The sequence below is a fragment of the Gallinula chloropus genome (genome assembly GCF_964237585.1).
Source record: "Gallinula chloropus genome assembly, chromosome: 2".
Lineage (NCBI taxonomy): Eukaryota > Metazoa > Chordata > Aves > Gruiformes > Rallidae > Gallinula > Gallinula chloropus.
Genome location: NC_140086.1, coordinates 93,737,735 through 93,881,913, shown reverse-complemented (window position 1 = coordinate 93,881,913; position 144,179 = coordinate 93,737,735). Strand labels below are relative to the sequence as shown.

Here is a 144,179-nt window from a genome sequence, read left to right as displayed (position 1 = left end):
TGTCTAGTGAGTCAGAGCCAACATGCTCTATCTCAAAACTTTAGAGAGCCTCTCCTATACCCTGATGCTCCCAGTCATTTTTAGCAACGGCTTCCAGTTGTGCATTCCCCAGGACCTTATGGCACAACAAAGGAGCCTATCCCCTTCTCAGGAGCCATGATTACACGTGGACACAGATCTTTACAGCTCTCAGACAGGGCTGAACTCTCAGTAGGCGAGGAGTTAAATCCCTGTGTCAGCCCTTATGACTCAAGCCCTCATCAGGCGTCAGAAGCAAACACTATGACTCAATTGGGAAGTGAGGGAAAAGGCAGACAGAGAACCTACGTGTTGAAGGACAGGCCAGCAAACAGTTACGTGCAGCCTTCCTTTCACATGACCCCAGGATTGGTGCTCCTATCAGCTGGGCAACTCTAAGTGTCCAGACTGAAGCAGGCAGAGTATCTGCGGTGGATACTCGTGAGAGCCGAGCTATCCGCAAGCACAGCACAGACAGTCTGCTGCGAGGAGCCAGCTAAGTGAAAGCCAAGGCTCGGGATGCTACACGGCATGGGCCAAATCCTGCTCCCAGTGAAGTCGAGGGAAGCTTTGCCAACGGGAACATGCTCTGTCCTTTTCACCCTGTCTTTGGCTACCCTGTTGCTAGAAGCATTCAGAGCTTGCAAAGGATCGCAGTAGAAAAGAGAGGGAACAGATTTCCCACGTTCCTTCTCTTCTAGTATTGTTTCCTGAGAGTCCTGCAAGACACAGAAATGCAACGATCTCCTCTTTAAATGACATCCGTCTGAATTGCTTGTTAAAAATAACACAAGAGGAGGAGGGGTTTGGAAATCAGTCCTTTTCCTTTAAAGAATGATTTTGGGAGAGGAGACCATAAACAGATTTAGATGGCAGCAAAGATAACCATTTTTGGCAGTTTTGTGGAGATGCAAATTTGCACTGACTATGAGATGAGAGCTCAAACACCAACACCCAAAGAGGAGAAAAATAAGCCAGACAGTGTGAGACATTTCACATGCTGGTCTCTGTTGTTATGGATAATCGACTGACCTCCACAGATCTGGCTGAGGCAAAGGAGATAAAAGATGATCACTTTCTGATTGGGCATCCTCCCTCCAAATTTTTCAGGCAAATTTACCTTTTTGCCTGAAATTCCTCAAGCCTCAAAACACCCCTGGGCTGAGACTTCATGGGAAGTGGTGTAGGCAAAACAGAAGCTTCCCCTTTGGGTTTTTTATAAAAAATCCCTAATTTGTATTTTATTACACTTTCATTTTTTCTTCCCATTTTCTTCCCCATTGGAAAGAACTGGCTGCTAGCTAGTGGACAACGACTGAGCTGCTGGCCCTAGCAGGGAGGAATGCTTTAGGTGCCATGAAAGAGTTGCTGGTGAGAGAGGGAAAGAGTGGAAACATGAGGATATAAAATAAAACAGCAGATTACCTTTGTTAAAAGGAGCGTGGGAGATATGCAACAAAAGGTTACTAAAACCAGAGAGAACAAAAATAATGGGTTTTGCAAGCAAAATGGACAGAGTTGGCCAGTCCAGTCACAGGATGATTCCTTGGATGATGTGTAAAACTGAGGGACAGTCAGGAGAGATAGTATTTCAGGGTCAGTTTTGAGTTTTTGCCGAGTTAAAATAACATGTGTTTGGCAAATCAGGGTGGGGGAGAGTATTTAGATGAGGGTTTCTTTGATCCTGACTCTCTCAGATGGGGCTAAAAGGCAGAAACGCTCTGTGCAGAGCACTAGCAGGATTTCAAGGATTCTGACGGGGTATTTCAGACCTATCTAATAGATGTGTAAGGACTTCAACACACACCCCTCTTTATACGCAATTCTGTAGCTTCATGTTTCTCTACAACATTCTTCCACACAAATTCAGAGGAAGATGCTGACACATGTGTTTGGAAGTGGGGCTCTCCACCCTGTCGACTGTAGGTCCAGGAAGGCGGGTGGTGGGAAAGGAGAGGCAGGAGTGGTGCACCAAGGACTGTAAAGAGTGGAGCCATATGCTACCCCGCTCCAGACAAAGCTTCCAGGGATGGGAATTGCTGCACATTGCTCTCTCTTCCTGTGTGCCTGTGGAGGCGAAAGGGGTGGCACCTGCTGAGGAAACAACCTACTGATGATGCTACATGACAAAACCCCATCTTCCAGATATCAAACAGGATATCACAGGAAAGTGAGGGGCTTGACTCCAGACCGGTGTTTCCTACTTGACTGTCCACACTAACACTCCTGCTTTCATGAAGGGCCCCTTTGTGGGTGGGTTGTGTGCTATTTGAGTCAGGACTTCGTTCCCACAAACCTGGTGTGCCTGGTGCATGTACTTAAAAGAAAGAGCCTGGGGTCTTTCCAAAGTGGGATCATAGTGCTGTGGTGGGCTGGTTGGTCTCCACCAAAGAAAAACTCCACCCTAACCCGAAAACAAAAGAAAAGAAAGCCTTACTCAATTCACTCCTATTTTAACGGTTTTAATACCTGGTGGAATAATGTAACATGATCCACATGGATAAAATCCCAGCTCCAGAGTTTTGTCCAAACTGGGAAAAGTTCAAGTACAAAGTTCAGGTAAAATCTGAGCTGGTGGATGCCAGCGCTATGACTTCTTAGGGCTGCATGAAAAGCTTAAGATGCCTAAGCCTTGTGCCTAAGTTTCTTGTTCCGGTTCCAATTCTGGAATCCTTTCATCTTAAACGAGCTGTGATGTCTAAACGTACGTTTCCTCTTGAGCAGCCTCCCTGTGTTATATTCATCGTATTTCATCCTCACAGTCCCAAACCAGAGGGAGGACAGAAGCCTTCTGCAGCCTCCATAGTTGTGCCACTTCTCAGCTTTTCTTAAGAAAAACAAAATCAAAAAAAACCCAACAAAACCCCACCTCTTTTGGCATCAGCACGCCGAATGGCATGCACGCCACACGTCTGGAAGCAAGCCTGTGTTTTTTAACCCCTGTATTAAACATATTCAGTGCCAGAGGGGAAAATAAAGCAGCGTATTCTGTGAGCACGGCTGTTAGACTGGTTTGTTTGTTTGGGAAATGAATAAGCCTTTGACATATCTCTGGAAGGAATAGGCCAGTGCGTGCTCCATCCTGACATTCTCTTCCCTCTCCAGTCTTCCCTGCATACCTTACATTCTTCTTGCCCTCCCAACACCACCGGTTCGTGGGCAGGCAAGCACTGGGGACCCAGACTGCCCCAGCCCTGCACCCTTCATGAAGCCACCGGCTTCTGCCATCTCTCCTACCGGTGTTACCCACGCCAGTGCAGACACCAGGGTTCACAGAGCCCTTACTTTGCAAAGTGCAGTGGGTGAGGAGCTGCTGCGCTGTGCGGGACCGGAAAAGCGATTCTTTTCCATCTGTATCCACAGTTAGCACTCCGCATCAGACCGGAGATAAATTTGCTTTGCATTGATTTTACTTCTCTCCTTTCCTTTCTCCAGGGTGAGATGAGGCCCTCCTGCTGTTTTTAACAGCGATTCCACTGTTTCCCTTTCCCATGTTCCTTCCCCCATGAGAAAGTGACTGCCTGCTTCCCATAGCAAGTGAAAATTGTAGTGGTATTGTTCACGGGTCCAGGCTGGTGGCTTAGAGACAGCCAGTGCCAGAGTATCTAAACTCCAACTGCCTTCCAGCTAACAAAGGCTGGATTCACTTCCAAAACCTTTTGGGTGGGAGGACACCAGTATGTTTCATTCTGGCTGGCATCTGAAGCAAAACAGAGAGGACAGAGGGAGCTGCATTTATTCCCTTTATCTGAAGGAAGGTCACCAAAGAGGGCCTCGATGGTTGACTTACAAAGTTAAATGAGCGATTCCTGAAGAAACACTGCATTAAGTGCCCTTCTTGAGAACGTGAACAGCTTTTGTGCTTTATTGTGAAAGGAGGTGGAATGCCTGTAAGATTAGTTCATCTGTATTAAAGGAAACGTAGAATTCTAGGGCCAGGCAAGTGAATGAGCTCTGTGGTTAAAAGGCATCTCAGGTCGAATGGCAAAGGGCAGTCAGATTTAAAAGTAAACTTCTATTACCAATTTTCCATTCTCACAATTTGACCCTTGCATTTAAACCTGGCCACTGCAGCGATCGCTACCTGCCCCTCTGTCTGCCCGGGTAGGCTTCTGTTACCGCTAAGTGGAAGAGACTTACTTGCTTGAAAAGATTTCCATCACCGGTCAAAGAGAAACAGAGCAGACTTTGTTTTGGTTTGCTGAAATGCAAAATATTCCCTTCTTCGGGTGAGAATGAAATCTTTTTCTCATTATCTCCTAGTGAGGTGGGAGAGGGGGCCTTTCTGTGCAGACAGACACAGAAAGAAGCCTGCCCACATCAGTGGTGAATTTCTGTTAACATCCTTTTCAGGAAACAGCAGCGTTTCATCTTTTTCAACAGATTTGTCCAAGCAAGCAAATTCCACCACTCAGAGAGGGCATAAAACCACTCTATACTGAAGGAATTCCATCCCCTGCACACCCGCTGTAGAGGCAGCAGGACCAAGGCTAATTGCCATGACTCCTTTGCTCGTAAAGTGCAGTGGCACTATAACTACATCACTTTTAATCACAATCCCCTGGCCGAGCATCACAGCAAGAAGCGATGCAGATGCCACACAACATGATCCAAAGGATAGTTAGGGCTTTGTGCAGGGCGGGAGAAGAAAAAAAAAGACAATAAAGACAGCTCAGTGTTTCTCAAACACAGAGCTCCCAGACCCTGCCTGAAAAGACTCTCTCAACTGTGAGGGAGACACTCTGCTGCGTCTCTCTTTGCTCAGGTTGTGCCGTAGGGAAACAGGAACAAGGGATTTTTGTTCGAGTAACCTTTCAGAGCGGGTGTCTGTCTCGTGTTCCTCTCCTGTCAGTGGTCCAAGGGCAGTAGCTGGCTGATTGGCTTCAATGGGTATCCCCTTCCCAGCCCGGCTGACAGCTCCATTCCACGGTGTGTGCCGAGGGCAGTGGTGGGAGAGCCGCAGAGCCCGGCTGACAACCAGTCCTTTTGGCCACCCTGCCTTTTCACCTGCTGCCATCCCCCAAATAGCCCAGAACCCCGAATGGCAATCAGGAGGGCACCGGGAAGACACAGGCCAGTGGTGGCGATGAGAAATAAAGCAAGCTGTAAGCTCACTGGGATGGCGTAGGAGAGCAGGGAGCAAGGAATCGGTTGCCCAGATGAGCAGAGAAGTATTAATTGCCCTCAGCAAAAGCAAGAAACAAACAAAAGCCATTGATGCAGGCACAAGACGAAGTCACAGAGCCCATTTGCTGCTCCGCCAGAATTGCAGCAGCATAAAATATGAGGCGATGAATCAAGCCATTGCTGTGCTGTGAAGCAAAAAGGCACTTTACATGAATTACCCTCCTGAGAACTTCAATAGCACCCTGTAGTTATAAATCCTGGCAATGTAGCTCACGTTGCCTCTACAACACAGACCTCGCTAATGCCAGGTCTCGGCTTCCTCATCAGCACGTTCCATTATATAATTGAGCCGATTATCCGAGGCAACCAACTCAAAACTTTCCTAGGCTATGCCTGAAACATAATACTATGTAGTAAAGGCATGGCAGGTGATAAGGTCATCAAGAAAAGCAGAGTGCTTGCACCAATCACCAACGTGCACTTGCCATGATCCCGACCGCCTATAGTAACGTGTCAAGGTTAGAGGATCAGATTTACAAATCTCTCTTTCGAGGTGTATCGAATTCCTGATACGCATGATGGATCAGGAGCTGCGCCACGCTGCTAGCCCTGCTAGAAGTGCTGCACTAGGCAGGAGAGTCTCACCCTTGGGGAAATTAAAAACCCCCTCAAAGCGTGAGAAAACCTAAGACAGTAAACGGAGTAGGTGAGAGAGGAGGAGGAGGGAGGGTGGATGAATAAATGAGCGACGGGACTTCACTGAGGAGGTGGAGCGTGATGGCAATCTCTTTTTCAGCCTGTAAAATACCAGTTCTTGTACCTGCTCCTACAGAATTGTAAAGTACAGCTATCAGCACTGGTAGGCTTTGTGTTTTCCTGCCCTAAGTGTCATTCCCGTGGCACGTAATTAAAAGGTTTTAATGAGTTACAGAAAGCTATAAAGGCAAAACAATATATACAAGGGAACAACCCAACTAGAATTTGACATTAACACATCCATTACCTCACATTAAGATCAGTCAGGGACGTTTTCCATCCATTAAAAAGCAATATAAGCTAAAACAAAAGCTGAAGGCACAAATTTTCAAATCCGCTTAGGTTTCATCATGCGATTATAAAGTGCTCTGAAACAGAAGAAAACCCACTGATTGCATGAAAAGTGTCACTTTTGGTGGGGTGGCTGGAAACCAGATGCATTCTGTGTTTAAATATAGGAAATATAATCAGAAATATGATTCTACTTTTCTTATTTTGGCCTCTGATACTTATTCAGTTCCTATTAATGTGGCTTTACAATCTTTAATGCATTCATCTTCACGACAATGGTGCCAAATAAAGACATTGTAACGAATGTATTGAGGAATCGGGATTTGGGTGCTAGTCCAATACCATGCTAACACCATGGCCATTGCACCCTCTGTACTTGGGAGAAATTTTTATCCTTGGAGAGTGAAGAACAAAAACATACAAAAGAAAATCTAAAGTCAAACTCCTCAGTTAAGAAAGACTCCAAGGAGATTTGCGCTCTCCTGGTAGTAAGCTGGTTATGCATAATCACTGGGAGAATTCTTTTCTTAAATAAAGCATCTAAGTTACACAACATATACACGAGCTTTAGTGTCTTCAAACTACCTGAATTTGTTTTGATGCTGTACTTAAAACGCTGTCCCAAACTCAGCACATATAAATATTATCAAGTACCTTCTCAGGAAAATCACAAAGACCAACAGCAAGAACAAAAAGATAAAGACAAAAAACACGGAGAAAAACCCCTACGAGGGGTTACAGCCAGCAAAGCTACAGCAGCACATGCACTGTGGAAAGCAGAAGCTCCCTCGTCTCACTCATAGCCAAGACATCTTTCCTACTGACAGGGACTCGTTAGGGCATGTGCAATCAAGAGGATGGTCAAGAAGAACAATGTTTTTTTGCATTAATTTAGTTAATTTTTGTAGTACAACCATGTTATTTTGTTCTGGAAGTAGGGAACGGAGGAGATTGCAGACAAAAGTGTGACATTCCTTAGAAGTCATGAAGCCATTTTAGCAATAGGATCCCTCTCTAGAGGATTAGGCACATGAGAATTTAAGGATATCACTGTACTATGGAATGAAGTTATGTTTGTAATCTGGTAGTACAAGATTATTCTTTACTGTTTTTCCTTAGCCCACTAGAAATAGTCTTGGGGCCATCTGTGACCTAGAAATGCTGGGTAAGATCCAACTGGGGCAAAAAGGAGAACATTTATTTCCTGTTCATCCAAACAAGCTGGACTATGTCCCATACACAAAGATTCCTATTATGTGCATCGTATTAATCAAGCCTGATTAAGGGGGCAAACTTAAAAAGCATGGAGGATCACCACACGTTTATTTCCCCCGCTCTTTCCTGCCCCCAAGATACCAGAGTTAATTATTACTCTCTTCCAAATAATCCTTATTTACCACGGTCACTCTTTTATAATGGGCATCTCTTGATCATTCAAGCCATATAGGCCTCTGGTGTCTAATCAGTGTCCAAACAGCAGGCTTTTCCCAGGCAAAGCGAATGCTTGGCATTTCCATGTGAAAGGTTAAAAGATCATCTTTTGCGGATAAAAAAAGAACAAAAATTGATTGCAGAGACAGGGACAGGGCAGCACAAAGGATCCGACCCCTCCAAGAGCTGCACAAGACAATGGCGGTTACAAAGGGAGGGCTGGAAGGGAGAGCTGAAAAGGGAGGGCTGGGATGGAAAGGAGGGCTGAAGGGAAGGGAAGGGAAGAGAAGAAAAGGGAAGGATGGATGGATGGATGGATGGATGGATGGATGGATGGATGGATGGATGGATGGACAGGGTTTTGCAGCACCAGGCAGGTTTGGAAGCACGCAGGTGGCTCCGGGCCGGCTGACTGGCTGGGCAGGCCTCGGCCTTGCATTCCCCAGCACAGGCCGAGCTGCGATGGGCATTTTTGGTGCCTCATCACTTTGTGACTGGAAAGCCGCCCTGCCCACGGCTTCACCGACAGCCTGGCGCGCTCTGAACCCTGACAGACCCCAACTCCCCCCCACCCCCAGCGCAGGGGGCGGCAGACTTTGGTTCCCAGCCTCCGCTCTGCGAGCAGGACTCGAGGCGGAACGGGCGGGCGGCCTCCCCGGGCACACGGCGGGGGAGGAGCCGCCCGCCCGCCCGCCCGCCCGCACCACTCCCCTCAGCCTCGCCGCCACACCGGCCCCGCACCCGCCGCCACCGGCGCCCGCGTAGGGACAGGGGCGAGGAGGGGCTGGCCTCGCCCCGCCCTCGACTCTGACCAATGGGGAGGCCCCTATGCAAATATCCGGGCAGCCTGGCAGTGGGGCGCTCGGCGGGCCGCGGAGAGGCGGCGGGGATGCGGTGGCGGGCGGAGTAGCTGCTCAGCGGCTCCCACGGCGTTCCGCAGCCATGAAGTACAAGGTGAGGCGGCGGCCGGGGTGGGCGTTCGGAGGTTTGCGGGCTTGTCAGCAGCTTCCCTGGCGGCCTTGGCTGAGGGGCCCGCAGACCTGTCAGGAGGCGTGCGGCGACCGGTTCGGGGCTCCTCCCGGCATCCCCAAAACGCAAGCGGGTGCGGCTGCTGGCCCGAGGGGGCGGCCGAGCCTCCCCTCGCCTGCTGCTCAGCGCTGTCGCCGGGCGCAGAGCCCCGGGGGAGGCGCACGGGGGAAGATGGGGTACCGAAGGGCGGGGGGGCAAGCCGGAGGAGACCCCAGGGGCTCTGGCCCGGGGGCTTTCCTCCCCGCTCCCCTCCGAGCGGCGCGGGGGGCTCGGCCGGGGGCTCGGCGCCTCTCCTGCCTACAGCGGCGGCGCGGGCTAACGGTGCGAATCTGGCCTCTCGGGAGAGGCGGGGCTCTGCCGCTGTCGGGACAGGTATCGGGGATTCTCCCCCACCGTGCGACGCATCCCTCCTCCAGCCCTCGGCGAGGGGCTCGCTAGCACCGGGCGGGCTTTCAGGGTGGTCTCTCCGGTAGGTCACAAACAAGGAAAAACCCAACAACCACCGCGCATATTATATATATATCCTATTCCCCCTTCCCCACGTAAGATCAACTAGCTGGTTTAGCTTCATCTCCTACCGGAGGCTTGCTTCTTTCGTGTGGGTGGGTTTTTCCCTCCCCCAGAAGCCAGAAACGCGGAGGGTTTCTTTCATTGTAAAGCTACTTGACTTAAAAGCAGCTGGGCAAGGTACGGAATTGCCCACGGGGCATTATATTTCGGTACAGACATACAGTAATCTTACGTGATTGGAAAAAAAAAAGGGGGGGAGAGTAGGGAGGGGGAGGGAAAGGAAAAACTTTCCTTCCTCTGCCAAAAATAACTTCAACATCAAGGAAAAAAAAAAGGTGATTTGGAAATGTCACACGCTGGTCTCCCAAGTTACGTGTGTAGCTTGGTTGGGAAGAGACAGCCGTCGTCATACTGAATTTAGGCAGCACAGCCTAAGCGAGCCCCGGTGCTGTAACATCGTGTGAGGCTCAGGAACATGAGCAGAATGAGGTGTGGGAGTGAAACCTAGGTAAATATACACACGTTTTCCATGCTTTTCCATATAGCTCTGAGCTCAGCCCAGGCTTCGAGGATCAATGATAACAAAACTTTGGGAAAGATCAGAGTTAGGTTTTCAAAGCTGCTGCCAGTTTCTCCATCTTATGGTGATTAACAAGGAAAAAGAAAGTCTGCAAGCTGTAGATAGAAAAAGATACCCTGTGACCTTTAAAATTTTGATGTCGCTATTTTCTTTTTTAATCTTGGCGTAAGCAACTGACTGATCTGAAGTCTAAGATCAGACTTGTCTCCTGTCTCTTTCTACTCCTGCTCAAATCAGTTCAGGTAGACTTTGTACCTGCTTAGAAGAGCAGTGACTCTTATCACAAAGCATCCAGTATTTGGGGGTAGAGGAACAGTGTCACTCCGTTAGTCCAGAGCTCATGAACTGCCTGTTAAGTAAAACTTGCATCCTGGTGGCAAAATAATGGTCCTGCATAATCTTACAGCTTCCCGACTTCTCATCTTTCTCTGCTGCAAGGAGGTCACGCTTCATGTGTAGCCCAGTGGCACCATAAGAACAGAGACCTATAAGGTGGTTCAAAAGGTCGAAGGCATCCCTGCTCTGTAGTGTTTCCTTTGCCCTGCCTGGATGGAATCAGCATTTTGGTTTGGGTTTGCAATTACAGAATTCTAGACAGAGAAAGAACAAGCTATTTATTAAAAAAAAAAACCCCTACCCCTCCTCCCCCCCCCAAAAAAAAAAATCCAACTGAGTGTTTTGGCCTCAAAAACCTTCTTGTCAGACTTTCCCTGGGAAATCTGAAGTAGTTACACTGTTTAACTTGGACAAACATCCTTAGATCTCTTTCTTATCCCTGGATAAGAAAATACACAAAGAAAATACCTGGTCATTCAGTCTCTGGTATTTTCTTTATGTATTTTCTTTCTACCTTTTATTTTTCTATAGGGAAAGTACTGTAGTTTTTATTATATATAGAAAATAAGGGAATGGAGCATGCTTATAGCCTGTGTGGGGCCACACCATCACTTCAGAGGTGGCTTAGCTTCCAGGCAAAGTGTTGGGTCTGTGTAACTGTTCCTGGTATTATATTTGGGCCTGTTATTTATTTTCATTCTGGTAGTCTGTAAAATAAGGCCTCATTTAATGAGATGATTGAGATGCTTATCATACTTTAATTAGGCTATTAACAGTTGGACAGAACAGGAACTGACTCGTGTGTGAGACCCTATGTCTCGCCATCACTCATGGCTTCACTTTCAGTGTGACTAAACGCGAGGTCATTTCTAGGAATCCTTTCTGCTACTCTGCCTGCCCTTTTTTCACCCATAAATATTTTCAAAACTTGTTCCCTCTCTTCTTTCACCTAAGCTTCTTTGATTGTCCATCTCACTCTTTAAACATTCTTCCAAACATAACACTCAAGTCTGAATCCTCTGAAAGCCCCTGGGAAAATCCCTGTGGATTTTCAGCTGGTTCAGGATTTTACCTTCTATACCTCTCTGCACTTCTGCTCTCTTTCGCACGCCATGTGCAGTTCGGTGAAGGTGTGATTGTTTAAAGCAAAGGCAAACTTATTCCCAAGCTTGGTCCTAGTGCTAGTTTAATACTGGGAGAACACAGAAGTTATTCTAACTGAGCCATGGGAAGATAAATGTTAAGCACAACAAATACGTACATGTAGCTTGTGAGCATTTCTTAGTCCTACTTGTCTAGAAGCTGCTTTCAGAAACAAATTCCTGTAGGGTGCTGTTGCCTTGTGGCAACACCCCGGTTCTTCATTTGATGATGACAGCATCCTTTTGCATCCCATCAAGTTCCCACTGAATGCTATTCCAGTACTCTGTAATCCAGGAGGTAGGATCAACCCTTTCCGAAACCAAACCCAGACTGTCATACCGAGGATGAAGCCCTTGCACTAACATGTACTACTGTATGGGAGCAGAAATAGCAGTGGGTTACCATGATCAGGGAAGAACATGGGTGGGAAAGGCTATATCTGGCCAGCAATTCCAGTTCCCCTATCTCAAGCAATAAAGGTGTGACAGAAGCAAAAGGGGCAAGACATGGTTTTAACAAGGCTTTTGTAGCTTGTTGGCTGTTCACAGGCAGGACAAAAAAGAAGGTCAAGGAGACAGAGTAGCTTGTCTGTTTACTAAAACATCCAAACAGTGACAGAGGAGAGGAAAAGAACAACTACATTCCTTACCTCATTTAAGCCAAAAGGAATGACGTAGATGTAAAATATGAGGTCTCGATAATCTATTTTTAGATAATTTATTGGGCAAGGAAGAAACTTAAGTAAATAGGGTTTGAAATGCCTGCCATTTGTGCTACGGCACTGTCCTGTAATATATAGACTTGATTACAATGCCTGCATGCCAAGACAAACAAAATAGTGTCACTGGGAAGAAATCCTATATTCCCAACCAGAAATGCTTGTGAAAAGCTGCTTGTAACCCTGGCAATGAAAGACTTTGGGTGCTGGGCCATGTAAAGGGAAAAGAACTGCCTGTACTTTTACTAACCAAATCCTCTCCGTTTTGTTTACTCCTCACAGACCTCTTTGTTTTCCTTTTTTTGGTATCTGAGCAATCACAGGGTGACAATCCAACTTCGAAGTAAAGGGGAACTGTGAAACCTTGTAAGAGGTAACACTAGAGGAACAAACCAACAAAGGGGAAAATTGTCCACATTTGCACCCTCTTTGTTACCATCTTGAATTTGCCATGGAATTTTCATGGGTTTTCTCTCTTCTGTGCATGTATGGAGGGAAGCAGTAGAAGGGTCAGGTCCCGTCCCCCTACCCCCTGCCCCCCCCCCCCCCCCCCCCCCCCCAGACATGCATTGCTTATAAGCTTCCAATATTGGGCCAAGTAGCTATGTGTATACTTAACAGAGGTAACTCCCCCAGGGGATTTGAGAAACTCTCACAATAGAACTTTTTGCCCTCCCGAAGACTTGGTCAGATAGCAAAGTGCTGTTAATTCTGTTTTACAGAAGGAGGTGCTGAGGCTTAGGGGTGTTACAGGGCTTACTCGAAGAACCATCGCATTGCATTACAGCTAACAGCATGCAGGTTTTCTGCATAACCATAGAATTCTATGGTTTTATGCTAACAACTGCACGAGTAATGTAGCTCTAAGTCTGTTCTGTCAGGAAAATCTAATCTGCCCAGTTGTTCCTATGATCCATATGATGGGGAAGCAGAACAGCCACATGAACGCTGTTCCTTATATTTTTAATAGTTGCAATTCAGTTTGACCCTAGATAGCACAAGAGGCTTTGGATACTAATCTAATCTGGGGGTTTCACTTGTACTTTTAAGATCCTACTAGAGACTGCAGTCTTATTCAACTATTACTTTACCTTGACCCAACATTAGTCAATCCAAAGTGTGCCACACTATCAAAAGATCCCATCAGAGAGGATCCTCCCAGATCAGAGAGCAGGGTAAGTCATAAAGTAGGAGTCATGAAGTAAGACTTTATGGAAACATCTTCTGCAGAGGAAAAATTTGAATACATTTCAGGGGAGTTCTGTGCCCCTCTAAGCTGATAACCACCATTTTGCAGAGTTCAGGCCAGGCTTTGGGGAAGTCTCATGAAGTGTTATTATGAACTTAAGTGTTGGACCACAATTTATAAGACCATGTACAAACTCACCTTTGGAATCTTAACAATCACAAGCAGGGTTAGAAAAAGATAATCTTATCAACGAACATTGGACTCCTACATGTGGCAGCTCAGAGGTTTATATTCTTGAGCTGCCTGTGCCAATACCAATACCAGAGTTGTTCCAGCAAGGCCAGGTGCACCTAGTGACCTGAATACAAGCATGAAGGAGGCAATTCTGCTGAGTCTCACACACCTCCACGCATCACTATGGGAATGGGTAGGGTGTACCTACTGGATACTTTGCCCAGCTTTAGAAACAGTAGGAGACAGGAAGCTTGCACTCATTAGTCCTCAGCTAAGCATCAACCTCTTGCACAGAAGTGCAGGAGAAGGGGATGTTCCCTCAGTACCTGGAAATCGCAAACAACCTTGTGTCTGTGCATACAAAGAGCAGAGAGCCATGGCTGGAGCACAGGGCTTCCTCCTTGCCATACTGCTGTTACCAAAGATGTTAGGGACATGGGAATGACTTCTGCATACGGCAGATGTAGATGGACTTAGGGCACTTAGAAGCCTAGCTAAAGTCACTTTTGTTCTGCTTATTTTCTTTGGACCAGTTTATCACAGACACTTAAGTACTTAAATCCCATTCATACCAACAGGAGTTAGCAACCTGCCTGCCTCCAAGATCTAGAGTTTAACTTCATTTTTAAAGCTATGTAAGCACTTTGGAGGAGCATGCACTGGCGTGTGCCTTAGCTGCAGCAACTGTGGAGAACCCTTATCGTCTACTGTTCCCATTTTCTGGCTGCCCTTGATGGAGACAAGTAGCTGAACTTCTTGAGACACTAAAGTCCACAGAGCCCACATTCAGTGACATCTGGAATTGTAAACATGCTAGTCTCTTCTGAATATGCTTTTTTATGTAATAGGTGCTCTCTGAGCATCCGTGGAAGCAGTGGACGTTTACCTGTTAACAACTGTACTCTGACCCCCCTGAATGATGCATTATGCAAGGTCTTCAGTAGGATTGCTCAGACAGTCCTCTGGCACTGTATTACCAAAAGTACTTATGGCACATATGCAGCAATATTTGTTAAGTTGGGCTACAGCTGGGTAAAGCTGCATTTAGAGGTACTTCTCACTGCCTGTAAATGGCTGCAGCTCTTGGTTATCATTGAAGCTGGGTCACTTTACAGCAGCTAAAGACTCCAGCCCTTGACTATAGCTGCCTGTCTATCACAGACTGCTCTTGGCAAGTGACCTTTTTCTTTTTGCCTCTTGGTCTAGACATTACAGTAGTGGAAACTGTCTTAATTTCAAGGAGTTCATTTTTCCACAGCAGATTTGGACGTAGCACGGGTTTGACAAGAAGCAGGACTGCTAAAGCTATAATTTGCAGTCCCAGAAACACCAGCGCATAGCATGACAAAAGCTGTGTGTTTTTTTTTTCTCTATAGGGATGAGGCCCATTCTCGCCTTTCTATTTTTATGTTTGTTTTAAAAACACTTCATTCACAGTCAGAGTAGATTAGCCCTCCCGGAAAAGGAAGGGTAATAAGAATGGATTTGCTCCATGGGAATGTGGCCAGTGCATCAGAAGGCCCTTTCTTAAGCAGGCCTCGTTCAGAGCAAGGCTGAAATTTGTAGGAGCGATACCACAGATCATTTGGTGACAAGAAGTCTTAGAAAATACTGAAGGATCCTAGGAGTGAGTCTCAGTTCCTCCAGTGAATTTCCTGCTTATCTGAGGGCAGGGGAAAGAAAATAGCGTGAAAATTCCATTACCGTCTTTCAAAGGAATTTTTTTGATCCAGAGGGTGAAGCACAAAACAACTGGAAGTGTGTGCTCTCTGTTGAGTACACAGCCTGCCATGGGTAGGGTCTTGAACACCCTTGTCCTATGGGCTTTACCTCCAGTTAAAATGCTAAGGGTAATAAACTGATTTTTACTGTTACAGAAAGCCTAGTTTACAAGGAAATATCGTCTTTCCTTTTTTCCTTCTTCCTTTTTTCTTCGTTCTCTTCCTCTCTCTGCTTCCATGGTTTTATGTGGTTTGCAGCCCAGAAACAGCACAAACCAATCTTTTATATGATCAGGAGCACAGATAAAGCCAGATTTCAATCTAAGAATAAGCATAGTAACTATAAAAAGTTAAAAGTCACCCAACACACTCCCCTTCTCCAGGGGAAGGATTCCTTAGAAAAAGAGCAGTTTGGTGAAATCAGCCTGTTCTGGGAGGCTTGTTGACTTTTGCACAGTGCCCTGTGTTATGGAGAAGGCCCTGACCAGACCTGGCAAGCCTCTTCTGCCAGCCAAAGCCCTTCCTCAAGTTTTCAGGCAGCTTGCTCCTGCCCCCCCACCAGCCTCCTGAGGACTGGCAGAAACATGGAAACACAAGTTCCTCTACTCCTTTTCCCTCAGAAAGCTGGATTCTCAGGACATCCCACGTTGAGTGTGCTGTGTAGTGTCTCATATGGGTTACAATCTAAATCCAAGTTCTAGATTTAGAAAAAATAATTTAAAAAGTCATACTTTCCAAAGCTGAAAACGTCAGACAGTAGTTAGTGACAATACTGAGGTCCAGTGTCTACACAGCAGTGGCTTCTTGACAGTTGAGTTATGAATGTTTCCCCAGAGCTGTACAGAGAAGGGTTATGTTTGGGAGGAGGGAGTTCTAAGGAAACTTTTGTCTGGGAGAAGACTGCTCACAAATGCCAGAAAATGGAAAACTGAGAACTCAACACACACGTTTTGGGATTCTTTCTTTAGTTCTTTTCATCCTTTTTTTTTTTTCTTTTCTTCTCTCCCATCTCCTCCTCCTGCTCTGCTCCTACAATTCTTAAGCATTCATCATCGGTTCTTCTTTCATTAAGTTTTTAATTGCTTGCCTGGGGGAAGGAGGTTAGGTTTTCCATCTGCTTTTTGATTTTGATGTACTGCGGTTTAATCACAGTGAGATCATATTTACTCTAAGGCTATTGTTTGCATGCTTTATTTTTTCTTTATTTTTTTTTTCTTTTCCCTCCCTGTTGATGTCACAGAAGGCAAACAGCCCTCAGACAGATTTGAAAAGACCTTTTAAAGTCATGGAACAAGATCACACCCTTCCTTGGGTGGGGGGGGGGACAGGAAACTGGATACAAGGGTAAAACATACAGAAACCTTTGTGAGATAGGTGCGGTGGAATTTCCCAAAATATTAATAGGTCTTGAAGGTAGGTCAGGGGATGTGGCTTGCATTCCCAGAAAGAGCAAAGAAACTGGTATTTCAACACTCTGTAAAACCCCAGGAACACAGAGGGCAGGGGTGTAAGATCAGAATATGTAATCAGTTGATCACTGCTCTGCTTCACTGTAAATGTTACAGTCACAAACCCTGTCAGTATTCTATGATGGCTCCAAAACAGGGTGGGTGGTCTGACAACACACAAGCAGTGTGCATTAATCTCAGGGGTGTTCCCCAGGCCTGAGCGAAAAAGCATTACCTCAGACACGGCCTTTTGTAGTATAGCGATGACCTATTGCGTGGCACTGCACAGACTCCAAACATAGGAGGTTGCTATGTAGGAAGAGGGAGTTGCCACCAACTCTCCCTACAAGCTCTCCAGGCACATCAAAGATTTTCTGCAGTTTGTTTTCTGTGACAGAATACATCCATCCTTCACTGCATCAGAAACCGAAAGGGTAAATCAACTTCGTTATTTAACATCTCACCTCAAATTATATTTCTGTGATTACCTCTGTAATGCCCAGGAAAGCAGGGCAGCACCCCCACACCTCATGTCCCCTCTAACTAAAGTAAAACCAGCCAAGCTAGAAGTCAAAACTCAAGTCAAGAGATAAAAGCTTATCATCCAAGCGAGCAAACAAAGCCTAGCTTATTTTCCTTCTAGCCAATGTAGACTTACCACTTCATTGCCCTTAACAGATACAGAGCCAGAAAACTTTCTTTTCAGTTTACTTGCTTGAAGTGTCAGGCACAGCGTTGCCCTCAGTGCAGAAAAATGAAGTATTTTGTTAGCACAGGCCAAAGCCACAGGTAGTGGCCCTTGCTCTAACCTTCATTTTCACATTTTTCCTTTTTTTGCTCCCCTCCCCCTGTTCTACCTTCCTAATTCCTCCTTCTGGTTTCATGCATTTAGATTCCTCCACCACTGTGCCTCAGTTTCCCAAAGTATTTTGCCTGCAGAAAAAAATGGATACACAAATATTTCCTTGTTTAAAATGGAACAGCTGTGCTGAAACAGCAAGTGTTCTCAGGCCAGAGAGACTTCAGTCTCACACGTGTTTATATCACATTTGAATCCCAGTCTTGGGTGGACCACGTCAGCATCTCAGGCAGGAGCGTGAAGTGCTCACTGCCTGCCTGCTGGACTTGCAGGGACTGGCAGTGAATATAGCCAGAGCATGAGTGTCATACTGCCTGCTCTGGCTTACCCAAGCACAAACCAGTAAGGAGGAGACGTTCCCATTTTTCATCCTCACTTTCCATGCAGCTGGTCACGGTACAAAAAACACCCCAAACCATCCAGAACAAACACTGAGGTTCAGGCCTGGCAGAGGGGCTGGGACAGCTTGGTGAAGCACTGAAATAAGACACTTTCTCCCCTGCAGACCCAAGGTTTTCCACATCCCAACCTCCAGGCAGCTTGGTGTACTTTAGCATGACTGACAGCCTCTGTTCCAGAGATGATGTATGGGACTAGGCTGTGAGGATACTTAGGGTGGGTGAACACCTGTCCTCCTCAGGCTATTAACTCCTGGCTTACTCTCTCCTTAGCTGTTAATCAACTTTCCAAATTCATCCAGGGAAAACAGCCTTGATTTCTATCCAGCAGCACTTGGAAAAGTACCTATGCTAAAAAAACCTTTGGGTTTTGGTGGAAGAAAGGGAGAGTGCCTAAAAAGTGGAATCGTGGACTTTGCCTGTGAGAGTCGACTGAAACATCACTGTGCTGAGAGCCAACAAGACTCTCAGTTCCCAGAGCCAATGGGGACCCACAGCCTGCACTAGATGTTGAGGGCCCTTCAGAGCCCTCCTTTGCTGAAGTTGTGTGGTAACTGCAACACCCGACCTAGCAGCACAGCAAGCTCTTTCAAACACGTTGTAGCACTTCCTGCCACCTCAGCGTAGCTGTCGACTTAAAAGCACCTGCACACAGCTTGCTGCAGGTGATGAGCTCTTACAGCTCTGTGCACACACACACACACGGGGGCTGTTAGGGCCAAGCAGCCACGGCACCACTTCACAGCCCGTTCCCCATGTCAGGGCCCACAGGGGTGTCTCTGAGCAGCAGCCAGTGCAGCTTTGTGTGCGCTGGATCCTGCCTTTGATGTTCACACTGTCACCTTGGAGGTTTGAGGAGATCTGCAACAAACGCTTTGCTCTGAGGCCAAATGTCTTACTGGGTGACCTCTGCTAACTCGTGTTAAACAGCCTTCCTGCAAAGTTGCCTATTACAGACAGACCTGCTACCTACTGTGCTTCAGTGGTTTACTGCCTTGCAAACACATGCATAATAAATTCATGTTATTTCAGCAGCAGTGACAGAAAAGGAGATGGGAGCTAGAAAGCACCACTGATGTTAAACTGTCCAATGGCTCTCACCCTTAAGCTTTCTATCAGAAGACACGACAGAGCCTGAACTTCCCCTTCTACCAGTACTGCCTGTAGTCAAAACTATTTCCCTCAGAATGAAAACTCAATTCTACTCAATTTTCAGATCAGTCCAGTGCCGCAGGCAAATCATTACTGTTATAACCGCAAGGGTATGTAGATGTGTAAGCTTACTTTGCAGTGGCAGTGATTCATTTTGAAGAAACTTGAAGCAGAAACACTAGGGGTAAGGAAAACCGAAAGGAGAGAAGGGAATGCCTGTTAAAAATATTACGTGGTGGATAATTAAATCCGGCCAAAAAAAGTTACCCATTTGTGCATAGATACTCCTTTGGGGTGTCTCCCATCACCTTTCCTTCCTTTGTTCCTTTCTTCCTTCCTTATCCTAAGCTAGCTAAACATAGAAGTGAAACCACCTTGCATTTTAGGAAGTAGTTTGTCCAACAATAGAAAAAAAAGTGGTCCCACCCTTTTCCAACTTAAGGACAGAGTTGATTTCCCAGGTTCTATTTTCACATAAACTCTACACATAGGAAGCAATACTTAAAACCAAGACAAAGCCGAGTAAAACAACGCGCCCCTCCAGCCAAGCACAGAGCTGGGATCAGTATCCACAGACCAGCGTGCTCTGGAACATCCTCGTATTGCACCTCTCAGGGAAGTGACTGATATTCTTCGAGCTAATGGTTGGTTGAACTTTTTCCTTGAGTGTTCATTCACTGCAGAGCTGGCTGAAGAGTCAAGTTGGCAGCCCTGCACTAGGAGCTTGGCACCGCCACACTCAGCCCTTAAAGAGTCCATTGTATATAATCTCATACCCTGTCATTTGTTATTCCTGTGTTTGTTTCCATGGCTGTGGGCACCTCACACACTCTTCTTAACCATGTCACTTAATATGTTTACTCTTAACAGAAAGACTAGAGGTTTCCACCACTCTTAAGTCCTGCCTCTTCCCTTCTTTGCTGCTCAGCCTCATCAGTAAGCAGCCTTTTTATCCTCCAAGCCACAAATCACAGTATACTACCAGTTCCCTCTGGGAACGCCAACCACAACTGGTCATATTTTTCAAAGTATTTCCATGCATCAAGGAGGATAGATTACAGACACTTTTTTTCTTCCTCTGCCCCCCAGCTTCAGGCTTTCCAGGTCCAACAGCTGAGAGCTTTCAGGGCAGCATCTTTTGCTCTTAGGACATGCATCCTCAATGCAGAGAGAGAAAAAGCTAAATTATGCAGAAAATAACAAATTACACCTTTCCACGCTTTATCTACTGGACTTGCAGCTGGCATTAAAGGAAAATTCAGATAGAAGTTTTAAATGCCAAGTTCACTTTACCTCGAGAGAGCTTGAAAGCTTTACTTTTGTCCCAACCGATACCAAAAGTTAGGGCTGCAGACACTGTAATCTGCATTTAATCTAGAGAGTATTTGTTCTAGTTTTAGACAGTTTCTGACACAACGACAAAGTCTGCTGAGCCTTTTCCTGCAGCAGGTTCCAGCTGAAATCCCCAGGCAGCAGTCATTAGGGTCAAGCACCCTCTCACTTTGACCTGCTGATGGCTGGGGTAGCACTTTATTTAACAGAAGACTGAAAGACATCCTTTCGTTCCCCCGCCTCCCCCCACTCCTGCCCAGTGGTTTTACAGAAGATGCTTTCTCCTGCACTCAGGAGCCCAAGGTTAAGGGGAATTTAAGCTTCTTGAGAACAACTGTTTTTTCTGTTTTGCCTGTACACAGTGGGGGCCTAACCTTGGCTTTGACTTCCAAGCATCCCAGTATGACTAGTAAGGCTTGAGGATACAAGAGCTGGATCTCTGTGGTCGATGATTAGTCAGTTGTAGAGAAGCACTCATGAAGTATGGCTGCTGTAACACAGAGGGCTTAGGACAGCGGAGCTGTGTATGAACTATAGGTACTTTCTGATTCTGAGGAGAGCACCACTGCACCTAACAGGTAGCTAATTTAATCGGACCAAAGGAGAGCAACAGAAACTTCTGACCTTAATCTTACTAAAAGAAGGTGGTAGCTGCCAGTATGCTCATTTTATGATGCACAGCTGATTTCTATGACAAACCGCTTGGGTTTTTTCCTCCTATCTAAGATCAGATGATTTCTCCCCTGCCATTAGAGAACTTCTGAAGTTGTAAATCTGTTGTCCTCCTTTTTTTCCTATTTGTATTAGAAATATAAAAGGATTTCTTTGCTTCTTGCCGGTTGCCAAAACAAGCTCCAGGATAAGTTTCTCATCAGCCCTTTCCCTAGTGCCAATTTGTTTAGGGTGTTTGTTTTCCTTTAGCACTTAGTGCCACAAAACAGGTCACTGCTGTGCCTTTGCCTTCGTGTATCAAATATCAGTGCTTCTTTGGTGCCTATATCACGAACAGATGAGGGACAGATCCATGCCTCTAAAAGTGCAATTAATTCCAGAAAACCCTCTGTAGTCTCTGAGCTCATGACACCAATGTCAGGGAGGTATGATGCCCACAGTATACAAAGCTTATTCCGGTTTGTCGTATCAACTGAGATAGAGTCCACAAGTGTTGATAGGTGTCTTTGATCTACAGAGAGATCTGGAAAGGCTCAATCAATATGCCAGGGTCAACTCTATGAGGTTCAACAAAGCTCAGTGCCAGGTCCTGCACCTGGATAACAACAACCCCATGCAGTGATACAGGCTTGGGGAAGAGCGGATGGAAAGCTGAAAGGAGATTGTAGCTAGATGGATGTTGGTCTCTTCTTCCAAGTGACAAGCAATAAGATAAAAGGGAGAACATTTCTTCACCAAAAGGGGGTAGTCAAGCATTGGACCAGGTTGCTCAGGGAAGTGGTTGAGTCACCAACCCTGGAGGTATTTAAAAGATGCATAGATGGGGTGCTTAGCAACATGGTTTAGTGGTGGACTTAGCAGTGTTACATTTATGGTTGGACGTGATGATCTTAAAGGTCTTTTCCAACCTAAAGGATTTATTTCTCTGTGTGTAAAACTAAAGACTACCATCTCGATCACCACAGCAGGTTAAAAGGTACCTCTGTGGTTTTCCGAAGCTTTCCTGCTGACAATCTCGGTTCTCAATGCTGATTCTGCTGACTAATGAAGGCAACAGCAATGCTCTTCCTGAGGCAGGTATTACAAAATCGCATGAAGAAGATTGTCAAAGACACATTTAGGTTTGCTTAACAGGAACAGTTTCTGCGATGATGGCAACAAGCAACAGGCTTAGTGTTTCTGGTCCTGGTGCTTATTTGGAGGAATATTTTGCTTGCTACACTACTCCATCAGCGACTGATGCTGGTAGCATAGCCCTGGGCTATTTACAAGGCCTTGGGGAAATGGCTGTGAGACAAGTGCCAGCCAATTAGTATAGTTCACATGCTGGTGCCTGAGTTAACACTGACAACAAGAATCCGAAGCTGTTTGCAGCAAAGTTCTTGAAGCACATCCAGAAAGTATTATCATGCTGCACGCCAGGTGGTGGGAAGGTCACTGGGACAGACATAATGAGCAGCTGGAGAAAAATTCACATGAGAACTTTTATCTGCTCTAATTCTGCCACCACCCCAGCTTTGTGCTGAGAATTGCTGTGCTGGAGGAACTAATCAGGCTTTTCAAAACCCTTTAATCACTGAAGTACAGGGGAATAAGCATTTATCATTGATTTAGCCTGCTTGTTTTTTGCTCCCTCCCTGTAATCATCTTCCTTCTTCCTTTAAGCTATGTCCTCTGCAGGTCTCCTTTAAACTGTCAGTTGCAGAGGCTGAGCTAGTCAAGTTAACAGATTTTGCCTGTGAAAGACACATTGAAAGAAATACATAGAGATTAACTTGAATATTCAGACTGGACAAGAGCTTTTTTTTTTTCCCATCCCCTCTGAGCTCCTTGGGCTCAGCTGAGCGGGCAGGTCAGAATGGCAGGAGCATAACTGTACTGTTCATGAAGCAACAACTGGTTTTGCCCATGCTGAAGAATAGTTTCGCAGTTCTGCCAAGGCATGGAGAAAATTGCTCCCCCTTTTATTCACATTTCTTAGTGTTACTGACTGATGAGCTGAGTAGACGAATGTCAGAGAGAATGGTGGGCCCCACTGCTGCTACTTACATGGGAGTTAAAATGGCAGTCCTGCTTTTCCAAGCCACGGGTTAATTTATACTGACCTCACTAATGATGCTGATGAAAGGCAAAGCCAGTGTTTCTCATACCTTTGAGAAGAGAAAACTGATCTGATACACTCTGTTTCAACACCATGTCTTGGGGAAAGCATATTCACCTTTTATGTGACATCTGAGCTTCCCTTTATCTCCACCCACCGGTCAGCCCTTCATACAACCTCCTGGCTGTATGCAACACTTACTGAGCAAGGTCAAATGGAAGCCTGCTGTCTTGGTGAAGCACAGAGATGATGGGAAAACATCAGAGTATATCAATGGGAAAAGATAAAACAAGTTGGAGATTTAAAAAACAGAAAGGTCTTACATGTCCAAGGAGGGGGCTAAATGACAGATAAAACTACTAAACCATACTTGATGCTGTCCCTTTAACAGAGGGAAGATAAATCTTCACAGCAGCTGCGTGTCCTATCTTACAGTGGCTTAGCACCATTTCAGTTTGTGTACTCCATCCAAATACTTCATCTTGGAACGCTCCAGATCCAGGGCTCCCTGTATTTTTTTCAAGTGCTTGCAATTAGCTTATACCCATCTCAGCTGCCTTCACCGAGAAGCAGGCCGGCATGGCGCAGTTGTTGCCAGCGCGTCTGGAAACCTAACCAGAGCCAAGAAATTAAACGTTCACGGCCTTTGTGAGGGGTCCAAGAATGTCAGTACAGCCACCCTGCCCACCTTCCGCTGAATACCTCAGCCTGGCCGGTTATTCACAGCTGGGTGCACCATACGGGCCTGCAAAGAAAGAGGGAAGGCGGCCGGTGCAGCCCGTGTGAGGAGACGGCACTTGCCACTCGCACATCTGTACCGCACAGGCCGCAATCTTACATCGAGTCAGGGTCGGCTGCTTCTCAGAGGTGCTGCTCACAGCGCAGCCACAACACAATGGAGGTCAGGGCAAGCCACCTGAAACGCTGCCTCAGTGCTTGCGGGTTCCCTGTGTGAAGTTCTCTGTGTGGCATTTTACTGCTGTCTTGTATATATTAACCACAGCGCATACAAGAATGCTGAAACGATGTAGGTGCAGCGTGAAGACACCCCTTGGCTGTCCTCAGACATACAGATGCGCTCTGCAGCAACGCTTGGTGCCTACATTCTTATGCTGTTTGACCCAAGGACACACAGGCTAGTACAGCTTTCCCAGTGGCAAAGGCATGGCTCCAGCTGGGGTTGTAAAAATATCATTATCTTCAAGATCTTTCTCCAGAGAGTGGGACTTAGAAGAATCTTGTCCCTTGCTTATTCATGGTTGCATGGGACTGTTGCTGTTATTGGTTGGGGTTTTTCTTGTGGTGGGTTTTTTGTGTGTGTGTTTTGTTGTTGTCGGGTCCAGCAGGGAGGGGGAAGAAGCTTTGTAGCTGTTAAGCTGCACATGAGGGCACAGCACTACCTACAAACACGAGCATCACTGATAAGAAACTCTGACATACTATCAATTTGTATTTGAGGCCAGGTTTTCCTCACCAAGTGGTCCGCAAATCCCTGAGTCTGCAGTTGGCAGCTCTAAAAAAGCCAGCCCCGTCTTCACACTAACAGGGCCACTGTTTGCAAGCCTGTTGAAACCAAGTCCCCAGCCCCTGGGACTAAGGTCCAGCCTTTTTGACCATTATATGCATAGATGTTTTGCAGACCAACTGTTTCCTTCAGCTGACCAGGATTTTCTTCAAGGACATTCAGCTTCTACCTGCATTTATTTTTATTCATTAGCATCTAAACATTTAGCAGCATTTCCTGCTCTGACAGAGGAGTTGGACTAGGTCTCCAAAGGTCCCTACAACCCCCCACCCTTCTGTGATTCTGTGTGAAACTGCACCTCTACTGGAAGGTCTTCTGAGACCCTGCTAATGCAGAAATGTTTGAAAACAACTGTTTTGGATTATTTCCCCAAGAGTCTAGTTCAGTTGGTTGTTGGGTTTATTTTAAATACCAACCAGGCAGCTGTAGTGGTATGCAGAACACATAAATAGGGAAATCAGTGTCAAGAGAGATGAAGGTACAAGCTCCCAGTCACAGGAGGAGCATCTCAATGCCAAGAGCAGAACCCTCCTGACTTCTGTCCAGGTGAACAGACCATATAAGGAGCTCCTATCTGACCTAGAGTTACTGGAAAAGCTCTCACTAGCAGTGTTGCTAATGCATAAACTTCTCATTTCTCCGAACTGGGACAGAGGAATCCTGTGCTGCAGTATTTTGTGTTGTTTTGATTTTCTGCACACTTTCCCAAATTCAGTTTTTATTTCCTTCCACCTAGATCACACCTGAAGCTTTAGAAAGATCCTGACTTCTTTCTTCATCTGTTTTTCTTACCTTTTTTCCCCTCTACAGAATCTTATGGCAAGAGCCCTGTACGATAACGTCCCCGAATGCGCCGAAGAGTTGGCCTTCCGCAAAGGAGACATTCTGACGGTGATAGAACAAAACACTAAAGGTCTTGAAGGATGGTGGCTCTGCTCCTTGCATGGCCGGCAAGGCATCGTTCCAGGCAACCGTGTGAAACTCCTGATAGGTCCGGTGGTACAGGACAGTCCCTCTGCCCAGGATATGCCCAATTCGGGATTGACGCATCAGTCCTTCAGCCAGCAAAAGATCTACCAAGTACCAAACTCACACGCCTCAGCACGGGACCCGGTCTACCAAGTGCCACCTTCCCACCTGAACCAGGGGATTTACCAAATACCCACTGGTCATGGTGTAGTGGGACAAGATATTTACCAGGTGCCACCCTCCGTGCAGAGATGTATTGACGGTCCAGCGTTGAGTAACAAGGTGCGTTGCATTTGCTTTCCTGCCTTAGCTCCAGAGCGGGTCACTTGTGCTGACCACCAGTGAAATGATTAATGTCTAGTGACAGCCTGTGGGCTTTTTAGATAGTTAAGATACAGGAAGGCTATAAAGTTACAGCAGTAACTTTGCTGCTGTGGGAGGAAAAGAAAGGCTTCTTAACAGCTTAATTTGCAACTGAGAACACAGCAGAGCACTTTGGAGCGGTGCTACCACAGCTGCTACAAGTGAGGGGAGGTATGTGATCTCCTGTCCTCACAGTCTCCCCAGGGAGGCTGAAGCACATCTGGCCTATGGCGCTCTGGCATTACATGCTCAGCAGAGAGCTGCTGCAGTAAGATTAGCTCACCCACAAGTTAATGAACAGTTACATCATCTGCCCAAGTAATTTCTGTTTAATTAAAAATTATGTACTGACTTGCTGCAGAAGTCTCAATGGGTCTAAACTACAAAGAGAAAGCAATGATTGATGAGACAAGGGCCATACTTGGAAGAGTGAGGGAGCAAGAGGATGATGATAACGAGGGATGTCTTAATGCCAAACCTAAAGTTTATAAGGGTGCACTTGATGTTCATTTACAGCCAGATTTCTTGACTGAAAATGGAAGCTGCAGCAGCTGCATGATGCAGCCATTACTGCAGCAGCAGAGAGCTCTCAAGGCTCCAGTGAGAGGTGTTGCATTATATGGGTCCCCATCTTAGTCCTGCTGTTGCTCTTGGGCTCCCCCGCCTGCTGACACCCCATATGTGGCTGAAGGGGTTAGGGAAGGTACCTGAGGGAAGAGAGAGATGCTCCTGGCCATCAAAGGCACCTTATTGTCAAGCTAAGAAGTTCCTACAGTCCCTCCATTCCAAGCTCAACAGTTGCAGCTATCAGCATCCTCCTTACCTTTAGAGCTTAAAGCATAGTATTTACATCCAAGTTATATGAGCAGATGACATCTGTCAGAAAGTTCCTGGCTGGCTTAAACTTTCATCTCCTAATTTAGATTGCACCATAGTGTGGTTTGGGTTCTCCCCACCCCCCACCCCATCACCCCCAACTCAGCCTTTTTCATATCATGCCTTTGGAAAGACATCTTCTAATGCTTTTATTTCCTTGTTATAATTTCATTTTTCTTGATAAGAAGAAATGTATTTTGTTTTCCTTCTGAGCAAGGGAAAGGTATCTGTGATATCATTCCAAGGCAAATTATAAAGAGGCTTGTCTGCTCAGCTTCTCCACCACTGTGCTTTGTAGGGTGTGCAGGAAGATAAAAATCAGAAAATTGCACTTGCTGTACAGATAGAGATAGGATCTTTGTTAGATCAGTTACGTGGGTTTTCTTGAGAAATCTCACATCTTTTCTCTCTATCTTTCCCTATAGACTAGAAACAGTGATATCTTTTTCAGGGCAGTATGCCTTACCTACGTACACAGTAGCATTTAGATACCTTCCAGGGTAGCTGCCTCAGCTAGTCAGCTTGGGCCACAGGAGATGCACCACACTGCAGAGCTGCACTATAGTCCCTTGGGAAGCCCAAGCTTGGAATTAGTGCTCTGTACTTTAATCTTAGGGCCCGTCCCATCTGAATGACTGTTGGCATCGTACGATGCGTGCACATGTATTCTGCATGAATGGTAGGAAATGCTCCAACTGCGTGTGGTCTCTTGTCCCTCCTCCCACCCTCTCCTGCTAGTAGGACATCCTGCATAAAACCTGCCTTAAACACACACATTTATACAGCGTTTTACCCTCAGCAAAGTAGCCACCAACCTGCTTAGCATTAACCATCTCTTCTTACTTAGACTGAAATCACTTTAATCCTCATTTTAAACGCATTTAGCGTAAGACCCCCAAGACTCACTGGCAGGCTTGCTGGGTTGCAAACCTCATGGCAATGTCCTGCTTTGAGCAGATACAGGCATCTCTCTGGCCCTTTGGAATTGCACGGTTCTACACTAAAATGAACCCACTGGGATTGAAACTATGGTATATAGGAGAAAACTCCAGGCTCCTAAGGAGGAGGACAAGGTAAAACTTAATCCAGTCTGTTCATCCTGACCTTGCAAAAGTGCTTTTTTTATTGCTTTTTAACTATTTCCTAATGCCTTTGCAAAAGAGGAGCCTGAAGGGAAGCACTTTCAGCACTAGTCTCCTTTGTCTGAAGAAATGGTCTGTCCTCCACATCCTCATCTAGGGATCAATTGAAAGGATCCTTAGTATTAAGGAAAGCTGGAAGTCTTAAGCATTCAATTTTGAAAAATCTTTGCTCTGACTTCCAAAGAAATGAGTCTCTTTTCTCCAACTTGTGACTCCTGCCCCAGTGACTTGTGAGCCACTCTGCCTTCTTTTCATCAGAAGAAACCACTGGGTAGCAAGAGGAAACCACGTCCTCTAGATGCCATTCAGAGCAGGACCATCAGTAGTTTTTATCCTATCCATTTCTGTGCATGTTTGCCCGTTTTCCTTGTGCAAACCTGTGGTTTGGCTGCCATACAAGTGTTACAGGCAAAGCTTAGGAACTGCTGTCAGGCAGGAATTGTCTAGCCTCAAGCAACAGTAAATCAACAGCAGGCACGTTATAAAGCTGCGCTGAGGTAACACGTCTCCTCAGCCAGAAAGGCAAAGCAAGTTAAAAAGGAGTCCTGAGGCAGGTAATTACAATGATGAATGGATTCTGGCCAAGGTAGTTGTTGACAAGAGAGCTGTGTTGGCTCCTTCTGTCAAATAAAAATACTACCTTCTAAAACTCACCCTAAAATGACAGAGATAACAAGGGATATTTTAAAATTAGCTTTGCTTAGCTGAAGCCTTCTGTACCTGTTAACACGCTTAAGTGTGAAGAGTATCTGAGAACCATAATGCAAAACCCTTATCTTTCAATTTATTCCTTATTTCTGTGGTCTGCCTTCAAACTTACTCTTTGCAACCAGCAGAGAGAAGGAACCTTCAGACAAATCTGACATTCAGGAAACCTGGGTTTTTATCATTGCCATGGAGTGGTGTATTTGCACCTTGGCAATCTCATCTGTAAAGTGTGTGGGAGTAGTTATGAGAGAAACTCATTCAGTACAGACTGCTTTGAGTCTATTTTGCCTCTGCAATTAATCATTAGTTCACACATGAACCTTAAAGCAGAGGCAGCTATGTGGAAAAAAATAAGTCACCACTGTAATTTAAATACTCTTTTTCTAGTTCAGTGTTTCCACTGACAGATCCATTGGGCCATCCCTGCCACCCTGAAAATAGCATTGGCAAAAAAAAAAAGTTTAAGGGAAATATTTCTTTGTTGGAAAACTGTTTTGACAAATTCTGAAAGCTTTCTCTAACAACTACTAGCTTTCAGGAGAAATTTTGATCAAGGGAAATGAGGACAAAGCAGAGTATGAGGCTGATAGGCCACAGGGAGAGGCTGTGTTGCGGGGGTTGCCAGGCCTGAAGCACAGCTCCCACAAGGCAGGGACTGACTCGGGCAAGTAGAGATTAATGCCAGCTGGGACACACCAGCTTTTTTGTTTGTTGGTCTGTTTGAACTGGAACTGTGCAGTTCAGAAAACACTCAGATTCGTCCACCTTTTAAAAAAGTGGGTAAGGCAGAACAGGGAGGGGACTCTATCACATGGGAACACCCAGGCCAGTTTCAGAGTATAAACATACCCTTGACAGATCAGGGTTTCACACCCCACCATCCTGTGATCTCCACCTTTATCCTGGTTTGGGTAAGCCACAGCTACCAGAAGGGACATTAATGTAAATAAAGACAAGGGAACAGAGTCATACTGGTTGAATCCATGAGAAAATGGAAACGCCCCCCCACAGGCAGCACCACCCCGACGGTTCTGGCACAGACTTCAGTAGCAGAAGCCGCTTAACCACATTACGATGTTTCTCCTTCCAATTAAACCAGCACTGTCTTAGCTGGGAAGAAACAAACTGCTGCACATAACACTGGTTTCATTGAGCAACCTGGTCTAGTGGAGGGCATCCCTGCCCAAGGCAGGGAGGTTGGAACTAAGTGATCTCTAAGGTCCCTTCTAATCCCAACCAGTGTGTGGTTCTATAAAATAAGAATGCCTTTACATTATTATTTTTCTTGCCTATTTCCACATTTATAAAATAGGAGACATAGGTTAAGCACAGTAAAGAGTTGTGGGACAGATAGATTTTGCCAACAAAATACTAGAGATGCTCCCATTCTTTTTGGCAAAATCTGTTTGCCTTCCAAGGTAGAATAACGTCCCCATTTACCCTCAAGTCTGAAATAACACAGCTTCTTGTGATAGGGTTTATTTAACTAGCCCAAACAGTCATCTTACAGTCCTGCTTTTCTTCTGCTTTCCCATTATATATTTATTCTACTCCAGGGATTTGTATCCCTCATAACAAAACACCACTTCAGTGTTAAAAGTGCTGAACACACAGCAAATACACCTAGTGCAGCAGGAATGCTCATGTACCTCAACACTCAGTGCCCTGTTTCATCAGGCACGCTTTCAAGGATTAAATTATCTCAAATTCAGTGAAAACTCACCAGGAAAAAACAGCACACAGCCTTTTCCTCAGACTCAGGAGTTTCACTTGTAACTTTCCATGCGATGTTAATGGGAGAAAAGCCATTTTACTGATAAAAAAACCTGTGCAGTTAATCTATCCTTAGTGGTCGCCATGAAAACCACCAAGTGAAGAAACCCTCATCCACAAGTCAGAGTAAGCAGTAGTTAGTCACCCATGTGATTTGTAGAGCAGTATTTTAAGAAAAAGACTGCATTTTATTAAGCTGAGCAAACATATGAGGTCAACATTACTCCCTACTTCTCCCTAAGTGCAGGGCTCTTTTTAATCAGTTCGATTTGTAGACCAGAGGCATGCATTTTTACCCTGTAGTATTAGAAGAAAGGCCAGTACTGCAGTCTCATCCAACAGCTGAGGTCCCCAGGGCCACAGACCTGCCTAGATAGGCACAAGGGCAGGATCAGACCTTAGGCTAAAAAAAAAAAAAAGAATAATCATAAAAAGAAAAGTGCAAGCTCCAGGCTCTTTGTGGTTAGAAACCTAACTGCACCTTTGATGACACCTGAACACGCACTAATCAAATACTAATTTGGGGTAATCTAAATTGCCCTGTAAGCACTAAAAGCCCAGGCACAGCATTTTACAAACTCATGAGTGGAAAACTGATTACTCAAAGAGCGGAGGAAGGAAGGAAGAAGCTTTGGCTTCCGGAGGTAGGAAACGGGTAGATGAAGACAGGTTACTGATGGTCATAAAACACAGTCCTATCGATGTCTAAAGGTTTGCAGCCATTTGATGATTCTGTAGATGTTTTGTTTTGGAGGAAAAGTGATTAGTGTCAGAACATCATTATTCCACAGGTCTGGCATGAAACGTTTCCGTTCTTTTTTAAATAGCAGTGATAGTACTGCTGCTCTAAGTATCTACCACGGGCGAGACACCAAACAGCCAAGATGCTGAGTTTCGCCACACACTACTCATTAATCAAAACTCCAGCTCAAATTTAATCACAGGTTTCCAGAGAGTGCTTTATCAGATAGACATATTTCTCCGCTGGAACAACTTATCACACAATAATTTGGGGATTTTGTTTCTCCGCAAGATCTATCCAACAGACATTTGTTTCAGAACACACGCCTGTCCTATCACCAGTACTGTCAGCCCTCTTGGCCAACACATGCAGAAATGGTGATGTCACTCTCTCTTGCTAAAAAGGAGTAATTGTCATGGGATGGCACTGGTAAAACTCTTAGCAAGAGCACTGGACAAATAATCCTCTTCCACATCTTAAAAATGCTGAGAGTTAAATAACAATGGGTATGTTTTGCTCGTCTGTCTCATTCTCTTCCTCTGAAAAACACAACATCCTTTGGTTGGTTTGACTCTTTTTAATCACATTTTGAAAGCACGAATGACTCCATGATGCCAGGAAATACCCCTTCCCAGTTAGCTTTGCAACTCAAGCCCAGACAGCACCAATCCTGGAAGCCAGCAGAAGTGTTGCTCATAACAACTGGCAGAAAGCCCTGGAGTTGCTGCAAGTGAGAGCAGGAGCTTTTTCTTTTTATGCCTTGTTCTGCTCCTTCAGTAAGGTCTGAAGAGAGTGAGACCTTTGTACCCACATTTGGTTTCTCATCACAAACACCAGCAGCAAGCAAGAATTCAACACCGTAATCCAAAGCCACCACTTGTGCAAGTCAGCATCATTCCCCCTCATCTGATACAGCCCTGGCACCATACACTACTCAGAGCTTAGGTCATTTGTGTAACTCCATCGTTGCTTGCAAAGACAATAAACCTTTAGATTTAGGAAAAGCACAAACCTGAAAAATAGAGTAATGAACCTGCTTGTGTATGCTGGTTAATGGAAAAGGTCACACCAGAAGTTAGAGTGTCAGTAGTTGAGGGTTTGAAACGAGGCCAGCTTGCAGTTGCACGTTTTTTATTTCAAGTTGGTTTCACAAGTTCTTCTCTACATTTTCAAGGCTCACAGCCCAAAACTTTAACAAGTTTGGTTGAAATAACATGACCTCTGAAGTAGAGGAGTGTAACGCTCATTTTCATTACTTCTCGTAACTTGCGTTACAGGACCACAGGGGCATTTTTTAAGACTGGGCATCTATTGGTGAGACACTTCATAGCCACACTTAAAAGCTTCTGCTTAAATGCCTCAGCTTGCAAACTTAAGCATTTTTAATTTAACACACCATGAATCAGTGGCATTTGGACACACTTCAGCCCTGACAGTGCCTACAGTTACAGCAGAAAAGCAGATCTTCATAGGTATTGTTCTTGGGCAGCAAACGGACATAAAGCATAGGAAAATTTTCAAGCTGGAAGCAACATCAAGAAATAAATCAGTTCTGTATTAGGATAGTATTTGTCATGTAACTTTATTGTGATACATCTGAATCTTCTCAGAAAATTCAATGGGGAAACACCAGTGTTCAAGAAAAGCAGCACTATTTGTGTTAATACCACACCTCCTTCCTACCACATGAAGGAGCTGATAGTTTGCTTGGCCCAAGAAAACAGAACATACAAATTTCTGTTAATTTCCTCTTGCCTTCGCAGAAGGTTTGGACTCATAGCACAACCAACCAACTCATAGTTGCAACTACAAGCCTGGTCTATTAGAAGGAATACCTCCATAGTCTTCCTCCTCTCTCTTTCAGCTTGTGAACTTTGATCAAAACCTCTCCAACAGTTCAGTCTCAGCAGAAAATACACTACTGGAAAATTTTGTAGTGAGCCTGTGTTCATACATTGTTTGTTTTAGAACAAAATGTTATGATGTTATAGTCCCAAGGCCTACAGCAACTTACAAAGCCAAACATTTAAAAGAGTAAGTACCCTTAGCACATTTGATGAAGCCCCAGCCTTTACTCACTGATGGCTAGGAAACACTTTGTACATCACCATATACAGCAAATAAGTGGGGGCTACTGCTTCATAAATATATCTTTGATCATTTTTACAGCAGACTGTACTGAGCAATACAATGGGTAATTGCTATCAGGAAATTCATTATCAGTCACTGGAAATCTTGATACAACTTGCATAAGATAGGAAACACCATGTACTTTCTATAAAGAGGACCGAGTTTCAGCCAGCTAACCAAGTTCTTTCAAATACACACATTGCCTTCCAGACTTAAACACAACCCTCTTGCAGTTCAACTCAACCACAGAGCCTTCCCCAAGGAAAAAAATAAGACCTTTAAGGAGAACACACCAGGCTTCTTAAGCACAAGCAGCAAAACAGAAAGTACGGCCAAGGGGGAGCTCACTGCCTGATGCAGCCTCATTTGACAGCTCCTGCCACTGCTTTATAAAGGACTAGGAGTTTGAGAGAGTAATTCTCTCTTACAACTTCCCCAAATCCCTTTCAGCTGTTTTATTCACCTTACAAGCCTGAGATGAGCCAGATAGCTCTTAGCTACCTAAGAGGAACTTCCACAACTAGAGCTTGTTTTACAGACATACTTTACACCAGAAAACAAGCACGCTCTTTTACTTACATTTTGCTTCCTTTTTCCAAAGTCCAAGCTTTACAACAGCCCCATTTTATACACTGCCACTTAGCCTCCTCCAAGGCAGCACTCTTCCCAGGGTGAGCTATAACTGATTTTAATAGATACAGGACTAACAGCTGAGATTAGCAGTTGACAGCAGTAGTTCATCACCTGCTGAGAGTTACCCATGGGTTGAAGAGGAGAGGAAACATACCTTAATACAATTCTTCATGCAGATTTAGAATAAATACATAAAAATGACCTTACGTGCCTCTTCTTTGGTATCCCTTAAAAAAACCCACTCATCTCTTAAAAGCAGTCAGCAGGGGTCAGTAGGTTCTTGGGGTTAAGAGGCCATACTGGGAAATAGAGTGGCCTTTTCAGTTCCCATTTGCCTGTGGTTTGGGGCAAGGTGTTGTGGAGGTGGAACGTGCCTCCACTTCAGTTCTCTCACCTGTAAAACTTGGTGAAGCTTATTTCCCATCATTCCCCATGTCGGGCATTACTGTTGATGGGAACAGGCTGAATTCTGCCCTCTGCAGTACTGCTATAAAGTTAAAGTAGTTCTGTTGGCTTTCACTACAGGTTGATTAACACTTTGTCCTTGTTACACGATGTGAACTAGAGTATTGCACGTCTGCTGCAAGCAGGGAAACTGTCTTGTTGCTGCCTTAGTTAGGAATGTGCTCTGTTGCGGTGTAACTTCCATTTTGATCCTAGAAGAAATAGAATGGATTTTTTTCCCCCTTTATATTTAAGGAAGGGAGATTTAATGAACCACAGGACTGGATATTTTGCAAAATACATGCACATTCAGCTGTTTTTCCTGGTTAGGAACATGCCATTGGAAAGACCAGAGTAATTGCTTTTGGAATGGCATGGTCTTCAGCAAGAACAGAACAAACTTTTCTGCTCGATTGCCTTTGTTTTGCAGTGCTGAAAGTTTGAAGTGGGCTCATTACATGTTTCACCAGAGCCAAACCTGGTCCCCCTTAGTTGTTCTGCATGGATTAAGTGGTTAACGATGTTTTGAGAATGTTAGGCTGGATAGTTTGTGGGAACACCATCTGTTTCCTTTAACGTGTAAACAAAGAAAATTGCTGGTCTGAAATGCAGGATTATTTAAACTCAGATGACCACAGGCATTCCTAAAAGAGGAGAGGTAAAAGAATTGTCATGAGGTCTGAAGCTTCAGTGAAAGAAATTCTGAAGTACCAGAGTGGACTGCTCTCCCTGTTCCAGAAGTGAGAGAAGGGGAACTTTTCTATTGCAGTCACCTCCTTCCTTCTGATGTCCCTCTTCAAAACTAAACTGCTATCAGACATTCAAGCCCATAAAAAAAAAAGGTTGAACAGTGTGTTGAAAGGGCTGAGCGTTCCACTTGGAAGCAGCAAGTTCAATGAATACATTTATGGGTGAATACCTGAAATCAAAAGTTACTTCTAAAAATACTGGGTTGGGTAGGAAGTTATGGCTTGGGGACATGAGAGTCAGAAGAAATGCGCCGTGTTTTCCCTTCATCAAACAGCCTGGTTATTCTCTTAATTACTGCTAAAAAATGACCACTCAGGAATGTGTTTTCATGACAAGCAGCTTCTGTTCTGAACTGACTACGAACAAGCAGTCCAGAGGCACCTTTAACGTAATGAAATGTGTTGGACGGGAAGGAGTGGAGGTACAGCAGGAAACGTTCTTGTACTCAGGGTAGAACAGATCAGCACTTTGGGGGATTTTATGATGAGGTGGTTCAGAACATGTTGTTACTGGGTAATAATTCTCCACACAGGAAAATACACCTGAGTCACTGGGAGGGGAAAAAAACATTGTCTTGCATGTTATGAACAAACCTCAGCAGTTGCTGGGTGTCACTGGATTTCTGAGAGTTGTATTTTCGTATAGCTTGTCTTTCGTGTAACTGTTTCAGCAGCCTAAAAAAGGAGAGGACAGAAAAGCCTCTGATGCATTTTTCTTTAGAAAACAAATGGCACCTTAACCAGAGCGCGGCCTGCAGATACATCGCTCAGGTCTTCTGGGCACAGCACCCCCCTGGAGGCAGCTGTACTCATCAGTACCCAGAATCAGGCACTTGGTGGTTCAACCTCAGCTTCCTTTGACAACAGCAAGCAGCACCCGGAGGAGGGGTTAGTTTCACTGTAATAAAGGAGTGACCCTGCTTGACCGCTACATCAGGTTAGGCAAGTCTGGGAAAGGGTGAAAGTGTCAAAATACGTGATTAAAAAAGAAGTCCTGATGGTCTGAGTGAAGCCAGCTTCTTTCACATGGCCAGTCTGGCTTTAGTATAGTTATTTAGGACCGTGTCACAGCACAGTAACTAAAACCAGCAGCTTTGCAGGAGTGTGAGCCTTTTCTGAAAAATGGGAAGGGTCTCCAAGGATGAGCTACAGGAATAACTGTGGCTGCATAGTACTCCTGTGTGCAGAGTGAGGGAGGATCTCTCTGTAAGTACTGGGCACCAACATGGCTTCTCTTCCACATAAATTCCAGGCTCCCATTGTGTAAGGGTATCATCTACTTTACAACAGGATCTTCTGTTCCTTCCAAAACAAAATACCACATTTATCTGTAAAAACAGGAGCGAGTGGTTTTACTTGTGCAGGCCTTACTATCTGTGCTGCTCAGACCAGCTCCCTTTTTGATACAAGAGGCCTGTAACTTTTCTTTGAGCTTCCTGATGGAAATTCATTCTCTGAGCAAGGAGAGAGTAGCAGTGTCAGTATATCCCGCGTGACTTTAGGCGTGATATGGGGAGGACAGTTACGTGAGCCTATGCAAAGGGGCCTCACTGAAGTGTTGTGCAAACCTTGGAGAACTGAGGTGCCATATTGCTTCTACAGAGGTGCTGTACGTACCCTCCATGGGCAGGACTGGAAGAAGCACCACACATCTGAGGTCTGGAGAAGATATAGTCACATTTGATTCCTGACCTGGATTTAGGAGAGAGTTTAGCTCCTGGAGTAGACCACAACTGAGCAAGGGTTCATAGATTTTCACACGGGGGGGAACAATACCTGAATTTTTGGAGCCTGACACAACCTGACTCCCAGCCTTGTCCTGCTCAGCAGCAGCCTGCAGATAAAGCAGAGCCAAACTGCAGCAGTGCACTGGTCCTCCCTTCTTCCAAGGCTGCGATGGGCCTTGTAGCTGCCCATCATGAGGAGTCTGGTTTGTTGTTGGTTTTTTTTTTACTCTAGGATGGTCAAACAGTTTCCCAGCAGAAGGGTTTATGGAGTCTGGCTACCCAGGAAACAGCCCTTTGTTTTTACTGTACATTGTCTGTTCTCCCAGAGGATCATTTTTAAACACCCAGTGACTCATTATTGAAGTAACGCCCTATCTGTAATTTTGGAGGCCCTGGAAGGAACCTCTCAGTAAACACTGCTTAAAACGAAATCCTTCTGTTCCTGACTTGGATGGAAAGCACTTGACTGGCAGCACCCAACCGAAAAAACCCCACCAACCAACAAAAAAACCCCCACCCCAAAAAAACCAAACCAGATGCAAAACAAATAGGGCAAACTATACTAGTCTGATTGCTACCCCTCACTGGCAGAAAAGCTTGAGGAAACGATGTTGATACAGGCAAACAAAATAATCCCAGTATTATGAAAGAGTGGCCTGGGAGGGATAATGTCTGGAGTGATCTATTATGGGAAGCTTCCAGTTTTGTTTTGTCTGTAGGTACCTTTCACAATGCAGTAGGTGACTCTGGGAGAGACGAACGGTCTGCCATAAATTCAATAAATGTTTAGATTCTTTTTAAAAAACTTATACATAAAAGCCCTTTTAACCCCATATCTGATTCAGTAGGAGACTGTATTGCTCCCAGTTCCTGTCCTCTGATGCTAATTCAAAGAAAAGTGGCTGCAAAAACCACTCTCTTCCCCAGCCTGCCAGGCATGGATGTTCCTCCTTCCACCACACACAGTCAGCCAGGCGCACTGCCTTGGGCCACTCACGTTGAATCAGGCCCATGCGCTGGTGTGGCAGTTACCTTGGGGAAAATCCAGTGATTGTTCCATGGTACAGGGCCAGAGATGGCTCAGCAACATTGGGGCAGCTGGTAAAAAGGACAGAAAGCCTGTGTGGTTAACATAGCACAGAGGAGGTAGCAGGTTAGTGTCAGGGACTTCCCCTGCAGACCTCAGTCAAGCAGAACTCACTGTGAAGTCTGGCCAGGATGGTAGGATTCCTCACTGCAAAAATGATGGTGATGTTTACTGAGTGCTTGGGACAGAAACTCTGTTGTATGCCTTGCCTACATTTCCAAAGCCACGCAGGTAGCTCTGGTACAGAACTCTCCCCAGCTGAGCACAAAGCCAGGTCTTGTACAGACCCACCCCTGTAATTTAGCATTTCATGCCTTTGGGTTACAGTGTTATTTTTTCTGGTGAGAACCGAATAGCACCGGCAGAGGTTAAGATGTCAGCATTTCCACTATAAACCCAGCTCTTTCTGAGGGTTAGGTAATGTTTCTTTTCTACCGCACTATATTGAAATTCCATCACGCAGATGCTGTCCAAGACACAAGGCATTCATTTTTCACCAGTTTTTATTTGAAGTCATTATGGGTAGTTTAGAAGATGTCAAAGAATGAAAATCCAAAGTTGGCTTTTTTTTTTCCCTGAGTCTGTTCTTGCATTATGTACCTCAAGGATGGCTTAACAATTTCTGTCTCAGCCTCTCAGCCACTAACATAGACAAACCAAACAGACAGCATAACTGAATCTCCTGCTTCAGAAGGTTTAAGCATAGCCTTTCTATGGAAGAATTTCCAAAGCCAGAGCTCACACACAGTCATCCAGGATGTTGTGCTGTGGAGCACAGTAAATGAGACACCCTGCCAGAGTAGATGGGCAATACCTCCACAAGCAAAAGATGAAGACTCCCAGAGACTGAATGTGGTATTTTAAGTCTCTGTCAGTAAGTGGGGACACTCAGCACCTCAGCAGGAGGAGCAGACTGGACCCTGATCGCAGTGAGTGGGTAGTGTAGCCATCGCATCATGTGGTCTGTGCTAATGGACAGTCAATGGGAAGAAGGGACCGAGCTCTCTTAGACCTGCTGGAGATTCTGGGCTTGATGGATAGAAGATCCAGTAGCACTGGCAAGCGGCTGTGTCAGAACTGGTCTGAAAGGGAAAGGTGGTGCATTGTAGCTACTACTAGTAATGTTGCAATGTTCAACTGTCAGAAGTATCTGTAGACTTGAGTTGCTGACATTGCCACATAGAGCGTGACTATTAATCGTACTGGACTGTTCATACCCAGTGCAGTTACAGAGAGAACATGCCAAGATGCTCAAAAGACTTACCTTTCCACTTTTTCTTTCTATCCCACAGGTAATAACTCCAGTCAGGTCAGGACAAGGTTATGTTTATGAATTCCCTTCCAAATACCAGAAGGACATCTATGATACACCCCCCACTCGCCCTCTCCAAGTGGTAGGTATCAATAAAACTGCCAACAGCACTGACAGGGCACAAAAGGTGATGAACTTCTACCAGCCATTTATGAGCAAAGCAAGTTCATTCTCTCATTTCAGAGAGAAAATAGGGTTTAATTAGATGCAGTGGCTTATTCACAGGGTGCAGAAGTATTTCAAAGTTGTATTTGATGCTGACTGAAATTTGGCAGCACACCAAACACAGAAGTCCCATTTGTTTTCCGTGTTTTGATCAAAGAATGTATCTAAACAGAATAAACTGGCTGTGTGGGAACAGTTTCTTTCCCTTCCTTTGTTGCTGCAGGGTTGACAGTAATTCGCTCCGTAGGGGTAGAATTACTGCCCAGATGAATAGCTACTATGCAGGGAATTGTTCTCACCACAATTCTGCTGCTCCATGTCACTGAACTTGAAAGCTATTTTTGTTTGTGTATATCTTAGCATACAATCCCCAAGACCACAGGCATCTGGAGTGGATGCTTGCAGGACCTGTAACTCACCAAGCCTGCATCTCTCCAAGGCTTTTTGACAGAGCAGCTCTTCTAGGGGACAGCATGGAAGCTGAACAGTACCTAACGCAGACTGACACCGAATGTCTGGAACTGTTGGGAAGTCTGGGTTAAGGGACATTCAGACAGCGGCCCTAGACCCCATGCAGAACCCACTGGGACATGCCACCATGTGGGACACTTGAAACATCTGACAGCTGTACTCTGTGCTAGTAAGAGAGCTCGCACTGCACCTGATAAAGCAGATTGGTGATGCTGACAGGGGCAGACTTAGTTTCAGAGAGTTTAGTGTCTACTAGTACAGGCTTACTCCTCAGTCCTCTGAGGGTCTGATCAGTTCTGATCACATCACCTCTACAAGTATCTGTAATGGACTGGCTTTGATTTAACCCTTGGGGTGGAAGTCAGACGTGATTCTCCAGCCTGCTGTCCACATACCTGCCCAGAGGGGACCTAGCAAATGCATTTCCTTGTAACTGTCCACAATAGCAGCCAAGTCCCCGCAGCTCTCCCACACAAAACAAAGTTGAAGAGCTCTGATCATCTTCAGGCTGTTTGTGAGGAAACAGGGAAATCAAGAAAACGTATTGTAGATCAGAGCTTTCCTGAGGTGACTTATTTCTGTAACCAATTTATGCTTTCTATAGGTATACGACATTCCCCCTACATCAGTTAAGGGGCCTGCACTTCCAGTTCCCATGGGAGAAGCAAAAGCTTTAGGAGTCTATGACATACCATCTGCCAAAGGGGTAAGTTTTATGCTATTTCCACAAGATCCTGTACTTCAACGTGTGACCAAAGACATGTTTAAACAACAGTTCACATATGAGCCTGAAGGAAAAGGAGATTGAGTACCTTAAAGATTTCCTTAGGCTTATAAAGCACTGTGTCAAAATTATTAATGTTACAGAGTATGAATTGATAATAGACCCATGTTATCTTTGTGGCAGCACGCTGCCTTTTTGGATTTTGCTGCTTAGGAGAAATTGCATCAAGATGAATGTTAAAAAGCCAGATGTTAAAACTGATGCTCAGTCAAACTGAGGATAAGTAGCTGACTCCATGAAAGTCAATTGCAGATCTTCCATCCCAGCATTTTATAGGTTGTATGGAAAATATAAAACACGTTGCTATTCTAGCCAAAGATTTCACGGTTTGCTTTCTGTGATTCAGGTCTATGCTACCCCTCCTTCTGCGTGCCGAGATGATACAGGCCTGAGGGAAAATGGGCAGGAATTTTCAACTCTGGTGGGCCACGGTGTCAGAGCAGAAGAAGTGTACGATATTCCTCCTTCCATCACCAAAGCCAACGGGAAAGAACAGAACAGATTTCCTCCCGAGAGCCTTCTATTGCTGGATGGAGCGCCACAGAAACAGAACGTTTATGACATCCCTGTGAACCATCAAAACCATTTTCTTGGGCAGCAAATTGCACCTCAAAAAGATGTTTATGATACCCCAAGGGGAATTTCATTCCCAGGACAACAGGTGGGATTCACTGAAAGTCTCATCACGGAAGGAAGAGAAGGTGTATATGATGTGCCACCACAAGTCCTCCAAGACACTAAAGGCGTACAGGATGTGACTGATGGGATAAATAGGTTGTCTTTCTCCAGCACAGGAAGCACAAGGAGTAACATGTCCACATCTTCAACAACATCAAAAGACTCTTCTTCCTCAGCATCAGCTGCACAGGACAAAAGACTAATCCTTGATCCAGACACTGCTATAGAGAGGCTTTATCGCCACCAGCAGACGGTGGACACAGCTGTCAATAACCTCATGGCCTTCGTTACAGCAGACTGGCGGTCTTATGGGTATATGGAGAAGCACATCAACGAAATTCACGCTGCAGTGGACAAGGTAGAGCAGTCGCTGCTGGAGTACCTCCACTTTGCCAAAGGATCAGCAGCCAATGCTTCCTGCCTGTCTGAGCACAGCCTCCTCAACAAAATGAGGAGGGAGGTGCAAAGGTTGGAGGACTCTCACCAGATCCTTACCCAAACCAGTCACGACTTGAACAGCTACAACTGGTCTTTGAATGTTCTAGCTGTCAACAGGCTGCAGAACAAGTGCGATGACCTGGATCGGTTTGTCATGGTGGCAAGGACAGTCCCAGACGATGCCAAGCAACTGACCACGACCATCAGCGTCAACGCAGAGGTGCTCTTCAGGCAGGCGCTGAGCAGCTCACGCTTCAAAAACACCACCCCAGAGACTATCATGAACACCCCTGACTACGTATACGACAACCCTCACATGCAGCGTCACGGAGAAAAAGCGCAGAACCACTGCAGTTCCCTCCCTCCGCTCCTGAGTCAAGGCCAGCACCCTCACACCACCACCAGCGAGGGCTCAGAAAAGAGCTGGATGGATGACTATGACTACGTTCACCTGCAGGTAGGCAAACCCAACACCTTTCTCTGTGCAAGGCCAGGTAGTCATGGCTGAGGCTTGTTTTGTTTTGGCAAAAGCTGTTTGCAAGGAGATGGCAGTCAGCTTGTCACACTAATAGACATCATAGAATCATAGAATTGTAGGGGTTGGAAGGGACCTCGAGAGATCATCGGGTCCAACCCCCCTGCTAAAGCTCTCGGTTAGAATGGTCGCATATGTAACAGAAACAGCCTTTTGCCCTGCCACATTACCCTTTTCTTCTCCGTGCTCTTAGTGGTGCTCTACCAGTGAGAAAGCCAACATAAAGCAGCCTGTTACTTGACTTGAGAGCTGCCATTTACCTCAGGAGCAGTTTTCACTTAACACAGTGTCTTGTGTTTTGCAAAACAGGGGAAAGAGGAGTTTGAAAGGCAACAGAAGGAGTTGCTGGAAAAAGAAAATATCATCAAGCAGAGCAAAATGGAGCTAGAGCACCATCAGGTATGTTCTCTTGGGTGCAGTAACCACATTGAAACACCGCATTACTTGTGCGTAGGGAGTGCTGGTTAGATGAAGCGAGCATCATGGTTGTGAGGTGTGCCAGCACGCACCACTGGAATGTCCCAGACAAGAGGTGGTGAAGACAGCAGGTATTAGGTCTTGGCTAAACAGCAGCTTCAGGTTAGTTTCTTTCCAAGTGGCATTTGTGCCCGTCAGGCTCCTCCATTAATAGATTTATCAGGGCAAAGGAGGAGGACAGGCATTGTCCTGCTCCAGATGGGAAACGGCAAACATCAAGATTCTGGCACCTTCCTGGCCCCACACATCTGTGTCAGCAATTGCTTATGGCACAGACAGCCCGCGGATTTGCTGCAGAGGAGCAGTGCAGAAGGTTGGCATCTCAGCCCTGTTCGTGCCCTCACTGCCACTTAGTAGCTGAGTGTAAGCATGCCCACAGCTCTTGGTGTTGGCATGACATCTCTAGTGGCAGGAATAAGCTTCTCCCTTGAAAACAACTTCCAGCCACCTCAATTTAAGAGACTAATTATTTTTTAATACAGTGCACCATTGCAGTGGCCCCACTTCATATATACAATAAGACAAGTCTGAAAAGTTTGCTGCAGAGGGGAGAGGCTCGTGCAGTGTCTCACAGCGGGTCAGTCACAAAACCAGCTTGAGAACCGGCCTTCCCTGACCTGCCGCCTGGCGCCTTAATGGCAACCCAGTGCCGCCTGCACGTCCGTTCAGCGAGCGCCGCTGCCCTTGGGTTAAACGCGGCTTCACATCTCTCTGAGTGCTGAAAACGCAGCAGCTGACCTCGGGTTGAGGGCTCTCACTTTGGCCTCTTAGTAATTAATTCCTCAACACGCCGCTGCCGTATGGCGTGGCAGGAAATGGTACAAGCAGCACGGGGAGGGGAGGGTGAGAGCTAAAGGTTTGTCATCGCCAAATCCCACAGAGATGGCAGCCTTTTAAAGGTTGTGTGGGAGTCATTGCCACTCGGATCCATCTCTCAAGCTCCTCGCTTCAGAATAACCCAGATGAGCGACAGCCTGTAAATTTCGGGGTGGGGTGGGGAGGTGTGTTTAAATGCAAATAGAGTCTTCCAGATGTTTTCCTCTTTGGAACTGCAGTTGGGCTTATGGCAACCAAAGTGCTTGATCGCCCCTCACTCCCCAAAAATAAAAGATCTTAGAATATACATACAGCAGTTCATATTTAGCACAGGGCCGACCAAGGATACCGGTGGATGTCCTGAGGCACAAAATGAGAGTGTAATACGTCACAACGTCCAACAAGAATATTCTTTGAACGTTCTTTATTGGTCTTTCAGATCAACCAGTTTCAGCGCCTGGAGCAGGAGATCACAAAACCGGTGGAGAACGACATCTCCAAGTGGAAGCCGCCGCAAGCTCTGCAGACAGCAAGGAGCACCGCCACCTCCCGCGACAGCCAGCTGCTGCTCTTCTATGCCGACCAGTGCGAGACACACTTCAACTCCCTCCTGAACGCCATCGACGCCTTTTTCGGTTGCGTCAACACCTCCCAGCCCCCCCGAATCTTCGTGGCTCACAGCAAATTCGTCATTCTGAGCGCTCACAAGCTGGTGTTCATTGGGGACATGCTCACAAGGCAAGTGACCACTCAGGACATATGCAACAAAGTGATGAACTCCAGCAACCAGCTGTGCGAACTGCTGAAGAGCGTTGTTCAGGCCACCAAGATGGCTGCCTTGCATTACCCCAACATCGCCGCCCTGCAGAAGATGGTGGACCAAGTAACAGAGCTGTCTCATCATGCACAGCTGTTCAAACTCTCGCTGGTCCACATGGCCTCCTTATGAAACCCATTGGAATCCAATTTGGGGGGGGGTGGGAAAAGGAGGAAGGCAAACAAACTGGAGCTTTTTTGTATAAATGTTACCGTGGGTTCTTTTTTTTGTAGATATTTTTTTATGAAGTATTTTAAACACGTTCTTAAGAGTAAGAGACTCGAATTAAATCAGGGATCTCAGAATGTATATCGTTCTGTATTATGTTTCTAATACACACTTAGGTTTGTATACACTGCATACATATGTATATGTTGCGACGTTCCCTAAAGCATCAATCAAGCACCTTAAAAACGACGTGTTGGGTAAAGCAGCACCTGCCTTTTGTATATATACTGCCTGCACCCTCGGTGTGTTTGTTAACTGGATGCTGCACTCTTCTTGTTCCATTCCATCTTGACTTTGGCACAGGGACTTGGCTGTGAAGCCTACTTGTAGCAATCCATGAAGCAAGTGTAATGGTTCTCATAGAACTCCGTTCCCTTTGTAGAAAGTACTTTCTATAGGCTAATTCCGTGATGTGTAACTCTCTGTGTAACGCTACTTTGTCATGTGCAGCATTATATCATCCTGATCAGCATATATGCACAACTGCAACAGGCAGCACGGCACGTGAGGCGTAAGAAACAGAACCTTCTACAGAGGAGGGCAGAATGGTGTGTTTTAGTATCTTACTGGCATCCACACTCTGCTGTTTCTAATAATGACACAACATGGGATTTCAAAGCACGGGTGGATTCCCAGCAGTGTAAACCCATCCATACGCATTCACCTTGCATGTCCTTGCGTTGGCAATGACATTGAACAGTCAGGCTCAAAAGCCTTACTAGTTATGGGCTCAGAGCTCTCCTGAGAGCTTCCCAGGATCCACAGGACTCATTTTTGAGGCTGAAGATGAGCAGTGTCACCAAAATACCAGCCCCTTCCACAGGGATTAACATGCAAATCATAATATGTAAGGAAAGCAAGCATCTTAATTTGAAATAACAGATATTTAAACATCTTTATAGCATATTACACAACTTGATGAAGGAACAGCACTTATTTTTGTAGGCCGTATTGTTGGGAATTAATGGCATCTATGGTGGTTCTGACTTCCCTTCAACCGTTGGGCTTTTTTTCTAAATTCAGCTGCACATGTGCTGGCCCTGGTGCCAGAAGTGACCTCCTGTTTTAATGGGGCCACTCCATCAGTAAGTACACATGATCCCACCCAGTAATTTTCAACTGAGACCCTTAAAAATTGTTAGCAGGGTGGTGGACTCCTTTAGAAGCTTCATGTACGCTGAGTACTCCAGAAGACGTGTAAGCTTGTTTGTCTTCGTTGCCTTTTGCAAACCTGCCCCCTAAAAGCTGGTCACACACAGAGCACCCTTCGCCAGCACTCCCCAGGCTTAAAGTTGTGCTTCAGAGTGAGCGATCGCTCCAGGAAATTCCAGGTGATTCTGGCATTTTGAAAGCAGAAGCACTGCAGCCCTGGCATAATTCGGGGTGGTCCTGCAGCAGATCACTGGTAAACACACGGTGGGAGGGCCAGTGGCGCCCATGAAATAGACACTTGTGCCTAACTTTTCCCTTCCCCCGTCTGCCCCCGAGCACGTGCCTTACTGAAACTGGGTTTGTTGTCTTCAGTAGCAAAACCCTTTCAGCAGCATCTGACACCTTGCAGCCTTAATGCATCATCTCAGAGCGAACACCACTCTTGGCTGCCATAATGTCACTTCCAGAGCCTGCAGAACATCCCTGGAAGGGCAGTGGGAGTCAGCACAACCTCCAGCCAGCCCAGAATCGGCGCTGGGGCTCAGCTCTGACGTTACAGCCAGAAAGGACAGTTAAAGCTTTTACAACAGACAGTTGCCAAAGAGTAATGCTCATCAAACCTGTTTTGTACTGCTGGTGTTTGGGATTCTTTTGGATTTCATTCCCTGTTCTTGTCACCTTACGTTTTTAGGAAGTGGAAAAGAGCTTTGAAGCTTAGCGGTTACGCTGGTAGCTTGTGCTTTCACAAGGAGAGCCTTTATTGCAAACCTGTATTGCAGTTTATCGTGTAGAGAGTCGTTTCAAAACTATTAAATAACTAGCTTTTTTTTTATATAAAAAAAATGTAACTCTTGGTCTTACTTCTTCCTGCTTCCAGAGCCCTCTAAACACATTAAAAGGAAATAGTGTTGCTTTCGACTATTATCAAAGCCATGCTAAAGTCATAGAATCATAGAATTGTAGGGGTTGGAAGGGACCTCGAGAGATCATCGGGTCCAACCCCCTGCCAAAGCAGGAAGGTTACTTTCCATCCTCTCACTGGTCAGGGCGAAGGGAGAACTTGAGCATGGAAGAAGGGACAGACAGTGACTCTGCACGTCCAGAAGCCCACAGAGCATTTATACAGCTCTGCTACACAAAGTATCAAGTCCAAAATCCAACCACCAGGGTCTGCTGTGCACTGGGCCACACTCCAGCCCCATTCCTGGTGTACGTTCCTGCTGCACAAGCAGCACCCTGAACTACCCCATCATAGCAGAGTCACTGGTCCTTGGGGTGAACGAGGCAGTTCTTCGCTCAACCCCACAGTGAGGCAGAGCAGCGGGACATGGATGCAACCATCCCACTCTGGCCTTCCCCCCCCCCCCCAACACTTACCAGTGAAAACAGTTCATATGGAACTGGAAGAGCAGTCTTGCTCAGTGTAGTCATCCTTCCCTCCCACCCCAACCCGATGGCAAGAGCACCCCTCTTCTACTGGGTGCCAGGTTGAGCATTATCCAGAGGTAGCTTCCATCTGAAACAGCCACGTGCCTTTAAGGATCACAGGGTCCTTCCCAAAAGTGACTTCCCCCATTTCACCATTGTCAAGGCACTGCCCTTCCTCCACTCAAACACCCTGGGTGTGGAAGGAGAGAAAAGGCCTGGGAGTGGCTGTATCAGTGCTTAGGTCAGTTCCCGTTTGCCAACAAGAGACGTTCCTGCTGAGGAGCAAAGGTGCAGAGCAAAGCGCCTGGTCTGGCTCCTCATGTCCTTGCTGGGACAGCTGGGGACAGCTGGGGTCGCTTCCTGACAGTGCTCTGTTTTGTTCCTCTGCTAAACTTAAAAAGGTTAACTAAACAAAGGAGAGACTGGGTAGCCAAAATGGTTCAGAAGAGAAGGCAGAGCCTCTGCTCTCCTCCCCGAGCCACAGTGTCCCCACACAGCTGCCGAGACACCACTGCAGTTTGGCACCATGTTGATGGCCAGTGTGAAATGACTGATGCCCAGCGGGGTACAAAGGCCACCTTGCACTACTGGCAAGCACAGAGCACACCCAGCTCCTTAATCCAGACATGAAGTGAATAGTATTTCATATTAATTAGAAAAATGCTTCTTTTCTCTTCTGGGATGATGAGCGAGGGAGGAATTGAGCAAGACGCAAAAGCCACCCTTGGGTGTGGTAGATCTTAGAGGAATTATCAGTTCTGCCAGACAGTTACATGTACCTTTTGGCAGAGCCCCCAGGACGTACTTCACAGAATCACAGAACGTCAGGAGCTGGAAGGGACCTCGAAAGATCACCTAGTCCAACACCCCTGCCAAAGCAGGATCACCTAGATTAGGTCACACAGGAACACGTCCAGGTGGGGTTTGAATGTCTCCAGAGATGGACACTCCACAGGCTCTCTGGTCAGCCTGTCCCAGTGCTCCGTCACCCTCACTGTGAAAAACTTTTTCCTTATGTTCACATGCAACCTCCTATGCTCCAGCTTGCACCCATACTTCACTGTACCCCATACTACACAGCCCCCTGCCACTACCTCTACCACTCCTTGCAGACCAGGGCTGCAGAGTTCCTGCGTTCTCATGAGCTGCATGTTGCCTTGGCAAACCCACTGTCTGCTGTTCCAGCAGAGGCAGCTCTGGTGAAGGAAGCCATCGCTCCCACACTGTCACCTGCAGTGAGGGGACATCCCAGCATCTTCACACACCCCTCTCCCAACTTCTACACCCTAGAGCTGTTGGCACACTCTGACACATACATCTGGGCTACATTTCAGAAGTGTCCTGCATCTACTGCCAGTGCTCTCCAGAGTACTCCTACACCAGCACCACCTTCCCTCCACCCACAAGCCAAGCATCTGTAGCTGTTCTGCTCCAAACAACTTTTCCCTGTGAAACCCCACTTCCAGGCTGCCGGCTTGCAGGATTTACTCCAAAGGTAGCTCTTAACCCCCCTTGCCCCTTTCTCTTCTCACAACGTTCATCTCAGTATTCCCCCTGCAGTCAGGAGCATTTCCAGGATGAAGACAGAGTCTTGCCAGTCTCAGAAGTTGACACAGAGCATTCCTCCCAACTCAGAAACCCACCTATTCATTTCCCATCTTAACCTGCTACTCCAGCAGTTTCAAAAGCCACATAAACACATCACTCTTCAACAGAGCCCTTTGTCTGCTAGAAGCTTCTTCCCCGCCAGAGACAGACTGTGCAGGTAACGGGGGATTTATTTACTTTCACATAAAATTATCTTTTGGCTACTTGCACCCAAACCCCATGTAAAACAGCAGATTTCTCTAAGGAACCCTGGGTACCAGGTGTGTGGCTTTTCAACATCAGAGTTAATCTACAATTACATCGGGCACTGCAAGGTCCTCCCAGAAGTTCTTCTGACTCAGAGGACACTGAATCCAGGCTTGACAGTAGCTGGATGGAGCAAACAACAGCAGGACAAACATCTAATCCAGCTTCACCATAAACCTGCTGCCTTCAGAAAGAGCAGGGGTGATGTGAAACTTAACCCCCTGGGAGCATCACAAGGGCTAGCACAGACCTTAGTAACTCCTACCACCCCGGTTCCCCTCCAATGAACTGCCCAGAAGCAATTTTATTGTGATTAAATTAGAGATAAATTTGGAGTGCAGGTCATATCATTAGCAAGGCCCAGTCACGATGGACATGCTGCCAGCCATTGGAATCACTTCAGAAATGCAGGTACATCGTTTGCCACTCAAACCCTAACTATTTACTTTGGTGCCTGCCTGACCTGGAAGGAGGCACCTTCCCAGGGCACTGCTTCATGCCTCTGGGGAGCTGCTAGGTTCATAGCCAGGTGCTCTTCATCCCAACATCTCCCAGGTCAGTGACTAGAACCACTTCAGGACAGTGTCCCAGAACAAAGGGCCAACAAAGATACTTCCAGGTCAAAACATCAGGGCATGGCTGGGCATGCACGTTGCTGGATGCTGCAGAGCCCTCACAAGGCATCAGAAAACCAGGAGTTAGCAGCCCCGGGGCAAGAAATAAGGAGACAGAAGCTCCTTATGCCTCCTGATAAACCCATGTTTTCACAGCAACATGGTCATGCCTTGTGGTTGCCAAGGATTTCTGAGCAGGAAAAGCTGAAATGCTCAGAGGGAGAGGCAGTGCTGGGCAGAACGTTCCTTTACCATACCTCCTGGGGACGAATGTGCAATAGTAATCTCCTCTTGGGAGTCAGTACTTCATTTTTTGTGTTGGGCCCCTCACTACAAGACAGACATGGAGGCCCTGGAGCGTGTCCAGAGAAGGGCAACAAAGCTGGTGAAAGGTCTGGAATGCAAGTCTTGCAAGAGATCTGGGACTGTTTAGTCCTGAAGAGGTTTAGAGGAGGCCTATATTGCCCTCTACAACTACCTGAAAGGAGGTGGTGGTGAGCTGGGGGTCAGGCCAGGAGAAATTTCTTCTCAGAAAGAATGGTTGGGCACTGGAACAGGTTGCCTAGGGAGGTGGTGGAGTCACTGCCCTTTGGGGCGTTTAAGAAAAGGTTGGATGAGGTACTCAGGGACATGGTTTAGTTAGTAATAGAGGTGGTAGGGGGATGGTTGGACTAGATGATCTTGGAGGTCTTTTCCAGCCTTAACGATTCTGTGATTTCTGTCTTTACAGTGGACAGGATCAGGCTCAGCTCAACCCAGGACGGAGCTGCAGTTCGCTCTCCTCCTTTCTGCATCTCTCTGCATTTAACTTCTGGCCCTGCACCCCCACAAGCAAAGTCCAGCAGGTTGATGTTCCTTGTAGGACCCTGCCTCGTTGCTATTGTCTCCTCCATCTCCTCTGGGTCCCTGCTGAGGGTGAAGCCCAGCACCTAGGCAGCCTGTGCCCAAGGAGCTCTGCCGCAGCCGTGACGGGCTCAGCATGCGTGCTGCCTCCCTGACAGGGGTTTATTTTTCTCTGCTGAACACCAAGACACACGGTTCTATTTCTCTGTACATGCAGCAACTCCACACATCAAGGCTGACCACAGCAGAAAGGGTGAGAGGGGGAGCAAAACGTGTCAGGTCTGCAGATGATACACAAAGGCAGCGCGTTGCCTCAGCTTTGCGGCACAGGCGGCAGCTGCCTCTGCCTGCAGCGAGCTCCTGAAAGGTCACAGATACCACGAGCCCCAAACAAAAAAAATCACATTACCCCGGTTCCACGCACCATCCCACCACCCACAGGGCATTGGCTGCTCTCAAGTCAAAGGAGGGAGATAAAAATCTTGCTCCTGGGGAGGGGGAAGGGGGAAAATGGGGTTCATGCCCTGAGATCAGGGAGATTTTCTTCTCTTTCCCTGTAATCTTCCTTAATGGCAGGAGAAAAGATCAGAGCTCTTTCCTTGGTGCAATGCTGCAGGAAACCAAATCCAGGAGGCCCCCTCATAGCTCCCCCCCCCCAGCTAGCTTTATCTTGCCCAACACTGCAGCCAGGGCTACTCGAACCCTTGCCAACCAGGAAGGTGCAGCAACACCCTCCCAGGGGTGCCTGGATTCATATGAAGGCAGACTTAAGTGTGATTAAGTGAAGGTTACAGAGAAGGATGATGAGCAAGAACATCTGAAAGAGGAGAGCAGAGAGGAAGGGGAAAGAAAAAAACCCCAAAAGACAAAGCCTACTCTGGCTCTAGATACATCCAATTCCTAGTTGCAAGACCATCTTAAAGCCTTGCTGCAGGTAGAAGGCTCCTGTGCATTTTCCTGTGCAGTGATTCAAGCCTGCCTTGGTTGCCAGCGAAGCTCAAAGAGGAAAAAGCCACAAGGGCTAGTGGTCATGAAGGTGAAAAAGCAAACAAGGGGCTTGAACTCTTTTGTCACTCTGTGCTTTGTTTCTATGAAGGATGGTGGGAGCAGCCCACACAAAAGCTTTTTATCTCAGGAGGTGATTGCAGCTGGAAACAGGCACCTGTAATTAACTTGCATCCCAGGAGGGGAGGAGTTAAGCTGCATTTCAAAGAGAAGTTAATTTTTGATAAATGAGAAGGAGCACCGTGCTCGACCTGCAGTTATCATCAGGCCTTGCTACTCAAGACACGGCTTTCCACTCTCCACTCACAGACTGGCTTAGGGAATGAGCACAACCCCGCTGAATCCCACCCTCCCCATAATCCTGCCACCTCCCCCTACACTCAGGCAGCCTCCAGGCTTTGGGATCAGACTTGACTCCGCGCATCATGCTCTGCCCACGATGGGAGAACAGGCCAGCTGTGCAGGTGGCTCACACCTCCATGGCTTCACTCTCCAAGTTTCCTTACAAGCTCTGAGCTCCCAGCAGCACAAAGCCTGTGTAGTTATGGAGGGCCAGCTTTGGAGCTCCCAGCCTGAAAGCATTCCTGGGTTGGGTTGCTCTTCCTCCTACCAGGGCTGGGAAACACTGGGCTCGGGGCAGAAAAACCAGGCAGCTGCTCTCAGGGTCACAGAGGTGGTGGTGTAGGTGCTGTTTAGCTCCCCTTCAACAAGCAATCCTGCGAACACCCCTGAGCCGCTGGAAAAGGGCAATGCACAGCTCCACACACTCATTTCCAGGGAGAGCATATGCCAGATGCAGAGCAAAGCAGCTGCCCATCTGGAGCAGGTGTCCTTTGGCAGGGAAAGGGCTGGCCTGCCATGGAAGGCTAGAGGAGCTCCGTGAATTGAGCAGCGTGCCATTGAGAAGCGTGGGTTTTGAGAATAACATTCTGACAAAGCATCTTTGCTTTCTTTCACCAGTTAGAAACATCTTGCCTAAGGTCCTTTTCTGTTTGCTCAGCTTCTCTGCTACCAGCACATATGCCTCATCCCATTTTTGTCCGGGATTTTTCCCTCACAGGGGGATGCAAACAACTCGCACCCTGCACAGCCAGTGCGTACATCGGGCTGAGGGAATCCTCACTCCCCCAGTGTTGTCACACTTTGGTTGCTTTTCTCTCTGCTGTATTTAGGAACAAGCCCTCACAGAGCTTTATTTTCCATGCTTTATCCAACGACATGAGCAAAGCAAGCAGCTGCTGGTGCAACGAGCTGCGGGGCAGCCCCGCAATACAGAGCCAGGTACTCGGGCACCACGCTTGTCAGTAGTTACCTGGGCAGGGAAGCATCAAGATACTCACCAGCTGCTCCTACACCACAAACCAACTCTACTGCTGTCAGAGGAGCTGCAAGCGCCGATTTGGAGGCCAGCACGCGATACCAGACCGTTACTGTACAACCAGAGCCTGCCTTGGGCTGTGCCAGCATGGAGAGGGGGGCAACCCCCACCCAAATCATGTATTCCCCATTGCAGCCCATCACCTATGGATCAGAGGGGCTCTGCTACAGGTAACTTTTGCTGCTCAGGGCCTCGTAATAGGGCAGCGGCACAGGAGCCTGCAGCATCTCTCCCACAGCAAACCAGAATCTTTGGAGCAATCCATCCAACTCACTTTACCAGGAATAATTTCAGCTTCCAGGCAAGACAACAGAGACTAGTATTTCTGTGCCCTGTAAACACTGGTCAGTTTCCCATCCTTTAAAAAAAATCAAACAAAACCCCAACTGAGTAGACAAGTGAAATACAGTGTTTTGTACCTGAACACATCCACAGCTTCCCAGGAGAAAGTTGTAAGACAAATAGCCAGGAGAGCACATCAGCAAGTTCCCACTTCTCAGCAACACTGCTCTTCTATAGACCTGAAGGTGAAGGCACAAGCCTAAAACACAGAAAAGCCACAGCTGTGGCCGCATCACCAGCTGAGACACATCTATTGGTAAAGTTCTTCCTATGCTCACAGCAGCGAGCCCTCCAGGCCTGATTTGTCTCTAGCCTTTCCGCTTCAAAGTAAAGAACACAATTTTTAAATTATTGTTGTGTTTATTTTTTTTAAAGTCTGTCTAAACCCTACCTTTGCACAGGTAGGAGCTAATTAGCTTTTCACAGCTTCCTCACACAGATGAAACACACAACAGGGCAGGTGGGACAGTCTCACACCTGTGGATCGCAGCGCAGAGACAGGCCCTGAGCACCGTGGGCTCTGCCTCAGCAGGCAGGAAAGGCTTCGGCCTCCTCCCTGGGGCTGCGCTGAAGGCCGGTCTCTTCCTGGTCATTTGCAGCAGTGAACACGGTGGCTATTTGCAAAACAAAGGATTTTTCATTATTTCTTTTTTCCTTCTGGGACTCAGAGACTTGTTTTAGTGGGGGGTGTGTGCAATATGCAGTCAGTTTTGCTCTCTGGGCACCATTAGCTCGCAGCCCGACGACATTTAAGAGGGTGAGAAGTGCCCGGTGGGGTGGGCCTGTGGTGCATGAGGGTGGCCCCATGCTCTGTTTCTGCCAGGGCAGATGGGCACGTTCAGGACTCGATCACAAACCTGGCTCTCCCTGCTGCTCAGGGTCATTGGGCCAGGGCTGCGTTAGGAAATACATCCCTGCCTGCACCTCTCCTTGTCCTGGGGGCTTGGGATTTGCCCACCTCTGGTGTCCCCTTCCCAGAGCAGGAAGGGCACACCAGCCCTCCTCGGCACACTTTCTTCTTTACACCCTAGGACAGGTTCGCCATGCTGTGCCTCACAATTACCTTTGAGGCATCCCCCAGTCCTGGTTAAACTGTGGGTGATGAGAACATCTCACCCAACGTGAGCTGAGAGGAAGGGTAGTGCAGAGGGGAAAAAGTCCTACATAATTGTTGTACTCCCTCATGTGGTAAATGGATGCTGGCTAGTCGGCCTTGGGGTAGAGCCCAGATAAGGAAAAAAACCAAGAGAAGCACTGTCTAGTTTGGGAGCAGGTTACAGGCAGCCCATTTTTAAATCCCAGAGCATTTACCCTCAGTTTTGAGTCAGATGGTCTCACACAAGAGCAGAAGCCCTCCAGATGCAAGCAGCCAGCAATGAGGGGCCTGGTTAAAGGGAAAGCAGGTTTCTTCAAAGCCTTGTGCAACTGGTCACTCCCTCCTTCTCCCTTAGCCCGAACACAGGGATTCACGAGCAGGGTAACTCAACGTGACTCCCACTGTATCTTTATCTCATTGCTCTTCTGAAGGATTTCAGTCTTTGCTGCAAAGAAAACGTGACATCGGCTCTGCACCCTCAAGACTATGATTAATAATGGGGTGAACATGTGAAAGTAAGCTGATCATCAACCTTTGTCTTACCTGCTCAGTAACCAGTGTGACTTAGACCAGGTCTGGTGGTCTAAGACCATCTCTACAGCAAAGCCACAAGAAGCATTGAGGATATGAGGTCATGAACTGGCTTTGAAAAGATGTGGACAGCAGGCAGCTTGCAGTTGCAATCAGACTGGGGAAAAACCCCAAACACCCAAACCATTTCTTTATGCCGCCGCGGTGTGCTCTGGTTTGGGGATTTGTTATCTTAAAGTGAGAGGTAAGACAAGCACATCCCTATTGGCACTTTTGGGACCTCCCTTCTTAGGGCAGATAATTTTTGAGGTCTCTTTCCTTTATAAATCCAATGTTTCTCCTGTGCTGCTGAGCAATGTGCGAGCTCCCCTAGACACGAGCTCTGCAGCTCTTTTGGCATGAAGCACACAACCAAACAAGAAAGCGGGCTCAGCCCCTGCACGGAGCTGCCCTTGTACTTCCCAGCCCTGCTAAACCCCAACAGAATTACAGAAAACAAGGACAGCAAAGGCAAAGGAGCTGAGCTGCGTTGGTTGTGATGGACACGCAACGTTTCTCCTCCGAGGTGGACCTCTCCTGCAAAGCTTGAAGGCCTGTGCCATCTAGTGGTGAAAAGGCAGCCCCAATGCTCCCTTCCTCCCCATTTCGGACACTAAAATCTCCCCAAGGTTTCAGGCTGGATCTGCACTGTGAGCAATTCACCTGTCTAAACTGTCAGTACAGGGATAAGCCCTTTCCCTGATCTGTGCCTTCACTCCAAGATTAGGGAGAAAGGCGAGGGCATCCTGGAAATTGGAAGAAGGACATGCAAATCAAATCTGCCCTCAGTATCCAAATCCTTCAGAAAGCACAAGAACTAAGGCTGCAGTAAGCCTCACTGGCAGCACTTGAACCTTCCAGCTGTTAAATAAACCTCCTGATTTATGGCAAATGAAGAGGCTAACACAGAATGTCAGTAGAAGACCTGCAAATCCAAGCCAATCAGTGAAATTCCCAGCTCCCTGCCTTTGCACACCCCCTCTGCCACTCTGGAGGGAGGATGAGCATTTTCCCAGCTGGCAGTAGCACCCGTTTGTTTTGGAACATGCCCCCAGCCCACAAGCACCTGAACAGTCCATCAGACCAGGACTGTTCCTGGAAAGACAAAAGGTCAAGTTGTGCCAGGATCTGAAGTCACATTGTTAAGCATGGGAAAGGCTAAGAGCTGGTGAGCTATCATTGAAGGTCTGATCTGAGACCACAGGAACTGCAATTACCTCAAAGCAAGCACGTTCTCAAAGACAGAAGACTCTTGATTAGGTCCCTTAAAACATGAGGAGAAGGGAACTTGCACTAGGGAGTTCAAGACCGAAATAAAAATTCAGTGTTAATGTAGCCCCAGTGTTTCAACCTACTTGTGAACACACACATTGCTGAAAGGAGGCGTTCAGCTTCTCCCCAAACCCTGAGAAGTTCAAGTGCTCTGGCAGAGAGGAGAGGAAATTGATACGGCACACAGCAGGCCATACCCAGCTGCCATGGTTCTGAGGAGGGCACAGGTTACAGGTACCTCCTCGCTTCGAAACTCTGCAGGCAGCAGCATGGAAGGCTGGAGGCTTTAATGGGGTGGAAGTCAGCAGGGTGAATTGTAGGGTGCACACAGACCCAGGCGCACAGGATGTGCAGGTCAGTACCGCTCAGCTCCCTGCTACAGGACACAGGCACATCTTCTGACTCTTCCCAGTTCAAGTACCCTGCCAGAGCTCAGGATGAGTCCCTGCAGCAGCACACACACACCACAAATGGTCAGCAGGCAACACTTTGGCAACCACCCCAAAGTGATGACCTTAAGGCACCATCCCACCCTCCCCAAGGTAGTGGGGTCTCTCCACTACCAAAGTCTAAGGAGCATTTTAATCAGCTGTTTCCCATGGTGGGAGCCCCATGAATAGAAACGCAGGAAAATAAAGCCCAAGATGTGTTTTATCTCCATGTCCCCATTTGTAAAACACAGGCTGCAAGTCTTGTTTTGAGTTCTACTGATGAAAGAGGCCCCCTGCCTTTGAGACTTCTCCCTTGGGTTTTCACAGTGGTAGCTGCTCCAGAGGTGAGCACACCAAATTCTGTGATTCTGTGAAGAGCTCTCAGAGCTGGTCAGTTCTGCTGTTCGCTCCCAACACTGCTCTGCCCACCCACTGGTCCATCTCCTGGTTCCTTTTGCCTGAAGCAGAGTCCAACACTGCTACACACCACCACAAGCCCTAGAGCAGTTGCAAATGCTTCTCAAAGCAGTCTGCAAGGCAGTGTGGAAAAGCCTCCATTCCATCCAGCTTCCAGAAATAATCTTTTGATTACAAGCACCCACAGGGACAACAGCTGCTCGGATCTGAAGATCTTCTGATCTACATGAAGAATACAGCTAATACACACGTCTTAAAGGTTTAGACTACAACCCAGCACACTCACACTGCCATCTTCCAGTCTAATCACTTATTAAAAAAATCCTCGTGAAAACATTACCCAAGGAAGGTGAAATACCACTTGTGTTTGACAGAGACTGTGTAGTTTCACTGTGTGAGATTGAGACCAGAAGGGAGCCCCGAGGACAGCATGGGGGTGCCCATGGGGAAGGAGCCGTATCAGTTAAAACAGCCTTTGGTGGCACTTTGCACAATGACACCTTTGTTTGTTCCCACTGGAACAGACCATGAAGCATTTCCTTGGGATCATCACCAAAGCAGAAGAGCAAACACGTGTCTTCATGCATCCAACAGCAGCAAGCCCATCCCCAATCAGTCCCACTTATATTAATGGCCCCCAACGCACACACCCACATGCAACTCAAACTTCTTGAAGTTGAAAGACCCAAGTGCTCGAGGTGCTCAAGGCATTTTACTCCATTAGGAGCCTGTCTTTACAGTAGGAGGGCAACAGCAAATCAATTCATTTTTTCAAGATTAATGAGATCTTGGTTTTTGGTGTTGGGTTTTTGTTGTTTTTTTTTTTTTTTTCAAAGATCTCTTGTTTGGCAGTAGAAGAGCCCCAGATTCAATTTATGCATTTTACTTAACAGTAGCCTAGGATGAAGCATAGTCTCACTTCATTCTCCCATACATCTTCATTTCCAAACTAGAAGAACTTCCTGCATTACTCACGTAAATACTTTCAGACAAACTGTGAAGCCTACAACCAATCTCAGAACTATCAAGAACAAAGGAGGGAGGAGAAGGTTTGATTTTTGTTGGGTGGGGTTTTTTGTTGGGTTTGGGGTTTTTTTAGTTGCTAAAGTGAAATGACAGTTTTCACGGATGAAACAGAAAACCCACTTTGAACAACTACTCCATGTGAAAGGACGGGTTAGTGTCTGTCTTGTACAGAAATCACCTGTAGGTATTACACCAGCTAGAACATGACTTTTGACCAGTCTTCTTTTGCGGTGCTGCACACAACCAAGAAGTCTAATTCTACTGGCAAACCCTCCCCACATTTTGAAAAAAAGCCAGAAAACCACTCAGGTCAGATATTCTTATCAGGTCTGGTTACTTTATTTTTCACCTGTGCAGTCAGTTAACAGAACAGTTAACGATGAAAACAGACATCCACGGAAGCTTTAGGTACAGTATCGTAACACTGAAGGAGCAAAGTGACCACACGGAACACATTCGTTATGCTGGTCATTTCCAAACAAAACAGAATTACATACACAGGTCTAGTTCAGTGTAAAACCTGATATCAAGCAGCAAGTGGCTCACAAGTTGCAGCACAGTATATGGCATTCACTGCAAATAGCTACAGCAGCAGTGCTTAGTGGATCAACTGCATAGAATTAGCCCCACGAGCAAATGTTACATCACCATGATCACAACCTTAGTGGCTCCCCAACAGGCCCGAATAACACAATTCAGCACAAACAAAATCGTTCACACTCTTCAAATTTCAGCAATGGATTACCCCCTCCCCCCACCAGCCTACACCACGTGTGTTCCAGCCTTCGCTGCAGTAACTGTTTTCAATTAACCGTCACCCGCACGAGAGAGGTAATTACTGCTCACTCCAAGTCACACAGCCCCTGCAACAAAGGTGATATGACAGTACTGAAAGTGAGAACCCAAAATACATTCAAGAGAGTGGCCACAACAAATAAGGCAATGGACAGTTTTAAAACCAGCCCACACTAACCAGAACCAGACCAACAGTGGAACCTGTCGGCTCTCCAAGGCCTCAGGCTTGAGCGGGCCGGTTCGGAGGGAAGTGCTTACCCACCCGCACGCTGGTAAGAACACGATGCAAAGACGTGAGTATCACAGAACCGTGGGGGTTGGAAGGGACCTCCAGAGATCATCGGGGCCAACCCCCCTGCCAAAGCAGGTTCCTTAGGACAGGTCACACAGGTAGGCATCCAGACAGGCCTTGAATATCTCCAGAGATGGAGACTCCAGTATACTAGACTGCCAGCAGTCACAACCCGGGTCTTGTCACAAGCATACTTTCACACACACAGCTTTACTTTTACAGGTTCGCCTGAAGCACCCTGGACAAGTTTTGTGCTACAGACTCTTCCAGGAAAAATTATGCATTGACAGAAGACATCAGCAATCCAAATTTCTTCCAAACCACATCATACAAACCTTTGGCCTGCTACTAATAGATCACTGAAGTTACCCACTAGGCAGACAGTGTTCTCGGCAGCTGTGTCACAGCAACATTTAAAAATAGCATCAGCATTTAAAAAAAAAAAACCAACAAAAAAGCCACAACAAACTTTGGGGAGTGAAATGTACACCTACATACGGCAAGGAAGGGAGGAGAAAGTCGTTTGGCCAGAGCAGAGGAGCTACCTAAAGGTTCCATATCCATCTTACCACATATTTGATCAGTGTCAGCACTGAAACCCGTGTGGATTTTTCCTTCATTATCTTGCTCCAAAGCTTTGATTCACACACCTTTAGAGCCACCCTGACCAGCTATGCATATTGATGTAGCTTCACATTATTTTCCACAGCTACTGGAAGCAGAGAGCGAGTTAACTGTTCCTCATCTCAGCCAGGGAAGCTACAAGCATCAGCCTTTCGCCATCTTCCGTGCACTGAAGCCTGTGCAGCGGAGTGTCAGTATCCTGTGTCAGTACATTAACAGAACATCTGTATTAGCAGAGCTCAAGACAAAGCTGTTAAAGAGGTTTCTGAAGAAAAACGTACCAGTACTTGGTTAGCACTGCGAAACCAAAAGTCTCTTCGTGCGAAGAGACACAAGAATGTCGTGACATGAAGTTGTGTGAGGCAAACAACCGAAAGCAGCGGGGGATGGAATTGGATTGCTTTTGCTTAGTTTCAGTTTGAGTACATGAGAATTTTACTAATTGAAAAACAAAACCAAAACCCCCATCATTAAGGCATTTCCTTGCCAGCAGACAGGACAGAGGAAGGAGACTACTGGTTATTTCCACCTATGTTGAAGAGATACGTGCACAGCACTGCCTATAGAAATAACAGAAATAGAAATGTAACACAAAGCATGCTTATACACGGAATCACAGAATGCTGAGGTTGGAAGGCATCTTAAAGGTCTGCCAGTCCAACCCCCCACAGTAAGCAGGGACAGCTTTAACTAGAACAGGTTGCTCAGAGCCCCATCAAGCCTTGAGTGTCTCCTGGGATGGGTCTCCACCATCTCTCAGTGCAAGCTGTGCCAGTGTCTCACCCCACCCTCACAGCAAAGAGCTTCTTCCTGATGTCTAATCTAAACCCTCCCTGCTCGAGTTTAAAACCATTGCTCCTTGTACATAAACACCAGTGAACAAAACCAAGACTTTTAGGCTCCAAAGGAAAGTGAAGGCTGATGTTACATCCTTTAACACTGAAACTTCCAAATCATTTTACAAAGCAAATGCTCTCATTAGCTTTTGGGCAGTATTCACAGGTGACAAAACATAAAGGCACTAAAAGAGTGCTGTTTTCCCAGATGCAGGCCTACTTGACAGAAAAAGCTCAATGCTGCTGCTTTTAGCCACATAAGTGAACCAAACCACAAGTTTGGAAGCCATAGGTTTAAGCTTCTTAACAGCTGAAAGTACAAGACCAATTCTGTAGTCCTGTTTAACAGTTTTTATACAGGGAACAGTGATCCAACCACCACCACACGTCCAAGCTCTGAGAGAAAACAGCAGCAGCTCGTGACAAGATCTGTTGGTAGTTCTCTCACACACACATCAGAAGTGGTACATGCACCTTCCTCCTCTTTCCAAAGATCTCATGCATCGATCTGCAGAGTTGCAAGATAAACAGAAGGGGAGCTCTTCGTTCTGAAGCACAACATCAAAACAGCCATACAACTCATTCTCAAAGGAAATGGGAGCAACTGCTTATTACTGGTAAAAATCAGTAAGTCCTCCAGCAAACATGAGGTACCAAGCTCACTGCTGTAACACTATCAAAGCGCTACAGTGATATCTACCAAATTGGTCAGAACATCTTAACTGGTTCCAGGAAAGAAGTTAGGTCGGGTACCACACACGCGATACGGAGGTGTACTACAGAAGTGTGTGTAGTATCCAAAACCCAAAGGTGACACTTCAGGATCCTAAATGGTGAGTACATAACCCAGGCACCTTTCCCTCTCCAACACAAGTTGGACTCTGAGTAGAAGGTTCAGGACAAACATACAGAAACCTAGGAGGACTGTAAGGACCTGTAACCCTTCCTACAAGAAACCCAACAAAACAGGTCTTACCACCTGATTCCTTTTTGTTTTTTTTAAAGGAGATGATAAAAAATCTCCAAATCATGTGCATCTAATATTGATTTTTCATACTTTGTTTATACATTTTATATATATAAGAAGATAACTAAAACCTCACTTCAGAATACTTTCTAAAGCAGGATATTCTTTCAACCATTTTTCAAGTTCACATGCATTCTCAAGGTCGAAGAAAAAAATATATTGATATATAGTAAGGAAATAAAACTCAGTTTCACTATATGTAGTTACAGTGCTGTAAAGAAAAAAATAATTTAGAAACCGTTTCAAGTCTGAAATGTTTACTGTGTTCAGACTAATGCAAAGGCCAAGCCTATGGTCCAGGACCTGTTTGTAATCTGTGTGCAGAGATAAGAGCTACAGCAACTCAGATAATTTCTCATGGAGTTTTCTCTCTGCCCCTCTTTTCTTCCAGCATTCTGTGGCTTGCTGCTGAAGCCCTCCCTGAACCTCTACCGAAGTAGCATACATGGGTAGCTCAGAAGTAAAGGTCCACAGGTATTAATATTACCTCTTAAGTCAGTTTTCAGTAAGATCAAACCACTGAACAACACAGTGCAGAGGTGCTTAACCTTTCATAGTCAGAAGTTCAATGGAGTACTTTAGGTTGTGTCTTCTGTAGGCGCCCTTCGCTGCCGAGCAGATTTCTGTCTGCCTCTCTGAGGCGAGGGTGGAATCTCCTGTTCACCTTCGGTCTCTGAAGGCTCGTTGTCTCCCTGTTGGGATCCCGTATCACCTATCAATTCTCTCAAGAACTTGAATTTAGACAAAAACAACTGCCAGACCACGTACCAGCCTGCAGGAGAAAGAAAAAACAAAAAGGTGTTACTTAGTTACTTCATACAAATGGATAGTCAGCTCTTAGGCAATGTACACCAAGAACATTAGGAAAAAACACATTTGATCAGCTCCCACCCTCTAATTGCAAACTCCAACTTTCTTCCACAGAAAGCCCCGCTCCTTTCTGCAGTCCTGTAAATACCAATTCGACTTGATAAAGTCTGTTCTCACCTGGAAGGAAACACGCAAGCTCCAGGCAAGGAGGTACACGTCCCTAACTGTACAGCCACAGAAAGCAGCTGGTGGGCGATCACCACTGCCCAGGTAAAGGTCTGAACCGCCAAGAGAAAAGGGATTTCTGTGCTTATACCTAAAACAAAGACTTGGGATTCGTTACACAGGCTCTGTAAAAAAGAGCACTCAAGTTTCTACCCTCACTCATCATTCACATCATTCCAGAAAAATCACATTTTAAAAGCTGTGTTACATAGTCGGCATTAAGCACACGTGCTGAGACCTTAAAGTCAAGACTCTGTTTTACAATAAATCCTACTTGGAAATGCACGAGGTCTTCCTACATTCACTAGGAGACCACACCCCTCCAAATTCAAGTTGCTCCCTCATCATGCCTGAATCTAATTTAAATACAATTAACATACTCCGGTCAGTTTAAGTTCTGCTCCACTATTAAAATTCCCTGGGTTCCAAAAATATGCAAGTCAAGACTTGAGATAGTCATATTTCTAGAATTTCTCTTGAAAAATATTTAAGATCCAGATCCTCCTTTGTCTTGTGTAAGTGTTTCTATGCCAGGTGGTCAAGGAACTTTAACAAGCAGATCTAAATGTATCTAAACCTAACCCGAAATCTTCCTTTGAAAAGGTCTCCTTTATCCAAGCACTTGGGTCAAGAGAGACTGGAGTTTCACCTAGCTGAGAGCTAGTGATATCCCTTTCCCTCTAGCAAACGATTCAAGTTTCATCATCCACAGAACAGGAAAGCAGCTTCTCTATGAAATACACAGTTAAGCAGCATAAAATTTAAACAGCTGTTTGAAAACAGGCTACGTAAGCATCATTTGCAGCACCAGAAACCATCTGCCTCGCACCGAGCTGTAAACAAAACACTCCTGCCCTCCGTGCAGAAGGCTTTGCAAGCCATTCCAGCCTGTGCTGCTGAGCTACGCGAGTACCAAGAGCCCTGTTTCACAGAGCTAGGGAAGTCCTTCCCCTCACCTATGCAGCTGTCAGCAGAACCCAACTTCCCAACACGGACAAGAGGGGCTACAAGGGAAGGGAAGAAACACCAACAAGCGGTGTTTGTTTAGCCACAGCACGGCTGCTGTTCTTCTGGGATCGGAGTCTCGCCAACAGGAGCAGGCCACTGCTTCGGACAAAACAGGATCCCACCCTTCCTGGAATACTTCTCACATCCTGCACACTTAACTGCCATAACTTCTCTGTTGCTGAGGGGATTTGGAGGAAAGTTTTTATATCATAGAATGGTCTGGGTTGGAAGGGACCCCAAGGATCACTGAGCTCCAAACCCCTGCCACAGGCAGGGCCACCAACCTCTAGGCCTGGACCTACACAAGGTTGCCCAGGGCCCCATCCAACCTGGCCTTGAACACCTCCAGGGATGGGGCATCCACCACCTCTCTGGGCAGCCTGTTCCAAAACAGCAGCAAACACAACCTTTTATGATCTGGATTAATTCCAAAGCCTACATCAAGCATTTCCTTTTCCATTAATACCTAAATCTTTAAATTACTTAATTAAATTGAATCTGGCATCCCACGGATGCATTAAATCCCCCTGCACCTAGAAAAAACCTCAGTGGCAGATGTCAGCTTTCAGCATCAGTTTTCTTTCTACATACAGGTAAAAATGGAAGTAGCTACTTTGTGAAGGTTGGTTCTATTGAGGGGGGTATTTCAGGTTTATGCATTCTGAAGATTCTTCTCACGGGTCTAAACCTCATTAAAGATTAATCAGATTTCTAAAACCCATGCTCATTTCTAGTGCACATGGGAAAGAAAATGCATTAAATATTATAAATTAATACAGGAAGCTTGCAAGAAGTGAGACCCAAGTAGCACATTGCATTTAAAGTCTTCTACTCTCCAATTTGTTGACAGAGACAAAATCTGGGACACTAGACTTAGAAGCACATGAAAACCACACCGTATGTTCTGCTGAGTCCTCTGACGTGTCTGGGGCGGGGGCAGGCAGGGAACTCTCAGGCATAGATTGCTTCGTTTGGATTTTTGGTTGGTTAGGTTTGGGTTTTGTTTGTTGCAGGGTTTTTTTTTTGTTTGTTTAAAATCCTTCCTAAAACACCTTCAAAGTGAGTTACTGTGAAACAGCATTACTTCCAGAGAACATTGAGAGGTGTCCCCAAAAATATTCAGGGCCTTCCACAAAAAGAGTTATAATGCACTTCACAGAAGCATGCCTTAAATATATTTAAGAACTCTGTTCACCAAAATATATTAAGTGAGGTATTTTAACTTAGGCTAGGTAAAGCAGACCACATGGTTCCTCTACCACTGCAATGAAGCTATTTAATACACACAATTGCTTTCATTTGGGAGGGGGAAGAAATACTAAAGAACACTCATGGTTCATTCTCAGGCACTCTAAAGAAAAGCAGCATTATTTTTTTTTTCTCCTGTGTTTGGTTTGAGTACAATGGTCTGGGTAGCCAAAATACTGAATGTCACAAACAAGACTTTAATGGTTCTAGTTCGAGACAACAAACTGGTGTAAATAATCAGCCAACAGGACTGGTTACAATGGACAGACAACTAGACTGATGATAACAGACAGGTGAACCGAATCACAATGCAGTGCATTGAAAAGAAAATTACAACAGGCTTAGCTAATGATAACAGTGGGAGGAGGATCAGGCTTAAACACTGGAGTTTCAAAACCTCCCAAGATCTGCCAGCCTGTACCAGAGACGTTTAGGTGTAAGGTAATCAAAAGAGAAAGACTTATTTCTTTCACATGCCCTAGTTGCAGTGCCAGCTTAGATGGAAAGTTAAAAAAAAAGCCCACCCAAAAACAAACACACACTTGTCAGAATGAAGTGAAGGCTGCCTCTTCAGATGAGACTCCCTGTCGCCTCCCCGTTACTGAACACTTCAGGAAGAATTTCCTCGGAAATAACCAGGCTCCTGAAGAACAAGTTATTCTGGGTAAGAGGAACCCTCTCCGGCAACAATAGCAGCTAAGTACATCATTAAACAAAAACACACAGGCACAGGCAAAGCCTGGAGGCAGATTCACCATACCGAGTTACTTCTGAAGCAGAAGACAAAGTGTTTCCCCTGAATTATCACAGCCTCTTAAGGACACTGCAAAACAGCAGCACCCAACACCATGCCACACTGAAGAACTGCATGTTACACAATAGTGCATTTTTAAGCAATAAAGTAATTGTAAAGTACCCTAAAATACACCAGGAAGGAAAAAAAAAAAAGGAAAAATAGGCATTTCTATACATCCTTGTCTTTACACAGCTCAGTTTGGCTTTGCCACTCTTTTGCTGCAGAGCTTTTCCTGGGCAGGTACCTGACTGCGTCAGTTTATACCTCAAACACTCCCAGTTTGTTCAAGCAAGCTGCTCTCAAAGAAGTCTTACTGGTTTTGTGTGTAGTGAAGTTTAAATGTTTGATTTGAATCAGTCTGTTGGTGTTTATTTTCTTTAGCCATTTGATTTATTTTTTCAAATCAACCTTGGCTCAACTGAACCTGCAGAAGTCAAACAGCATATCACAGAACCACCAGGTTGAAAGAGACCTTTGAGATCAAGTCCAACCATTCCTGTCCTCTACTAAACCAGATCCCTGAGCACCTCATCTACCTGTCTTTTAAATACGTCCAGGGATGGTGACTCAACACCCCCCACCACCCCCCAGGCAGCCTGTTCCAATGACCGATAACCCTTTCAGTGAAGAGCTGTTTCCTAATGTCTAATCTGAACCTGCCCTGGCACAGATTGAAGCTGTTCCCCCTCATCCTATCACCTGTTGCTTTGGTGCTCATCTCTCTAGAACCTTTCAGGTAGTTGAAGGCAGTGGTAAGGTCTCCCCTTGGCCTCCTCTTCTCCAGGCTAAAGAACCCCAGTTCCCTCAGCTGCTCCTCCTAAGGTTTGCTCTCCAGCCCCTTCACCAGCCTGGTTGCCCTTCTCTGGACATACTCCATGACCTCAATGCCTTTCTTGTAGTGAGGGGCCCAAAACTGGACACAGTACTCAAGGGGCAGCCTCACCAATGCTGAGTACAGGGGCACAATCACCTCCCCAGACCTACTGGCCACACTATTTCTGACACAAGCCAGGATGCCACTGGCCTTCTTGGCCACCTGGGCACACTGCTGGCTCACATCCAGTCTGCTGTCAACCAACATCCCCAGGTCCTTCTCTGCCTGACAGCTCTCCAGCCAGTCTCCCCCAGCCTGTAGCACTGCATGGGGTTGTTAAGTCCCATGTGCAGCACTCTACACTTGGCATTGTTAAATTTCATCCCATTGGTCTCAGCCCATCGGTCCAGTCTGTTCAGATCCCTCTGAAGAGCCTCCCTACCCTCAGGCAGATCAACACTTCCTCCCAGCTTAGTGTCATCTGCAAATTTACTGAGGGAGCATTCAATCCCTTCATCCAGGTCATTGATAAAGATACAGAATAGAACTGAGCCCAGGACTGAGCCCTGGGGAACACTTGTGTAGCCACAATAAATTTCCAGCAAACAAGCTGTTCAGGTATCTAGACTTTAATACATATATATATATATATATATGGCATTTCTACATGAATTGGTGACAGAAATTGTCTCAAAGCAGCGAGCCAGATCCAACGGTACATTACTGCCATGCAAAGCAGGAAATCCTACCTACCACAAGCAGTATTCTGCATGTAGGTAAAATAGCAGCTCCCAGCCTTGCAGAGTCAAAATGCCACAGCCCAGTGCATCCAGAGACCCATGAAGCACATTTGGCATTGTGCCATCAGTACGTCAACCCCTCTTACAAAACACAATGCAATGTTTGGGAAGATGGCCATTGAGTCAAAGCCTCTTTTACCAACTGGTACACAGATGCATGTAACACCCATGTAATATCAGGACGTTACACACATCGTGTGGCTTGACTTCACCTCAACGCAACCTTTTCTGTTTCTTCCCAAGAGCAAAGAAACAAAGTGATCTGACTACATTACTCGCCCACAAAAGGTGAAGGGTACAAATCTCAGGTCTATGTCTCTCATTCACCTTATACTGGTTTATATGGCAAAGCTAAGAGGGGATGGGTTTTCTTTATTGGAATGCATTTTCTTGTTCCATTTGAATCATAAAGAATAAACAAAAAAACCCAGAGCTAATGGGTTGCTTTACCCCTGCACTCCCCAAGTTTTCTCATGTGAAACACAAGTGAAACCAAGAAAGGAAGGGAAGATGATGTGGTAACAGCACAAAAGAGCGTCTGGAGATCTGGCTTCTATTTCTGACCCTACTATGGTCTTGCAAGATCCTTTTGCCTTTGTGTCCCTACTGATTTGAAAACAGGATGCTACTCCTCCAGTGTATGAAGACTAATTTAGAACTGGGTTATTACCCAAGGTGCATGCTGCCTGTATTAAAGTGCTGGTGTCCATCACAGAAGAGATTAAGCAGCTGCAGCTAGGAGAAAGAAAAAAAAAAAAAAGAAAGAAAAAAGCAAGCACAGAGCTCTGGATGCTAACCTGAGCTTTGGGAGAAGAGGGTTCTACTTAGCTCTGTGTCTGACAACTTCTGCAGAAGCTGACAAGTCACCTAAAAATGGCACAACATTAAAGGTGCAGATAACATACTGCCCAGCTTTGCTATTGAGAAGGTTAGTTAGACAGAAGGAAGCATATGCTACTCCTACATTGCAGTGACAGAGGATGTGACACGGTGGTTGGTTCTGCACCGCTCCCTAAAGCTGGTCCCATTTAATGCAACACTACCTGGTACTGCTTGCTGACTGGCAGCAAGGAAAATTGCTCTCTTCTGATCTCCCATTTGGACAGTTTCTAACCTCAACTTCAAATTAAAGGGTATTTTCTCTTCACTGCTGGTCTAACCAAGCATGACGCTCCTAATTTGTGAAGTATTTTACAAAATCACTCATTTAGGATAGTTACAAAACTGTTTAAACAAAGTATTAGAGTTATTCCAGTAGAATTCAGGGCTCAAGCGTTTTCCCATCTGCAACTGAATTCAGATTTGTGAAGCAAACTACACGTTTGTTTCAGCACTTTGAGTTAAATAATTGTTGTTTTAGGGTCATGTTTCTCAAGCCACTTCCCATTAGCCTCTACCAAAGGAGATAAACGCTTCCACCTGTGTCACTGAAGGCACTTGGGCAGCATCACACGGCTCCACACCTTCCTGCATCGGGAACACAGAACAAGTACACAGAGGTGAGCAGTACAGCAGCTCACCCCAGCTGGTCGTCTGTCTAATCCAGCATCCTTGACCGTGCATGAATTCCTCACATCTGCAGGGGGACATGGCATCCACAAAAGCAGAGAAAGGAAATCAGAAAAGGTGGGAAGAAGAAAGAAGGAGGTTACCTTAGGCCCCCTTGCAGAAAAGCAAGTGGGAAACTGCTGTGTTTACAGTCCCTCAGTGTTTTTTGTCAGATGTGATCGGTTTACAAATAGGGACGTTGCTAGCTGCAAGCCTTTGGTGCTCCCTAACGAATTCAGATTGACATGGAAAGCAGCAGTTGCAAGTACCCAGAAAGGTTTAAAGGAAAGAAACCAGGTCAGTTATTCAAAGCACTTCTATAGACATAAATGCTTAATTCAGGCATTAACATTTGCATTTCACATGGCTCAAGAACCTGTCCAAGTGATTTCTGATAGTTTGTGCATTGAATTTTCTCTTTTTACTTTAGAAAAATGATAACATGATTTTTTTTTTCACCTTTGCTTACATTTTGATAGCACTTATCACATCATATTTGTGATAAGCAGTGGAAATCCACGTGATCCTAGGATGCCTCCAGGATATCTAAGTCTGTGTTCTCCACAAGCAATCACACCATGAACCCTTTTATAAGCCACTCAAAATTCAGGTTACAGCTCTTTAGACTCTTGACACGGTAAGTCCTTTTCATAAGGCTGTTTCAATACCTCTCATCAGATGGCTGTAAAATATTCTTATCAGATCAAACTTACTCCAGATTACATCCATCCATTCTTGTGTCAGGTTTCTCCATTGTTGTGGTTTAACCTGGCAGGCAGCTAAACCAATCACAGAACCTTTCACTCACTCCCCCAGTGGGATGGGGAAAGAGAATCAGAACAAAAGCCCCTCAAACCCTTGTGTTGAGATAAAGGCAGTTTAATAGGACAGAAAAGGAAGATAATAATAATAATAATAATAATAATAGAATGTACAAAACAAGGGATGCACAGCACAATTGCTCAACACCCACTAAGAGACACCCAGCTTGCTCCTGGACTGCGATCCCACCCGGCCAGCTTCCCCAAGTTATCTGCTGAGCCATGACACCATATGGCACAGAACATCCCTTTGGCCAGCCTGGAACCTGAGCATGTCCTCTCCCAGCTTCTTAGGCACCCCCAGCCTCCTCACTGGTGGGGCAGTATGAGAAGCTGGGAAGTCCTTGACTCTGCATAAACATTGCAGAGCAACAACCACACGGATCTGTTATCAACATCATTCTCATCCTAAATCCCAAACACAGCACTATAGCAGCTGCTAGGAAGAAAGTTAACTCCACCCCAGCCGAAACCAGGACCTCCATTCTTTTGCCTGTCTCACTGGCTGGTATGTACCCATATCCTGTCATACACAGCACACAGCCTCCCTCAGAGTCTAACAGGCTGTAAAGACTAGAAACCTGTAGGCAAGAAGGTGGATAAGAAACTGCCTACCACTGCCACAGGCAGACAACTAAATTGGAAGTAGCTTGCGCTGGTTTTCCTAGTAATGATCTTGACACTGTTCTCCTCAGCTATTTGCCATTAATAACCACAGCACACGAGCTAGAACTGTACCAATATTAATTAATAAATGCTGTATAATAGAAGAAATCATTACCAATACTGTAAATCATCATCAAATCCTACTGAATCACTTCTATCAGGATAACAATTCAAATTCTCCCTCCCCAAAACCCACTGAACACGTAAGTTTTCTGTGCTGAATACTTTTGAAATCTAGATTACCTCTAGCAATCATTCTGTAAGCCCTTTATTTTAGTCTGAACAGTATCAATGAAGGATTCAAAGCAAATTATTAATTGAATCCACATTGAATGTACAATCGGTAACCCCAGACTGCTAAATATTTAATATATAAGAGCATCATTAGTTACTCTTGTTCTCTTTAAGCAAGAAAGCATTAGAGACATGTTTAATTTAGCAGGCAAAGTTAAAGAGATCCTTAGTGTTTCCATTTGTGACAGAAGCAGAAGAGCCTGGAGAAAATTACCCTGGTTTCCAATTTTGAACAGCATGTTGCAAAATCAGACCTATCCTGCTGTGTTCAGTGTCGCTGCAGCCTGGCCTGGAGTACTGTGTGCTGCTCGGGGCCATTTAAGGAGAATGTCAAGGTCCTTGAAGGCATCAAGAGGGGGGCAACAAAGATAGCAAAGGGGCTGAAGGACACTGCCTCTGAGGAGTGACTGAGAAACTTGGGCTCATCTAGTTTGAAGAGGAGGCGGCTGAGGGGCAACCTCGTTGCTCCCTGCAGCTTCCTGAGGAGGGGGAATGCTGAAGGAGGTGCCAAGCGCTTCTGTCTGGGACCCAGTGACAGGATGCACCAAGGGCGGGGGGGCACGTGGCCAGACTGGACATTCATTCAGAAGCATTTATTGACCAAAAGGGTGGTCAAACCCTGGCACGGGCTTCCTAGAGAGGTGGTTGATGCCCCAAGCCTGTCAGTGTTGAAAAGCCATTTGGACAATGACCTCAATACCAGAGCTGACCAAAAGATAAAGCATGAAGTGGTCCAGCAGTTGGACTGGGTGATCAGTATGTCTCTTTCAGCTGAAATTATCTATTCTAAAATCATGTTAATCTTTCAGCAAGACAGTAAGTAAACATCTCAGATGCATAATCTGAAGAGATAAAAACCCTAGCCAAGTACCGTGTTCCATTTCCTAAATTATGAAACGCAGCCAGACAACACCTAGAAACTAGAATAAGACCCCCCACCCACTGATGTCACTGCTTAGTTTGTAACGATGGACAGATGGCACAGGGCACAGAGGAAAAGAGTGCCAGACCAGGGAACATATACCAGGTGCACCCTCATATACCCTTGCAGCCCCAGTTACCTCTATTTCAGAAATTTCCTTATCAGACTACCAGTACTACAGCTCACAGATGTCGAGCTTTCTTCCACAAACTTCAAATGATAAAAGTTCCAGTATCCAAAGCATTCTTTGTTAACGAGCCTGCAATTTATTTTCCCTTTGTGCAAAAGAAAACTTTTGGTTTAAGCCTGTTGCTTGGCCATTTAATTTTAAGCACTCCAGTTGCTCTGTAACAACCATTTCACAATGATTGCCAATTCACCTTCTGCATCCTACCCAGTTTTATAATCACCCTTCCTCCAGTCATCTGTTTTCCAGGCTAGACAGATCTAATCTATTTAGTATTTCTTCATGCAGAAATCACACTCTCACCATCATATACTTTTTAAAAGAAATTAAGGTTATTTTTTTTAAGATAAGGTAATACACTAAAAAGAAAATGCCCAATTTGAGACACAGACATTATAAACACCACATATGGTAGATACCTGCAGCAAAATAACAACACATTGTATTGTATTTTAAACTTCTAGCGTTTGATTTGCCTATGTGCTTGCTACAAAGCATTAAACAGATATTTCTGAGAAACACTTGCAACTACTTCAGCTAGTTCTTTATTTGGGATATTAACAGCTGAGTTAAAAGCCATTATATTTCCCCACATAAGCTATGTGTGCATATATTTCACACTTTTTATGTGCATTACTCCATACACGTTAATACTATATTTCACCTCCCTTTTCATTACCCAGTCCTCTGATATTGCAAAATCTTTTCACAGTGCTTTGCCATTTGAACCAGAATTGACATTTTTTTAGTGCTACATGTCAGCTGCCTCTCCACTTTGCTCCCTCGGTTTTCAACAAACAATACATCAAACCATACCAACAACTTCAAGTACAGGACCCACACAAGGAAACAACCTCCGAAGAGGTGCTCTCAACCGGTTCTAGCAAACAGATACCCAAAGCCGAAGAGCACCGGCAGCAAGTTTACTTCTTCTGCTCACCGGCACCTCAGCCCCGCGTACAAGCCGCTCGGGGCGGCTGGCTGGGCAGCCCGCTCGCTACAGCAGCGGCGAGCTTCAAATTAGGCACCGAATTAAGCTCCGGAGGCATTTCAAGGCTCGGAATTCTTTGGGAGCGAAGAGAAGGGGGCGCTGTGAGCCACACCCGCTCCCCCACGCCCCGAGCCGTTGTGCCCTTTCGCTTCCTTCCCTCAATCTGAGCGAAGGGGAACCACCGAGATTGAGAAAGGGAAGCGGGGGGGGGGACGGGACGACACGGAGCTGGGGGGTACGGACACGGGCACTGCACACCGACGCCGGGCCAGCTCTCCCGCACCTCCTCTCACCCCCGCCTCCCCCCCCCCCCCCCCCCCCCCGGCGAGGGGCGCGGGCGGGACTCACCGCACAGCATGAAGAGCAGCACGCAGGCCAGGGTGGCCACGATCACCAGCAAGGTCAGTCCGATGCTCTGCCACATGGCGCCGGCCGCCTCCCCTTCTCGAAGACGTCTTCCCGCTGCCGCAGCCGCTCAGCCGGGCCGGGCCGAGCCCCACCGGCGGCCGTCAAAGTCCGCGCAGCCCGGCGGGAGGGGTGCCAGGAGCGGGCGGGGCCCGGCCAGCCCTTCGGCGGGTCACCGGGCCGCCTCGGGCACCGCGGGGCTGAGGGAGAAGGCCCGCCGGCAGCTACGGGGAGGAGGCCGCGCCTCGCATCGCTGCCCCCGGGGAAGGGAGGGAGGGAGCAGCTCCGCGGCCCGGCCTAGAGGGCTATGGCAGCCGGGAAGACTCGAGCTGAGCCGGAGACGGCCGCAGCCCCATCTCCTCCCGCCGCTTAACAGCGCGGCGTGAGGAGCGGCGGCACAGGCACGGGGCGGGCCCTGCAGCGCGTCGCGGTGACGCGAACAGGGGGCGCTGGGAGTTGTAGTTCTCCTCCCTCCCCGGGCGGCTGGAGCGGGCGGGCACCCGCCCAACGGTGACAACAAGTCCCGGCGTGCCCTGCGCCGCCCGGCGGCTGGAGCAGCTGTTGCCCCAGCGCCCCGGGGCAGGCTGAGGGGCGGCGGGGCCGCAGCTGCTCTGAAGCGGGTCCGGCCGTCGCGGCGAACGGCGTATCCGCGGTGACAAGCAGGGCCGGAGGCTGGGTGAGCTGGGCGGGTGCCCGCCCAGAGGCCGCGGCCTGTAACGGCTGTGCGAGGCAGAGGGGCGAAGAGGGGGGCGGCCCGTGGGGTACAACGCAGGCGCGGCCGAAGCCTTGCGCGGAGCAGAAGGTCTGTGGGACGGGTTGCTCCCCGTGCAGGGGCTCAGCTCAGTGACTCGGCTTGGGTAGGGATGGGGCAGCCTCATGTCTGGTTCCTCTTTCCCCCGCACAGCACTGCTGCCCTTGCTTCCCCCCGCCTCCGCCCCAGTCTGATGGATAAGGGGACAGAGGGGCTGCCAGGCCGTAGCCAGGGCGGTGCTTTTACACCGGTGCCACCCCAGGGTGGTTCAGATTCCACATGACCTCTTGCCCTCTGTTGACATTCTAGTGATACATCAAAGCTGGTCTTACCCACTTAAGAGAAATCTGAGGAAATACTGGCTTCCAGGAAGCGTGAGGTAAGTGTGAGATAATCAAGATTCTGACATGGACTTTGCCTTTGGCACTGCAATAAAGTCATCACTTTCCTTTAGTGTGAGAGAGACACTGGTTAATGTTTCTAAAATTACTGGAAATGTGCATTTAAATCCACTACGAACGGAGCCCAGCTGCCCACGGAGATGTCACCGTTGCAGAGAGACATAAGAGAAAGTGAATCCACTTTGCATTTCTTCTGTGGATTATTTTTAAATCTCCCCTTTCAAGTGAGGCTGAGAACTCCTGGTTTTCCTGCTCATTGAGCATGCTACTTGCCTGTGCCTTACAAGATGTTTTAAAGCCAAAATTACCTGTGCATGCAATCCCCCATTCACATCCTTAAGTTTGCTGTCACTTCACCAATCAAACCAGTTCTCTCTTTCCATCCCTAGCCTTCTCTCCCACAGTCCCAGCCCTGCTTAACACTCTGCCTAACCCACTCAGCATGTCTTTTGCAAGTATTGCTAATTTGAAACATGTTTTCTACTATTTCTCAATAACTTTGATACATCTCCCGATCTTTAACTGTCACCTCAATTCTAGCCTAAGCAGTTGTTGCACCCACTTAAACATTTCTCCTGTATTGCAAAGACACAGCAAAACAGTAACAGTTACTACCATAAGAACTTCTGAAAAATATTTAAGCTTCCTCCCAGCTACACTGTTCTGTTTCTCCGATCTTTTACTGACCAGCTACAGTTAAGAGTAAATTCTCTGGGTATTGGATCTTCACTTTTCCTGTAAAGTAGCTGTCACATTTGAGGGCTATTAAAATATATATGTCATCTTATGGTTACAAAATTTTTGGCTAACAGCAGTTTATTAATTTGCATCACAACCCCAAGTATTGCAGAACAAGTACCCAGCATTCCTAACTGAAGAAAGAATTATCTTGGCATGAAGTCATTTTGGAGTGATAAAAGCATATGATCCATTGCTGTAGTTTTGCATGGCTGGGTTCTGGTGAAATGGGGCTGCAGGTGTGGCTTCTGCAAGAAGCAGCCAGAAGCTCTCTGCAGGTCCCAGAGAGTAAATATCGATCAAGTGATGGTCACAGAGCCTCTAGGAATCACACTTAGGAGGAAAAAAGCGCAAACAGCTGCATTTTGCCACCAGGGAAGGGAGTGAGAAGATGTAAGGAGCTGTGCAGGCACCAAGGTCAGTGAGGAAGGAGGGGAGGAGATGCCCCAGGCACCAGAGAGAGAGAGATTACCCTGCAGCCTGTGGAGAAACCCATGCTGGAGCGGGTGTCCCCCCGCAGCCCATGGAAGATGATGGGGAGCAGAGACCCCACCTGCAGCCCTTGGAGAGGCCCCACCCTGGAGTGGGTGGAGACACATGGAATACACTGACCTACATTGGAGCAAACTCCTGGCAGGACCTGCAGCCAGTGGAAAGAGTGATCCATGCTGGAGCAGTTTTGCTGGGGGTGGGGGGAACGGGTTTGTGACTCTGGGGGGTCCAGACTGGAGCAGTCTGGGCCTGAGGGACTGCACCCCATGGAACTGACCCACACAGGGGTAGTTGGTGAGAAGCTGAAGTCCAGTGGGAAAGGACTCATGTTGGAGAAGTTCATGGAGTCTGCCATGGGTGTGTAGTGAAGTGTAATAAATTAGATGCTTTTTTTTTTTTCCTTTTTATTCTGTGTTGAGTCTGTTTTGCCCGTGACACTGACTGCAGAACGATCTCTCCCTGTCCTTATCTCAGCTCCTGAGCCTCTCAATATGTATTTTCTCCCCTGTCCAGCTGAAAAGGGGAGTAACAGAGCAGCTTTGGAGGGTGTCTGGCCTCAGCCAGGGACCACCACTTCATGGACTATCACTACATGGTTAGATTCTCAGGTACAAGCAGTAGGCAGTCAAGCTCCTATACATTGCTTTGGTTACAATAGTTGGTACAGTTGCCAGATGCCTTCAAAGATATTGTACATGCCAAGGGAAGGATTAAAAAAATTAGGACACCATAGAAATAAAACTGTCTGGATTATTTTAACTTGCTGTTCTTGTGCATACTCATTTTAATAAGCCTTATTTACAAAAAGAGCCTTTGGCAATACTCCTGCTTCATCAATGCATGGTGTGGATGATAATAAACAAACAGGAGGCCATGAATGATGCAAGGGCCTGGAAAAAGAGAAAAGATAATCTTGTTAAATCCCTTTTCCAGACTAGTATACACAGCTGATATAATTTCCATGTGGTTACAGGGAGATGATTTAAATATTTTTTCTACATCTAGTCGGTGATTTTATTCTTCCTTCTGCTGCCTGCCTCAGGGCAACTGAGTGAGGATTTGTCAAAGTGCTGAGCACTTACAGCTGCACCTGACATAGGCAAAAGCTGTGCTACAAAGAAATCAAATGTAAGGGAAACATGAGATTTTCCCCATACACTGGCTGAAAAAGAGGGCAGAAGGGGCACATCCAAAATCAGCTGATACTTTGAACCTATATTCCTGCCTCAGTCCTCTCCCTGGAGAACGAGAGATAATAACATCCCTCACTATGTCTGGCTATGCAAACACAAACACTAGTTAACTGGCTGCTGTGAAACAACTGGTTAGTTGGGACTCACACCCCCAAAATACGGCTTAGGCCCTCAGCATCTGCATCCCTCCTCTGTTACTAGTCTTCAGGTCTGTGACTTGCAGCCCTGATTGGACTTGCTGCTCTCCAGAAGTATGTCAAATCCTGCCACTTTGAGTCAACCTGGGATCTGGTCACTGTTTGGCAGAAGATCTGCTAGATGCTGGGTCACCGGTCTCGTGCTGCAGGTCCCTTGTTGCTTGATGACCTGACCATCCTCTTTCCTCCACCCGAAAACACATCTCAATGTGTACTCGGGTGTTGAGCATCGCAGGAAAAAGTATTAAATGTAGAATGTTGATATTGTGCAGTGAGCACAAGATGAGAGAACATAATAGGTATATGTGAGCTGCAAGATGAGAGAATCACAGACTGGTTTGGGTTGCAAGGGACATCAAAGACCATCTAGATCCAAACCCCTGCCATGGGCAGGGACACCCTCCACTAGGCCAGATTGCCCAAAGCCCCATCCAGCCATAATGGCATTGTCAGTGGGTGAGCTGTATGGAATTCTGTAACTCCATCTTGCACATATATACATAAGGAACTGGATAGGACAAGTTTAGGTTTGTATAAACAAAGCCTCATTTGACCAGCAGTAATCTGTTTTCCTTTTGAGTGGTTTCCCAGGCTTTTGAAAAATAACAATACCCACATTGTGGCTCACTTATCCTAAATGCATCGTCACTGGCATTGGTACAGATTTCTGGCACATTATCACACGGAATTATATCTAGCAGGATGGATGTCTATGTGTTTGTATAATTTCACTTTGGTCTGAAGAAAAGCCTTACATATTATTATATAATATATAATATTATACCTATTATGTTCAGGTGGGTTTTTTCATTCAGATGGAAGTCTGTATATATGTTTCAACTGACACAGTGTATGCCAAGTGGCCCAAATAAAAGACTTCATTTCATATGTTAGGAAAAATGAAATGAAAAAATTTGCATTCACCCAAAATGTTGGAGGAGTGTTTCCTCTTTCATCTCATGGCTTGTTTAGAGCCACCCACAGTTACCTCCTTGCCTATACACATGAGGTTTGAACTTCTACCTCCTATTTAAGGAGGCCACTATGCCAGAAAGCCTTTTCTACTCACTTCTTATCTGTCCTGAGGACAACTTCAGTAGCTCATCCATACTGGCCTTGAGCAGTCTTAGGCCACCAAGACCAAAGAGAGTCTGGAGCAAGGAAGGCATACTCTCAGCGGAGGAGGACCAGGTTAGGAAGTACTTAAACAAAATGGAAATACTCAAGTCCATGGGGCCTGAGAGTTTGTGTCCATGGGTGCTGAGGGAGCTGTCTGTATCACTCCAGGCCACTCTCAATTATCTTTGAAACACAGTGGTGACAAAGAGGTTCCTCAAGACCAGATGAGACCAAGCATCACTCCTACCTTCAATAAAGGCAAGAAAGAAGATTTGGAGAACTAGAAGCCAGTGAGCTGGACCTCAGTCCCTGAAAAGGTTATGGAGAGAATCTTCCTGGAAATCATCTCCAAGACCTGAACATCAAGAAGATGATTGTGAGTAGTCAACATAGAATTTATGAATGGGAAATCATGCTTAACTGACCTGATGGTCTTCTACAGCAAGTTTGGGGGGTGAGCTAGAGAAAGGGACATTTAATAATTAAAATCAGGTTTTTCCAAGCTGAAAATATATTGATTAATAGGTACTCTACCTGTACAGGATAACAGGAGAAATCTTAATTGCTACCTGTTTCTATTGCTTTAATATTTTTATATTTACTTTAATAAATCTTATCTTTTAATCTTTATTTCCTTATATACTGCCTTGGATGGTATCATGTATACTTAATCACATATATATGATCCCTGTGCATATTCATGTGGCGGTTTAATGCTGGCTGGAGGTCAGATGCCCACCAAAGCCACTCTATCACTCCCCTTTTCAGCTGGACAGGGGAGAAAGTATATACTGGAGGCTTAGGAGTTGAGATAAGGACAGGGAGAGATCGTTCCTCAATCAGCATCACGGGCAAAAAAGATTCAACACGGAATAAAACGAAAACAAAAAGCATCTAATTTATTACACTACACACACAGAAAACAGAGTCAGATAATGAGAAGTAAAACCAGATCTTAAAGCACTTCCCCCCACCCCTCTCTTCTTTGCAGACTCAACATTATTCATGATGATAAATAGGGTCCATCCACAAGTCGCAGCACGTTTACAGCACTGGGATCCCCAGAGGAGAGGGGCAGTGAGGAACAGGGCATCTAACCACTGCCTTTTGTAACAACCCAGCTTCGGATTTCGGTTCGGAGCCAACAATCTTTCCCTAGTTCTCGGCTGACTTAAATGAACAATGCAGACTATTCATATATAGAAATGATAAGCGTAAGAAGGAGGAAATAATTCAATTTATCTACATTTATCGATTACACAACTGGGCCTGCAGCCACAGACTGCTCCTGGACATGCAAACTGCTTTCCAGCTTCAGCGAAGCCTTTGGGTAACCGCGGGCAGTATGACTTTGTTCCAAAAGGGGGTGCTAAAACATAATATTTATTACAAAAACTGCACAACCGATCAATTGCTCAGTGCTTCCTCCAGCCTAAGTTTCTCCTGGCTGAGTTTTTATTGTACCTGCTCGCAGCTGGCAATTTAACATCAGTTTTAGCTTCAGATGTACAGGCACCCTACACCAGCTATCATTTCAAAACCAAAAGAATTTTATCTTCAAAACCAAAATGTCATTTCTTTTCTCTTCAAAACAAAAAGAATTTTGCTTCAGTGCAGTTTTATTACTGGCAGTCCTTAAGCACTCACTGAGAGCTTACAGAACTGTCACATTGACCTTGCAGCTCCCCAGGGTGTCACTAGCAGAGCCAAGGTCTTTAGGTATATAACCACTGTCTTGCGCCAGTAAAATTAGAAAAAGAACAGATTAACAGGAGAAAAAGAACCTCTTTCATCTAAGCTAGCTGCTCAGGAAAAGAAGAGAAATATCGCCAATGAGTAGGACAGATGCTGCTCACAGGACAATTTTGTGAAACAGGCAGGTCCCGAGTTTAAATTCCAAGTTTTGGAGGAGATTGGGATCAAGAGCAGTGACTGGCAAGGGACACTTGGCTCATTTCATGTTTCTTTCCCAAAACAAAAACTTCACTCTACTGACTGCAACTTAGCAGGAGTTGAGACTTGCCAATAGTTGGCTGATCAGTGGTACCTTGTCTACCCTGTTTCCTGCTGAGCTGCAAACCCAGTGCAGTGAGACCTGGCAGGTCCAAAGTCATTGCAACTCAAAGCCACTTTTCCTAAGATAGATACTCAAAACCCGACTGGACGCAGCCCTGAGACACCAGCTGTAGGTGGCCCTGCTTGAGCAGGTAGGTTGGACCAGATGACCTCTAGAGATCTCTGCCAATCTCAACCATTCAGTGATTCTGCAAATTAGGTAGCTTGTGATGGCATCTAACCCACAACAGCCCTACACCTCCAGGACTAAAGCTAACTCCCTGTGTATTTCACCAGGAACAGCATCTGTTGGGTCACTGCGTCGCCTCAGATTGAAGTCCTCTTTTAATTGCCTCCACTTACTCCCTTGTTTCCAAGGAATTTCAGCTGGAATGAAACAATTCCACTTGTCCACATGTTGACTTACCTATCTGCCTTTTCCTCATAGCACAACATGCTATTGAGTGACCACTGAAAACTAACATGCCTGGCAGAGGTCTGATGCGCTCAATGCTTGGGATCCACCTACATGTGTGGCATCACCCTCTATCCAAAACAGATGGAGCCAAATCCTGTGCCCTGGCTTCAGCTGAGATAGAGTTAATATTCTTCCTAACAATAGGTATAGTGCTATGCTTCAGATTTAGGATGAGAATCATGTTGATAACACATCCATGTTTTCAGTTGTTGTCAAGCAGTCAAGGGCTTTTCAGCTCCTCATACTGCCCTGCCAACAAGAAGGTGGTGGTAGTGGGTATGTGCGTAAGAAGCTGGGAGGGGACTCAGCCAAGACAACTGACCCAAACTGGCCAAAGGGATATCACATACCTTATGATGTCATGCTACTTATATAACTGGGAGGGTTGGCCAGGAGGTAGCACAGCTCAGGAAGTAGCTGAGCAGCAGCTTTGGGTGGTGAGAAATTGTGCTGTTCATCAATTGTTTGAGGTTTTATTGTTGTTATTATTAATAATAATATTATTGTTATTATTATTATAATCCTTTTCTGTCCTATTAAGTGGTCTTTATCACTACCCATGTGTGTGTTTTACCTTTTTTTTTTTCTATTCTTGCCCCCATCCCACTGGCAGGGGAACAGCAGCAAACAGCTGCGTGGTTGATTTAGCTGCCTGCCAGGTTAAACCATGAGATCCTGACACAGCTCTTAAATCTCCAAATTCAGGTCATTAGATAGGTGTTAAAAATATCCATAATACTATTACAGCTTCTTTTAGATGCCACCAGAATCCTATTTGCTTCCTATGTGTGGCTTCATTGGAGACATTATTGCTTTGATAAAAAAAAATGAAATGTCTGCTGCACAAGGAAACTACAATAATTGATATTAATATGATGTGTCAGGCACAAGGAACTCAAGAAATTAGAAATGTTTGCTCTTTGCCAAATTTGAACATTTATTTCCTTTCTGCTTTAGACAAAGAAAAGCAAGAATAGAAAAAAAATGGTTTGTGTTACCACAGACTGTATGTGGCTTGGGACACTAACTCCAGCCTGTTTGGACTGTAAAGAAATTGGAATGGAAGTTATGAGGTTGCAGCATTGCAATGCACTGAGATGCTACCACGATGCTCTGTCAGTCAGCGTCCAAACTGCTCCTTGCTCTACAGCACCTAAGGAGTGATCTCTTGGGCAAAAAAGGACAATTTTCTGCTTAGGGAACAACTTCTCTGGGGACAGAGTGGATATAAAAAAGGGTTTATCTTCAATATGTCAAGAAGGTTCATAGGAACATGGTAAGAATTAAACTAGTAGCCTATCAAAAAAGATGCATCAGAGGCAAGGCTGGCAGGTCAACCTCAGGAATTACAGCAGTGTAGACTAACACACTGGAATTTGGAAGTTCAAGCAAACAAGTCTGTGTCTGTAAAAGTGGGCTAGGAGTTACATGAGGACACACTTTCACGTGAAATTTCTGGCAGTATCAATTTCCGGGCAGGCTGGCAGCCCTGGGAATGTGGCCATTCTCACAGCCTTCCATGTGTCTCTCTGCATCTGGCTCCAAGAGAAACGAGGGGAGGAGTAAGTAGTACGTGGAGGAAGAGCACACCAGGAAGTCTCAAAGTTTAGAACATCAGTGCTACATTTTGAATAAATACAGTCAATCTATACATCAAGTATGCTTTAGTTTGTGAAGATTTCACCTGTCCTGCACCACATGTAGTCCCCACTGATTATTTCCATAGCTTGTGCCACTGAAATGGGGAAAGGCACTGGTCAGCAAAACTCCGAACGGCCAGAATTTATCAGTTTATACATGCAATCCCCTTTCCACCCTTTCAATTCTGGTCTGGGGAGAAGAAGCAGGACCTTTTCAATAACCTTTGATCATTTAAATAAATATTTCATGAGAGATACAAAGCTCTGTTACCATTTAGAACAAAAACCAGTTTTGAAGGCATGAAATTTTGTGCTTGTTCCACCAATCACCGACCCTCTCCTCTTCCCCAGCCTTTCTCTGTTTTATATCCCAGGCAGAGTTGCGATGAGGTCATTAGCTCCAGGTCACCGTGGTTTTTGCCTCTTTCCTATCCAACCTAAATAAACACTTGCTTATCAATTCCTGCCTAACAGGCAGATCTCCAGGGAGATGCCACAGTTAGGTGGTCGGGTGACACTGATCTCACTTTGGCATGGCGCAGGGAGGATTCAGGATTTCGGGTCAGAGAACTTCAACTGCAAATACGAGTGCTGGGTTATTGGACCAAACCCTCCATTAAATGCACCAGGCCTGCAGCAACCAGCCAGTGCCCCTGCCTGCTCCCGAACCGGCCTGTCAACGGAGAGCACTCTGAACGGAATCTCCCCAATGGTTTTGTCAAAGGCCGGTGCCGCTACCCGCAGCGACGCCCAGGGCGGCGGTGGAGCAGCATTAACCTCCCCCCCGCCCCGCTCAGCTATCGCGTTCCCACCTCCCTACGGCCGCTCACCACCGCCTCCCGCTCCTCTCTGCTCTCCTACCGCGTCCCGGGGCGCGGCGGGGACCCGGAGGACCCTGGCGCACCCGAGCGATGCCGCCGGCAGCCGGCCTTTCCCGCCCTGCGGCCGCCGGCGGGGGCGGGCGCGGCGGAGCTGGGGAGGAGGCGGCGCCTTATAGCGCGGGCGCGGCGGGCAGCGCCGGCAGAGCAGAGCCGAGCCGAGCCGAGCCGGCCGATACCCTGGACAGCGCCTCGCCGCCGCACCGCCGCCATGGTGAGTGTGTCCCCCCCCCCCCGGTCGCCATCGGGGATCCTGCCCTCCTCCCCGGCTCGGTCGCAACCCTGCACCCCCACCCCACCTTTCCCACTCCCCGGGGCTGACGGCAAAACGCTCCCGCCGCTGCTCTTCTTGCCCCCCTGTCACCCGCTTCTCCGGGGCTGCCAGCGGGGCCCCGCTGCCCTGCCTCCTCCCTGTCAGGCACCGCTACCCCCACAGCTCCTACGGGTCTGATTTGGGGTGTGCTTTTCGGGGGGGCTTGGGTGGGGTGTGCATACCCTCAGCTGCGCCCTCTCCCACCCACGAGGCACCCGTGGGGGGTTCAAGCGGCGGCGGAGGGACGGGAGGGAGCCCGCTGCGGCGGGGAGGCGAGGGGCGTGCGGGGACGGGGGAGCGGAGGAAGGGAGCAAGCGAGGTGCGGCCCCGGGGCAAGCCTGGAGCTCTTCCCCGCTCCAAGCAGGTGCATTCCCCCCACCCCCTCACCCCTCTATTTCGAGGTGCACTTGAGCACGTTACATAAACAGATTATCCCCGGCGGTACGTTAATAGAAGCGCCTGTGCCAGCCACGCAGACTGTAGTGGAACGCTTCCTCTTTTTTCCATGTAATGAATGAACAATAGAGTTTCAGATTCCAGTTCAGCATTTGAGAGAGTTTAAGCAGAAGGATGCGGTCACCTGTTAAAACGAGTGGCACGGTTTCCCCCCCAAAGCGCATCGCCTCTTTGCAGTCATAGTAACTCCCCCAAAGGAGCTCACCCTGTTTATAAACAGCAACGCTCTGAGCATGTCGCTGACCTGACAGAGAAGGACAGTATTCACACAGGTAGTTCGGAGCGTTAAAGTCTGTGGTACAGTGGGGCTGAGTGACTTGTCCAAGCTTCTTGTATCAGAAGCTTGGGACATGATTAACAGAACCTAGTTTCTCTTTTCTATGATTCAACTGCTATTTTTTTTTTAAATGCCTTTGCATCATATGTAGTAAATTCTGCCTTTCATGAATAAAAATCGATTTGGAGCTCCTCCCTGCTGAGGCGATTCAGACACTGAAAATATTCAAATAGTCTTTCCCTGAATTAACTTGAGACTTCTTCCTGACACTCCTGTATCCATCTGCTGTCAGTCTGGATCTGTTTTTCCTATTTAGTCCATCATCTCAGACTTTGGATGGTAATGAAAAAAAGCCATTGAAAGAACCTAGAAATGGTGCAACAGTTTAATTTCAGCGATCCTAGACAGCGAGCTTTCCACTAAGTTATTGAATTCCTGTTTCTTATCACATAGGATGGAACATAATTTATGGCTCAATTACCAGAGCTGCACAAAGCCCGAGTTAGTAACCAGCCATTGATAATGTTTTCCTTATGATGCAGTCAAGGCACTTAAAGACACCTGCTGTCGCGGAAGGTAACGCATGTTATCTATCAGTAACTGGTACAGCTCACATCCAGGTGCCCAGAAATGGTTAGTCAGCTGGAAAGAAAGTTGCAATAGCCCAAACCAGTTAAAATAGTTAATTCTGAGTCCTTCCAGGAGCGAGATGAAGTCAGTTGTACTGGTGCAAGTCAAGGAAAAATTATTTTGTCACATACATGCTGGCAACTTGATACTACTGGAATTGATAGCTGAGACCTACCCTTAACCTGTTATTTCTGGTTCTTAGATCTGCTTGATTAACCTTGAAACTATTCTTGAAAGAGCTGGCAGCAATATCTAGAAATCACCAGAGCTACTCATGGGTTTCTATTAGGAAATATTTCTCTTCTGTTTCTCCAATAATCTTAGTGTTGGAAAGTTGCTGAGATTTCCCAAGCGTTGTTACCCATACACACAGGCATACTGAGGTGATAATGGCCAATTTGGGAAAATCCTTGAAGCAGTATAAAGGCTGAAGGTTGCTTTGGCTCTAAAAATTTGAAATAATGTCCTTGGAACATTAGCTACTGAATCTAAAACGTGAACTTTTGATAAAAACTGTTGCAATGATGCAAATGCAGGGTTAAAAGTTACAGCACGTCAACGTCTAGATAAGCCTGGAGCTTGGGTGCAGGGGAACACACAGACTGGGGAGGATACTACCAAAGGTACTAGGAGAAAATGAATGACAGACATAGCTTTTTGGCCTAAGTAGTGAGAACTGTATTTTAGCACTCCCTTCTCTAGTGGCATATGAATGAGCAGGTGCATGAACCTAGTGTCCCTTCAACTCCACTGAGACAGTTTCCTCAGCATCTTGGGCATTCTATCACTATTATTTGCAGAAAGCAGCATAAGGAAACTTCCCCCCCATCTTCCCCCCTCCCCCATCCCCATTTTGAAACTTCATTTTGCTGAAGCAGCAAACCACAGCCTTCCCCAGGCTTTAAGCACCTCCTCGACATCCCCACCACATGAGGGCAACGACAGTGAGACGATTCTTCTGCTTCTGCAGTTCCCTGCAGCTCCACTTACTCCGGAGGATCTAGGTCAAATTACACTGGCTCAGGATTTGGCTGCACCCTTGAACTTTAAACCGATTATAAATTTTGATTTGTCAGTGTATTTTCCGTGGGGTCAAATCCCACTTTTACAGAGTGAGAGAGCACATAACCTTGCACAATGCACAGCAATGACTAATGCTTACAAAGAGGCCAGGTAACACTACGGTAAGCAGAATCACGAGGATGGTGCGACGCTGTGTTAAATAGGTTCAAGTATCCGTACCTTTGCAGTACTCCAGTTGCAGAGGGGTTATATAGACAGGAGCTAGAATATTTTTTAACTTCCCAAAGCTACTTTGATAATCAGTGTAATCTGAAATCAATGAAGACAGAGACCGCACTCTTCTTAGCACCGCCATATCGCGGTACGGTGACTGACACGGGCATACACCGATTGCAGGTCATACAGAAAGGGCCCTCAGCCACAACAAATTTCTCTTCTCTGTTGGCAGCACCCACAATAAAACCCTGCCTCCTTGTCCATTAGTATTTGTTAACTGCCCTGGGCACCTCATTGCAAAGATAATGTTCCAGCCCCTGAACACTGACACACCAAACTGGAAGAGATCATGTTCTGTTCAATTCAGCACAAACCCTTGACCGGCTCAGGAGCCATTGCTACAGCACCCGTTGCCAACAAGATCACTCCAGCTCCATCAGAGCAAAGAGGTGGGAGACTTCGGCAGCCCTGCCCCATCCAGAACCAAGGCAGCAAGCCAGGGCTGTGCCTGCTGACACAGAACTACAGCTGAGAAAATATGCTCTGAAACTGCACCTAGAACAGACAAAGGGACAAAAGTACTTCCATGGAAACCCAGGAAGATGCTCTGAAGCTATTTGCAGATGATGCAGTGACAAGGGACTGATTCAAATAAAAAACCACATCCAGGACCTGAAGTAAGAGTCCAGTGTTACATTTGCATGGTGCTATAGACACCTGCTTATAAAAACCTGCAGGCCGGTCTTTGAGTTGATTCCTTTCATCTCAAAGAAGATCCTCTGATTCTTCAAGACTGATAACCGTATCTTCATTACAAGCAGTCTAAACCATGAAAAGAAACAGATTCCTGTTCATCAGGCACTTGGTTTTACATTCATTTAGTTAATTAGCATCTCTTGAATTTATTAAATAAAAAAGTTAATCACTTTATAATGGAATTTCTGACTCAAAAGTTGGGGTGGTGCAAAACCAAAATCTTCAGCAGTATTTTTCTTTAGGTATTAGTAACACTCTGGATTAAGGCAAAAGTAAAGGTCTGGTTTATCCCCTGACTTAAGCCAGCCTCAAGCATAAATCAACAGAACCCACCAGGGAGGATTTTTGCCTGGTGTTTTCATGCCACACTCTATGAGCGATTTTGTTAATTGCTACCTGAAAAACTGATTTAGAAGTCAAGGCACAAACAGGCATTTAGAAACAAATGGAATCTGAAGTCCATATTCAACGATAGCATAACATGTCACAAGTGCAGCCTGACTGGTAATGAAATTAGGAGGATGAAACTAAGCATACCACTGGTTGTTTGGAGTCAGAAGGCTGTTGGGATGACTCTGCCTTGTGAGGCACTGGTGGAAGGGCACAAGAAGGATTTCCCCATCTGCAACGGAGAAGCATCATCTTGTGAGACTGTAACTGGTACATTATAAGTGCCATAGTTCAGACTTCAAGCATATCAGATTTATCAGCCAATTCCTAAGCGCTTGGCAACAGCTGAGCTTATAAATCCATGATTTGTGCACACCCCCTGTGGCTTGCCTTATCATATGCTAAATACATGGGCCACGGTATCCCAGTGACTGCATCTTTACCCACAGGACTGCTGAGCAGCTGTCAAGTAGAGTTTAGTATGAAATAAAGTGAATATTCAAGGCTTCCTTCGGGCTTTTTATTTACCTAAGTTAACACAGTGAAAACCACTTTAGTTTGTGAGGGACAGTTACGCTTAGAGCTAGGAAGTTAAGAGGGAGCACTTTGTCCTACATCATCAAGAATACGATAATTATCATTAGATTGGCATTAATACTGCAAGCACCCTGCTAAGTTCTCAATCTAGCAATAACGGCGTGATTTTTACAAAAATATTACGTTCTTCCAGGTACTGACTTTGAACTGCATTGCACTTCCTCAATCAAAACTGGCCACGATAAAAGAATAAGTATCAGATGTTACAAACTGAAGGAAATCAAGCTCCACGTGGCAGAAGGAGCTATACGATGTGTGATTAGAGAATAAAAACCTAAGACTTCTTTCATCACTGTTGGGAGACATTTTGATTTTTTTTCCTGTAGGGAGGACAGATTTGGAAATGAAACAAGAAGGACTTCATATTCTGTGTCATTATACAAAAGCCAAGCACAGCAAGAAATGGATTTTTTTTTCCAAATTCACTCTTTTTCCATAGAGTGGCCAAGTTTTAAATAAATATCCTAAACCCAAGCATAAGGGAGTTCAACAAAACCATTCTTTCCCCGGTTCTTAAAGGCTCCCTTAAAGTTTGCTGGTCAGTAGTTACCACATTGCAGCTAGTAAATACAATGTGGTACAGCAGCCTAATAGTGGGGTGAGGGGCAGTAACTTAAATGCACAAGAAAAAAGTCTACAGTGGTTTTTATGTCCCATGTGTGACAATAACTGAAGCAGTTTCCAGACATGGTATGCCATTAGGGTCTTACCATGCAGCACAGTCATTAGCATTTTCATTTTGTTTGAAGAAAAGGCATCCGTCTGGGTGCTTCCATGGTGTAATGGGCTTAAGAGTTTTAGGCTTTAAAATTCCAGTTCTATGTGGATTAAACTCTAGGATACCTACTGTCAGGATCAGTAGAGGAGGGGAGCTAATTAGCTTGTGGACCCTGTGCTAGCAGACTGTGCTCCATTATTGGGGTTTCATACGCTTTCAGGAAGAGGTGTCCTTGGAGTTCATTAGCTTGATTTAAGGTTTGAAAAGAGGCAAATTTAAAAGTCTCTTGGAGGATGAGACATAAGAACTTCCACAGTCTCTGTGCCTTCCTTATTTAACTTGAAAATCAACTGTCATTTCCTTTCCTCTACTCACCCAGACTTCCTTAATCATGATTGAAGTCCAAAATGTAAATTAGCATTTGAAATCCAGGGTTTTGCCCTCAACAATTTGAGAGAGAAGTGGAAAGAAAAAAATAAGACCAGTTAACAGAACAAGATCTTTTCCTCTTCAAATGTTGATTGGTGTTCTCGAGTGGCACTTTGGAAAACACACATGAGATTCTATTTATTTCTCTGTATTACACACACATTTTCACAGCCAACTTGAAGTTAAAAAAAAAAAAAAAAAGTTTCTTGCATTTTGCTGTGCCCGTGGATAAAACCATTCCAAAAAGAAAAGTGCCTTCAAACTGGCAGGGAATAAATGGTTGGCAAAGTCGTTGAGGGTGATTTCCATGTCAGGGAATTGGCACATCTTTTGGTAAAGCTGTTCTGAATAACACCGTCCACACCCGCTTTCTGATTGCTGGCTGCAGCCAGCCAAGCTACTTCCAGTGCAGTTTAAAAGGTCAGGTGTGAGGTCGTGCGAGTTCTGTGTCTGCTAGAAGTTGGTATGTGTGGTGAAACAGTGGAGTTTTTATGTACACAGTTTAATTTTTTCAGTGTTGGTCAATAGTCCATGCAATTCTGGGGGGGGGGGGGGGAGCCACAAAGTCTGTTTTCATATTTGTATGCTTGTCAATCTACTATTCGAACCTCCTTATGTATTAAGCAGTTTCATTGATCTGCACTTCTGACTGGCTACTCAAAATTACCTTCCTCCTCAAATTCAGACACTCGTCTAGTGTTAAAAAAATACCCTGTGCAATACTTATAGGACCAGCTGCATCTGTCCTCTCAGCTGTTAGGATTACGTACCCTCTTGGAGCAGCATTTCAGCATGACTTTGCTGTTACACCAGAAACTGAACTTAAACTCGTGGCTTAAAACGAATCGGTAAAGTCAGCCCTTCTTACTGAAGAGTAGCTTCTTACCTTGACTAGACTTGTTTCTGAGATGTAACTTAATACTGACAGAAGGCTGTGCATGAAGCCAGGCAAAACCTTCATCTTTTCAAGTCTGTGGAAGAAAAATGTAAATCAAAGGCATCAGAAAACAAACATATAAGAAAAATCTGGTAAGATTTGCAAAGTGTTTATAGTTTCCTTTCTTCTTCCCACCTCCTACTGCTTCTGAAATCAGAAATGAGAGATGTCTTCTGACCTGTTAGTATGCAGATGGTTTCAATTTCAGCAGTTATCATCACAGCAGTTATCAAAGTAGACAGCTTACTTTTACACGAGTCATTTAAGAAATCTAAATCTCCTCAGGTCCTTCCATTGAAAAAAAAAGTATTAGAAGACTCTATCTACCCCCAAAAGCACCCTTGGGAATTTTGCCTCTTCAAGTACTGGACTTACTGGCTTTGTCTGAAAGCTTGATGATTAAACCATGAGAAGTTAGCACTGAATCAATCCAACCCCAAAACCAGATAAATCAAAGTATTGCAAATCTCTAGTTTTATGGCATTCTCTCCAATTTCCAGAGCTCTATCTTCTGGCAGAAGGTTAGTTACATATCCTAAGACTTTTTTTTTTCTTTCCCTGACGTGTCAAAAGCACCACAGGATGTTCAAGCTCTCTTTCAAAAGCTGAGATACAGCTTGTGATTTCTTGGTGCTGAAACACATACGAAACTTTGCTCAGTGGCAGTTTGACCCCGACTGGAAGCCAGATGCCCACCAAAGCTTTCTATCACTCCCCTTTTCACCTGGACAGGGGAGAAAATATATATTGAGAGGCTTAGGCATTGGGATAAGGGCAGGGGGAGATCACTTTGCAATTAGCTTCATGGGCAAAACAGACTCAACATGGAACAAAGGAAAGAAAACTAATTTATGACACTACACACCCAGCAAAACCAGAGTCAGATGAGAAGTGCGACCAGATCTTAAAGCACCTCCCCCCCCCTCCCTTTGGAGCAGACTTTACTTTAGTCATGATTTCTCCCCCTTCTTATCTCCCCCGCCTGCCTCCACCCCCCTGCATTGTGGCATGAGGAGGGGCAAATAACGGGGGAATGGGGGTTTCAGTCAGTTCCTCACAAATTGTTCTCCTTCTTAGCCAGGGCAGGGGGAAGGATGGGAGGGGGGCTGTACATCCCTCACACCCTTCCCCTGCTGCAGCGTGAGGTCCCACCCACAGGAGACAGTTCTCCACAAATTTTTCCAACATGAGTCCTTTCCCATGGGGCTTCAGCTCTTCACCAGCTGCCCCAGCCTGGGTCACTTCTATGGAGCACAGTCGTAGAATCATAGTATGTCTCTCAGGCCCAGACTGCTCCAGCCTGGTCCCCCACGGAGTCATGAGCACCCCCCCAGCAAACCTGCTCCAGCACGGGTCTCTCTCTCATCACTGGGTCTCTCTCCATGGGCTGCAAGTGCTGGCAGAGGCTTGCTCCAACACACACCACAGCATCTTCCATATGTCTCCATCTGCTGCAGCGTGGGGCCTCTCCACGGGCTGCAGGTGGGGTCTTGGCCTTTTCCATGGGCTGTGGGGGGACACCGGCTCCACCATGGGTTTCACCACAGGCTGCAGGGGAATCTTTCTCTCTGGCACCTGAGGCACCTCCTCACACCCCCTTCACTGACCTTTGTGCCTGCACAGCTCCTTACATCTTCTCACTCCCTTCCCTGGTGGCAAAAAGCAGCTGCTTGCAGGTTTTTTCCTCTTAAATGCGATTCCCAGAGGCTCTGTGACCATCGCTGATGGGCTTGGCCTTGGTCAGCAACGACTCCGGCCTTGAGCAGGCTGGTGGTTGCTCTGTGGGGCCTGCAGAGACCTTCTGGCTGCTTCTTGTAGAAGCCACCCCTGCAGCCCCCCTCCTCCACCAGAACCCCGGCACGCAAAAATACAACAGGCTCAAAAAAGGCAATCTGTTCAAGGAAATAGTGAAGGTAGCACTTAGCTTTAGTCCTCTGCAAAATAGCAGTAGCTCTCCATTTCAGTGAAAGGCGATATTCAAAACCTTTTGGTTTTAATGTAGTTATTTCTTCCGCTGCTGGACACCTTGTAAGCCTGCATTTTAATAGTGTCTGCAAAAAACCTTGATAGATACAAGATGACACTAGAGCTATTTTGCTTACAATAACTAAAAGAAAAACTCAAAAATAGCCCACGTGGCCTACCCTGGAGGGAAAAGCACAACTCTTTTCCCCTTTTACATTTATTATTTTTATTTCGCTGAAATATCCACTTGGGGCTACATTTAATACAATTTTATTCACAAAATAATTTCTTTTTCATCAAGCCTGAAGCCATTTCCTTCTGTTTGCCAGACACCTTTGAGAGATGACAGAATTTAGACCAGAAAGCATCCTGATGGAAAGGTGCAAAGTTGAGAGCCAAGCCAGAGAACAATGTCACGAGGACAGCTGTAGAAGGGAAGCAACACAGCACTATCCCATTTTGCCTCTGGGTGTCTTTTCCAGAGTTTAAAGGAATGTATTTCAAAATTCTGGCTCATTAAACCTTAGGTCTTGCTGAAACTTTGTATTCATGCTACAGTCTCTCACTTAACATCTCCTGAGCACTCAGTAGCGCAAGGAACATCCTGATCAGCTGTAAACAAGAAACCCATACCAGTCATCTAGTCTTCAGCAAAATTTGGGGGTCCATATGCTCTTTTATTTTACAAGGTAGCCCACCGCCACTCAGTGCTCCTCTTCCAAATATAAATGGCATTGATGAGACACTGATGCAAACATAATTGTTGGTAGTTCTCATTGCATGCCATAAGGTGGTTATTTAAGTGAAGAGGATACAATATTGTTGAAATAATGATGCCGTGTAAATTAACAACACTGAGTGAAATAACAAAGTAGTTGTTGTAACACGGGCATCTGACTTGCAGAAAGCAAAGCAACGTCATTAAACACCTCAGGTACTTCATTCATTGATCTGGAATTAGAAGAGGTTTGAGAATTTGTTACCTGCAATGATCTTGCACTTGATTCAGTAGGCCAGTCTAGGATATACTTTGCTTAACATTCAGGTGATCAGATCTTCAGGTTAATGATGCAGGTAATGGAGTTTAAATTATAAGGGAGAAATGTGAATAGTCAGAATGAAGCAAGCATTTGATTCAATTAGAGCCTTCAAATAACCACAGTGCTTATATCTAGCCTGGAAAAGTACCAAAGCACATCTTCAGACATCCCCTCCTGGTTTCTTTCTTAGCGTATTCCTTAAAGAAATAATGTTAAATAGATAGATTGTCTTCAAAACCAGTAATACTTGAAATTCTCTCATTTTACTTGCTTACTTAACTCTCACAAGTATCACACATTTGCTCCCTCATCACACATTTGTGGGCCGCAGAGACTTAAACAGAGATGTACAGTTCTTGCTGTAGTCACTTTTCCAGGGGAAAGTCTCTTTTTACTACTTTTTTTTCCCCCTGCAATGCCTTTAATTCTCTATGATGTTTGATAACTAATTTCACCATTTGCCACTTTTGTTGGCAAATAATTATTCTGTGCCTGCTAATTAGTAGTTAATTTTCTCTCCCCCCCCCCCTTTTTTTTTTAAGGATATGTATCTGTCTTTCAGGATATCTGTAGTGATACTTAAAGCATCTTTCAGGTGCCATCAATGCTACATCTAACTTATCCTATAAAACAAGGATTTACTTGTAAGAAATTGTCGTCTTTTCAAATAGTTATTCCAAACAACACACATTTAATGCAAAGCAAGAAGCAATGCTTCTCCTCCATCAAAACAGTAGCAGAACTAAAGAGACCCAGAGCATCCGCTTCACTTGTTAGAAACTTGAGCTCATAAGGATATTTGTTTTCTGGAAAGAGGTACCTGATCGGTGCCTGTGATGTCTATCAGGTCTCAGGCAGTTCAAGCTGACCTTGCCAGCAACTCTGTTTTCCTCTTGTCAACTATCTGCCCGCTACAGGGCAGTGCTGAACCTCACTGATACCTAACCACGGAGGGAAACAGTATTTTTCCACATGATCTCTATCTTTCCAATGTCTGTTTGCTCCAAGAATCAATTAATTATTAAATCACTCCTGTCACAGGTGTGACAGTCACTGCGGTGCAGCGTTCTCATGGGCAAGTGATGTCACATGGAAATTCCCAGCATTGATGACACTTGACTTTACAGGTCAGCTTACGTTGATCCTATCAGATGATGTCCCCACCTGATGAAGAAAGCTGTGTGAAAAGCCTCCACTGAGAAAACCAGTCTGCTAATGCTGGACGTGACCAAAAAAATGCAAAATATGGTGTTGCAAGACCAGTGCACCCACCACAGCACTAAACATCCCCTAGTTGTGCTTTATTTCCATAATATCAGATTATTTCCATAATATCAGATGCCATCATGCTCATCCTTTAGATTTTTTTCAGGTTTTACTTTTCTTCTTTAAATCAGTCATTACTTCTAAGTGAAATTTAACACAAACCCAATAAGTTAACAGATAAACCTTTATTAAAACTCCTAAGTTTGAAATATCTTATTTAAATTTAGATTCAGATTTTAGATTTTATAAACTGCAAATGTGAGCTAAGCCTGCAGGTTTCTTTCCCAGAGCAAATTATGCCTAATTGAAAAGCTTGCTGGACTGAGTTTTGTACCTGCATCCCTCTCACAGCAGTCAGACTGTTTTGTAGGTGGGCAATGACCTCAAAGTGAAATTGAAAGGCTTTGCATGGGTTGGAAGATTAAGGCTGAAACCTCAGAGGCTTGGATCTGGACTCTCTAATCCACAGCAGCATGCTACAAACCCCTCCTCCTCTTCCATTCTCTTCCCTTCCCCTTTTTCCACTTACATCCCTATAAACAGTTCAGGAAAGGGTCTGTGCGCTTGGGCAGAAACCAAGCAAGAAATGGCCTAGCAAATGACTGTGAAACAGAAACAACTCGTTTCTCTTGAGGGCAAATAAGCACAAATAAGTCTGGTTTCCTTCACCCAGACCGTAACAAGAACAAAAGCGTAAACTGAACGCTATTACTCTTAAGGCTGTGGCTAAAGCAGGCTACAGCACGACCCACATTACCAGTGTCTGAGTGGGGAGCAAGGCAAATAAACGCTCAAGCACCTTAACTTGCAGCACTCAGATACTTTGCCAGGTTCCTTCATTCCATGTTTAGAAGAGAAATCAAAATACGAGTGGGTCCTAGTGACAGGAATACAACTGGGCAGGATTCATTGCAGCAGGTTTACATGAGGATTGAAGAAGACATTCCGTAGGGGGTTTGGGGAAAAAAGCAAATGCGTTGGCATTATTACAGATACTTTTTTTTGTGGGTTTTAATCCCATTTTGGTCCTTTCTGGGTTTTCTGACTTTACAGAGGTCAGTAATAATATTCACCTTTTTAAACACAACTCTAGTTTTACTGTGACAGTAGAAGCCTGACTTTAACCTCTAAAGCACGTAAGTTTTTACAAGCAAGCACATAGTAGTTTGTCTCAGTAAAAATGCAGGACAGAAGGAGTTTGGTCTGCGAATTTATACTAAAGAAGTTACTACAAAAGCCAGACAAGGATGTGAACATCTGCCTGCTCTTGTTCCAGCTGTGCCAGGGGATGAGATCACCACTCCCAGTCACACAGCAGCATCCCTTTGCTGAGGGTCCCTGTCCTGCACAGCATCTTACATGAGCTTTGCATAACTTCTTTTACTCAGGAAGACCCCAGCTCTTCTCTACACATTCAGCAGCTACAGCAATTTTAAAATACTTTAGGAGCACGAAGTTAGCAGTAGTGAACTTCGTAAATTCATAATATGTTCATTTTAAATACAGTATGCATTTAAGGGATGCAAACAAATTGCACTGCATTTCAATCATTCTTCTCATGCACAGCACCTTTAGCATTATATACATTATAAGCTTATTTTTTACGCCCTACATGCTGACTAGATGACTTGGTTATTGGTTTGGGAGCAGGCATTAGTTACATATACGTATGTAGCTGTCAGTTTGCTAACAGCTGTCAGAATCTCTTTTTGTTACATGCTTCACAGGCCATATTCAACCTTCTGCCACTGTTGTCTGTAGCAAAAGCATGTCTATAAAGGGAATTAGCATTGCAGGAAGAGGTCTTAATTAAGGAATTAACTAGTTAATATTTTGCAAGTTAAGTTTCTGAGTTACAGCTTGCCGAAAGGCTGCTGACAACTGTCCATCAAACAGTAAAATGGAGAAAAAATATAAAAGAAAGCCTTAGGGTATGTTTAATTTATTGTATTTTAAAGAGAGAACCCCACAGACCTACTTTTCTGTCAGCCCAGAAGAACTAGAAACACTACCCACATGGGTTTTCAAACACTCCTAACCCTGTCCTGCCCCTGCCCCCGCCTTTCCCAAGTAGGACAGCACTAGTAGGAGCTGTTTAAGACACTGGAGCAAAACCTTTCAGCCGGGGAGAGCCCTGGTCAGGGAACACATTTTAGAAAATCCTTTTTGATCCTCCCTGCCGGTAACAGGAGGGGCCGGCAGTCCCTTGCACATTAATCCCCACGGTGGGGACACAGTGTTACGTTGCAGACATCTGGGACGGCAACCAAGAAACCTAATTCTGCGGCATAGAGTGCCCTTTGTCTTGCCGCGCTGCCAGGCTTGTGGGAAAACCAGGGCTCTTGTGTTTGGGGTTAAGGGTTGGGTTTTTTTTAGGGTTCATTGTCCAACAAGCCATGAGATCCTGTGCAGAGGCTTCAGATCTTCTATTCGCCTCAGATCCTGAAGTTTGTTACAGTACAACATTAGGGGGTTTTTTTTCACAGCACTAGAAGAGGATATGTTGTGTTTGTCTCCGTTGCTTTCTCCAGAAGAGCACCCAACACATACACTAAGTACAAAACAAAGCTCTGCATGCACTATACTAACTTACAGACCCAGGTTCTCAGCAGCAGCAAAGCCTGACTGCAAATAGCAAGGAAAACAGCATTATCGAGAGGTGGCACGCTGAGGAAACCGAGCTGCCTTGTAAACTCCCTGCTGTAATTCCCCTCTGACACCTCACCTGCTCCCTGCCCTCACCTTGTTTGTTTGCTGTACAGGTCTAAATTTAGGTTGCAAGCTTTTTGCTGAACAAATCCAACTGTGGTGTTGTATACACGGCACACGTTGAGCAGATGCTGTGTACCCAGCACATCTTTGGGGAATATTCTGTTCCAAAACCAAATTACCTGGTAAATCCAAAGCCTTAAAAAGGTTATTACCTTCCCTTGCTCTGGCAGAATTACTTTCCCATGCTTGTCAAAGTGGAGTTGGTTGCCTTGCTCTTATATAATGGGAGGCCTTGCACTGCTGCTTCTTTACATAGCTTGGTTAGACAACAAGTCTAGTCATTTGTAAGTGTGTGTGTTAAAGTGTTGCTGATATAAAATTAATTCTGGTACTGATCTGTCTTCCCAACACCTCGTAAAGTCAAGAAGAGCTCAACAGCCCATTAAGAAATTAACTTCTCAAAAAAACAAACTCACTCATTTGGGTTCTTTGCTCCAAAGGAAACTTTCACTCATTCATGCCAGTTCCCAAGGATTACTGCTTTGCCCGAGAAAGTGATTTATTCACTTAAGGTATTTGAAGGAGGCAGAACTTTTATCGACCCTTCCATTTTTGTCTTATTTCCTTTTTGTTTATTTCCTTGCAGTCATACAGTCTTGTTACATCGTCACTGATGGGAATTATGCTCCATCTAAGGTCATACTATCATTTTAAATCTGATTGTTAGAGCAAAGGAAAAATGAGGTCAATAATTGCTACCGTTTTCTCGGGAACTGACAAGCCACATCTGAGGCCTCCCAAGAGAAATCTTCTTTAATTACAAGTTAAGCTGATGTTCCCTTGTGTAGCAGGTAGAATTGAGGAGGATTACTTTTAAAAGGATTGTGCTGATCTGCTTCGGTGACAGTTTCATGTTGAAATTCTGATAACAAGCAGGAGGAGGGTTTATAAAGATGCGGTTCTTGGGAGTGCACACGACTGCCACGTACTGCAAAGTGGGCCACAGCAGCCACCTTTCCTTTCTGCTCTGCTTTTAAGGCCAGGAGCGTTCTATTTTGAGTGCTGCCATTGCCATATTTTATTTAGCAATTACTTAATACGATTATAAGGAGCAGAGGAAAATAAAAAAGTTTGGAAATTGTAGAAGGAAAATCCTGCAAGCAGTGATTCTAGAAAGGGAGGTTTTCATCTTGGAGACAACATAGCCACTTGGTCTTTTACAAGATAAAACAATTTTTTAAAGTGTAATGGGCTGAATGGATTCAAGTGCTGAAGTTATAAATAGATTTTTGGAAATCAAATAAATATTAATTGCTTCTTAAATCGCTTTCATATTATCCCATGAATTTGTACTGCGGAAAACCTCCCAAATTCCTTTTTCTCATACTTAAAAAAACGAAATAGCTGGTTAATTTTTTAGGAACAGTTTATCTCACAGTGATATACGTACAATATGACAGTACTATGGCTAGTGAAATAAGGCTTAACTTATTTTGTGTGTGAAACTAGTATTTTCTATGACTCCTAGCAGGTTGATAGTCCGGAGAACTAAAGGACTGATGCCTGACATAGCTCCATTACTTACAATATTTTTCATGGAATATTGTTTTGCCTCTTAGGGCTTACTTACCTTTAACTTTGTTGGTGCTTCAGCCTGATTTAGCTCCTGATGGAAGCCATAAAGCAAATATTTCTCCATCTTGTCCCTTATTCCTATGTGTGGAATGAGCATGTGCATCCTTGAGCAGGACTACAAAGCAAAGTGAAAAGAGAACTCTTTTAAACAAAATTAAAAATCCCGAAGCAGAAGGAGCCTAAATGTTATCCCTGTTTCTTGAGAAGCATGAAGCATGTTTGCTTCTCAGCTGAAAACAGTTCAGATTCCTACAGGGACACACCAACCATCAGTCAACAACTGATAAAGCTTGAGGAAAGCATTTCTCCAGAGCCTCCCAGCTTGGAAGATCTGTCAAGCAGGATTGACATGCTCTCAACGGCAGGGAATCTGTTTTTCAGATTTCTACTCAAATGAAATGTTGCACTGCTCACGCTGCAAATATAACTGCACTAAAGCAATACATGCTGAGTTTTGAGATTTTCTTATGCATTATAAATTAATCAGCACAAGGCAGGACTTGCTCTTGTGCTTCACTGCAGCTAGAACATAGCATTTTCAGGGAGACACAAGAACTACAATAGTTTGTAAAGTCTTAGAATATCAAGAGTTAAACCCCAGTCTTTTGAAGGGGAAAGAAGGAAAAAAAAACCCAAACAACATATTTGTTGTTAGTTAGAGAGTAAAAGTACGCACACAAAGCTTTCACAGTTTGTTCTTTATGTTATATAACAATTTCTTGGACAATGAATGCAAACCTTACAGCTGAGGGAGCTGGGGTTGTTTATCCTGGAGAAGAGGAGGCTGAGGGAAGATCTTAACACTGTCTACAGTCACCTGAAAAGAGGCTGTAGAGGTGGGTGATGGTCTCTTCACCCAAGCGACAGGAGATAGGACAAGGGGAAAGGCACAAAGCTGTGCCAGGGCAGGTTCAGATTAGATATTAGGGAAAAATTCTTCACCAGAAGGGTTGTCGGGCACTGTAGGTAAGGATGAGATTCGTTACTGCTGATGTAGGGTATTTATTTGTGCTGCATTTATGAATAAGACCAAGCACAGTTGGTCTCCCAGCCCAAGGTGACCAGCTGAAGCTTTGAACAGAAACTTCCTGAAGTAGGTTTGTGCCCCATTTTGCTCCAGGACCTGCAGGCAGGGAAGCCAAGCCCAAGAGGCACTTTCCTTCCTGCTCCATCAGAGGTGAATGCCAGAAAAGGCAGGTTCATTGATAAAAAGAGGTCACTGTTGTGTAGAAATTAAAGGCATTGAACCTCCAAGAAAAAAACATTGCAGCTTGCATGAATAAAGGGACCCCCTTGCACAGAACACGCTGTTTTGGGGAGCAGTGAGCGAGCTCAAAGGGCTGCACTTCCTCAGTCTGAGGAGTTACGACTGCCACCTGGACAACATGGCAAAGGCGCTGCCTTTAGTAGGCCACTGTTTCTCCTGTGGCTCTCCAGGTATTATTCAGAGAGCATTAACCACCCTCTGCTTAGGCATCTTAAGAGAGCTGTGTCCTCTGACTCTTATGTAAGCCACCTAAACTCACACTCCACAGAAGATGATGTGGAGGTTTTGCAGCCTTCAAGCCACCAAGTCACCTACTTTTCTTTGACTGGAAGAAAAGTGCTTTTATTTAAAATACCAAAGATAGTACAAGAACAGATACTGAAGGACGGGGTTGGTGTTCTGCTGCAAATTGCTTTAGCAGAAACAGCAATTAACTCAGGGCAGGTCTGTTGTACCTCCCTTCTGACCTTACTTTTTTCCATGGAAGCCTCTAGATCTGCCCATGGTACCCATTGCCTTGAGACTTTCTGCTGTTTCTCTACCCTGTTTAATGAGGGGGGATGTTTTTTGGGTCCACAGTTTCCATTGCTTTAATATTCTGGTCTGGTTTGTGAGGAACAACACCCACAAAAAGTACCATCGGCACAAGCAGAACTGCATAAAGGCGGCATTATTCACCAGAGATGCACGGAGACCACAGGGAAACTTGGTTTAGGTGCAATTTAGCCAAAAGACCAGTTTCTAACAGAGGACAGAGGGATGCTCTCAAGAGGAAATATTTCTGCTGAGCTGTTGCAATCAACTCTGCCAGCAGCAGAGACTATTTTGAGTATAAATTTAGGATTATTCAAAACAATGAATAAAATTGATACAGAAGAAAAGGCACTCTGAAACACTCTTCCTGAAGATTCAGGGAGCAACTGGTGGAAGAAACTGATTGAAAAAGCCTCACTCCTTCCTTACAACAGAGGAACTTCCTGCTGCCTGTACTCCAAGGAAAAAGTAGGAGATTTCAAGACTACCACAACTTCCATGTGTAGCAGCCACACCTATAAACTTTCAGGCCTCAGAGACACCCTTTCCCCACATACGGATTTACAGATCCTTTCCACAGACCTCAGCATACTGGGACTGGCAGAGAAGCTATGGGAAGGAAGCAGGTACAGCTCCACTCTCCTCACTATCAGGCTGTGCAGGATGAGATTTCATAGCAAATTGCCTTCCCTATAAAATTAGCTCAAGAATGGGTAGTCTACAAAGTGTCACTGGAGGCACCATGCAGGGTGCATTTGGAACCCAGCAATACCCCCTTAAAAAGTTTAGTGGGAGAAAAGAAGCAGTAGGAGGGAGTTCCCTGTACAGTAGATCCCTGACATCAGTCCTTGCAGCTTGTTACAAAACACAAGCATGCTGAGGATGCAGTTTTACAATACAGGATTGTTCTTATTTTCAAATCAGGCATAAATGTTGCAGTCCTCAATCCAGGCTGGAGCAGGGAATATTTCTTTTCTAAATCCTTTTTTCTAAATCCTCTTCATGGGTCTCACAGAGAGATTCCTGCTAATTTTTAAGATTTTTCTACAGGCCCAGACCTAAGGATAACAGCTCGCAGTAAGAGTAATTAATGAACAAAATACTAACCAGTTTGGGGTTTTGTTCAGTTCTTAACTTCGGTGGTGGTGGGGGGGGGTTTAAACTACATGGAAGCAGCAGTTCAAGTGACTGCTGTTCCTCCTGTGTTTCTAGAGATAAACCAGAATGACTTTGAAAATAAAAATACAGCAAATGGCTAACATTAAGTTGAAGCAAATCAAGTAGAAAATAAACCATTTATGGTTAGCATTATTATCTAGCATTTATGCTCTAAAGTGCCTTTTCTCTGGATTCCTTTAGAAAAGTGCTGTTTCAGTCTGACACATCTCATCAACATGACACTACATGTTTCCTTGGTAGAAGCACATAATATTTGGGAACTACAGAGCCCTACAAAACTGCTGGCAAAGCAGGAGTGGATGTGGAGGAAGAACTAGAGGCTGCACAGGGCTGTTTTATCTTTATCCTTTCAGTCTTTGACCTGATTTTTCAGTGTAACTGTGACAATGCCACACAATGGCTCCTAAATTCTCTAGGTGCTTGTGTTTCCAGTAGTAACCACACCTGTATTCCTACACATAACTTACTAGTCTGCACATCTAAACCCCAGGTGCATCCTTGAGCCATGCCCCTACCTTATAATTCCTACTAATCTAATGCTTAGAGCCATCACCTGTTGGTAGGCCAAGCTTCAAACTGCTCTTCTATATAATTTGAACTCTTGCATCTTTTTGTGACTTCCCTAACCGATGGAGCTTCCAGATGCCCCTGAGTTTCAGAGCAGTCAGCCATCACTGGCAACAAAGAAAGGGAAAAAATTGGAACTGACATTGTTCATCTCAACACCTGATTCTAGTCCCTGCTCTGACGTATACTGAAGTATTTCTTAGGGAAGCAAGAGCTGTGGTTGAAGAAATGAAGAAAAATAAATTCCAGAGTTAACTGCTAGTCTAAGGCTCAGGGCAGACGGAAAATACAAGCTGGAAGCCCGCTGCCAGATTAGACATCAGGCATGAACACCAGTATCACAGGAGCCCCCACCACGCTGGCTGCAGCTTGTACATGGGTGTCGCTTTCTTATCTTCCAGCGTTTGCAAGGGGAAAGCCTTGTGCCAGTACCCAGCTCCAGAAGCAGCCTCTGGCTGTAAGTTGCTAGCAGGGGGGAGGTAGCCAGCTGCCTAGGTACCACCCTCTGGAAAGGCAGCTCCCCTACCCTCTCTGAGCCCGCCTGTGTGTGCAGCGCAGACCCAGCCACCCAGGTCTTGTGCCTCACATAGGAAGCTTGGACTTCTCACTTAGGACCACAGAGCTTATCAAGACACCCCAGCACCACAGACCACAATGCTGCACCACAGACCACAATGCTACACCCCAGACCTCTTTGAAGATGTAACTTTTCCTTGCAAGACATGTTTGAGTAGAGAGAAGGCAGAACTAAAGAAAGTCAAGGTGAATTTGAAGAAATTCAGTGTGTCTGTGTAAGTGGCACCTGTTAGCATGCTCCTGGTGACTCAGGCAGGTCAAGCACTGCTTCAGGCTTGGTGCAGGTATTCCTGGCAGCCTCCCCTTTCTTGCAGGCATTGCTAAACAATGCCATGAATTTCTCTAAACAGCAATAAAATAATAAAACCTTTAGACATGAGTACCTTCACTTCAAACTTAAATGAATATAGGGCAGAAGAAAAACTGTATATTTCAGAAAAAAAACCCACCACAACCTCTTATCTGTTGCTCCTAGGCAGCCCAAATACAGTAAGCACTGAAGATAAAACCTCTAGCTATACTTAGCTGTGCTTTTCCACACTTACCAAACTTTATATCCATCCCCAGATGTTTTGTTTTGTGTTAGAAATTACTAGCTGGTCTTCTTACAGAGGACACCACTAAAACCAGCATTTTGTTGTAGGCAACACAACCTAAGCAGCTAACAGAGGGGGGAAAAAAAACCCACCCCAAAAACAGAACCTATGAGCCTCACCTTCCTTTGCAGCTACCTTCTCCTTATGCTTTCTCCCCCAGTAACACCATCATCAACTCAGCTTTCTCTACGGTGACTAAATCAGCACAGGAGAAGGTGTTCAACACTTTTGGCTGTAATTACCATTCAAACAGCTGTTCACAATCCCCTCTGGAGAAGAACAGCCTATTTGATGAACTGACTCCCCCGCTGGCTTACTCTGTCAGATAACAGGCAGGCCTGCAAGCTACCAGCCTCACACAGGAGGCCAGCCTGCAGCCAGTAATTTCCAAATACACACAGAAATAACCCTCAGCTGCAAAGATATTGCCCTTCTCTTTGTCATACAACCTGCCAAATTTGGTAACATCGACTGGAAAATGTCCAGGTGTTTACATGTGTATGCAAGCTTTAGCAGTGGAATGGAGTACTTGTTGCATGGAGTAAGAAAATAACAGGAATAAAATGTAATCTGGTTGAAAAAAAAACATTGAAACGCAAATAGAATGTTTTCAGAGTGGACGTGGCTCTTACTGAAACCTTTTAGAAATAGTGTGTGTTTCTCCAATCAAAGCACTTCTCTTCTTTGTTACCTTCAAAGCTGTTCTTGAAGTCTTTTAAATAATTTACTGACCAGAATAACATCTTTCCCTCCTGGAGTGCTTACAGTTTATTGTGAAAGCTTTTAGAAGAAAGGAAACAGGGACAGAAATGTATGAAGTCCATTTGTTTATATTTTCTGTGCTAAATCTGAAACAACCTTCTTTGGTGCCTTTTTGTTTGTTGGGTTTTTCCCTCCACCATACTGTATTTTTCAAACAGTGATTCTTGCATTAAATAAAAATGTATTCTACAGCTTGCATTTCCAAAACAAAGGTGCAGATTTCTCTTCTCTTGGAACACAGAATAACTGTATCTTTAGATGGAATCACCAATGTGCATTCTATTAGCTATGCTTGGCAATCTTCTGCAAAGTAGGAGTGGTACCATTGTCTAAATATTATATGGGCACCTCACCGGACCTCAACAACTGGCAGAACTTCCCTTCCTGCAGTACCACTCAAGTTTGGGCACTTCTATCACACCAAATCATGGGCCTTCTTAGGGCAGATCCAGTTACAAAAGTCTGCCGGCTTCCCAAGGCTGCTTGTTAGGAAGGCATCAGGCAGCGGGATTGCTGCACTAGCAAAAACATCCTAGGTGGATGCACCTGACGTTGGCAAAAGAGGCCATTAGCCAGCCCGGTTTAGCATAGCCAGGGGGGCTGTGCTGCTGCTGGGGGCTCTGGCAGTGTGTCTGTGCTGACTGAGGCTTTGTAATGTCGCTAGCCCCTAGTCTTGGCCAGACATCAGAGCTGAAAGCATGCCCCAGAACGCAGGAGACAGAATTGCTGTATTGAGTAAGGAGCCCCGTTTCTGTTTCTTGAAATTATTAATTTGAAATGCTAAAAAATAAGATCTGAGCTAATGTGCTGTCTAGTTACATGTTTTCCTTCTCTCCCTCCCCATGCATCCGTGGCTGTAGCGGCAGCCTCATCCACCATCTAGTTATCTGTTTCTCTCATGAGCTCACTCCAGCTTGTTCCTACTTTCAGTTAGATTATCTAGCAGCAAGTTCCCTATATTAATTATAAATCACATAAAGCAAGTTTATTACCAATTTCTGTATGACCTGTCTCCCAATTTCATTGAACACCCCCTAGTTACAGTGGCACAATCCAGAGCAACCTCTGACTCACCTTCTGCCTTCATCCTCATCTTTCTCTGCTGCTTGTGTGCAGTATTCTCTAAAGAAGTGCCTTCTCCAGGGATTATTAGACACAGGTCCCCCCTACAGATGTAACACACAAATCATAGAAGATCAAGATGACAAAAGCCCCAAAAGGTGGGCTGAAACAATCTGTTGATGAAAAATTTTCCGCCATTGTCCATCTTTGTTCCAGATGAAATGTAAATGCTCTGAGCAATAAAAAGCTAAAATCTTAAGTTTATGAGCAGGTACACCACATTCCTGAGATTTACTTGGACATCCCTTTGCTTCATTTCATCCCCTGTTTCAGCCATTCTGGAGCTATCACCAGTTTTCCAATATTTCTTTAATATTTGTATAGTCAAGCATGTGCAGGCATCTAAAATTAGTTTCTTTAAATATGCTGATAAATTCAGATTAATTCCAGTACTGCTTAGTCACTGACTATTTATGGAGTAGAAATTTTCAGGGAATTGAGGAAAAGTTGCCATCTAAATAACAATCACCATAACGTTAATGTATGTATTTTCTATCACGGTTGTTTCAAATATCCAAGAGCTGTACCAGTGAGCAGAGGCTGGCACTGATTCCTATTTTTGATTCAAAGCCTGAACTGGCATCTCTATTTATACAGAGTATTGTAATTCCTGTATGGCCATGTAAGAAAAAGCTATACATTATCTTAAAATTTTTGATATCCTGAATGACATTCAAGGATTTTGCATGAAAAAAAACCCCAAAACCCAAACCCAACTCACTAATACACAAGGTTTCCAGATAGCATAAGTAAGGTGGAATGCAGTTTACTCATCAGAAAGCTGCTCAAAATCCATGTAATCAAACAAAAAGCCTCACAAACATACCTCAGCTTGTATGCACGTATTTAATAATTGCCTTTTATTTGTCTTTTAATCACAATTATTGTCTAATAACACAAAGAAGATTCTGAAGAGAAGGTTCTCATCCCGGCTCAGAAAAAGCCTCATATCACTGTTGCTGAATTTCAAGGAGTCATTAATTTTAGAATACCCATCCTTAGAGCAACATGGGTTGCAGAGACCCCATGCCTGTGGTCAAATCCTCCTTCTGAAGGCTTTGTGACTGCAGCCACTAGGACTTAGGACTTCTCGGTGGGCTCCCTAGCCCATTGATCGTCATTCCTGTACCCAAAAGATCAAACAAGTTTCTGTGGCTGTAAGTTTGCCACTGAGAATAAGAGCTGACAGGGAGAAGCATCCAATTGCTTCTACAAAAGAAAGGAGTTTTTTCATATTTATACTGCATCCAGGTGGCCTGTTTTCTATAGCAATAAAAAGAGAAGCTTAAATGACTTGAGGCAGTGTTTTCAATGGGCAGTAGATAATGCCTAAAGACAGACCATTGGTATTTTGAGAAATGGATCGTATTTTGGACAAATCAAAGGTATTTTGGTACCTGCACTATTTAGATAGCACGTACATAAATTTTCAGCAGCTTATATGACTTTTACTAAAACTATTAGGAAGCCAGTAGGCATTGGTCTCTCAGGGAAGACCAACACTAACAAAGTATATATATATATAAGCACAGACTGATTTTTTCCAATACCTTTTGACCCTGAAACAGTGTTTTAAGGAAAATAGTAACTCATGTATGCGCACCATGCTAATTATTCACTGATTTCCATTTCTGTTGCAAAACTATTTAAACTTATTAGAGAGATCTATGATGCTTTATCATCACTGGCTTTCCACTCCCTCCCAAACTTTCAGTTCATTTGATTTGCTCAGATAACCTCATGTCTCAACAGTTCTTCCACAAATCTGTCTGAAACCCTGCCAAACTGCTAGCATTGACCAGAGAAATGTCCTGTATAACACAAAGAGAAACATGAAATAAACGCAAATCTTTAGCCTTGTAACTCAAATATCTCCATTGATAAAGGCTGTCATGGTGATTTGCCAGAGAGGAGTGACTGGTCCGAGCATGTGGTCTTGTTCAGGCTGGTTTTATTTGCTTTTCTTTGGAAATACAACAGATTGTGCTGAGCAAGATATTTGCATCTGATCTGCACAGAGGCACTATTAGGGACACATTCTAAAACCTAGAAATACAGTGTGGTTTCTTGTAGCAGTTTTGACAGGAAGGTGACAAGACTAGTCACACAAAATGACCTACCTTTTTTAAATTAACTTTTTTTCCCCCCAAATTATTACTTTTATTTATTATCAAATTATTTGTAGTAGCACTAGGTATATAAACAAGCATATTCCCTCTAACAACCTTGTAAATTGATATCTTATAAATCTCTACTTCTGTTCCTGTGAACTAAGATAAGCTGTAAAAAGGCTAAAAGTGAGGCAAATGCTGGGACATTCTTAAGAAGTCTATTTGTTTCTTCTTCTGCTGCATCTCCTAGAAAAATTACTACTCTCAAATTGCCAATGAAAACAAACATTGCACCAAATGGATCTAATGCTAATTCAGATAGGCTGGAGCAGGGTTAGGAGCTGGTACAAGTCACCACCCTGTCATTTAAGCACTTTCATAAGGAGGCAGATTTAACTTTAGACTGGCCATCTATTCGAGAGCCAATGGATCCTGGGGTGCATCAGGAGGACTGTGGCCAGCAAGTTGAAGGAGGTGATCCTCCCCCTCTACACTGCCCTGGTTAGGCCCCACCTGGAGTATTGTGTCCAGTTCTGGATTCCTTGGTATAAAAAAATTTGATTCTATGATTCTATGATTCTGTCTGCTCATCCTAGCCAGCTGTAAGAGGTCAATAGTCACAAGCTGGATCAATGAAAATAGTAACCTATGCAAAAAGCAATCTTGGTATATTTTGCAGACAACCCCAAATTGGGTGGGGGTGTTGATCTGCTGGAAGGCTCTACAGAGAGATCTGGAGAGGCTGGATCGAAGGGGCAAGGCCGATTGCATGAGGTTCAATGAGAATCAGTGCCAGGTCCTGTGCATGGGTCACAACAACCCCATGCAGTGATACATGCTTGGGGAAGAGCAGCTGGAAAGATGCCCAGTGGAATAGGACCCGGGGGTGAATATGTGCTGTCAGTATGCCTAAGTGGCCAAGAAGGCCAACAGCATCCTGGCCTGTATCAGGAATAGTGTAGCTAAGCAGGACTAGGGAAGTGATCATCCCCCTGTACTCGGCACTGGTGAAGCCGCACCTCGAGTACTGCATTCAGTTTTGGGCCCCTTGCTACAAGGAAGGACATTGAGGTGCTGGAGTGTGTCCAAAACGATCCAACAATAAAACTGGTGAAGGCTCTAGAGAGCAAGTCCTATGAGGAGTGGCTGAGAGAACCTGGACCTGGAGAAAAGGAGGCTGAGGGGAGACCTTATGGCTCTCTACAACTACCTGAAAGGAGGGATGTGGGTCTCTTCTCACTTGTAACAGGTGACAAGACAAGAGGAAATAGCCTCAAGTTGTGTCATAGGAGGTTTAGGTTGGATGTTAGGAAAAATTTCTTCCTTGGAAGGGTTGTTAATCATTGGACCAGGCTGCCTGGGGAAGTGGTTGAGTCACCATCCCTGGTGGTATATTTAAAAGATGCATAGATGGGGTGCTTAGTAACATGGTTTAGTGGTGGACTTGCCAGTGTTACATTTATGGCTGGACTTGATGACCTTAAAAGGTCTTCTCCAGCCTAAAAGATTCTATGATTCTATTTTTTTGTTTTTAAGTCTTCATTCTGCTCTTTCTACTTATTAATTATTCTACAATTCTGATTCCTCCATCTAACTGCTAGAAGATTTCGGTCCCTCATTTCCATTTCAATGCAGACAGTGGCAGGTTTGTGTACAGTAGTTTGATATAAAAGGAATATACATGGTTTATTATTTTGATCTTGACATGTAAGTTTTGCTTGTATAATGTAAGCAAGAAAGCAAGCATCTTTGTGTGCTCATTCCTACCAGTCACTTGAATCCATTGATGTATTTTTTCCAAAGCAGCCTGTTATGTCTAACCACAAAACCATCAAGCATGGGAGCAGCTCCATCTCAGATTGGTGCAGGGGGTGGGCATGTCACAGACGAGGAGCAGCACGGCATTCCCCAAGCAGCAGTCTCTTCGTCCTGAGATGACAGCAGGAAAGGTGCATAGTTCAAGGATGTAAACAGGGAAGCAGAACTTTTGTACCTGGAAACGGAGCCACCCCCTCGGACAGAAGCCAACCTTGGGCTGCTGAGGAAATTGAGATTGAGAAAAGGCATTCCTCCAAGGGCTGTAGTCAGGACCCTTTCCTACAAGCTAGTTTAGTTTCCTCAGTGCTGCAAAGTATGAGAAATCTTTCTGTATAATGAATCATCATTTTCTTTCTCTCCTGTTTCAGAGCAGTCCTTTTTTGTTAATGTTGTCAAAAAATATATGTACTTCTAGATTCAGGGGTTTTGTTGTTGGGTTGTGGCTTTTTATAAGATAAGATGAACATAGCAGCACCTCTCAGAGACAGACCTTTACAGCCTGGGATGCTGCAAAACCTCTTGTTGCCAGGCATGCACACAAAACCTCTTCACTTTGAACATCCTGACAACCAAAACATAAGAGAGGGAGAAACACAAGAGGTCTTGGGAGAGCCAGGAGCTTCTCACAACCCAGACCACAACCCAGCCCCAGCAAGGAAATGCAGAAGCCAGGGCTGGACCTGCCAGAGTGCAAAGGTGGTTCTGCGTGGGACAGATGTGCTAACGGTGACTGCAGCCCAGTCTGGGGTGGGGACACTCGACATTCAAAGGCCCACATAGCCCTTGGCAGCTCTTGCCCCATGTAGATGCTCAGCATCACTCTGTGTCTTTCTCCTCAGCTTGGGCTGCATTTGCACAGTGCTGAAATAAGTTCATCAAGAACAGCAGGGCATGGTTGAAAGGAACAAAGGAAGAACCTGTTAGACCTCAGGCTTGTGGCAAGAAGTTTTTCAGGCATCGGCATGCAGGAAATCGCTGCCCAGAAATAGAGTTTGGGAAGAAGTATTTTGGAGAGGCTGCCACGTCCAACTGAGAGGACTGTGTTGATCATGGCTTAGCTCCCAACTTAGCCACAATCAGACACAAGCTTGCTAAACCTGCTAGCTTAGCGACTTCGTTGACTTAGACCTCAAAACACAATGTCTCTGCAAGGCAACCCTCCTCTTCCTCTCTCCCTACACGGCCTGAACCTCATTATTGGAGGTGTGGGTTCTCCTGCAGGCTGTTTTTAGGAATGCCATACCTCATTTCGAGAAATCTCCGCTGACCCACCCCAGATGTTCCCTTCTTCAAGAGGAAAGTTGGTATATTCAACTGATGCGCTGTCACGAGGCTGGCGGCAACCAGGGAGCTTTGTGAAGATTTTCAGAGGAATTGCCAGCTCATCTCTACAAAGAGTGGTTTCAATTAAGGAAGCAGGACAAAAACAAACAAAAAATCATCTTTACTAGAGTGAAACTATCGCCCATCACAGATGGGTTTGCTGTGGTACTTGTTCTTTTTCATTTGTAAAACTTTAATTTCCCTTTCTATGATTCTGGGTTTGGCACAATTTCTGGTAACTAGACCTCCATTGTTATCTAGAGACCACAGTCTGCCCCATATTTATTTTTAAAGATGTCTTCTTTTCTTTTATTTCCTGTGGATATGATGTTGCATACTCTGGAAATAATTGAGCATGACATGTTCTGCATCAGTTTGTTGTATTTTATAAATTGCATTCTCTATGACCCATGAGATAATTTCTTTGTCCTTTTTATATTTTTTAGGAGCACCTGAAAGCATTTGATCATGAAGTAAATGCATTTGTGGACTATATGTTTGGACCTCGAGGTCAGTTTTTCCACCTATAGCCCTTTTAGGAAATACCTATCCAGATTATCACTCAAGGATATTTGAAGAAATGGAAGCAAATTTTTCTGAATGAGTTCTCATTGACAAATGTGGACTAGGTGAAATGAAAATATTTGCAGGAGCACATATGAGAACAGGATATATAGGATATAGGAAATAGATCAATGCACCTATTTATAGAAAACCAATAGATTTGGGTTTTTTTTCAAGTGGACATCATATACTTCTTCATTCCTCTTTCCTTGTTGGTCCAGAACAAATTGTCTGAAGGAACAAACTGTAGCTAATCCAATGCAGAATACCACACAGATTCCTTTGGGCTTTTAGAAAGAACTTTAGCTAAACAAGTTGTATTGTATTACTTGCCAAGTGCACCACCATCCTTCTCTAGCCATAAGTGCTGAAGATAGCATTTGTTTGTCCGTGCCTGTTCACTGTGATCTTTTATTCGGACTGGTGATACAACAACACAGTAGCATACATTTCATTAATAATGTGTTTATACACATAAATAATTCACAGTAAACGACAAGCAGTTTTAAATTGGATAGAGTGACCCCACAAATTAAAATCTAATGAATTTTTGAGAGCTTCCACAAACGTTTAAAGCCAACGAACCAGGTCCCTGCCTTTCCATCAGTTTTCTTCCCCAGCACACACTTCATTCAGCAGCAAAACAGACTAAAGGGATAGATAACAGAACGCCAGTCTTTTAAAAAGCAATCCCACCTTCATGGTTTATACTTTTAGTTGCAACTCCTGGAATAGTGGCCTTGCTGTACTGGTTTTAGTCATCGTTACCAGGTGTGGGTGAAGGTGCCAGAGACAGAAAGCCACGTGTTACTTCCCAGAGGCAATCTCTGCTCACATGTCTAGTGCTTGGTTAAGGCAAGCTGCAGCACTGTGCCACTAGAATTAAAGGCATACAACCAAAGATCTGAATTTGATTTTTTACATGGGCATATTTTGTGCTTTTGTTCACTGGTGTCAGCTGGACTTTGCACACAAGTTTACCTCAGTGTATACTTTTGAGTTAATTCCTTTGGACCAGAAGTCATATGCATGCCCATCAGTTGTACCTCGTAATAAGAAGTGGTCTTACTTTCTGGTGCCAGGCCATATTATTCTGGGTGAAGGCTATCTAGGCTCAAGACAAGATGAGGAACAGTCAAACTACTATGTTGTAAAAGAAAAACATTTTTCCAGGGCCACCTTGACCTACAAAGTATTATTTGGCATCACACAAAATTGAGGTATCTTGAATTGCCTGAGCTAAATCCAGTTCATGCAGTGCTTGTTTTATCAAGAAAAGATACGTTTTAGCAAAGTTACAATAAAGTAACAAGCACTCCTCCTCTCCTCAGTTGAGTAGGATTGGTAGCAAGGTATTGGCACAAAACAATCTACCAACCTCTGCACTTAAAAAGGTCTGAATCTGGACAAAGATAAACAGAAACCTCAATCGAAATGTTTCTAAACCTCATTGATAAAAGCCTGATACCTTTAAAGATCCTGGGAGGCTGCCACTCATTTCAAAGGAGCCAAGATTTCACCCCAGGGGTCTAGCACATTGTGGCCAGTGGCTGTGAATGAACTTATTCACAGAGCAATCAGAGCCTGTGGGTGCTTGCTCCTTCCCCTGCTGCAGTCCAGCACTTTCACACTGTGGCTTTATTCACTGCCCCAGTCTCAAATTCAGATGCTGTGTGGGTTCAACATTGTAAAACCCTTTCTCCTATTGACAGCGTGCCTTTGGACTACTTGAACACGGAGATGGAACTTTTGATCTCTCCTCCTTCCAATAGCTTTTCTTTGAAATGTATTCCCTGTCCTCTCCCTTCCTGCCACATAAAAACCTCCCTCCTCTTCTTGTCATTCCAGGATAAGTGTAAGTGGAAACAAAACAGTCACCTTCCTCAGCTGCCGTTTAAAAGCCACTTTCTCTCAGTAACTCTCTTACCCTTCAAGGCACCAAGGTCAGGGTGGAAAATAATCAGTAAGGGTACATGTTGTAATATTTTCTCTTGAAACTGAAACAGTGTAGACCTTAAAAATACTTGACGTGCTGACCTGAGCAGGCACACAAGTTCTGCTTTTGTATAGATCAGCCCACACGCTTGTGGCCACTCACAGCAGAGTGAAAACTTTCCGAGGGCATACTGGGGCAGCATTTAATGTCATTCAGTATAATTTGTATTCTCATCTCTTCCAATTACTTTTCCTCTTTGAGCAAACATGTTGTTTCATTATCTACTGATACCAGTTGGCCTTTGCACACATAACCTTCGTGTGCCAAGTGTTGCAATCCTTGAATGGGGAGATGGTTCTTTAGATAGCAGCCTTGCTAGCATGACTACTCTCTACATCTTCATCCAGGATACCCATTAAATCTTTATGCTCCTAAAATATGAACTGGATCACTTACACAACCTGTGCTTATCTTATGGCTCATGTGCTTGTTCAGAGCCCAGATGGGAGGAGATCCTTTCGGACCCCCACATGGGAACAGAATCCCCTCAAAAACATCCATTACAGAGCTTCAGACATGGCTTGTGAACTTTTAAGAGGGCCATTTGAAGTGCTTTACTCTCACACTGAGGTGATTTTAAACAGACATTGAGATCTGAAGGCAGAAAACAGGCATTCTAGCTTAGTAACTCACAGCAAAGCAAAGCCACCCTAAGGGAAAATAGTGCTTTGTCATAGGTGGTTGTGCTGTTGTGACTGCTTCAACCCTAGACTTCTCTCCTAAATGTTTTTGGGAGTTCAGAGGGAAAGTAAAAAAATTGGAGAGCACTTGTCTCGCACAGTAACTGAGGGGGGGTTGAAATTCTTTCCTGTGAAAGAGCTAACACCCCACGCAGAGCCCAAACCTGACAGATGGGTGCCACAGCCACTGCGAGAGGACGCAGGGTGTTGGTCAGCGCCCTGTTCATAAGCAGAGCACTCTAGCTCAAAATCTCACTTTCTCTGTCCATATATATATATATATATATTTCTGAGGAAAGACTAGTCAGAAAGAACCCAGTAAAGCAAAGTTGTGGTCAGCAGCAGTTTGTTAAATGCTTGGGCACATTTGGTTTGTGCATTGCCCATCACCCAGTCCTTTCCAAACTCAACATGGGCAGAAAAAGAGTGAAGTGTTTTCCCACACACTGTGAGTACCTTTTCTTCTGCTACCATTTTTAACACAATCTTGGTCTTTGTCAAAAATGAGCAATTTTAAACAGTTTCAAAGAGCAGAAAGACTTACTGTGACCTGCACAATAGCCTCTCACTGACTTCTTCACTTGCTCTGTAACTTGTGACAGGTTTAGAGTGACCTTTTTTACAAACCTGGCCATGACACCCCTCATTCTTTTCAAAGATAAATGTCTGGAGATCACTGTTGTGGAAAGTTAACTCAAAATTGTCTCCATCTGGAAAAAAACCCATAAAAATAAAAGAAAACACACTTCCTTTGCTCATGACATCCAGTTGCTCACAGGACAACAAAGCGGTGCCTCCAGATTGGCATATAGGATTAGGCTTTGCTCATATACACTGAACTATCTGATTACTGCCAATGGGATTACTTGTGTGAATAAGGCAAGTAGGATTTGACCTTAATATTCCATTTCAGGACCAGGCAAATAGGGCAGAAGCTGTGAGAAAGCAAACCCTGGCCTTACCAAATACCTTTGATAACCAAAGTAAACATTTCCTGTTTTTCCTATTTAATGTTTTTTGCAAAGTCCTCCCCTTGTATAAATGTCTCAGAGTGTTATTACCTTTATACATATATGGTGAAGGCAGAATCAAAATTATATATGAAGTGGCAACTTTACATGCATACTATATATCTGCAAACTCCTGAGCAGATTAATATGTGATGTAATTAAATACTAAACTAAACCACTGAATTAAATAAGCACATAGGAATGTTTTCTTTTCCTATCCTGTTAAGATGAGATTTCAGTGACCTTAAATTATTAAGGAATTCCATACAGTTTTCACCACACACTCACTGAATTAGTATGAGTTTTGGGGTGGTAAAAGCAATGGATGGAGCTCTTCATGTGAGCAGAGCATGGCAGATTCCCTCTCAAGCATTTAGCAGGTTTTTTCACAATATGATCTGCGTTATTTTAACAATACTTCACTACAGCCTTCCTAATTGCTTGCTGCATGTGTTCCTTTTCAGATACCAGAGTTAGAGGATGGTTCCTTTTGGACTCTTACCTTCCTACATTTTTCCTTACTGGAGCATACCTACTCTGCATATGGCTGGGCAACAAGTTCATGAAGGACAGACCTCCTCTCTCTCTCAGGCCTCACCTTATTGTTTATAACCTTGGGATTACACTGCTCTCCTTGTACATGCTCGTAGAGGTAAGTGTGTTTCCACACTGCGTGGGTGGGAAAGGTGAGCAATATACAGTTTTTACCAGGAATATCTTAGCAACAGTTGGTTTTGCCAGGAAACACAACATAAACAGCAAAGTAGACTTAGGATAAGTCCCTTAGCAACTGGACAGTGAGTGGTACTGTGCCTTAGAATCACAGAATGCTTTGGGTTGGAAGGGACCTCAAAGATCACCTAGCTCCAACCCCCCTGCCATGGGCAGGGACACCCTCCACTAGACCATATTGCCCAAAGCCCCATCCAGCCTGGCCTTGGACACTGCCAGGGAGGGGGCAGCCACAGCTTCTCTGGGCAGCCTGTGCCAGGGCCTTGCCACCCTCATCATAAACAACTTCTTCCTAACGTCTAACCTTCTCAGCTTAGATATTGGCATATTTCAACTGTCCTTTCTGAGCTACAGTCCAACCCTGGGGACAGCTGGCTGCCACCAGGACAGTGGTTATAAGCATGAATTTGAATCTGCAGCAGTCTCTCAGCTTGAACAAGCCTACACCTCATTGTTCACCACCCATGAATATGCTCACAGATTGGGTTTAATTCATATGACTGTCTAAGGAATTCTTTTTCTGCATACAAACACCCATGCTTAAATGTAAACAGATTATAGATGAGAATAAGCACTGATTTATTTCTGGTATTGGCAGGCCATTATTATTTTTTTTCTCTCTGGACTCAGAAGCTTCCATCGTACAGTCAGATAGTAGAAACATTAAGAGACAGATGATAAAAACCTGGCATTTCAGCCAAAAGTAAGCCCTTTGGGGACTTGGGAGATGAATATGGTCATGCAGATTATTGCCCAAGTACTTATCAGGAAGGAACATGCTCACAGATATGGGTATCCATTCAGAGCCAGGAGAGGGGGTTGAATGCATCTGGCAATTTTGCAACAAGAAGGGACTGTGCTACTCAGCAAAGCCACATATGTTTTCGCCTCCCCAGTGGGGAGAAGCAGCCAAAAGTCACTATTTTGCTATTATTTGGGAGGTCCTTATTCTCAGCCTTGTGATAACTGAGGCACTTTTGATATCAAAGAGTTAACATCCATCCCTTGCAACCCTAAAAAGCAAACACTAAAAGATGAAAGCCACACAGAACATGTTCTGCTCTGGGTTAAAAGTGACCCCAGGCATGAGAAGCCCTGGCTGAAGGATGCACTCGATTTCATGGTGTGACCTGCAGAGGTGTGAGCTGACACTGCTGCCTTGACTGCACAGCCTTGCCGCATTTCTTGGTCCCTGGGATCCCAGCCACAGCAGCAGTTTCCATGAGAAAAACAAGGACCAACTGTTCTGTCAGCCAGAGAAGAAACTTTGCAGAAGCCAAACAGGACCCCAGAGATTTCAAGTTTTAAATTAATTTGAGCAAAACACCAGGTGACCAGTCTGGTCAAGAGGCTGAACAGCAGTTTAGGTTTGTGCTTTTGTGCAAAGGACCAATTCTGCTACGCAGAGCTTCAACCTGGGCAAAGCTCCAGCTGGCTTCAGTGGTTGCTGTGGGGAACTGAGAGCACAGAACCAGGCCCAGAGCAAAGGAGAAATCAACACAACTGCTGGAAGGTTTGATGACTCCACACTGATTTTTCCTTCAGAATTTAAATCGGCACTTTGATGTTTAAACCCCCATTGTGCTTGAAGGTACACAGACAACTGTCTTCAGTGGTAAGAATCAGCAGAAAGGATTAACTGAATAGAACACAAAAATTGCTGCTTCCTTCTTGCAGGCTGATTTGGCCTGCCACAAGCAAATGAATAAACAAAGAGAATTCTAGCAGGTCTCACATGAATGAAGCAAACTTGCTTTTGCCACCTTCGGTTCCTTGTTGGAATTGTACTGAGCCAGCTCCCATTCAGCCACTTCACTCCCCTGCTCTCCCCAAGGCTCATTTTGCTGCAGACAGTCACTGAGTTGTTGTCAGTCCTCACATTAGTCCCTTCTGACCTTGGTTCTGTGGCTGGAGGCTGCTGATTTACACCTACCTGTCCGCAGCCGGGCATGGCTGGCAGTGGCTCGTAGCTCCACACCGTGCATTTGTCACGGACCTGGAGAACATCGGGGCTGACCTGCACTGCCAGCTGTTTCACTGCAGGTTTCAGTGGTAGCTCTGGATTGCTTTACACTGTCCAAAACACTCTTCCAGAACAGCAGCTCTGTATTCCTCCACGGTCTGCTTGCCTGGTTCTTCCCACAGCTTCTCCTGCAAAGGAGCAGAATGGGAGCTGAGCCTGGCAGACCTGCCCGAGGTGGCTTGTACATCCCAACTGAAGGGAAAGAGGCACCTGGGAGGGCAGAAACAAATAAAGTTATGGTCACTCAACATTTCAAAATGTCTTATTTCCAAAGCTTCCCTCTGGCCTTTATTCTCTCTGCCTTTTTTTGGACAGTAAGCTCTTTAAGGCAAGAGTTACCTGTATTTAGAGCATTCTGCACAGTGGTTTCTTATGTAAACACAGCCAATCCCTCCAGTGAGCATCATTCAGGATTATTTCCTGGTTAGAGACATCCATGACAGTTGTCTTACTCCTCCATCCTCTCACACCACCTATGGTCTCTATAACATTATTTTGTGATTTATTTCTAAGTTCTATAAAAGAGATAAAGCACCAACGAAACCTTGTTTGGTTGGTTGTTTTTTTTTTTTTTTTATTTTCATTATTGGCACTGTTGTTCTCAACTCTTTTTGGTTTCGTTTGTAAGGTGACACACAAGTTTTGTTGTGATAGCTCCAGAATGGAGTGTTTCTTACAAATTAAAAAAAAAAAAAAACAAACCCAACAAAAACCTCATTCTAAGGAAAAATACTCATTCAAAAGAGAGGGGGTATCTCCAAATACAGAATGTCACATGTAATGTCTTCAATGAGAAACATCATAGACCAGGTTTTGGTGCTGCAATTCTTTCTCTCCTTACTTTCATCTCCTGACCTAGTTTAGCTGTCCCTTGACTACAGTTGACTTATACAACCTCAAGGCAAGAAGACACAGGCTATAGCAAGGAGTCATAACAAAAGGGCTGGTTTTAAACCTCCAAGGGCCGGTTCCTCTTTTGAGCCAAAGTTCCATGCACTGCACCATGGGCATGAAGTATCTGAGAGCCAATTTTAGCTCCATGAGCTCCAAGGTCAACCAATCCCGAAAGCACTTGGAGGAACAGCTCCAGGACAACCCTAAGATGTGCCATTAGCATAAGGTCAGATACCGCTACGATCCCCACAGGACAAGGTCTACAGACAAACAGCTCTGCCCAGATTGCCCTTATCCTACTGAGTTGTCTCATTTTTTGGTGTGTGTCAACAGTCAGGTGCCTTTGAGGGCCTCCTAGAAGGACAGTTTATTAGACCTCTATTTAGTCTTTCAAGTTAGGCAAATAGATTCGCTTGAAGCCATCGAAGTCACCTACCTTTGCTGAATGGATATAATGGAGGAGTGGGGCGCTTGGCTTTGGACTGTGGCTTTTTCGTGTACCTGAAGCTTAAATGCAGGTCCTGTGCTTAAATTAGACATCAGGTGCACTGCCAAGAGGCTAAAAGACAATGCCCTCTGCCCTTGCTACTACAAGAGAAACCGTAATCAGAAGTTTGTGATTGGTTGTGTCTGTGCCATTAAGTGCTCACAGACTCAGATCGTGTCTACTGATTCAACAATTTCCAACAGTGCTGCCCAAAATCTGCATAAAGAAAATGCACCATCTTTTCTGTTTTCATAAAAATCAAAACTTTTAGCAATTTCTCTGAGGAAATTTGTACCTTTCCTCTGCACAAATCTCTACTTATGGTTCTAAAAGTGCCAACTATGAGCAGGAATCTTGATTACTGTGGAAAGTAACCAGATCTTTGCATATTTTAGAATTATTTAATGTACAAGTCAACTCATAAGCCACACTCCAGAGATGCTGTCTGAAGCATCAGAGGCCAAGATAAGGTTTCAGAGTTCACCGCAGGATAAAACTGTCACAACTTCAATGATAGATTAAAACTGGAACCAAAGACCACCAATGTTGATCTCTGAATTGTGAAATTACACAGGTGAGGATACTCCCATTCACAGGAAAAAGCCATAATCTCTATCATGGTCTTAGGCTGCTTTCCCCAGCAGTATCACCTCTGCCCTATTTAACTTAAATCTCAGCTGTCCATTAAGCTCTCACCCAAGTCCTTTTGTTGATCAGGCAGATCAAATGAGAAAACCAGGACAACTGGCGCCATCTGGGTCAGATTAAAAAGGAGATCTACAGCTATGTGCCATCAGCGTGGGGTGGCGTGATGTCTCAAAGCTGCCTGTATCCCCAGGTAGCTTCACAGACTTACTACAAATCCATAGGATTTGTAAAGCAAGCAACCACATCCATCCAAATGTGGGGAAGAAGGATTTGCACATGAAAACTCCTTGAATCAGGGCAAAAGGGAAAGAGCAGAACTGCACAAGTATTGCAAGCCCAGTGCATTAACCTTTTTAGTGAAGCCAGAAAAGTCTTTTACCTTACAGGATTAAAAAAAAAAGTAATAGATCACTTTCACTTTACCTGTTTCTAGGAGCCAAAAATTCACAGAATCTCTAGGTTGGAAAAGCCCTCTAAGATCATTGAGTCCAACCATTCCTGTCCTAAGCTAAACCATATCCCTAAGTACCTCATCTACCCTTTTCTTAAACACATCCAGGGATGGTGACTCAACCCCCTCCCTGGGCAGCCTGTTCCAGGCCCTGACAACTCTTGCAGTGAAAAATATTTTCCTAACATCTAATCTGACCCTGCCCTGGCACAGCTTTGTGCCATTAATTCACACCATAGTAAGTAAAATTTCTATATTAAAGTAATGGCTCACAGATCCACAGGTGCCCAAACAACATGAGGATTTCCAGGAACACCAGAATTACCTTCTCTGCATCCTCTGATAGCAGGGAAAGGTCAGAAGCACAGTACTGGCATGATCAGGGCCACCAGATGCCGATTTTAGCCCTACACATCCCAGCTGGGATTAGATCTCATAAATTACTAGAAAGCCCAGCATAATGCCTGTATTAAGGATAACTACAGGCAAATATGAAAGGAACAATAAAAAGAATTAAATATTTCAACTCTGTTTTATTCCATCACTCTAATGGTTGACATGAGAAAAAACTGCTTCCTAACTGTGCAAATGTTAGAGAGACAGAAGGTCTAATTAAAAGTTTAACAGTGCAGGCAATGAGGAAACGTTAAAAAAAACACATAACTCCTAGTTGATTTGACTATCCTAGAATTTTCATATAGAGATTCAACTTTAAAGAATTATATGTTGAAGATTGTAATAAATTTGATCCTTCATTTAATTGTCTAGAAGTTAACAAATGTAAATTTAGCAGAGAAAAATGAAGTATTATAGATCCATAAGGATTGGTGCTTGAGGTGAAGGCTTCCTTTGAATAAATTCTTTAATTAGGATGGAAAGTCTATCTTAACCTTTGGGCTGCAAGATGAAAAGACCAAAGTGAGAAACCAGAAGGAATCAGGTGTGCTTTTCTGTCTCTTAGAAGGGCGAAGGGAGAAAGACAAACTAGACAGCAAAAGGTCACCAGGAGTGCAGGGTAAAGCAGTGAAATATAAGGACATTCTTTTTAGTAAGAACTTTGTCTGTATAGAGTTAAATTCCCAGGTATTCCTCAATCTTAATCAGATAATTTGTTGGAGAACTGAGGAGCTGACTTTGCTGTTCTCACCTGCAGTTATTCTAACTGGACACCTTGTCCTTGCCTCTCAGTTTCCACCCTCTGAGCTCTCCGTGTCTTTCCTACCGACCTCCCTGAGCTCTGCATTTCAGTGAAACATGGACACTGCTTAGGAAAGAGGCAGCACCCTGCATCTCACCTGCCCAATTCAAAGAAATTTACTGGAAAGCAAGAGTACAGTTTTATAGACAATGAGGGTTGTTTCTTTTCCAGGTGTGCAAAGCTTCCAATGCAAACTGCTGGTGCTGCAAAGTGACACACAGAAGGTGTTCAGAATGGGGCATGTAATCAAAGATTCACAGAAAATAATCCTGGAAGGGATTTGTTTTAGCCTGTTTCACTATCCCAGACAACATTAACACGCAAAAGAATCATCATTCATGAATTCAAGCCATTTTGAAGTCATTAGTTTGCTAATCCTTCTAGCAGTCTCCCATTCACTTAGGGAGTATTAACTAGAACTGGCTAGGAGCTTCTCTACAGCATGGCTTCACATTTGAAAGTGCTTTGTTGACACTCACACACACACACAATCTGAATTTATCAAAACCAGTCACTTTCTGACCTAAAAATAAGAAGAAAGCGTGGGATCACTTCCTCCAATCTGGAATAGCCAGAATCCTCCTAATTAGGATGCCCAGGCAGGAGAGACCTAACACGGAGCCCAGATGTACACATTGCAGGTCAGGATGGCAAACCCCAGTTGGTGTATTACAGAATTAGCCAATATTCTGGGGGGTCACCGTGCACGTAATTAGTAGACCTCTATCTAGATCTGTGGAGGGATGGAGAGCCTTACCCAGGAACAACCCAAAGCACAGTCTTTACATTTCTGTCCTCATGAAAAATTATCTTGGCTGCATCACTGTGGTGGTTTGACCCTGGCTGGAGGCCAGGTGCCCACCAAAGCTGCTCTATCACTCCCCCTCCTCAGCTGGACAAGGAAGATAAAATATACAGAAAGCTCATATGTCAAGATGAGGACAGGGAGAGATCAATCACCAATTGCTGTCATGGTCAAAACAGACTATTTGGGGAAAAATTATTTAAATTCTTGCTGATAAAATCAGAGTAGGGCAATGACAAGTTAAATGAAATCTTAAAAACACCTTATTCTCACCCCTCCCTTCTTCCCAGACTTTTTACTCCAGATTTTCTCTACCTTCACAGTAGCAGCAGTGCAGGGGGATGGGAGCAGGGATTAGCAGTCAGCTCATCACATGTTGGCTCTCTTGCTCCTTCCTCCTCACACTCTTCCCCTGCTCCAGCATGGGGTCCCTCTCACGGCAGACAGTCCTCCATTAACATCTCCAACACGAGTCCCTCTCACGGGCTGCAGCTCTTCACAAACCTCTCCAGTGGGGCTCCCTTCCATGGGGTGCAGACCTTCAGGAACAGGCTGCTCCAACATGGACTCCTGCCTCCATGGGGCCACAGGTCCTGTCAGGAACCTGCTCCAGCGTGGGTTTCCCAGGAGGTCACAGTCTCCTTCAGGCATCCACCTGCTCTGGCACAGAGTTCTGAATAGGCTGCAGGTGGATATCAGCTCCACCATCAAGCTCCGTGGGCTGCAGGTGTACTGCCGGCCTCACCATGGGTCTTCTCCATGGGGCTGTAAGGGAATCTCTGCTTGAGCACCTCCTCTTCCTCCTTCACTGACCTTGGTGTCTGTGGAGTTGTTCCTCTGACCTTCATTTCATTCTCCTCTCCACTGCTGTTTCTGCAGGGTGATTTCCCCCCTTCTTAAATACACTGTCCTAGAGGTGCTATCACTGTCACTGATGGGCTTGGCCTTGGCCAGCAGCAGGTCCCTCTTGCAGCCAGCTGGCATTGGCTCTGTCAGAAGCTTCTCCAATGTCTAGCAGCTTCTCACAGAAGCCATCCCATGTAGCCCCCACCCTCCAGCTACCAAAACCTTGCCCTGTAAACCAAATACAATCATTAAGAGGGACAGCAAAATACTTTGTAAAAAATCTTGCAGGGTGTTTCCTGTTCAGTACCTGTTCCTTGCTTGGCTCAACACCATCACTAAATAGCCTCACATCTGGGCAAACCAAAGTGCTGAGCAAGTGTCAGGGTTGGGACTAAGGCCCTGGAATCCTCCCGTCCTGGGCCGAACAACCTAGCCCGTGCTGCTTCCCTATAGCACTTATGGTCTTGCCAGACTACAGCTTACTTAAGATCTTCAGGACACAAGAGCAGCAATCTGGAAACACAGGCTGTCCTGCAGCTCAGCTTTCCATCAGAAATCTGGGATTATATCGCAACTCTTGGAGGTTTGTCTAAAAACCTCCAGAAAACCCACCTGAAAGCTTTTTAGATATTAAGATCTATTTAGTGATAAACCAAGAATGATTAATGGTACCTTCCTCTATTCATGTATTTACTATATAAAGGCACCATCACCTCAGTAGCACTGCAGCGTGCCTTCACCCCAGTCTCTTGGGAATGGGAACACAATTCAGATGTTACATGCCACATCCAGGAGCCCATTTCTCCCTTTAAGAACTGAAAGAGGAAAGTTAGGTGAGATTATTAATATCTGGCCTCTATTTTTAGATGCTGATAATCTTCTGAGGCATTTCATTCTAAAAGTCTCTTTAAAAAAAAAAAAAAAAAAAAGCAAAGAAAACAGTCATTCCTCTCTCCTTATTGAGACACTGACCTGAGCCTTTGCTTAGACTCCTTCTCCTTGGGATCTAACCTACACATAACTGCTTTAGGACTACTTCACCCAAGTCTACAGAACTGGTGAGGAGTTGCTGTTCACAAGAATCTCCTCCTATAGCCAAGGGAAATGGTGAATCACAGCACTACAAGTTAGACTGGTCTTTCCACTACACAGATTAGTCCCTTTAGTATAGCAAGGCTTCCACTGCTTGAGGACAGTGGTCAGAGGAAGATGTTCTAATTGGCCTGAGGGTTAGATTCCCATAGAAAACCCAGCAAAGCATCCTATGCACATAATGACAAGAGGCTTCCTGTTCTTTTTTTTTTTTTCCCACAAGAACACTAGTGCTTACCACAGTATCATCAAGTATCTCAAGCTGGAGATATGACCCATAAGGATCACTGAGTCTAACTCCCTTCTCCTCACAGCACTACCTAGAAGTAAGCCATATGACTAAGAGCATCATCCAGAACTCCCAGTCTGAACTGTTGAGAAGAATGCCACTAATTTGAATAATTCCAATATTTGGCTTTGCCTTCCTCTCCTGAACCATTTCACTGATGCTCAGGTATTCCAGAAGCCTATTTAGGATGGCTCTGATGGGGAAAAAAATCAAGGCAGATAAAGCTGGATATTACAGTCATGAATCAGAAATCAAAAGGGATCCCCTCTAGAGGGTAAAGCAGTACATCACAGGATCACTGAATCGTAGGGGTTGGAAGGGACCTCCAGAGATCATCGGGTCCAACCCCCCTGTCCAAGCAGCTCCCTAGCTCATATCACTCAGATAGGCGTCCAGACGGGTCTGGAATATCTCCAGAGATGGAGACTCCACCACCTCCCTGGGCAGCCTGTCCCAGGGCTCTGTCACCCTCACTGTGAAAAAGTTCTTCTGTATGTTGGCGCGGAACTTCCTGTGCTCCAACTTGTGGCCATACATGCAAAGCTTTGCTACAGTATTGGGTGTGGAATTATAACTAGGAGCTAAGAACTTGGTGGAAATAAACAGTGAACAGAGACAGAATTATTAGCATAAGTGAATGAACTACAATGTTAGAAGGGTGGGTGGATTGGAAAGACCTGTGCATTTCCCCGAAACTGCAAACACCAACCCTCTCTCCAGTTAAACCAAGAACTCTCCAATGCCTTATAAAGCTTGTTCATCTCCCAAGTGATGGTATCTCACCCTCATTCTCCTGCCTTGGGACAAGGAAGAATATCTTATTGCTTCCAGGCATTTTCTCTGAGAAAGTACAACATACACAGGGCTTTATCCACAACTCAAAGAGCACAGAGAAAACACAAGTCAGTAGCAACATCCATTCAGAAAAATCACATTGCTTTCCTTTCTAGCCTACCTGCAGAGGACAGATGCAGGAACAACCTACAGCTGAGACATTTTTGAGACCAAAAGCTTGAGACAAGCAGGACACAGGCCCCTGGGTCTGGGCTGTTGGTGCTTTGTCTGCTACTCGGCAAGGGGACAGGCTTTGGCATCATCTGCTGGCACCTGCTGCCCCCAGTCTCCGGCACTGAGATTTTTTGCAGACGAACCAGCTCTTATTCCTGAACTTCTTATTCCTGAACTTTGATGTGACTTCCCATTAAAAAACAAACAAACAAAAAACCACCACCAGAGTTGGATGGCTGCAGTGGAGCGAGGGCTGTGACTCCTTGTGCTGTTTATACCTGACCAGATGGGTAATGGTTATTTGTTGGTGTAACTGGAATCTGTTAAGCACATTAGAGCAACAGCAAAATACGAAAACTGGACTTATAACAGGATGTTGTTACTTAGTAGAAACTTTTCACAAGGCAGAATTTTCCTCTTTACGTGATCTGTTTTTCTAAGTAGCATCAAACAATGTATGTGTTAATAATATTTTCAGGATAGGTTGCCAAGAACACAAAGCATTCAAAGAATTGTTTTCCACAGAGAGAGAGAGAATTTGTATTTTGCTAAAGAAAGGGGATTTCTCACCTCTTTAATACCTCCTGCACTTGCACCATCTCCGCGTGATTAACACCACCACCTGCTCTGCAGAGCTGTGAGAGTGCTCAGCACGTAAAAGAGAACATAACTGAAACAGCAGCAGTGACATGTGAGTTTGGAATCAGAGAGAAAGACCAAGTAATTGAACATCTTGTGTCAAGGTACCAGCTTCTGCTGCAGACACGCAGCTGGCTCCTTTGCCACCCCTGGGTGAGCTGCTTACCGGCCTCACCTATCGACAGCCCACACGAAAATCATGGCCTAGGATCAGCAGGGTCCCAGTAAAACTACTCCCTGCCTTCCCAGTCTCCCCACTAGTTTATTAGGGAGTTGGCCAGAAATCTTGAGAATTAGCAAAGCAGTCACAGCTCAAAGCACATTCCCTTTTTTCCCCAAAGGAGACCCAGCAGTACACGTAAGGCGCCCATACACAAGAACAGCGACACCAAGCAGCAGGCAAGCTGGCGTGAAAGAACAGGGCTTAAGACAGTCGATTGGCACAGACTTAAATCAGAGGGAGCTCTTCTGCCAAGTCAAACGGTTGGGGAATAGGCAGGCAGAGTCACCCACGAATCTGGATTATGCAGAATCATGGAAGAATGAACAAAAAGAGCAACCTGAAGAGAAGCCAGTGGTCAGAGAGAGCGGCGTTCTTATCCAAAATCTTGCTCACCAATTGTGACGAGATGCAGATTTCTCAGATTGCAAGTTAAAAAGTTGTGATATTGAAAAGAAATATTTATTATTTCTGAGCTTTTAGGCTTTTTTAAAATCTCATTTTCCAACATAAGAACTGCGAACGGAATCCCTGTGAAAAAAAAAAATCTTTAGATGTGACTGAGCAGGCCAGCTTGGTACAGCACCAGCAGGAAAGTTTCCAAACCTGTAGCACACCAAAACCCCCAACACACAAATTAAAAAAAGAAATATTTTTGAAAATCAGTCTATCGTAACCATATCCAAGTCAGAGTATTTCTAAAACAGACAGATCAAAAGATATAAAATGGAAATTTTTTTCCAGCATATTGCTGCGAACAAACTTTTCACCTACTATACCAGAAAATTTTATGAGGTTAGATATCTTCAGCAGAGCAAAAAATTAGTTAAAGGAAAAGGGAAAAAAAAAAAAACCCTGAAGGAGTAAAGTGTGTGTGCAATTGGAACCTTAAAAAAACCTAAATTCCTAAAGATCCATTAAAAGACATGTGAAAAAACTTGGCCATCTTAAGCACAGGAAAAATATAAAGTTATAGGTATAGAATACAATAAAATCAATCAGGTGAAATTGTTCTAATTGATCCTGGGAAAAAATATGATGATTGCACACCTCTTATAAGGCAGAGTTGTTTAAGAGCTGTAGATAAACCGTTACAGACACATCACATCATACAGCTAAGGTACAAAACAGCATACAAAATATCAATATAGCAAAGGGGAAACTTTATCTCTTACCTTAACAAAACAACACATTTGTAGTGACAGTTTATAGTCAGCAAGACCTGGAGAAAGGGTCCTTCATAGTCTACAACACCGCTTTGTATGAGAAGGTAAAAGCAGTCACCTCTTTCACTTTTTTATTGGGGTTTTGAGGGTCATGATTTCAACTCCAATGACAAGGGTTTCCCACCAATAAAGCCAATGAGAATGTCATTATAGTCGATCAAAACATCAAACTAGCAAGGGGCAACATCACTTACTTCCTGCTTCCACTACACTAGCAGAGCTATTGGCAGAGGTTTCTGGCAGAGCTGTCTGTGCTCACATCTGAGGCCAAGCCTTACTACAGCTCCCAGAGGTCACCGCTGCAGCCTGCTGGCACCCAGAATGCTGCTGCCAGGTGAGGTCCTGACACTCCAGCACAGGTCAACCATACTACTCCCAGCCAAGAATGAGATGAAAAATCCATTTTCTTCAATTTTTTCAAGTAACAGGGCAGAGTCAAGAGCAAATCTTGGACAACAGCCTGTCAGCGATGCTGTATCTGCCTTTTCCTAAATTCTTGGTTTGGGGATCTTTCAGTCACCCCTTTGGTGCAAGGCAAGGTGAGTGCCCAGAACAGCAACCACACAGTAACATCTCCCCATCCATCATGATGCCTATCACCAGCTACAGCACAGGCATGCATCTGGGGACTGAGGACATACCTCAGGAAGGACAGCTGGGGAGCTGCATCCCACTCAGAGAACAGAAAGTATTCCTTTTCCACTCAGCTGCTTCTTGAAAGATAAAAGGGAAACAAAGTGGCATAACTTGCTTTTCTCAAGGAGTTTTTACTCTTCTTTTTAGCACCTCTGTAGGTTAAAGTCAGAGAGGTGGGAGCCATGCCTCCCCATCCCACCTGCCACAGCTGGGAAAGGAGAGGAGCCCAGGCATCCCAGCCCAGGCATCCCAGCCCTGCGCACTCGCAGGCGCAGCACCCAAGCAGAGGCCATCTTGGCAAGACAAGCTGTGATCTCAGCTGCACTGAGCATTTGTTTGAGGATCTCTAACTGGGCTGTTGCTGTTTCCCCTGTTTTTAGCCTCTAGTCCTGCATCCTATTTGGTGTAGGTAGATCCACTGAAACACGGGCTGTTCCAAAAAAAGAGTGGGTTTGTTTCAGTTCTGTAGTAGTGATCTGCAAAGCACTCGTTGTTTGTCTCCACATCTCTCTCTGCAGTCTAGAGAATTCTCTATTGATTGTTTTGGTCACACACACCCTCTGTGTTGGGATTGCAGGGACAATCACAGAATTGCAATTCAGAGGGAGAGAAGAAAGACTAGAAGACCCTGGCTTTCCAGGTCTTAGTGTTGTTTAATGTGAATTTATGATAAGCTTTCCAGATTCTCTGCTAATTCTCTAAATAAGTTGTTAATAATATTAAGCATTTATTCTAGGAATAACTTTCTGATTGTTAAGAATCCCACCACTCTAGGTTTATATAGATGGTCACACATTCAGTGCAGGAGGCTAATTTTCAGCCTGAAGCAGAGGGGAAAGTCCATTTGTATAGAAGCTGATCAACACCTTCCCTGCAAACATAGCGCCAGACATGCAAGCATCCCACTTCTCAAAGCACCTCACAACTCTGCTTACAGTGGAACACTGTGATGCACTTCTCTCCTACCATCACTCACTGCCTCCTCTGTAGGGGGAGACAGACCTCAGAACATGAACTGCTCAGGTTGATCCCAAAAAAACCTTTCCCCACATTCAAGAAATAAAGAAAACTTTCAGAAAAAAAGAAAATCTAAGGACTCCACATTGCACTTACAGATAGCAGATCATGCTTCCTATTTCAAAAGGGCTGCTGAATGCTTTGGGTGCTCATTACTACACAAATATTCCACAAAAGCCACCATATGGCTTGCCAGAAGCCTTCTGCTCCATTATAGGGTGGTAACTTGAGTTTTCATTGCTTTGCCTGCTCCCCAGTATGACACGTGTTAAACCCAAGTCGTTCTCCTTCGCTTCCTCCTGCATTCCACAGGGTGGGACGGACACACATGTGTATGGCATTAGGAAATAGTTCTGCATTACTTGGGGTTTGCCTTCTGTTTGCTTGCATGGCATCAGGGAATTTGTCTCAAGGACAGTGGTTTTGCATGAGCAGCTGTCTTAGCTCTCCTGATACTGCTTCGGGACAGAGATGCAGTGTTCAAGCACGAGCTGTGGAGTGAGGATCGCTGCACTCTGTAACCAGAGATTTTAACAGGTGCCTTGAAGGCTGTAAAGCCAGAGAAATGCAAAAGGTACACCACCTCAGCATACATCTCCAACACAACCTGATGCCTTTCCCATTTCAAAAGAGAAAACATTAGCAAGTTGAGAGCATTGGTTCATGGAAGGAGCAGGAAAAAGAACAGGAACTTCCTGAACTCCCATGCCGCTTTTTTCCATAAACACAGAAGACCACAGGGGTAAAGAAACCTGCTACATCCGCTCATGAGTGTAACTGCTGTTTTCTCTTCCAGCTCATCCTTGCCACATGGGAAGGAGGATACAACTTGCAGTGCCAGAACCTGCACAGCGCCGGGGAGGCTGACATCCGGGTGAGGGACAGCAGCCGCTCAGCCCCCAGCACCGGTGGCAGTCCTGCCCGCCGTGTCCTCAGTGCTCGCAGCAGCTACAAGGATGTTACTGGTGGCATCTTTAACCAGAGGGCTTTAATCCAGCCAACAAGAAGCGTTATATCTCCCTGGTTCAATACAGATGCATCCCCTGCTGTAGAAAGCACAACGGGGGGGTGCTGAAAAGGCAATACATCGAGATCTGTCATCAAGCTGTTGTCTGGCTATTAAAACAGAGAATATGGATAAACGAAGGAATTGAAAGAAAAATCAATGATCTAAAATGTAACACTTGGCCCAGCTCTAGCTGCAAACTTATTTAAGCCAAACACTAGAAAACTGCAGAGACGTTGGGCTGGATTGACTCAATCTCTTATTTCAACTCTTCTTTCTGCATCACAGCAGTTCCCTGTATTAATTCACTTTCATTCCCCAAGTCTGGTTTGCTTTCCAAATACTGTTATAGAGCTCATGGGCAGAAAGATTGGTTAACTTGTATCATTTTCCCTAGTCCTCAAAACTTGTCAACGTTTTCGCCAGGAAAGAGTTAGTTAAATACCTTTTCCCACCAATAAGATGTTTTCCCCTTTCTGTTTTATCTAGCTGTCTTTACCCATCCTGGGACATATCCAGAGATCTGATAAAATGTCCCAACTCTAGAGGAGGGTCTGTTCCATTATTGTTGAGTATCAAATTTGGTTTATTTAAAATGAAATGAAGCTGCCAGCAAGATCTCTTCAGTGCCAAGAATGTATAAATAGTAACACGCTTAAAAACAAACCACAAAAACAACCCACACAACTCTATCTTTGATGAAAAAAAAAAGAGCAATTAGAAAACCCTTCCTCAAAGTTTATGTTTCTTAAGTTATATTTAGATAACTATATATTTATACAATCACAATAAAAATTATGCATTTTTTCCTAAACTGTTGCGTTCAAAAGGGAAATAAAATTTAAGCCAGAGCTCGTGCTGCTCCTTCAATACGACATTAGTGCCTTTTGGACAGTTGCATGCCTAGGGACTAATGAAGTACAGCAATATTTAAACCCTTTTATGGACAGATACTGATCTCCTGCTCCTTTGTTCTTGCTTGTACAGGTAGCCAAGGTGCTGTGGTGGTATTATTTTTCCAAAGTAATTGAATTCATGGACACTATCTTCTTTGTCCTGAGAAAGAAAAGCAGCCAGATCACCTTCCTTCACGTGTATCACCACGCCACTATGTTCAACATCTGGTGGTGCGTCCTGAACTGGATACCTTGTGGGCAAAGTAAGTCTGTTTGCTTCCTCACCCGGGGGGTACGTCACCTGCTGCCGGAGGGCAACCACATCACCACGCAAAGCAAGAGTGCCACCGGGCTGTATGACAGCACCGTCAAGGTCAACAGCCTTCCAGAAATGCTGAACACCCACAGACCTCAGTAAAATATCGTTACAGGCCACAGTAAAGCACAGCTAAAAGTTCAGGCCAAGAATATCTGAATTTTCCTAGATTTTGAATATCTGAATATATATTCCTAGATTTTGAATATCTGAATATCCTAGATTTTGAATATCTGAATTTCCCCTAGATTTTCCACTTTGCTGTCATGGTCTGTCCTATTTACCTCTCTTCAAAACACTGCTAGGCAGGACATCACTACTGAGAGGTACAAAAGAGAGACCACATACAAGACCTACTCCAAAAGTGCGTGTAGGAGGAAATCACGACCCTAGTAAAGTCAATCTTGACAGATGAACTCAGCAGCACACTTGTAAGTGTGCGTGCCATACACATCAATCTGACATTCTTCTTTAGCAATATACTTCCCTTGCATCATTGCTAATTAAAACACCAGTCTCAGTAAGAATACATCTTGTTCAAGCCATAGAGCTACCAGAGAGCCAGAGCCAGTCGGTACAGTCTTACCATTCACATTGAAATAGTAGAAGTAGCAGCATCCTTTTCTTTATTATATTTTGGAGCCAGTATATTTCACAGAACTGCCCTCTAAGTGACTTGACCCTTAGGAGGGTACTGCAATTGTCATCCTCTCCCCTTCATGAGGTGAGGAAGATGTATGGTGCCAGAGGCTGGTCACTCAGCATTTGTATATTAAGTCCAAACAGCAGAGAACTACTTCAAGGTGTTCTCACAACATGCACACTTCTCCAGGACTTCATGCCACAGGAAACCTCTGGCTGTGGGATCAGGGTTGTGAAGAAAAACCAGGTTTCTTTCTTTGACCTATTAAAGGGAACAGCCTCAGTCCACTGTAATATTTTGCACAGCAACTTGTTGCAGGGTTTTTTTTTCAGAACAAAAAGCAGGATTTCACATTTGTTGGCACTAATTGGGGACAGCACAAAGATCAAAGTAAATCACTGTTCTAGGCAGGAGCAGAGATCAATGATTTTGTAGCAATTACAAGGTATTTCTAGAGAGGTGTAAACAAATCAGCAGAGGTTTATGCTTTCAGTTGTGTCTGAACATAGTTTTACTCTATCGTGATTGAGTGGAAAAATCAGTAGCTAAGTAGTTAATCAGTAATTATTAAGTATTTGATAGGAAATTCATAACAATTGGTGAGATGAACTTGTAGTTGTCAAGCACTGCCATCAAACACATGAGCACACAGCAGTATGCTGCTACTTCTCAACAGTCTGTAAGGTACTAAGGGTAATTCATTTGCCCTAGAATCAGTATTTACTAAATAGCAGCTAATTAGAGTGGCAAAGGTATTACCTTGGGTGAAATTTTGGAAACCTGCACCTAGTAGAAGACCCGCTGAGGAAAGCAAGAGTGGTGCTCAACCAGACCCCCATAAAGCTAGTCTAATTAAGATTAAAGCCTTGACTGCTGGATCAGGGAGCAAGAGAGCAGGTGCCTCCCTGGGCCCTAAGCTGCAGTGCCAGCAGCTGTCACCCCCAAGGGCACCTAAAGCTTGCAGCAATTACGGACAGACTCATGTAAATAAGGCTTGGGAGGGGGACAAAAGCCCCATGAAGAACCCATAAACTACAGAATAGAAAGGGAAGGTGGAGAAAATTTAAAACACAGGATGAAACTACAATATTAAGCATGAAGAAAGCCTAAAAGGAAGCATTGCTGAGTTTGCCAGTTGTCCCTAGGACAGCACCTCTGCACATCGGGAGTGGCTTTAGCAAGGGATAAGCACAGAGGGAAGACTTACATTACTCAGGAGACATTACTAACAATAATACCTCCTCGTGCTTTTTAAGCAGCTGGCATATAAAATGCTTTCCCTGATGGGATTTTTATAGGTTTCTTTGGACCCACTTTGAATAGCTTTATCCACGTGCTCATGTATTCCTATTACGGACTGTCAGTCATCCCTTCTATGCGCAAGTATCTGTGGTGGAAGAAGTACCTCACCCAGGCACAGCTGGTATGTACCTGTTTTAATCTCATTTTTAACAACTCTCACTGGAGCAGTGCATTCCTGAAGGACTGCACCCCACGGAAAGGACCCCCACACTGGAGCAGTTTGTGCAGGACTGTGTCCTGCGGGAGGGACCCTGCACCGAAGCGGGAGAAGAACAAGAGGAAGAAGGAGCAGCAGAGCCAAAGCAGTACAGACCAGCTGCAAACCCCCTTCCCCATTCCCTTAGAAGAAAGGAGGTAGAGTCAGACTTGAACCTGGGAAGAAACAGGGGCTATGTGGAAGGTGGTTTTAGTTTTATTTCTCACTATCCTTATGTTATTAATTGGCAATAATTTAAATCAATCTTCCTGAAGTCAAGTCTGTTTTGCCTGTGATGGTAATTGGTAAAACTTATCTGCCCTTATCTCAACCCACAAACCTTTCATCTTATTTTCTCCCTCTTCTCCGCTGAGGAGGGGAAGTGAGAGAGCAGCTGGGCGGGCACCTGGCAGCTGACCAAGGTGAACCCAGCACACCAGGGTACAACTACAAAAATGCAAAATCCCATACAGAGACCCTTAGACAGGGCAAAAGTTTTCTGACTTCTAGAAGCTTACTCCAGCAGCTGCTGTACCCAAAGAGCTGAGCCACATCAAAAGCTTCTATCAACAAGATAAGTCTTGATGTGAAAAACCTCATTTTGATTTTTTATCTTAGAGCCTGTACATATTATTTGGGAGTTTGGATTTTTGCAGAGAGCTTAAAAACACCTGCATAGAAAAACGTTTAGCAAATGCTTCTTTTCTGAGCTGAGACCATCCCTACAGTTGAAACTCACTGCCCTGTTTGAAGCCCACCCCAGCACGCTGGAGTGAGGACACGCTCAGCCAGCTGGGAAGAATCAGAGGCATCAGCACCAGCAGTGGTTCACAGTCCAAAATACAAACAGCCTTCCTTCTCCAGCCAATTTTTGCCTTATTTGTCCCCATCTTAGCTCTGTTAATGCATACCCAGCATACCCAAACTTCTCCTCAGCATCTTCAGAGTTTTCTCAAGTTTCAGACCAGTAATAATGATAATGTTGTACCGACACGCCACGGTCTGGAAGATAGAGCAGCCCCTGTTAAAACAAAAGAACTCCCATTTTGCCAACTGGGCCTATAAACTCATATTTTTGGAAATCTGACCCCTAAAGTTTTTCATGATTTTGTAAGAGTGTAATTCAACCCTCACGTTCACAGGTTCAGAAAGGGATCATTTTCAAGAGTACCCAAACTTTCCAAAGCAAGACTAGGAGACACTGTTGTACATGATTTGGTTAGCACCAACCCTTTCTCAGCAAATATGCATGGTCTTTCCTCCACAGATCCAGTTTCTGCTCACTATCGTGCACACGCTCAGTGCAGCTGTGAAGCCGTGTGGATTCCCATTTGGCTGCCTCATGTTCCAGTCCTCCTACATGGCCACACTGGTGATTCTCTTCATAAACTTCTACATTAAGGTAAATGGTCTTCTGAGAGCTTTCTGACAAGGCAGAGGGGAGAGAATTTTTTGGATAGCAGTCTCGATGGCCTCACATGTTGAATAAGCATCAGCATTTATGTTTGTATTAAAATATATATGTTGATTAAGGACAAGAGATGTGGTAATGTCTGTAAGAGACAGTTTGTTCAGTAATGACACCCTCCCTACTGCAGCTCAGCTCTTCTGCACTTGTGTAGCAAATCAGGTACCGCTTTCAGGGCTGAATTTGCTCTGTTACACAACTTTGAGGCTTTCTCCCTTCTTGGAAAAAAAGAAACAAGCAGCTATGTCTTTGCATTATTTCAAGCTGGACCACTCCAGCCTGCCTGTGTACATAGAGCTTAGACCCCCAAAATCACAGAACTGTCTTGGTTGGAAGGGACCCTTTAGATCATCAAGTCCAACCATCACCCTAACCTGCCAACCACCACTAAACCATGTCCCTCAGCACCACATCTAACCATCTTCTAAATACCACCAGGGATGAAGACTCCACCACTTCCCTGGGCAGCCTGTTCCAATGCCTAACAACCCTTTCTGTGAAGAGGCTTTTCCTAACATCCAATCTAAACCTCCCCTGGTGTAACTTGAGGCCAATTCCCCTACCCCTCCACAACCTCCTTTCATGTTTCACTTCCAGGGAAAAACCCTCTTTTGCCATCAGGAAGCATTAGAGCCGTGCAGTACTAGCCAGGTAACCAGTCACCCACAGTGACCAAAACACTGTACTGCCTGGGAAGGCTGACTCTGGCCTGGCCAGAACCAGGACAAATACCCTCACAGCAGTCCGAAGCAAACACATACAGCCACGTCAACAAACAACTCCCTCTCCCAGTTAAACATAACCAGTGTTTGGAGGGCACTAAATAAACCCAAGTATTTATTTTGGGATCTTTATTTTATAGACATACCGGAAAGCACCTTCAAGAACAGCTGTAAAGGAAACACCTGTCACAACAGAAGTCAAGAACGGTTTCCATAAGGACTGCTTTGCTGCTGCCAATGGGTTCCTGAACAATAAGAAAGCACAATAAGTATAGTATTTCTTATTATTTTTTCTAAAAAAAAAAAAAAAAAAAAGAAATCAAGACGAAAAAAGACTGAATTGCAAACTTTAGCTTAAAACCTGTTACATATATCAGTTCTTTGTAGCAGACACTTATTAATGTTCTGCTCTTTAGGTTTTAACAAAACGAGTAGAGTTACTTGTCCTGTCAGAGATCACCGGCGGAACAAAGCGAGCCAAGGTCTTTCTCATATGAAAAAGCAAACCTTCCTGATCTCTAATGCTGACACGAAAACGCCTTAGAAAACACTTGTTGGATAAACCTGTCAAAGCCTTCAAAAGGTTAGGGCTCTGTTCAGACTAACACGGCCAACACTTTCTGTGCACATGGAAGGCAAGGCTCTGTGGTGTGCCCAACATTCCTTTACACTGTGGCCACGACCAGGAAAAGGAAAGGGGGTAATTTTTTAAAAAAAATTAATACAAAATTAAGAGAAATACACCTTTCCCATCACTGCACCCCTCCCTCTGCTTCTTCCCAGCTGTTCCCCAAAGCAAACTCCCTCCCATGGACACCGACGGGGTACAGCCATCCCTTTGGTCTTGTGGGGGCCCCGGCAAAGGACCCATGTGCACCACCCCAGAGCCTGCAGACAGGACATGCTCCGTGCAGCTCGGTGTTTTAGGGAGCTGGGCTGGCAGCACCCTGGGCTGCCCACTGCAGCAACGTGGGGCCCTGAGCGCTGGTCAGAGCAAAGCCAGGCATTGTGGATGTGCTAAATTAAGAGAGTTTTGGCTAAATAGGTTTTGAAAGAAAGGAGCTCAGCAACTTAATGAAGATAAATCCTTTGAGCATAAAAGTGTGCAAAGTTAATCCTATGCAGTTTGCTTCAAATTAGCAGCACTTGAAATGTCAACTACTGATAGACTAGAAGACACAGAAGGTCTTAAAAGTTAATTCAATGATGAGCAAAGCACATTATATGGTAATTTCTGTGCTAGGTGGGCCTTAGAGTGGTCTTTGGAGAAACAGCTGGGTCTGGGGCACAATCCTCTGCAGGAAAAGCAGGGAGGTACTTGCTGTCTGCAGTTGCAATGCTGTGTATCTCAACAGCAATTCACCACCTTCTCTGCTTCACTCAGCTGTGTTTACTTCCCACTGTGCTCTTAAGAGAGCCCAATATTAGCTTCGGGGATCTGCCTCTCCCCCCTTTCTCACTTAGTCCTCGTAATCTCTACTGGAAGCGGACACAGCTTTTTCTCTCCCTTTTCATGAGTAGCTCTGGTCTCTTCCAGTCTTATATGTACAAGTTTTCTCAACAAAAGCAGCTTTTTGAGTCGCCCCAGCCCAGCAAGTCCCTTGCACTGAAGCAGTTCTGCAAAGGGACTGTGTCCTCTCCCTTCTGTTACCCTGTGTGGTCCCCGAAGAGGACAAACCACATGCCCAGTCAACACAGAAGAACCAAGCAGCCCACAGAGGGACCCACATGGAGAGAAGGCTGTCTCGAGTCCTGCTTCTCCACCTCACAGGTCAGTTATCCCATCTAGATGATCTACCATCAGCGGGTATTGGAGACTTTAGGTGCAAAGGCAGGAAGGTTTAGTCCCAGGGAGCAGCATGGGTGTAAGGCAACCAGCCTCACTGGGAGCACCCCAAGACTGCAGCCACAAATGCTCATGGGTAGGTAGGAAAAGGGCTGAGGAACTGGTACAGGGTGGGAAAAGAACAGATAGTTTTGTCCAGCAAAAGCAAGAGGAGAAAGTGCCTCAAGTCAGAGTTCATTTTAAATTTGCACTCAAAAGTCCCACAGCCTCCAGGCAGTTCCTACCCTGTCACAGTGTGTACAAACCCTCCCACTCAAAGCCAAAATCCCCACAAGGCTGCAGCACCTGAGGCAGAGGTAAGCAGCCAGCTGCTGAACAGCACCATCATCAACCAGGGAACAAACCCAACTGCGATATTTAAACACTTTTGGCAAGGCAGCACCCCAGTCAACCAGCCAAACCCCCTGTCTAAGGCAGGGCACAGCATGGCCCAGCCTGGATTCTCAGCTGAGCAGAGTCAATAACCTTTTGATGGCAAAGCATGCGTTTGACTATCGAGGTGGACAGCGTCAGCATGCTAAGAGTTAAAGTTTACTGTAGCCACCAAACCCACAGGCACCGTCTTTTGTTTTGTTGAAACCTCACTCAAAAGAGAAATAAATGAATAAATAACTGCCTTACTTGAAACTCAAAGGGCTGGGGAAAAAAAAAAAAAAAAGAAAAAAGGAAAAAAAAAAATAAAGGCGAAAACCAAGATGGTCTCACCTTGCTGATCCAGACTGGCCAGTAAGGCTGGAATCAGGTATGTTTTAAATTCTTCAGACCTGTCTTAACATCTTCAAAATGCTGCAACTTTGAAGAAAGAGGAGCGTTGACTTTTTAAACTGATTTTCCTGTAACACATAACACTGTAAATAAATAAATAAATTTTACTATCAGGCTTCCCCACTGCCCTTTATTTGAGACATCAAATTGCTGGAAAGTGGGTATGAGAGACAACATTTGTTTGTATTTCTGAAACCTTTTCAGAAAGCTCTCAGGACAGGTACTGTGTCCAGTTCTGGGCTCCCTGGTATAAAAAAGACAGGGATCTCCTGGAGAGAGTCCAGAGGAGGGCTACAAAGATGATTAAGGGCCTGGAGTATCTCCCCTATGAGGAAAGGCTGAGTGAGCTGGGACTGTTCAGCCTAGAGAAAAGACGACTAAGGGGGGACCTTATTAATGTTTATAAATATCTCAAGTGTGGGACACAGGGGGGAAATGGCCAGTCCCTTTTCAGTGGTTTGTGGAGACAGGACAAGGGGCAATGGCCTCTAGTTGGAGCACAGGAAGTTCCACACCAACATGCAGAAGAACTTTCTCACAGTGAGGGTGACAGAGCCCTGGGACAGGCTGCCCAGGGAGGTGTGGAGTCTCCTTCTCTGGAGATATTCAAGACCCATCTGGATGCCTCCCTGTGCCACCTGTCCCAGGGACCCTGCTTTGGCAGGGGGGTTGGACCTGATGATCTCTGGAGGTCCCTTCCAACCCCTACGATTCCATGATGTTCTCCTCAGGCTGAGAACCAACTTCACACACCAGCCCCACGCAGACCAGCACGAGGCTCCCACATATTCTTTGCTGGGCTGTTGGCTGCACTCTGCTCTCCTCCTTGGCTGGGCAGGCAGCATTGCTGCATGTCCCACTCACACCCCCACAGAGACTGATTTGGGTGATAGGAAAGAGGTGTTTTGCAGCATGCTTACAGTTCCTATTTGAACTCAGGGGTCAGTACTGGGACCCGTGCTGTTCAACAGCTTTGTTGTTGACATGGACAGTGGGATAGGGTGTACCCTCACCAAGTTTGCTGATGACATAACAAGAAAGTCTGCTGAGCCTTTTCCTGCAGCAGGTTCCAGCTGAAAGCCCCAGGCAGCAGGGATTAGGGTCAGACACCCTATCGCTTTGACCTACTGATGGCTGGGGTAGCACTTTATTTAACAGGAGAATGACCATCTTGTACTCAAGAGCTCAACTGAGTTTTACTCCCAGTTTTTATTCACACTTCATTTAACACACTGTGTAGTACCCCACCCACATCACCAAAAATACCTCTACAGGTTGCTGTGCACAACAGAGTGAGGGCACAATGAAGCAGAACTGGATCATCACAGTTGAGAGGGGGAAGAGGTACAACTTAGAGGAGATCGAGCTAGCTAGGGCCAGTCACCTAGTTCACCTAGGATTTTTTGCCAACATGTGGAATCCTGTTGGTCAGCCCAGACTTTACTGTCACTTCTTGTGCTGTTGTTTCTGTTATGTAAAGGCTTTAAGATACCTCATCTGTGAGTTGCACCTGACAAAAATAGATAAATAAACCAGCAGTCAACCCAGCTGCTGAGTGAGTTTGCAGTGAATGCTGTGCAGGCATGGCAGCCACCAGAGGCTTTTAACTGATGCATGTCTCCTGAAAGACAAGAGGCACAGGGTTCAGTTTTTCATCAAAGTAGTTCTCTTCTTTGGAACCCAAGTTTCACCACATGCTTTGAGTGATCCAATCACTTGGGCAGCAAGAAAAACAAAAGCATCACACAACAGCCTTCTCCTTCCCAAGGAGATTCCCACTGAAAGAGCATTTTTGGATTGAAATGTTCAGCTGGCCACTAGTTCACCGCCCATCAAGTGCAGACACTGCATGCAAAGGAATCCTTGAAACACCCAGCCCCAGCCACTGAGGGAAACCTGGGAAGATGCTGAAATGGGCAACCTTAAGGAGAGATGCTGCACACTTACTGTGCTCTCTCTCAAACAGGTAGTGAGGCTGTAGCTTTTCTTCTCACTGTCAAACCCTCATTAAAGAAAACCCAAACCAAACAAGCAACCCACAAACACAACAGCCTCAAACTTGACTAGAGCAGTTCTGAGTGCTGCTGTAAAGCCCCATACTCAGTGCTATCACACAGAGACCATGCCTAGCACCACGGGTGGGAAAAGTCAGTGTTACATCTTCCCAAGAATAAGATCTGTGACAGGTGATTGCAACAAAGAGGATCCACCCAGAAAGCTGCTCCTACAAATACAGAGAGGCTCATTGGGGATTTTGGCAGCTGTGGGCTCACAGGGCACTGCAAGCAACATTCATAGCAAGCAGCAGTCTCTCTGTATTCGACTTCGTTGCAAGGCCAGCCAGTCCTTAAACAGTTTAGAAGAGAAAATTCCCCTTTGTCAGGTGAGACTGAAGCTTGTCAGGCATATTTTCACTTGGTAGCATGTTTGCACCACTCCAGGGGAATGGGAGAAGAGGAAGGAGGACGTCCAGCCCAACAGGCAAAAATCACAACTGAGCAAACCCTGCCTTCCCTAAGGAATATCTGATTTATTGGGGGGGGTGGGGGGGTGGGGGGGGATGGAATCCCCCAACATTGTGTTTTACCAAGCTCATCTTCTAGCAATACTCCGATCAGGAGGACAGTGCCAACTGCCTGACTAGTGGGCTTTCTGATGGATTCCTCCATCATGTCTCTCAGCATTCTGCTATCAGGTCCCAACTGAAATAAAAACTATTGTACTTCTGATATGAAAGAAACAAGTGGGGGAGATGTGCAAACACTCCCCACCCTGCTGTTTTGGGCTCACCAGAGGGTGGGTGTAAGAGGACAGGGAAGTAAATAGCTTGCTTGCTTCTGCTTGAGTTTGAATCACTGATTTGGGTGAGTAGTCTCCCAAGGAACAAGGAGGAAGGAATGAGCTTTTCTAAGGCACTTCGAGGAACACTGGAATTAAAGGAGATAATCCAGGCTGCAGATGTGTGCCAAGGCTTTACAGGGCTTCTTTCACAGTTCAGCTACAAGTAACTGTCTCTCAACTCTTCCTCACAATAAACAAAAAACACTCTGTAAAATATGGCCAGAAAAGTCTCTGTTTCTGTGTTTGTTCCCCAGACACAGCAGCTCTCAACTGTTCCTGGAAGAGGGCCTATTTTCCAGTGCACCATTTTTAGGCACAGCCCCATGACTCGCAGCAGAACCTGTAACAGTGCACTCTGGCCCACATCAGCACACCCTGCTGAGAGCAGGGTGAGCTGACACCAGGCCAGGGCAAACACACAGTTCCTCTGGTCACCCTGCCCATTTCCAGCCACAGAGGACACCCCTCTTGCTGACATCATGTGGCCTTCCTGTAGCCTTGCTACTAGGTAACAGTAGCCCTCCAGACCTTGGATGGATCATTGCATTGATGCAGAACATGCAGGTAAACAAGCACTTGGCACAGTATCATCATCTGAAAGATATGGCATAAAGATAGCAGGGGGGTTAATATTAAACTCATTAAGGAGCTTAAAACACACGAAGCAGTTATCCCTTGTGTGCACTTTGTGTTTCCCATTTCTTAAAAGCCACCACACTAGCACAGTTTTAGCACCCTTATCTGTGCTGCTCTGGCTCAAGACTGAGCATGGAAATGAACAATAAAATAGCTTGATAAATAACACTTTTAAAGACTTTAAATGATCAGGCAAGGGAAGCCTGTCAAGGTCAACTTCCTACCTTCAAAAAGGAAATGTGATGGTAACCCAGTTACACCTCTGTGTTGCCAAGATATTATCTGCAGAAGCCAAATGGACTTAAGACCTTCAGGGGCTTTCACAGCTCAAACGTGCTGAACTGACTCAGAGGTGCAGGAAGCAGTATGAGATTGGCTGTCCAAAATCAGAAGAAGTCATTCCTGTTTCAGATGCTGTCTCCAGGTACAACCACTACTGACTACAGATGGAAAGACCATTGGGAAAGTTTCTAGCACGTCCTTGCAGCTTGGGCAGTTCATGGGTTACCAAGCTAGAACTCAAGCTTCTCAATACGCAAAGTGTTTTATATGAAGGCATAGAAAAAGTAATGCAGGAATAAGAGACATCTAAGCTGCATGGCATCCCTTTCTGCAGCTTTTAGGGTTCAGAGCTTTTCTGATAAAACAGTTACAAGTGTAGGTGCATAAAGCATTTATCATCATTTTAAATAAAGCAACAGTCTTGATTTCTCTTTTATCTATTCCCTCTAAAGTGTTCGCTCACCTTTCAGGCTTTGTAGTGACAGGTTACACAGGGATTCAACAGTAAGAGATGGCATGCAGTCTTGTTTCTGTACATTATCTGGCTAAGATACTTGGATGAAAAAACGTTGTCAAATGTTCACAGCCACAGGAGAGACAGAATGTTCTGCCGAGACACACAGAAGGCAGGGAAACCTAGCAAAACCAACACTTGCTACACATCTACTCCATTGTGCTGACAAAGCTTAAATTCTTAGAAGCTCTAACTTGCTGTTTGATGGCTCGTCCTCAAAAATGAAAGATCAACCATTATTGTCATAGTTAAAATTAAAGACAGTCCTTCAACCAGAAAGAGTCATGACATAACATCCTCTCCCTATGTCAAAGCTTCCCTTTTGGCAGCAAGCTCCCTGGAGATGTAGGTGAGCAAGCCTAAGCAGTCTGAGGTGACATTCACCCCCCAGGGAGATGACACATGCCCCAGGGGTGCAGGTTACCAGCACTGTTTCCATGGCTTCACAAAATTCAGTATACAAGAACACCCGCAGTGTGGAAAGCTCCTCTCCATTCTTAGGTCTGCTTCTCACCAAGGGCCCTCTTAGGCCAAGCGTGATGGATGCAGCCAGGCCAAGTCATGGGGAAATAAAGCCATGGGATGCAGGCCTTTACCCAGGAACTACAAGAAGGCACTAGAAGGTATTTACAACAGGGAGCAACACTGCACAAAGCACCCCTTTACATTCACCAGGTATAAACTCTGAGTTCAGTTCAACCCCTCTCCACAATCCTAGGCCCAGGACCTTTCATTACTACTTAGGTAGTAAAAGCCCCAAATGATTTTCTATTTTGTACCTGGTAAAAATAGGAAGAGATGCTCAGATCACTCAGGCTGATAGCTTTAAGCCTTTTTTAATTAATGGCACTGATGGCACACCCACACAGTACCGTCACTATGGATGGTGCAGCCACAGCAGACATCAGCAGGACACAAAGCATGCTGAAAACTCTTCCTGGGCTGCAAAGCTAAACAGCTTTACCAGGCACAAGCAGAGCTGTTCGCAGAGGTTACAGCTTCAACTCCCAAAAAGACACAGCCACTCTGAGGGTTTTCAGATACTGGATTCAAATAGCAGCTAGAAAGACACCGAAGAGGAGCAGGAGAATGCAGGTTAGTAAGGTCACTGCTGCCAGCCCTCAAAGAAGTAAGTGCAAAGGAGCAGATGTGAAATCACAGCTTCAGCCCTTCACATTTTAAAGGGCAGAGAGCAGAGTAGTGCACCTGGAGCTTGGGGAATCACAGGGATGAAGAGGCACTTTCTTTTAAACCAGCCCACCCCCCAATCGACAGGATGAAGGTGGATTCATGCCAACTCCAGTCAGGACTATTTAAACTAAAGGAATAAGCATAATCTCCAGAAAATGATTAAGTGATGGCAATAGCAGCTTCTCACTCTTCCCTGTGCTGGCACCGCCCTGCCTGATCTTCTCAAGAAGGAACAAGTTGCAACCCCCAAAAGACATTCAGCAGTGAAACAAACCCCAGCAGAAGTGGGCTTTTGTCACAAAGGTACACTGTGTGCAGGGAATGACTCCCTCCACTCCAACCCACACAGCACTCTGAGGCTGCTTTATAAGGTAAGTAGAGGGAAACACAGAGCCTGGAAACACGCTGTACTCCTGCAAATTCATTAAGATGCACTAGCACGTGCCAAGCCTGCTGCAGCGCAAAAAGCAGCTGTGATTTAGGGAACTCTGTCAAAGCTGAAGACAACATTAAAATAGCATTGTTGATCTGCTGCTTGCTTTCAAGAGACCTTTGATACTAGTTTTTGTAATCCTAATGCTTTTCACTAGACTTAGATCTCTCCTAAAAGCCAGCAGTCAGTAGTTTTAAAAGTAGTTTCTCCAGCATCACTCACCCTTTTCTCTGCAGTGCTCCAAGTTTCTTGCCCCTCACAGCCTCCGGTCTGCCACAAGGCATCTAGCCAAGATCTTGTAGAGCCCTCTGCAATCCAGAATCGAGTGGCTCT

At 45.2% G+C, this 144,179-nt stretch overlaps 3 protein-coding genes and 1 long non-coding RNA gene across 4 annotated transcripts; 3 read left to right on the top strand and 1 right to left on the bottom strand.

The window, feature by feature from the left end:
• Nucleotides 1-23,940: 23,940 nt before the first annotated feature.
• Nucleotides 23,941-44,617, top strand: NEDD9 (neural precursor cell expressed, developmentally down-regulated 9; the record flags this gene model as incomplete). The annotated part of the gene is made up of 7 exons (XM_084260637.1): nt 23,941-23,946; nt 25,381-25,821; nt 39,206-39,307; nt 40,466-40,567; nt 40,992-42,218; nt 42,606-42,695; nt 44,029-44,617. 7 exons carry the CDS (start codon nt 23,941-23,943, stop codon nt 44,536-44,538), a joined length of 2,478 nt encoding a protein of 825 aa, XP_084116763.1. The 3' UTR covers nt 44,539-44,617.
• Nucleotides 44,618-62,214: 17,597 nt separating this feature from the next.
• Nucleotides 62,215-73,190, bottom strand: SMIM13 (small integral membrane protein 13; the record flags this gene model as incomplete). The annotated part of the gene is made up of 2 exons (XM_084259999.1): nt 62,215-62,408; nt 73,115-73,190. 2 exons carry the CDS (start codon nt 73,188-73,190, stop codon nt 62,215-62,217), a joined length of 270 nt encoding a protein of 89 aa, XP_084116125.1.
• A 576-nt stretch (nt 73,191-73,766) lies between these two features.
• Nucleotides 73,767-75,933, top strand: LOC311189169. Its single transcript, XR_014617150.1, has 3 exons — nt 73,767-73,847; nt 74,232-74,301; nt 75,437-75,933. It is a non-coding gene; the product is annotated as an uncharacterized lncRNA (long non-coding RNA).
• Nucleotides 75,934-83,283: 7,350 nt separating this feature from the next.
• Nucleotides 83,284-135,657, top strand: ELOVL2 (ELOVL fatty acid elongase 2). Its single transcript, XM_084279864.1, has 8 exons — nt 83,284-83,327; nt 110,775-110,838; nt 115,043-115,230; nt 129,586-129,663; nt 130,783-130,954; nt 132,949-133,073; nt 134,416-134,550; nt 135,479-135,657. Exons 1-8 carry the CDS (start codon nt 83,325-83,327, stop codon nt 135,605-135,607), a joined length of 894 nt encoding a protein of 297 aa, XP_084135990.1. The 5' UTR covers nt 83,284-83,324; the 3' UTR covers nt 135,608-135,657.
• The last annotated feature ends 8,522 nt before the right edge of the window (nt 135,658-144,179 follow it).

Excerpts from the sequence above, each read along its gene's own strand:
- ELOVL2 (XM_084279864.1), top strand. Across the intron at positions 129,664-130,782 it reads CCGGGGAGGCTGACATCCGG|GTAGCCAAGGTGCTGTGGTG; the intron begins GTGAGGGACAGC and ends TTGCTTGTACAG. Across the intron at positions 134,551-135,478 it reads TCATAAACTTCTACATTAAG|ACATACCGGAAAGCACCTTC; the intron begins GTAAATGGTCTT and ends TTTATTTTATAG.